We start from the raw sequence: 144,179 nt of genomic DNA on the forward strand, positions 1-144,179 counted from the left end.
GGTGCCCAGTTCCATATGATAAAACCCTTCTTGCTTTCTTTCATCTTATCCTCAAACTCTTGCAGGAAACTGTTATCTTTCTCATTTCCATCCTTTTTCCTGATGACCCAGATGAAAGTATGACCAGAATTTTCAAGCCCATGAGCCAGTTCTACGAGTTGAGCATGATGGAGCCTAGTCAGGCTTCCAAAATTCACATAAATCACAGAGTCATTCTGCTCAGTGTTAAGCCATGTTAGCCACTCTGGCTCTTTTGGAAGCTCATCCTTGTGTTCCTTGTTGATCTTTTGTCCATCATCCTTGTTAGCCCAGGCTGAAACTGGTCCAATGCTCCAAGATTTGATCCCCACTATCCTCTCATGAAGTTGCTCATACTCGCTTTCAAGTTCATGAAAGCTATTGTAGAGTGCTCCATAGCTTCTTCTCTCTGATTCAAACATTTCCTCAAAATAGTACGAGACTTGTTCACGAACCCTTTGCCAGTTTGCTAGCTGTAGAGGGGTCATCTCTATTCTATGTGGAAAATCAGGAATTGTAAACTTGTCGGTATCAGACACTAACCTCTCATGAGGCCTGTGCCTCATGATAGAATGAGTAGCACAGTCGGCTAAGTAGCTTGAGCTGTAAAAGAAGATTCTTGGAATACCAAGTTCTGCTGCGGATTCCACAGTCCAAGGATAACACATATCACTCACAATGCAATCTGGATGAAGATCTTGAAACAGAAGCTCAATGTGACCTTTGAGCATTGATATTCCACGACGGATTCGACTCAACAGTTCTAGGGAAGTGCCATCTTTGATGTTTTCAAGCCCTTCAGGGAGACCCACTTGGGCTGCAGGGAATGGAAGCAGTTGGGTTCTGATATGGTAGCCATGGGTGAAGTCAGTGTCTATGGCGTTTTGGAAAGTTAAAGCATTTGCAGGGGTTGCTATAATGGTGACATTAACACCATGCCTGGCAAATAACCTTGCTGCGTCTATCATGGGGTTCATGTGGCCAGGAGTTGGGTATGGAAGAAAAGTGACATTCAATTGCTGTTGGGCTTCATAATCCATAGCTTTCGCCATGTATGAGCTTCTATTTCTTTGCTTTGAGAGAACTTTCTGTGATACACTGAGAATGCTTATAGAGTTATATAGGCTTAAAAATTGTTAGTAAGAAAAAGATTGCAGAAGCATTAAAGTCCTTATAAATTCTCTTTCTTTAGTCACCTAAAAATAATATTATTAAAATCTTACTGTAAAAGGTATGTTTTTATATTATGAATTGTCAAAATATTAACGTTAAAATATGCAATCGATCCATTTTTAATTAATAAATGTTTCAAATTAGTCATGTGTGGCTAACACTATGTCTTTTAATTGTGTTTTTTATTATTATTTGCACTAATTTATTCTTATAGTCGTTCCCATGTACTAGGTTTACCATTATGTATGTTTAACTCCTTGAATATAATGATAACGAGAATTTGATTATTTTGTAATTTATCTATATTTAAAAACATTTTTAATACATTAAAATTAATATATTTTAAAGACGAAAAGGGTATGTGGGAGAGTTGACACTAGTTAAAAAATAAAAAATAAAAAAATTAAATTAAAAAGCATAAAAAATGTACTCGAGGAAATGCATTTTAATAAAAAATGATTATTTGTGTTTACGTGGACGACCCTGTGTAAGACGAGATACGTAGCATGGTGCTGGCTTCAGCGCAAATCACAAATTAGCGGGTTAGCAAATTAGTACCCTCGTTTATTTAACCGATATCATACGTAAATACGACATGCAGGTGATATGTGATATTTGCAAAATACATTTATTTGAAAATAATTGGATACGTATATATCATATGTATGTATACTGAGAAAGTATACAAAAATTTTAAATACATAATAAATATAAATTTGTTATTTTATAAATAGAAATTAAAATTATATATATTAAATTTTATCAAAATAAAAAAATAAATTATTATTGAGTAAAAATAAAAAAAAATTATATCATATAATAATAAAGATTTTCATAAATTTATTATTTTAAAATTTTAAATTAAAAATGATATCTTTTTTATGTAAATTTTACTCGCATTTTATTAATATTATCTTCCTAATAATATTTTCTAAAAAGACCTCACACCTTGCTTAATCTATGATGGGATTCATACGTCCAGGAGTTGGATATGGAATTCTGCTGGGAAAGTATAATGTTGTTCCCTAAAATGAAAATAAATTTAATTTGAAAGTGAAGTTTTAAATTTATCCAATAAAATCAGTTTATAAGAATTCTTTTTTTTAACATGATACAGCACTAAACAAATTTGACAAAGTAAACTTTAAAATACTCTAATATATTTAAAGAGTAAAATTTTCATCTCATGTTTTTCTTAAACAAAATTATTGAATTAATAAATTAGTTAATTTAGCTTTCATTTTTACATATCAATATAAATGATTTAATATTTTATTTCTGTGTATTTATTTCATTTATTTTTTATAATAGATATAGTTTAATGTTTGGTGAAATATAAGTTTTATCATAAATTTAGTGTGATCTCCTATTAATCTTTTATTTTATTTTTTTAATTTTAAGGTGCTGACAAATATTAAGGAACTTTAAGATATCAAAATGAAAGTTGGTAATAATGTCTAACACCATTTAAAAGAAACCAATTTAATAAAATAATATAAATTTAAATTATTATAGATTGATCTCAAAAATTTGAATTTTTACCTATTTTTTTTCGCCTATCATTATTAATGTAAAATTTTATTTTCTATATGAATTTAATAATATATTTTTATTTTTTTACAAAGATAAACTTTTTGTTGTGTTTCAACCAAATTTATTTTATAAAATCTAGCTTTTCATTAATATTTTATTTGAGTAAATTTTTTAGGGTAGAAATTTTTATTTTTATAATTTAGGATATCATTAAAATTCTGGAGTCTTAAATTTTATTCTATATTAACATATTTTAATAGAAATTGTTGTAAAATTAATTTCTTCAACTTATAATTTTATAAAATAATAACTGTAAAGGATATTTTTTTTTACTCTGGATAATATTATATTCTTTTTTATAGAACATACATCTTTTAATAAAAATGAATTATATAAAATTCTGAATTAAATTAAAACCACTGTGAGTCAATGATATTTTGAATTATTGCCATATACATGCAAGCAGGTTATGCGTGGCATTGAATTAGCTGACACTATGACAAGTTCGCAGGAGCACAGTGCTTATGTTATCTTCGTGTCTAAAAACTGTAAGTTCACGTTTGAAGTGTCCACATTACAATGTTACACGAATTTTTTCTTTTCTATTGGTGTGCCATGATCAAGATAACGAGGGAAACGAGTACCTATAACATAATAATAGTTCAAGTCATCAACCATTCAAACTTTTCTTCAAAATAGCTAGTAATTAAGGAGAGTTCTAATGAACCTCTCCAAAAACAAAAACTTTAAAAAATAAAATAAAATGAACTTTCCTTATGCATAAATTACAAGTAAAATTTATCCGGACAATTCGATTCGACCTTTGTTCGATTTTTGATTTCACTTGATTTGATTCAATTTTTTGTTTGACTCAATTTTTAATGTGATCTGAGTTGTTTCATCTCGATCTTTAGTCTAGGTTGAGCTGTTCGACTTTTGACTTAGGCTGACTTAATTCGACCATTCGTTCGGACAGGCCTGACCTGGGATGGCTCGACCTAAGTTAGTCTGGCTCGACTTTCGACCTAACTTGGGTCAACCCGACTCGACCTTCAGTCCTACCTAACTCCATCTCTGACCCGATCCAACCTAACTCCACCTTCAACCCGGGTCGGCCTGACTCGACCTTTGACTTGGACTGGCCTGACTTGACCTTCGGCTTGAATTGGCCCAGGTCAACCTTCGGCTCAAACCAGTCCGACTCAATTTTCAACTTGGACCAGTTCGACTAGACCTTCGACCTAACCAGGCCTAGATCAACCTTTGCCCTGATCCAACTCAATTTCCAGTTCATTTGCTTTTAATTATGCATTTACAATTCCTATCACAAATTCAGCATTACAATACTTGAACTCTTTTATTGTTTTTACCATATTTTTCTAATTTCACAACTTTAATTCAGTAGTAGCTGGTTTTCAATTTTATAGCGTTACAATTTAATACTTGTAGATTTTATTTACACCTTAGAACCCCCAATTATTGTTTTGTTTAGAGAAAATGCTCAATGAACTCAATTAAAATGTATTCCTTGAATTGACACCTAAGTTGACCTCTATGCTACATTAGTAAAAGGAGGAAAACTTAGTTTAATTTGATGAGGTTTATGTGACACTAAAAACCTCTATCAATGATATAGTTCAAATTTTACAAATTTATGCAAGTCACTCAAATTTCATCTATACACTTTGAAGAACCATACACTCTTAAGAACGCACATGCCATAAATTTGTTAAGCACATATCATAATCAAATATTTAACTTTCCATCGACCAAACTATCTCTTATGTCATAAATCACAAACATCAATATTATAAACACTTGAATCTATTTGGAGAAAACACGTGCATTAAATAAACTTATAGATCTATAGATCTACGTCTATCATATTACATTCACTAAATTGTCTACGTAACAAAGATACATAATAAGAACACATTTCACTTATAATTATGATCTACCAAACATCGTTCTTTTTCACACCACAAACTAAGAATATCAAAATATCTAACATTAAACCTTCTTTTTCACACTAAAAACTTTCTTTTTCTTTCATTTAATTTAAAAAGTATTGTATGCTTTCTTGATTATTTTTACTTTGATGATCCTTAAAAATATTACTAGTTGGTAGCTCAAAAATTATAATATTATGCTTCAATTAAAAAAAAAAAACTTGAACATTACTATAAATTGTGTTGCTAGTTTGTTTAAGTATTGTTTGCAGTCACTGTTGTTCAATTTGATTTTCTTTATTGCAAGGATTTCCACCCCTATTAACATTATGTTGGTAGTATCCGGTGATATAATATTTAACAAAAAGTGGTGCTAACATAGAACAATGAAAAAACTTAATTTCTTTATAATTGTACACAATTGTGTAGTACCGACTTGTTTAAAAAAGTTTAGAATAAAAGAAAAATAATTTGAACAATATTCAAGTACTCAAAAAAGAACAACTCCTAAAATACTATAACTATATATTCAATAAACACTTACCATAGCACAATATTCCAACGGAAAGCCTCATGGATGTAAACCTCTCTTCTTATTACCTTATTACATAGACACAGAAAATTCACCTCAAGAACTGCTCCTCATAGACATTGTACTTGAGGCAACAACAAACACAAAGGAAAACTTGATTGAATGTTGGTAAATTTTATCTAAACTCATAACAAGCTTCACATCCTAAATCACCAAGATTATGAATCCACTATTTGAGGGGTCTGTGAATAGCAATCTTCAAAGATTTGAGCTCTTCTAACAACTGCATCAAATTGCAGTAAGAGGATCCACCCTTCTCTATACTCTTCTTGGCAGCATCACTAAGTTTTCTTGTTCTACTCCTCATTTCTCTGCTCTCTTCTTTTTCCATCAAATGCACCACAGCATTTGCAATCTCTTCCCTTCCCACATCTGCACAATCCTCCATGCCTGCCCATTTGTTTTCTTTAGCTCCCACCGGGACTCCAATTTTCAACACTTCAACTATCAACTTCTCATTGTAAAATTGCTCAGCATAGGTTGGCCATGTAATCATTGGTAATCCAGCACTCACACTTTCCAGAATGGAATTCCAACCACAGTGAGTCAAAAAACCAGCTATGGCAGGGTGCTCCAATATCAGCAACTGTGGTGCCCAGTTCCATATGATATACCCTTTCTTGCTTTCTTTCATCTTCTCCTCAAACTCTTCAACAAAACTCTCTCCCTTCTCACTTTCATCATTTTTCCTTATGACCCAGATGAAACTATGGCCAGATTGATCAAGACCATGAGCCAGTTCAACAAGTTGAGAATGAGAGAACCTGGTGAGGCTCCCGAAACTTACATAAAGCACAGACTCATCTTGCTTGGAGTTAAGCCAATTCAGCCATTCCGGCTCCTGTGCAAGATCCTCCGTGTGCCCTCTATTGCTCTTTCTTTCATCATCCTTGTTAACCCAAGCTGATACTGGTCCTACACTCCAGGATTTCCCCACAGTGCTCTTATAAAGTTTCTCATAATCGCCTTCAAGTTCACAAAAATCGTTGTACAGGGCTCCATAGCTTCTGCTCTCTGATTCATACACCGCTTCGAAAAATTCAGTGGCAGAAGACTGAGTTCTTAACCAAGGTTCTAGCTGAAGTGGGGTCATCTGTATGTTGTGGGGCAACTCAGGAATGGTAAAGCTGTGAGTATGAGAAAGCAACCCCTGATGAGGGTTGTGCTTCAGGATAGAATATTTGGCACAGGTGGAGAAGTAGCTGGAGCTGTAATAGTAAAGCCTTGGAATGCCTAGTTTCGCAGCAGATTCTACTGTCCAGGGATGCAACATATCAGTGACAAGACAATCTGGGTGTAGTTCTTGAAACAGAAGCTCGATTTGATCTTTGATCATTAATATTCCAAGCCTTAATTTACCAATGGTTTCTCGAGCAGTGGCATCTTTGGCGTTTTCAAGCCCTTGAGGAAGACCGAGTTCTGCTGCAGGGAATGGAAGCACTCGAGTTGTGATGTTGTAACCAGAGTTGAAATCAGTGTCTATGGCCTTTTGGAATGTGGAAGCATTGGCAGGGGTAGTGATGATGGTGACACTAACACCATGCTTCGCAAATATTCTTGCTGTGTCTACCATGGGAATCATATGGCCAGGTGCTGGAAATGGAAGAAAAATGACATTGATTTGGTTCTCTGGTTCGGCTTCCATTGACATAGCAATCGCAGTGTTGAAGGCTGTGGATTGTGTGGTATGTAAAACAAGACTGTTTCTAATGTTACACGGAAAGGAATCTCTAGGCTCTTTGTCTATTCCACTTTTGGTGTAAGGATCCGTGTATTTTCTTTTTCTCTTACATTGAAATATCGCATAATATAATTTTTGTTGTTGTAATTTTATTTTTTGTAAAAATATAGTTAATTAATATTTGAAATAATAAAAAGAGATGTAGGAACAAGATAAAAATTTAATACTCCTTAAATACACAAATGAGATCAATTTTTATTTTACAAATAGAGATAAAATAGTGAAACGACACTCGTCTCATCTTATTGTGATCTCTATGTAATACAGTGAGAACAAATATTTTAGTGTTTTTATTATTAATATGAAGCTGCAATTAGTAATAATAGGTGCAGAACAAAAAAAAAAATCTTTGTTTCATGTAGATATTCGAACCATCCCCATTCAACCGGTCTTTCACATTTTGAACCAATTGCAACGGGTCACACGGAGCCTTTTCTTTTTGGTTAGTGTGCCATGATCAAATAGTTTAGATGTTTGAAAAACAACATTAGAAAGTTTCTATAAATTTTTAAATATAATGCAACTTTTACTTCATAAATAAATTATTTTAATTTTTCTTATAAAACATAATTTAATTTCATCCAAATATTTATTATTCTTTCAACTTTTAGTTTATAAATAAATTATTTTAATTTTTCTTGTAAAAACATAATTTAATTTCATCCAAATATTTATTAGTCTTTATTCTTCAAGCGTCGTATTTATTGATATAGGCAAATTTCATCCAATAATAATCCCGGGCTGATTTTCTCTAGATGCATCTTACATCTTATCACTATGTCTGAAAGCATATTAGTGTTTCATTTTGACATTTGGTCATTTAAAATAGCCTTGTTCTCATTGATGGCTTCAAATGGGTTTTCTATAGCTTTGTTATGCATTTTTTTTTCTATAAAATGTGATTTTCTTACAGGAATTCATAGAACTATTTGTAACAGCTTAAAAATAGAGAAATTTCATCTTTATAGTTCATACATTTCAGATATTAAGTAATTAGGCCAAAAGAGCATAAGCTATAAACATAAACTTATAAGCTTTGAGTCTTTTTATGTTAAACAACTTAAAATATAGATTATATTCATCAAGCAACTATCGAAGCCTTCCACTCAAACCTATATCTACTTTTTAACCTTACTTCAACATGCAGATTCATATATGTTCACGTCGTAATAGCGATCATAGTAAAAAGAAACACAATAATCACAAAAATAAATGGTAAGCTAATGATAATTTTCAACATTCTTAAATCAAATTATACAATACAATTTTATGACCTACAATCATTCAAACTAGACATACATTCATCTCATTCAAACTACATGCAAAAAAAGAAAATAAACACCAACATTTTAGATTCGATTTCAAATTCAAACATTAACTTGGACATTAAAAGTCATGCACCTACTATAAGATCATAAAAGATGAATCACAAATTTGCCAAAATCACAGGTTTTGATCCCATCATGCAGGGTAAGTTAACTTATAAACTCGTCACAAAAGGGGTCTCACCCCAAATCTTGTTATAAGAACATTCCTCAACTATCACCATCTAGACTCCACACTCTATACGAGTCTATAAGTCTAGTAGAATTTAGGATGACTTCACCAAAAATGTGTATCCCTAGTTAATGTATAACAATAAGTTAACAAGCATTGCACTTCTCTTTAGAAATGCTAAAACTCATAAAAAATATACAATTCCATAGGCCATTCATTTTATTCCATTCCTCTCACTTTCATAGTCTTAGAATCATCCCTCTTTAATATGATCATTCCATTCATTTCCTTCCATTCCTCTTCCCTCCCTCTTTCTTAAGGCAATGGATTTATGGGTCTTTATTCTTTTATTCTTATATAGTGTTCAATTTTCTCATTTCTAGCCAATTGCAATGTTGACTATGAAGCCCAAACACGGACACGACACGAACATAGGAAAACGTCGAAATTGAAAAAATGTATGACACGAAAGAAAATATAGATAAAGGGAGAATGTGATAGCTGAAAAGAATTATTTTAGGATCCATGAAATTAAAACAAATTTATTAAATAAGATAACTAAATTATTAAATTAATAAGAATATGATTAGGTTTTGTTTTCATATTTTTTTCTCTTTCACATAACTTTCCCTTTCTTATCTTCCCTGGAATCTCTATTTTGTTTGCAACGGTAACTCTACAATGGCAACTCTGCAACGACAAGTGTCTGCGTCCCACCTTTTTTTAGCAACACAAATGTGTCTTCTATGTGCGTCCAGAGAGAAGGTTGTGTTTGGCCAAATAATAGTGTCTGACACCGCATCGTACGTGCTTCCTGGCATGTGTCCGTGTCTGGTGCACCTCTAAAACGGGGAAGCGTGGCTCCAACGCCATGTCAGAGCTTCCTAGAGTGTTGAAGGTCGTGGGTTGTGTGGTATGCAAATGGAGATTGTTTCTAATGTTCATATTATAAGAACAACACTTTATACTTTATCTCTCCTCCACATTTGGTGCAATCACTTTTTTGTGAAGATGATTCAAGGAAGATTCAGATGAATTTGAATGAATTTAAAGATAAAATTTTTATGTTTATTTTAAAAATTTAGAAATAAAAGTACATAAATTTAAGAGTGAAATTTGTACAAATTTATAAATAATTTAACTAAAAAAATTCAATAGATGAAAATATGAGATTTTATTTTACTCTTGCCCTTAAAAATTAATATAACACCTCACCTGCCGTCATTTTCATGGACGACCATGGTGGCTATTGCAACTGAGTCAAGATACAATTGTTATCGACAAAAGAGGCGGTGACTCTCCTAACTTATCTCTCCATGCATGAAATAAAAGAATGGGTTCCAAAATTGGTTCCCTCTACAACCAGAATCAGTTCCTATAACCAGAACCGATTCTCAGTTCTAATTTCACATCTAAAATTAGTTCCTTCTAAAATCAGAATCGATTTCCAACTCTTTGAGTAACAATGAGAACCAGTTCCAATATTATCAATAATCTCATTCTACCTCATGGAAGATAATAATTTCATGTGCAAAACATCAAAACATGAAAGAGAGATATTGTAAAACCTCCCTCACTCTCACCCTCAAATTGTAATGTTCCAATTTAGTAGAATAATTCTAATAAATAAAATGTCGCATGTTTATAATATAAAATAGAGCACCATTAGAAAGTATATAAGAATTAACCTTCTAAAGTTATTCATAATATACTGAAAGGAAGAGTACTAAGACACAAAACATTGGCCATAAGCTTAACTTAGACATGAAACAACTTAACTTTAACTTGAGAGTGCTCACAGAGCAAGGAATTGTAAAATAAAACGGTATGACAAAAGTTGCTCAAAAGAGCATCACCTACCATGCCTAAAATAAGGCAGCAGCATCACTACCATCTGAACGATCCCCGGGAATCTCCACGTCTGCTTACACCAAGGATTTAGTGATCATCGCAAAAAGGAACACCACATAAGAAAACAAACACAAGCAAAAGGGTAAGCTAGAGATAAAATTTAATTTTTTTAACATAGCATTGAGCAAGTAATATTACACAGACTTCAAACAGGCAAAACAGTAGGCACTCAAACATGTGATAGAAATCAAACAAGAGGACTCTATGACTCAATTGTCCGAACACATATAATAAGATCAGATTCACTGGATGTATGCACTTATGGTGGCCTCTACTGCTCTACAGAGTCAGTGCCAATGGCTTTCACCCTACCACGTACAAGGTTGGCCTTCAATCATCTAGGGTCATTATCCTTCCAAAGATTAGGGCCTCCCGCTACTCTCACCACTTGAATCAGTCTGCTCTATATGAGACTAACTGATTCTTTAGAGTTTTGGGATGTAATCCTTACTTGAATCTTTATCTAATTATATACACTACAACACCACCATGGAATCTCACCAAGAGTCTCATGGAATTTCGTCTATCTCACACCACATCCTTGTTTCTCACACCAGAACCACAATTTTATCTCAAGCATTATAATTTCAAGCCAATGCTCAACCAACCAATACATCCATGATTCATTCCATACACAGTACAACAAAGTCTCAGCCTCATTCAATCTCATAAACCATTCATGACATCATACTTCATGCATTTAAGGTAAATTGCTCAATCATGTAACCAAACAATCAAAACATGGAAGAGAACAGCGTGGAAGCACGTCCCTGCACCAGTCTCACTCAAGTTAGAAGCTTTCGCCTAAGTGACAGAAGCCTCTCACTTAAGCTAGGCGTTCTTGCCTGAGCGAGAGCTCGAACAGTGAGCACTACAGGTTTCTACGCGTTCTCGCTTAAGCGAGACCCTCTCGCTTGAGCGAGATGACCCATTGCTCAAAACAGAGGCTCGTCGCCTGAGCGACAATTTAAGCAGAAACTAGAGGCGAGTTTCTACTATTCTCGCCTAGGCGAAGGTCACCCGCTTGGGCGAAAACAGCAGATTTCCTCTCCCTGCTCACACATGCAACATCGAACAAACAACCAGAAACATAAACAAATATTTCCACACCCATCAACAGCGTCATGCAAGCATCAAGAGCATAAAACATACAAAAAATAGACAAAATAACTTAAAAGCATGAAACCCTAGCTTTCCTTACCTACTTGGAAAAGAGAACCACAGTGGAAGAAAGCCCTAACAGGAGCTCACCACCGTATGACGGCAGCTTAAGAAGTTGAAACAGATACAAGGGCACACGAAAAGGAGGTTATAAGGACGACCCTAAAGTTGAACACTACCATATAGAAAAGGGAGGGAATTCATGAGGTTCGGGTATTTAACTTACGTAGAAGGAGCTTTCGACTGGCTCCGATGGACGTTTCGCAGTTGCCCTAGCACAACTTATGCTTTAGAAGAGGGAGAAGGGAGGAGAACTGTTTTAGAGAAAAGAAACAAAATGAGAGTGAGTGGGCTAAGTGGAGGTCCTGGAAACAAGGCTTACTTGGACCCTCCAATAAGGTCAATCTCAAACCTTATTAGAGGAGAAAAAGGGCTTACACAAATCATTTACATAATGATCATTCAGATATTCGTTTCTCTTAATAATAAATTCTTCCATATGAATATAACATAATGTCTTTAATCTAGTATTAATATTAATATTAATATACAATTTAAAATATTAATATAATTTAAAGATTTAATTGGTTTTATATTATCTTTCTTAAATTTCTTTATCTTTTAACTATTTAAAAAATTATATTTTTTAATTAAATTATTGTTCTTTAGTTTTATCAATTGATTTAATTTTCATCTTAATTTACCGTCTCGTGTCTTTATCTTCACAAATTAAAAATATGAAATTTTATAATTAATAAAAGTATGAAAAATAAATATTTTTAATATTATTGTATATTAATCATTAAAGTTAGTTGATTAAAATTTACTTAAAAAATAATAAATAGAAAAAAAAGCTAAATTAATTAACATGTTAGAAACAAAAATAACAATCATGTTATCTTATTGAATGTTTAAATAAAGTCTGTAACCAAAAATCAAAATTATTTTAAATATTTAGTGAAATTAATTTTTTAAACAAAAATTTAATAAAAAATATTTAAATTTAGGAAATAACTTAAACTTTATTAAGTTTAAATTTAATCCACGTTAACATATTTTAATATATTTATAAAACTTATAAATTAATACAACGATTGCCGTAGAAATGTCTATAGACTATAGCTAACACTCGACTCGAGATAATGTTATATTTTATTTATAAAGCATTCACTTTTAATAAATGGAATTATATAAAATTTTGAATTAAATTAAAATAACTCTGACCAGCGTGACATTTCCCGATTGTTAGGGCTTTGGTGATTCAAATTCTGTATTTATTTTTTCATGTTTTTTTTTCCTTCACTTCCATAATTTCTAATAGCACCCCATGATTTCTAAACGTTGCATAAGTGACTTCTGGATTATTTGTTCTAAATTTTTGTTAGAACAGAATTTTTGGAATGAAATTTATGGTAAGAGATTTATTTGGAACAAGTTTATTCAGAACGCATGAAATACATTTTAGAATGAGCTTTCTAAAGTAGAATTTATGAAACTAAGTTTCTGGAATGAGACTCAATTCAATGTCTTAATGTTTTGCATCTTTCTAAACGTATCAAATTTTTATTTGTGTGTCTTAGAAAATAAACAAAAAATTAAAAAATTAAAAAAATTATCAAATGTGTGTCTTAGAAAATATTTGAGAAACCATTGAATGAAATCGCAAAAAAGAAAACAAATGTATAATTAGAAATGTAAGAAAACTTTTTAAATATCAAATTATTCGATGATTGAAAGATAACTAAAATTGTTTGGCGAAATAAAAGAGTTTTTCACATGAAACAAAAATTAATAATAACAAAATAAAGAAGATAATTTTTTTTATATGACCTATTAAATGAAATGTTTATGCTATTGAACACTTAAATGATAGTGTTAAATATTCTCATGTGAAAAGAAAATATAAAATAAATAATTTTTTTAAAAAAGAGTAAAAATACTCAAATACGAGTGTACCGTCTTGGTCGTCTGAGACCTGACCTGATTTCTGAAGATGGATAAGACGTTTCAAAACTGACCTAAAGTCTATGGACCCAAGAATTGGGCCTAAGTTTGTTTGTTACTAGTTGATATTTCGTGCATATGAGAGATATTTTAGTGAGTTAATTATTATTTTTGTAACCACTTTGCCTAAAAATTAAAGATTAACCCTCAAGGTCGAGGGACTATTTCCTGACCTTAGTGTGCTCTTTATTTCATATTAAGTCAGAAAGGTTCTTAAAATTTTTTCTTCAGTAAAGGATATTCAATTTTTTACCGGAACAATGAGACATAAAAAATATTTAATTAAGATACATCATTTGAATATAATTGTATAAAGATTAGAATAAGACGAAATATATATTGAAGATAAGAATGAATTTCATGACAAACCAAACAATAAAAATAAATAAAAAATAAAAAAGTGTGTAATGTATATATATATATATATATAAGGTTCCATAATAGACTACAGGTATTTTAATAATTTAAACAGGAATGAAGATATGGTGGGTATGGGGGACGGGTGGATATGTCTCCATCTCCATCCTCATACCAATTGAAAAAGTCGAGTATTTCTCATATCCATACTTATACCTATATCCCGTCAATGCAGAATTTCTCGTCAAAATAGATACAAATTCCAACAATATATATGAGCGGATTTATCTGTCATCTCAAACTCCTAATGATAGTAGGGTATAGAATAGAGAAAATTATATTTTAGTTTTTTTTAATTACTATGGAGGTGCCGTTAGTAATAATAGAACTGCTGAAAAGAAAAAAAGAGAAAACTTTGTTTCATGTACATATTCTGAACAATCTCCGTTCAACTGTTGTTTCACATTTGAAGTGATTGCATCATCACACGGAGCCTTTTCTTTTCGGTTGGTGTAATAATATTAGAAAGTTTCTGTAAATTTTTAAATATAATACAACTTTTAGTTTATAAATAAATTATTATAATTTTTCTTATAAAAATATAATTTAATTTCATCCAAATATTTATTAATTCGCACTTTTTTTTTTATTTTAAAAACTAAATTGTATTAAAATTTAAAACATAAACAAATTTAAATTTCATATAAAAGTTTAAGTAATAAGAACACCTTCAACGAAAACACTGAAATTGAAGTAGAGTTAGTCATATAACGAAAAGATAAAATATTTCAGGATGGAACCTCAATATAGAAAAGGAAATAATAGAAGTATGTGTGGAAAGCACTTAAAGGGCCCATTTATAACGTGTTAATATGCCTTATTTGTGGATGAGTTGAAGTGAAGCATTATCTTATCTCTTTGACATTATCTAAAAGGCTAACATGGTATGTTCTTGAAGTGAGAGAATGTTGATGGAAACATAAAATTTTCCTTCGTTTGGCTCGCACCGAATTTCAGTGTTAACCGCCAAATTTACGATGTTTTTCACAATGTTTCTTAACCAATTAAGCTAACTTTCCCTTCACTCGGGCTTTATTAATAAAATGGATAAATAGGATAAGTTTTCTCAAAACTATAATGAATTACGTAAATATGATTTATTAATTCATTTTAATATATTAACAAACAACTTAAAAAATTTATTCATTTTGATCTCATGATAAAATTTTATTTAATAAGTTTATTTATAATTTTTTATTAATTATTTTTATCAGATCTAATATTTCACATTATTTATGAATTGAGACTTAAGACAGTTTAAATATTCTTCTTCCTTCCATTTTTCGATATGTCTTTCAAAGATAAAACCGTAACGGAGTTCCACGCTCTAAAACGGTAAAAAAGAGGATTTTTAATTGAGTATCCAAAAATTAAAGAATTTAAGTCAAAATACCAAATTAAAGTAGATCAATTTTTTTTTATTTCTGAATAAGTGTATATTTTACCTTAATTTCTTCCATAACGGTATGGAACAATAGTATCATTGAAGTAGATACATCAATCACTTTAAGTATAAGAAGTCAAGTAAAAGAATTGATTCAATTGGAAAATAAAAAAAATCAATTAAAATATTTTTCAAAAATATCTATTTTTCTCTCGGATGCATGATGATTGATTTTAACGAAACAAACTTTAAATCGAAACATTAATAAATATCTAATTCATATCCAACGGTTATACTTTGACCCCAATTAAGTTAACCTTAATCAAACTATATCAATATCAAAAGATGGTATATCTTAATAAATAACAATTGAAAGATTATTGGTCAAAAGATGTTCTCATTGATATCACTAAAAAAAAACTTGAATTAAGGTTTAGTGAAAGATTCTCCAACTCGAATAAGGCTACAAATTTTTCGATTAAAATCAAACTAAAAATGTACGGACATACACTAAAAAAAAAAGTCAATGTTACTCTAATAAGGTTGAGCCAATGAAGTCTCGTCTAGGATCAATGATGTTCTTAGTTGGAACTTACACAAAGAGGCCTTTAGTCCAAGTCTAATTATAACACTTTAAAAACTTAATAATTAAATAAATATTAGAGTTTATTGTATAGCAATTGCATGTGTTAATTTCGACCAAATATCAAGTTAGTTTGTCTCTTATGTTTATTTATGATAGCTGTTTTGTGAAAAGTTTAGAACTTAATAAAAGTGGCGTGAATTAAGAAAATCTATCACAATTAGAACCTTCAAAACAGGTAATTTAGTCGGCTTGATCCATTATAAATTGATCATTAATTAAGTGAGCCAACTAAACCTGACTCACTTTTTAACGAGCCAAAAAAATTTAAATCCGACCCGACCCACCATGGATTGACGGGTTAAACGGATTGGCTCACGAGTTAACTTAATTAAAAAAAATATTTTTTTTATATTTTGTTTCAATCAAAACTAAATTATAATTCTAATTAAAATCTAAATAAACTTTAATACAATTCAAATACAAACCAAAATAAAAAAATACAAATTATTTATGTGTTAGCTAAAAAAAACAACCTAACATGACATAGATGTAAAGTCCAACTTAATAAAAAACACTTGTGTGACCCTTTTATTTGCGGGTTGGTGAGCCAACTCGGCTCACCACAGGTTCAACCCGGGTGAGCCGGGTTCTAGATGAGCTGAGTCAAAAATCAACCCATATTAAAATTTGTAAAAAAATTTCAACCCAACCTGACTTGAACTTGTTGTGAGTCGAATTGGCTCGCGAATTTCAACCTATTTTGCCAGCTCTAATCACGTGTTTAACCTAATTACATTATGTGACCCTACATTGCATTACGCCAGATTAAGCAAAACATGCACACTGAAAAATTATATTATATATATGGAGATAATTCAGATTTCACAAATTCTAGGTAATTAACATAAATGTATAGGCTAATTGATGAAATATTTACCATTTATGGTAAAAGCAATCTATCCATTTTTTTCCAATATAACTTAACTAATTTTGGGAAAGAAATTAAAAAAGTCAAATTAGCCACAAATGGTAATTTCTTGTATGTGCAATTAAGATCACATTAGTGTCCTCAAGTCTAACATAAATAACACCTACCTTTAGCCAACCAAAAAAATCTTGTATCTAGATTTTCCCATTATTTCATAGTCACTACAAAAGAAAAACTTTGCCTTTCGTGGACAATAACGTGATCTAAGTAATTTCATTGCTTCTTTTGTAATCAACCTGCAACAATAAAAATTTGCTCAAAAGAGATCAAAGTAAGGGGTAAGAAGAGTTTAAATCATTCTCTTTTTTCATTATTCAAAACCATATATTTTTAAAATGCCCTTAAATTAAACCAATCTCTTCATTTCCATGTCTTTATGAAAAGCTTTAGTGCCGATTTTTAAAATCCTAACTACTTGTCTGTTCATGGTACTGGTACACCAGAGTTTTCCTTTTCTTTTTAGTTAAGTTGAATACTTTATCACATGTTAACTTAGTTATAATGAAATTAATACGTGTATATTCATATTTTAATTGCATAAAGATGTTTCTTTAAATGTTCTAGAATGTGGGGTGATTTATCTTTGAGTATGATTTCTTTAATTGTTAAGAAGAATATTAATGAAGGGCTCAAAGAACAAATTAATTATTTCCATAGAAAATCAGTTATATTGTGTTATGGATGGACATCGAAATAATCAAATGTCCAAATATAGTGGATTATATAAAGTAAGTTTGATACATATGTGCATTTAATTATTATTTCTAAAAATAATTGACTAAATGTGGCAATATCTTACTTTGAATAATCCATTGTCAAGGAGTTTAGGTGAATCAATTATGACTGAATTGATATGTGAATCAATATCTTAATATTGGAAGTATAAGCATAATAAGTTCAATATTATACGAACATCCAAGACATGTCATTATTCAACCTCAAAATAAAAGAAAAATGGTTATTAATTTGAAACAAAATACTCACTAATTTCAGTAGAATATGCTTTAAACTTTTTTACTCCAAATATTAAATTGGAGAATTTATTTAACAAAATTCAATCATATTTAAAATGTTATATGATTTAACCTTACACAAAAATTCTTTTATCGAATAAGCTTTTTTTTCTTTACGAAATATCTATGAAAAGTGAGAATTTGTAAACCTAACTTATCCAAATGCATTGGAATTTGTTCGGAGGTACACCAACCAACTTTCCAACGTCCAAAACGAGCGAATCGCACGTGACTGGTGTGCCGTCGCTCTCTTTATCTGCTATCCTTCTGCGCACCGTTTCGCTCAACCACTCCCCTCCAACGGAAGCCTCAAACGACGTGCCGTTGGATCACGGAAATAGGGGTAATTTAGTCATTAGAATTCTTTAACGGCTATATAATATTCTTTCCTTCTTGAACGTTGATTGGTTCTTATTCATGTGCGTACAGTGTACTCCAAAAGTGAATCACCGCTCAAATATAATGCCAATAATGCCCTCTCATTTCATCACGAGAATTGTAGACGTTAAAAAGGTGGTCAACAGTTTTGAGTTTTCCAAAATTTAATGACGTTAAATATTTTAAAATTTTAATTACATATTTTAAATATGTATATTATATCATGATAAATAATTTTAGTTATATACGTTGTTTTCTGTAATTTGAAATAATAATTTAAGTTGTGATACTTAATTACTGGTAATCTATAAAATCTATTGCAACTTGATTTAAAAATAAATTTGAATCAAAATTCATCGAATACAAAATACATTGTTAAATATATTAACAATGATTTATTGTAATACAAAACATGATTATAGTAAAGTTTCATAAAATCAACAAATGAAAATATTAGTTATCAAATATAAGGTAATTATACGTAAATTAGGGTTAAGTATATTTTGATCACTTAACTTTTGATAAAAAAAATATAATTAGTCTTTTTTCAAACTTTTGGATCAATTTAATCTTTTATTTATAAGAATGTGAATTTAGTCATTTTAATTAAATTTTATTAAATTTATTTGACATTCCAAATATGTTTCTCAACTAACATTTAAAGCGAAAATGTGTCATAGTATAAACTACTCAAATGTTACCTGAAATACATCTAAAATACTAAATAAACTTAACTAAATTTATTAAAATTGTTAAAATTATTAAATTCACGTATTTATAAGATTAGAAAACTCAACTTCGTCAAAGACTTAGAAGGAATTAACTCCAATTTTACTAAAAGTCCAAGAGTAAAACATATTTAGTCTCATCAATTAATATGATAAACAAGTAAGTTATATTCCAATGACTATAAATAAATGTTATAATAAATTATTTAATTCATATTTTTAACTACAAATCAAATATGTGTATTAAAAAAATATGGAGAATGTTAATAAGTGACACTGGTTAAGGAATAATTAATGTCTATTGGTTCTATCATTGTTACATTAAAAACTTGAATAATTAAGTATATTAATTAAAGTAATATAAATGTATATAATAGATTTTATAAAGATAAAAATACCCTTTTAAATTTTTAGACAATAACTTTTTGATACAAAACATGAACTTTGAAATTTTTAGATCTTTACTAAAATGCAAAAAAAAAAGAAAAATCTTTACTAACTTTTTTTTTGTAAACTTTTAAATGTTTAACACTATTTTTCTTTTTGTTGATTTTTCTGTCAATTTAGACTTTCTTATATTTATTTATATTTAATTTTTAGCAACATTAAAATATAGTTATTTTATTATTTAATTATTTTTTAACTTTTGTTGGTGAGTATTAAATAAAATATTAAACACACATATACAACACTTATGGACATTTTATCCTTTAAATAAAATAAAATAAAATAAATGATTATTAAGTCAGATTTTATAAATTACATTAATGGTTATTAAGTCAAATTTTATTTAATATCACACATAACTATATATAGTTATACTTTTGTAGTATTCAATGCATGTTAATTATCCTTAATCTGTACTTAATAAGACCCAAAACATATTAATTGATACCTTCCTCAGTAGTTGTAATAAACATGTGTTTTAATGAGATATTAACATTTGACTTGTTACAAGTATGCAAACATAAACTTAAGACATTTAATATTCAGGCATGTGCATATTTTTTAGATGTGTAATAAATTCTCCATTAATTTCTTATTGAGGTTTTCATTTACAAAAATTTAAAACTCAAGAAAGTTAGGAGGTCTTTATTAAATAAAAGTGGTTGTACTTGACACATGTGTATTTATCATTCATAAGCTTCTTAAAAACATCTCAATCAAACATCTTAATATCACTTTAAATCATAACATACACATTATTACATTGAATAATTGAACTAAAAAATAGTTTATACTAAATTGAAAAAAACTTGTCACTTTAAGCAACTTACAATAGGACTAAGTAAAAGCATATAATTGGAGTTTAATTCCAATGTTTTTCAAGAAATTGTTTAAAAAACTTAGAAAACCAAGAAAAGTATTAACTCCCATAGTGCATGATTCACAAATTAAATATATCAACACAAATCTAGAATAACAATATTCGTTTATTCAATTTTGATCTCGCATTCAACAACAAAATCTCTCAAATGGAACCAAAACAAGAAAAAAGAGAAATTTTGAGATTTGAGAGTTCAGAAAAACTTATACTCTAACTAAAATCTTTATTAGTCAAAAATAATTTTCATCCGATAACAACCTAAAAAGAAAGTTAACTTCTTTAGTGAATATTCTCATTGATAAAAAAATGATTTTCCCTTAATCGTTGTCTTAGTAATACTCTTTCATGAAAAAAAAAATCAAGACGAACTCCAAAAATTAGAAAAATATTCAGAAATAACCTAAAAGTTAAAAATAAATAATAATAATAATATTAATCAAGATTATAATATATATATATATATTAAATATAATTTTAAATCTTAATCTTTATTAATTTTTTTAGATATTCATCTCTACATATGAGTTTTTGTAAAGTATGTAACTCCAAATTTATTTTGCCTTGTATTAATTTTGAATATTAAATATGTAATTATTAGTAAAAAAATTTATCTCACACGATCAAACTAGATAGATATATTTCTTTATTTTTCAATTTGTTTTTAGTTGACATTCTTGATACTTTATTTTATATTTTATTTGGATATGTATTTCACATACTATTTGTCTAACAGGACAACTTTTTTTTTTCTCACAGTTAAGACTATTCTATCTTTACGCGCATATTTTACATTCAAAACTCAATAAATCTTTATTTTCATATCTGTAAATTGAAATTCGTCCAACATGAATGAATCCTTTTCCTTTCACGAATAATTAACATTTGTGTACTACTGTCAACAGCTTTTGTTACTTTTCTTTTTTATTTATTTATTTTCCTTGTTTCCCATATTAAACTAAATTTTCATAGAGTATAGTTGTGATAAACCGAAAGTTGCCATATTAATATAAAGTAACACGGATAAAATTGATTTACATTCATTTCATTCCATAATTACTTAATTTGATATGCTTATTAAACTTTTGGAGTTTGCTTCCTTTGCTTGCAATCTTTGACATTAGATTAGATGCTTCACGAAAATCTTTTTTAAATCATATATCTTATGCAACACGAATATTGAAAATGTGAGCAATAATATCAAACATTTTTATAGATTTCGACGAACACAGTTCATGAAAGACGGACCCAGCAGGAAGCAAAACAAAACATCACACAGACACATCGCAAAAAAAATATCAAACAGTTTTGCATTGCCTGCGTGGACATAACTAACCCTCCAACACCACATTACATTTGTCTCTGTCACTGTAAATAAAGAAAAAAGGAAAGTGACGTGGCAGTGGCATTCTTGCAATTTTAAAAATTCTCGGAGCCAATTGCGGAAAAGAGAATATTAGATTATCTCGCTCTTCTTCCTTTATCCACGCAGCACAATCCGGTTACTTTTCACACGCCTTTCCTTTTTTCTCTGCAAAAACCACCACCACCACCGAGTCACACTCTCCGAGTCATGAACTCGCTCTTCGCTTCTCCGTAGCAAAAACTCCCTTACAACGTAGAAAAGAAAGCCACCGCATATTCATTTGTGAATTATGTTTTCCCGTTTTGCCCCTCGCTCGCCTCTCTATTTCCCAATTTCTGCCACCCAACCTAAACCCCTAATCGGCGCCAACCACACTTCAGCTCGATTCTGCTCTCGATAAAAGGAAAAGCCATAATCCATCTTCTTTTTCCATTTTCGTTCCTTTTTGATTCCGCCATTTTTTTTTCTTATTGATTATTCTGTGAGAAAAAAGTGCGCTGTTTTACCATGGAACAGTCCGCAGGCAAGCCTAGTTCTCTCCGGAACTTTCTCGTACGGTTTCTCCTTTTCGGCGTTTTGATCATCGGCGTTCGTTTCGCTTACATCATCGCCGTCGCTGGCGAGTCTTGCAATATCGGCGACTTCTGTTTTTTCTCTCTGCCGCAGACTCTCAGCCTCGTCACCGCCGGCACCGGTCCCCTTGCTGTCGAGTCTGCCTCCGGCGGCGGTTCACTGCAGCCCGAGCTTTACACCAGCAAGGACTGGATCAAAGGCGTTCGGTTTTACTCTTCCGCTTTTCAGGACCTGATTGCCGGCGGTTACCTCTCGCCGCAGTCGAAGTCGCTGTGCGTGGAAACGCCGACCGGACGCGACGTCTTCTCGTTGAGGGAGATCGGCGTGAAAGACGCCGTCGGAATTGCGAGGAAGGGGGTGAAGCCGCTTGTGAAGTTTGGCCGAGGTGAACGGATTCCGTTCGGCAATAGGACCTTCGATTTCGTGTTCTCCGGCGAGGATTCGTTCGTGCAGTCGGCGAAGCCGGCGGATTTCGCGGCGGAGATCGACCGGACGCTGAAACCTGGAGGGTTCGCAGTGTTCCATTTTGCAAACCCTAAAGATACGTATAGTTTTAATTCGTTCCTTGATTTGTTCCATTGTTTCAGAGTAGTGAAGTTGCATGGCTTAGAAGGCTTTGATTCTTCAATGCCGTATATACGTGAAATTGTTTTGAAAAAAGAGTGTGGTGATGGTGCTGGTAAATTTGATTTTGGTGATTCAAATGGAAAATGTTATGTTCCTGGTTATAAGCATGATTTGGTTAAGATTGCCGAGCCTTTGATATCGGAGGAGCCTTTAAAGCCTTGGATTACTTTGAAAAGGAATGTGAAGAACATAAAGTACCTTCCTTCAATGGTTGATATAAGCTTTAAGAACAGGTATTTGTATGTTGATGTTGGAGCTAGAAGCTATGGCTCTAGCATAGGGTCTTGGTTTAGGAAACAGTATCCTAAACAGAACAAGACCTTCCATGTGTATGCTATTGAAGCTGACAAGACTTTTCATCCGGAGTATGGGTTGAAGAAGGGGATCACTTTGGTTCCTTACGCTGCATGGGTGAAGAACGAAACATTGACGTTTGAGATTCATCGTGATCCTGGGGAGCATGTCGAGGTTAAAGGCAGGGGGATGGGTAGGATTCGGCCTGTGCAGTCTTTGGGGAAGGAGGAGTTTGATGGCGAAGTGGAGAAGATTCAGGGATTTGATTTTGCTCAATGGTTGAAGAAGACTGTTACAAAGAACGATTTTGTTGTGATGAAGATGGATGTTGAGGGTACTGAATTTGATCTGATTCCGAGGTTGTTTAAAACTGGAGCTATATGTTTGATAGATGAAATTTTCCTCGAATGCCATTACAATAGATGGCAGAGGTGTTGTCCTGGGCAGAGGAGTTCTAAGTATGAGAAAACATATGATCAATGCTTGCAGCTCTTCAATTCCCTTAGACAAAGTGGAGTTCTTGTTCATCAGTGGTGGTAATTGCCCTACACGATAGGTGAAATTCCATACTCCTTATGTAACATTATTTTCGTTTTTTAAACCTTCTACATGTTTCTCTCTAAACATTTTTTCATCCCTCACTTCTTACCCCCGACTATAGAGAAGATTACTATGTTTCAAATTTCTTTTCATGTAACAATTGCAATTGAAATGAAATCATTTCTTTAAATCAATGGTATTTGTTGCCGGACTTTTCTTTTTATTGCCCCTTGTATGGATATGGAAATGGGTAATTGGATTCTGTAATCTCTTCTTTTTTTTTCTCCAAACGAATTTAATTATTCTAATTTGTCAGTGCTTTTAAATTATAAATTGAAATTTATAATTTTTGGGGGGATCATATGTCAAAAAGACTCTTATATTTTCTTGAAGTTCCAATTCCTTGGATAGGATGATGTTGTTCATTGTGTAAGTTGAGAATATAGGTGATTTATGACATTTGATATGTCAATGTCATTGATCTGTACTCCTATGTGTATACCAGGTAGATCTTTCTTTTGTTTTGTTTTATAATTTTGAATTCTCCTACAAAATCTTCCTAATCCACGAACTAATGAATAAAATGTTGAATGTTTCTTAAGTTTTTCAAGATATTAGATGTATTTACTTTTTCAATAATATTTTCCTCAAAGTACTAGGAAGAGGATGTAGACGATAGTTTATGTACCCAATTAGTTTCTTTTTCCTGGTAATTTTTGAGACATAAATAGGAAAGAGTCCTAATTTTTACTTTTGTTTTATGTTGTTTGACTAGGGGTGGGATTTGATACCTTAGGACATCATTATCATATCCAAGTCTGAACTTTATTATTCCTTAAATGGTTCTTTATTGTGGTTTCATGGTGTGTTTATTGGATATGTCATTGATTAACGCCGCAATGTGAGACAAGTGCGTTTTATGTGAGAGTTCACTTGCAGTCACTGATTAAATGGCCATTTTCATTTATATCAATAATAAGGTAGTAATCATATTTTTCATGGGACACCACCCACATGCATCAACATTGCCAAAACAAATTATTATTCACATGCTATTTACGACACAATAAAAGTTATTAGAAATATAAACTTGTCTGTTGAAAAGAAGAGAGAAGAAAAAAAAACTTGTGTTATCTTCTTGCAACTGTGAACACATATTTCTTGCAAGGATTCGTGTTTAGAATTAATAGTAGAACAGAGAAGGTAAGAATGGGTTTGATATCATAGTGGTGGTGGCGGAATGCTACAATGATTTACTTATACTGTGGCAAAGAGTGAATGCTTTTCTTCATTACTTCTTTTTTTATGTCCCAAGTTTCTAGACATGTTACTTTCTTGGTGGGTGTGAAGATAAAGTTCAATCGGCTTTTGAACGTATGTGGGGTTTTGGCGAAGGCTCATGGTAGTTGAAGAGAGACTAAATGCATGGGAAAAAAAATATCCCAATGTGTGACTCCATTATTAGTGACAGCGAAAACATGACCAAAATTCTTAAGTGTGAGTTGCAACTTAGCTGGATATTGATGACAATCAAGATTCCACATGGATGAGAAGCACATGTTAAGGGAAGAAAAAAACACAAAGAGACAAAACATAACCGAAAAATAAAAGAGTCATATTTTGGGAGAAAGAAGGTTATCATGGTAAATGTAGTAAACCTCTTGTCGCAAAAAGTTAGGACCCTATTTTTCTTTACAGTGTCGAAGCCATGGAATAATTGATTAATGAAGATAAGTCTCGGGTTTGATTAGATTTGATCAACTTATAGTCGGGATTAAACCAATTAAACTGGTTCGATATTTTTTGTCTTTGATCACTCGGCTTGAACTAAAGTAACAAGGCTTTATCCTTTATTAACTTGAGTATTGTATCTTAGTTTCACAACATGATCACTCGTTCACTCGTTACTTGACATGGTGTGTGTTTGTTGTATAGTTATGTTGGACGGCACTCCAATCCAATACTACATTTACTTCCTTTTTCGGTATTGAAAGTGTAAACTGTTTATTTAATGCAATTTCAATATTTCCATAGCACACTTTTAATCAATCATTTTTTTTTTCTCACAAGCTCTGAACTTGTGTTTAAAATAAATTTAGTTTGCGACAGGATGTAAATAGTAATACTCTCTTTTTAATCACTTTTCACAATCAGTTAAAAAATGATTTGTAATAAACTTCATTGAATAATACTAAATAGTGCGTGTAAATCCTCTTTAAAATATGGCAAGAGCCAATGAATATAGCTCATACACAAAGGGTATAAAAAAACATCGATAGCATCAAACTCTATGAATTAAGCAAGTTTTAGCAATAGATCTTTGAACAATTTGGGCCATCTATGTTGGACCTAATGGGTGATATATGAATAGCATGTGTCCCTTTGACTTGAAGGGTGCAGCTATAGAATTTCCTTGTACTCACTTCTTCAAATGCCATGTGAAATATCAACCAAAACTTTCTTTCTTTGGTACGGTGTGGTTTTCAATTCATTTATTCTGAGTTTTGAATTCATGAACTGACCAAACAGTATCAATCATTTGGAAAGCTTTTTACAACTGAGTTATGTTTTTCTCTTTTCCTTCTTATGGTAACAAGCATTAATGCATAAACTTTTGAACTAGTGATGTCACGGGTAATAACATGTTATGGGTAGATTTTCTTTTTTTCTGATTGGTGGTGCTATAGTTAGCATCATGAATGAAGAAGTGTGACTTGTGATCAAATTTTTGGTTAAATCTCCACCAATGTAAGTGGTGGGTTTTGTTTCAACATCACTATCATGAAAACATGACAACTCCACTTTGCATTATCTTCCATTGGTTGGCTATTGCGATCTTCACGGACTATGCTTGTAGCTGTTGGTTTTGTTGGATCGGAATTAAATTTGTAATTATTGTCATCCATTGATAATGATCTTTCTTCCAATCAAAAGTTGTGTGTGTGCATGTGGTGAAGCAATCACAAAGGCGGAATGAAGAAAGGCAAAATTTTGATCAAGAACTTTCGAATCTCATTCAGTAAGTGTATAAACACAAGTGTTGATGATGCAAGTGAGAACCACTCTTAATACTCTTCAATTACACCATTATCATTTACTAGGGGGACATATTATTTGTAAAACAAATTGTACAATGAATAGAGAGAAAATTAAGATGTAAATTTTGTTGTTGCCTCAATTAAGTTATATAGTAAATTTATTTATTTTAATTGAGTTTCTCTAGTTTACTTATTTTAATTACATCGTAAATTTATTGTATTTAATTGATTTTCTATTAATTTTTTATATTTCTAAAATGAGTTTTTATCTTCTTTTTTTCTTTTTTGTAATTGAGGAATTAAATTGTTACTTTGTTTCGTTATTTAACTATATCGTTTACATATCAAGTCCTTGGCAACATTATGCTTAGTTTAAAATGAGAAGTTATTTTTATTATACTTATTGACAACGAGATTTTATTACTCCAGAGCAATCAAGGAATTCTTTTTGTCATTTCGATGATAGGACCAACTTTGTTATCTAATCAATATAAGGAAATATTGTATTATTGAAAGAAAATTTTACCAAACAAAAAAAATTGTCGATCAAATAATTTATCAACAAATTTTAGAATTTTAATTATCAACAAAAATATTATTAATAATTTTTATCCATAAAATTTTATTATGAATGTATGTTTTTGTTCATAAATTTTGTCAATAAAACTTTTTATTTTGACTATATTATAGTAAAATCATTCTGTAATTAACTTTTTTAAAATTTATCGATAAATTCATTCATAATTAATTTTTTTAAGATTTGTTTATAATTAATTTTTGAAGATTTATTGATAAATCTGTCAGTAATTATATATTTTAAATTTATCTATAATTTTATTAATAAATTCGTCAATCGAGTCAATTACACATCACTCGTTGTAAAGGTGGAGTGAAGATGAATGGAACATCTTTCCTCAAATGAAATGTTACTAAAATGAAAATTTTACATCAAACTTTCTTGTGTCAATCAATTGCATATCCCTAACTGCTTTGAATTTCTGTGAATGTTGTTTATATTATTTTTTTTTCTATTAAACTTGATTATTGATGTATTCCGGATAATGTCGTATTTGATCATTTATTAGAACAATGAATAATTGTGATAAACTATTTTTTATCCTTTATTAAGTTAAGAAAACTGAATATTATATTACAAATATTTTATTATTATATATATATATATATATATATATATATATATATATATATATATATACTGATATGACATTAGGTATAACTAACAATATTATGGGGATAAATATGGGAGGGTAACATCCCAATTTCAGACTTTTATTTACTTATCCATCTTGCAGTTGCATATGCATTGACATTAACTTGTTATTTTCCTCTTTTTTAACCTATAATACTGCAAAGATGGCAAAAAAGAAAAAAAAAAGTAATGTTAGGTTTTTGACAATCATAATAATATTTTTTTATATATATTAATTTATTTTTCTTGCCCACCCCACTAGAAGAAATTATTGAATTGTTTAAATTGATGAGTTGAGTGAGTAAGTGGGATTAATGGACCTTGTGTCATGAACCCACTATTGTGTTGTTGGACCATTATTCATTAAGGCCACACAAATGGTTTAAGCCGTTTTTTCAAAATTCCTTCCACACTACGCTTTGAATTTTTTTTCATGGTGATTCATCCATAGATCAAAAAGTAATCAATCTCATGATTACAATTGAAATATAAATTTAACCAAAATTTTATTCGTTCCCATTATTTTAACTAAATTGTAGACCTATACTTGGAATTTGTATCACATCTCCGGTGCATAAATTATTTTTTGTTTCATAAATAATCCAAATAATACAATCATCAAATTAAAATTCATAAACAGTTAAGACTAAAATACATAGGAATTCAAATTGAAATTTTATATGACCATTAAGTTTTAAGAGTTTACAAAATATAAAATTAATAAAAAGATCACAATCTTCCTATATTGAAATATATTTTAGTTATTGCAAAATTTTAAATTAAGGTTGTGTTGTGTCAAATAGATTAGCAACATATTGTTGCATCTATTAGAAGTATAATCATTTTCATCATGATGTTGTCATCGTCGTTACATAATTTTTTTTTCTCATTTATCACTACTGTCTTGATATAACAATAACAATGTTTACACTAAAAAAATCATATAAATTCAATAAGAATGTTTAACCTAAAAATCATATAAATTCTGACGATTTTAATATGACAGTCGTTGAAAATTACCATTTTTTATAATATAAGACGACAATTGAAAAACTGTCATATTTTACATGTAAAATGTAACGATTTTAACTGTCATTTATTATTTTTCGATAACCATCATAATTTATATGTAAATTATGATGTTTGTAAGTAACATTTTTTTCAATTTTATCAATTTCTCTTTCAATCAAATCATTAATTTTAAATTTTTCTTATTTTGATCAAAGTTATAGTTTGTGACGACATGAATTACGATAATATTCAAACTCATTATCGATCTAAATTATGAGAGATAAAATCGTCACATTTTATAAAAATAATTACCGCAATTTACACTATTTTTCTTAGTACACCATAATTGTCATGATTACAATAATAAGAATAGTAAATAATAATCGTAATAAAAAAAAAATATAAATCATACTAATGCTCTTAAAAAAATAATGTAACCCATCGTATATATTTTACGATTAGTAATTGAGATTTCTTATAGATTTAAATTTTACTTATAGTAAATCTCTTCAAATATTAATAATTATGTCATATTTTAATTTACTTTCATTGGTATTATATCACATTTTAATTTAAATTCTTAAATATTTTTAAGTTTTTTATTATATTATTTTAAATGATAGTTATTATTAATAAGTCTAAGAGTTATTTACAATCCTCACGTAATGATCCAATGGGATATATTCCTTTTTCTTTTTCACTTTAGAAAAAACTTTTATCAAAGTTAATCTTCAAATTCAAAATCAAAGCTATCAAATTACAATTTAAATCCCTTCTTTCTACAGGGATTGAAGTTTCATGTGAACCTTTCTTATAAGGGTGAGAAAAATCAATAGTAATACCACCATTTGATGATTGTTTTTCTTTTTGAATAAATTGTTGGTTTTCCAATCTAAATTTATCCACTATGGAGTGTGTTAAATTGTGTTGGATCAATTAGATTAATTTTTGATTTTATTTTCAAGTATCAACCTAATTAATTAAAAAATAATACAATTAATATTTACAAAAAATAATTCAAGACTTCATTTTCAACAATTTTAAAAGAAGCTAATCAATTATCATCATCCTAACTAGTGCAACAAGACTTATCTCTTATTGAATTCAACAAATTTCAAGTTCATGTCATTACTTTCACATCCTTTTCAAATACCTAATATCCTTTATTTCTTATCAACATGTGCAATAAAGTTAGCAATTCCATATTTTTTCCCTATTAGCCTAATATGATTTGTCATAACACTCTCAAATTGTATTGCCGTCTATTTATTTTAGTCAACCTAAAGCTTTGAAAGATCTTTTGTAGGTTACTCTTAAGCCTATGACATGGTTCAAATGATTCTCCCAATCTAAGAACATTTGTTATTTATGGTGATTGAACTTCAAATGATGCAAATTGAGTAGGACCTTTAGAGATGTTATTGACGGTAAAGAGTTTTAGGTGTTCATACTTTCTATATAGACTCACTACATTAATCTTTTCTATATGTGTGAACACCCACTACAAGAAAAAGTCTCATTATTAATTAATTTTAGTGACCAAAAGTTGTTAATCACTATAGTGACCAATTTATATATCATTTTATAAAAGAAAAAATTATTGGTTACTATTATAAATAAAAAAATAATAATTGGTCTCTAAATTGGTTTTTAAAATTTAGCTACTAAGGTTTTAGCTACCAAAAAAAATTGGTCACTAAACATTAGCTACCAAGATTTTTGTTACAAAAAAGAATTGGTTTCTAAATTAGTCTCTAATTAATTAATGATCAATTAACGACCAATTATAATTTTTTATTCATAATAGTAACTATTTTAGTAACCAATAATTTTTTTTAAAATTGATATATAAATTGGTCATTATAGTGACTAATAACTTTTGATTACTAAAATTAGCTGTTAATGAAACATTTTCTTATAGTGACCGAAACCATTACAAATTACCAAAACCATTTCAATAAAATCAATACTTTGTTTGTTTCATATAAAAATAATCGGTAAGATTTAAAAAAATAACAATTACAAGTTAGCATTTGTAACCATCCATTCATCACATCCACTAAAGCAAGTAAAAAAATTACAATATAATCACCCAACAGATGTTGTTGGGCTTTTTGCAAGACGAGAAAAGCTTGTGTCTTGCAAATTATCAACAAGGTAATAAAGGGATAGAGCACGACAAAGAAGAAAGATAATATTTTTATCTATGAAAATTTAAAATACAAAACATAATTCACAATTTAAAACTAAAACATATATAAATTTTATATTTATCGAATATCAACCAAAGAAGATAAATATGAAACTTTATTTAAAGAACAGAAGATATATAATCAAACTCGGTCCCATTTCATCTTTTTCATTCCAGAAAAAGAAAAATTATATATAAAAAAGTGAAAAGTAATATCTTGTAAGAGATTCATACCAAAATATCCTAGAATAAGAAGATATTGGAATATAATAAAGTCTAAGAAACTAAAATAGTTATTTCCTTCCACCAACCGTTTTGCTGAAACCCTAAGTTCCTTGAACCCCATGGAGATAATGAAGTCCACGTTGACTTTGTTTGTCATAGATGTCAGAGATAGATACAACATGCAAGCAAAACAATGTGATTTGTACTATCATATTAAACCCTATTTAATGTCAAGACGCGGTCTTTGCATTGCATTAATGCTTCTGTCTTCCTATTTTTTGGTATTCAATGCTATAATTTATTATTCTGTTAGGATGCCACTCAAGTTGGGTATAAAGCAACTGTGTGGGTTAAGTTTATAACAATATATAATTTTAAATGAAAACTATTTTGTTGCAAAAATTTAAAGATTTCTCAATAAGTTTTGTTAATAAGTACAGTAGAAAAAAAATGATTAAATTGTGCTAAAAGTATATATACTTAAATATATTCTAAATTTATGTAAAATTAGGTTTGAAACATGGTCTAGTGCAAAGGTATGAAACATGGGACTAGGAAGAGAAGAGGATGTCCCCAATTTACTTGGGAATGATTCATGTCGTACTTTGATCTATATGTTTGGAGGGAAGGTAATAAAGTATACCTCATACTATGGCTAAAGGGGCTTCCAAAATAGGATTTGGGAGCATGATTGGTCATGATGTTAGATGATATTTTTATGTTTGGATAAAAAATTCAAGATCCTTAAAAAGCTTAAAACCTGTTGGATTTAAATTGTGTTTATTTTATATTATTTTAGCTTTTAAATATTTTACTTATAAAGCAATATAATTTTATTTAATTATAAACTTGAATAATTTTTTGAATAAAGTATTTTAGTTATTACTAAATAATATGTTGGGAAAAACACATCATCAATTAAGAACATTATCAATGTAACGTGGAACTTCAAATACAGAGAAAAAACCAGAACCACAAAGAATAATCACTATGTGCAAATTTGTACAACACACATAAAACACTCTCAACCCTTTGATCCCAAGTACATCCACAGCCTTCAGAGTAAACATAAAACACTCTCAACCCTTTGACCCCAAGTATATCCACACCTTTCAGAGCAAGAATTTAACTACATCTCACAACACTCTATTACAAGAGAATAAGAAAAGTCAAACACTAGCTCAAAGTGTCTTTGACTTGGGGTAAAGAACATCATGAACTTAGAGTTCATTGTATAATCACTAACATCCACCCCTTGGTTATTCTAAGCGATGTGAGACTTTTCAATACATGTTATTTTCATCATCCCAACATTCTCCACCCTTATTAAAATAAACACATCTTCATTGTTTATACCTGCAATCATACTTCACGATAAGGAGTATTACTTGGAATCAAGTCGTCTTGAAAATTTTCACTTGGTATTAGTGTAGAGCTAGCTGTCAACAGCTGTCATTCTGTTATGCTTGTTAGTATACAGCTGTCAATCTGTTGATAGTCTGTTAAGCTTTGTTGTGTATAAATACGTGCTATTGTAAATGTCAAAGACAATCCACTCAATATTCAGTTTTCTCTGCTAAGAGCATTTCTCTTTCTCTGTTCCTACACTTTTCTGTTATGGTATCAAGAGCCCGAAATCTCCATTAATGGAGTCGTCGCATCCTACTTTCTCAACCTCTTCCATTCCTTCCTTTCATCCTATCTCTGAGAAGCTGAGTGAGTCCAACTTCCTTTTATGGCGGCAGCAAGTTGAACCAGTGATCAAAGCGCACAAACTGTAGAGATTTGTTGTGAATCCTGTTATTCCTATACGGTTTCTCACTGAAGATGATTGTGCAGCAGGCATTGAAAATCCAGCGTACTCTACTTGGGAACAACAAGACCAAGTCCTTCTATCGTGGCTTCAATCAACGCTTTCTTCTTCAATTTTGTCTCGGTTGATCGGTTGTGTACATTCGTATGAAGTTTGAGACCAACTTCATGACTATTTTCAAAAACAGAAGCGTGCAAAAGCCAGACAATTACGAACAGAGCTTCGCACCACGACGCTTGAGCAAAAATCAATGTCTGAGTTCCTTCTTCGCATTAAGTGTCTGGTTGATGCTCTTAGCACTTGCAGTGATCCTGTTTTGCCTCGCGAACATCTAGATGCTATCCTTGAAGGTTTACCAGAAGATTATGAACCGGTTATATATGTTATTGAAAGTAAATTTGATCCTCTTCCGATTCATGAGGTTGAAGCATTGCTCCTTGCGCACGAGTCTCGTTCACAAAAGTTTCGAAAGAAGTTACTCGAATCTCCTTCAATTAACGTTGCTCAAGATGGATCCAATTACAATTCTCCAAACAACTTCCATTCTCAGGTCCAACATTTTAATAACACATATTCTGTTAATAGAGGCGCTCCTGGCTATACTAGCAGTTCTAATCGGACTGGCAATTTTGATAGAATAACCACTGCCTATAACCGCGGAGGTGGTGGTTTTACTCGTGGCACTCGTGGTCGTGGAGGCAACGGTAGAGGAAGAGGTCGTTATGCAAACTTCCAGTGCCAAGTTTGCTTGAAATTTGGCCATACTGCAGTTGTGTGTCATTATCGGTTTGATTCTGATTATCAACCTAACTCAACATTAAGCCTTCAAGAGCCTGTGTTCTGTAATTCTTCCAGCACGTCAGATGTTTGACAGAATGCGTCACAGACCAAAAATGTTGTTCCAAGTGCCATGATCCTTAACTCTGAAAATCAAGATCCGAACCTTACTACATGGATCCCTGACTCTGGTGCTTCGTTTCATGTTACTGGAGAGTCTCAAAATATTCAACAACTTCAGTCCTTCGAAGGTCCAGACCAGATCTACATAGGCAATGGCCAAGGGCTCCCTGTTCAGTCGTCAGGTTTCACACAAATTTGTTCACCTTTAAATCCCACCTTTCCTTTAGCTCTTAATAAATTATTGCTTGTTCTGTCTGTTACCAAGAATTTAATTAGTGTCAGTGAGTTTTGCAAAGATAATCATGTCTTCTTTGAATTTCATCCTAATCGGTGCGTTGTTAAATCACAGGCCACAAATGAGATCTTGCTTCATGGCTCCTTGGGTCCTGATGGTCTCTATGTCTTTCCACAGTTACAAACTTCTCAATCTGCTGCTCAACCATCCTTCTCTGTCCTTTCTATGTCTCCGAGCACTACTACTAATAAAAGTGCTGATCCAAGGTTTTCTGTTCAAAGTTCCAAGCCATCTGAGCATGTTGCTCCTACTTCTCAAACTTTGTGGCACCTTAGATTAGGTCATCCCAATTCAAGTGTACTTAAAATTGTTCTGACTCATTGTAATATTCCCATATCAAATAAAAATTTGTTTGAATTTTGTGCAGCTTGTTGTGTTGGAAAATCACATCGTTTACCCTCTTCCTCATCCCAAACTGTTTATTCTGTTCCGCTTGAACTTGTCTATAGTGATCCATGGGGTCCTTCCAATGTTGTGTCAACAAATGGTTTCTCTTATTACATAAGCTTTGTTGATGCTTTCTCTAAATTCACTTGAATTTATTTTCTGAAAAATAAGTCTAAAACCTTCACTGTTTTTCAGCAGTTTAAGGCCATGGTTGAACTGCAGTTTAATACCAAATTAAGAGCATTCAAACAGATTGGGGGGGGGGGTGTGAATTCAGACCTCTGACCTCGTACTGTAAAAATCAGGGTATTGTTCATAGACTTATTTGTCCTCATACACATCATCAAAATGGTGTTGTTGAGAGGAAACATAGACATATTGTTGAGTTGGGAATGACTCTTCTTCAGCAAGCCTCTCTTCCAATCAAGTTTTGGGACTTTGCCTTTCAAACCTCTGTTTACTTAATCAACCGGTTGCCCACATCCTCCTTACAATTTCAAGTTCCATACACTGTCTTGTTTCACAAGTCTCCTGATTATGCCTTCTTGAGAAACTTTGGTTGCTCTTGTTATCCCTTTCTATGTTCCTATAACAAACACAAGTTGGAATTCAGATCTCATGAATGTCTATTTTTAGGTTATTCTCCTTCTCATAAGGGTTATAAGTGTTTGTCACCTAGTGGTCGTTTATATGTTTCCAAGGATGTTGCCTTTAATGAGTTGAAGTATCCTTTTCATGACTTATTTCCCACCACTAGTAATAAATATGATGTTTCTCCCATTGTGGATACTCTGCCCAGTGCCAATATTCCAATTGTTTCGTCTTCTCCTTCTACTCCAGCTGTAACCAGTCAGTTTTCTCCACCCATAAATACTAATTCTGTTATCATTCCTCATGAGCCCGCTGTTATTGCTCCTGGTTCTGGTCAGTCTCTAAGTTCTGTGAGTCATTCTTCTCCTCCTCATTCATCTCCACAAAATATACATCCTAAGCAGACCAAGTCTAAAGCTGGAGTTTTTAAACCCAAAGTTCACCCTTCTTTTCTGTTAACAACCTGTGAACCCAATAGTGTGAAACAGGCCCTTGCTGATCCTGCATGGTTTGCTGCTACGAAACAAGAGTTTCAAGCTCTTATTGATAATAATACTTGGGACTTAGTTACTCTTCCAAATGATAGACAACCAGTGAGTTGTAAGTGGGTTTTTCGCATAAAAGAAAATGTTGATGGTTCTGTGAAAAGGTACAAAGCCCGTTTAGTGGCTAAAGGATTCCATCAAGTTGCGGTTTGTGATTTTACTGAGACATTCTCTCTTGTCATAAAACCTGTAACCATTAGATTGATTCTTACTCTTGTTGTTACTAACAAGTGGGATTTGTTTCAGCTTGATGTTAATAATGCATTCCTAAATGGTTCTCTTCAAGAAACTATCTATATGCAACAGCCACCAGGGTTTGACAGTGGTGATAAATCTATGGTTTGCAAACTTAATAAAGCCATATATGGTTTTAAGCAAGCCCCGAGGCAGTGGTTTCAGCGTCTAAAACAGATTCTGCTATAGCTTGGTTTTGTTGATAGCAAGTGTGATCCTTCTTTGTTCATTTACAGAGATAACAACAACACTGTTTATGTTTTAATATATATGGACGACATCATAATTACTGGCAGCTGCGTTTCTCTGGTTCAACGCTTTATATCTCAGCTTCATTCTAACTTTTCTCTTAAACAGTTGGGTAAATTGGATTACTTTCTCGGTATAGAGGTTAAGTCTCTTCTTGATGGCTCTCTTGTTCTGACTCAAAGCAAGTATATTAGAGATCTCTTACAAAAGACAAAAATGGTTGAAGCCCAATCTGTTTCATCACCCATGACAGCGCCCTGCAAACTCAGTAAACATGGCACAAATTATTTTCATGACCCTTCTCTTTACAGGTAAGTTGTTGGTGCCCTTCAGTATGTTACTGTGACTCGTCCCGATTTAAGCTATGCTGTTAATAAAGTGTGCCAGTTTATGGCTACTCCATTGGATTCACATTGGGTTGCTGTCAAGCGTATTTTGCGATACTTAAAAGGCTTTGTCAGTCATGGTTTACATATTCAAGCAGCACCTTCCTCCAAACCGTTTCAGATCAAAGCTCTATGTGATTCGGATTGGGCCTCTGATCTTGAGGATCGACATTCTACATCAGGGGCTGCCATCTATTTTGGACCCAATCTTGTCTCTTGGTGGTCGAAGAAACAGACTGTTGTTGCTAGGTCCTCCACTGAAGCAGAATATCGCTCCTTAGCAAGCGCTGCAGCTGAAGTTACCTGGATCCAAACTCTTCTTGCTGAATTAGTTGTTTCCTCTGTTGTGCCAGCTTTATATTGTGATAATCAGAGTGCGGTTGCTGTCACTCACAATCCAGTTTTACACTCTCGCACCAAACACATGGAAATAGATGTTTTCTTTGTCAGTGAAAAAGTCTTAACTCAGCAACTTCAGGTTTTTCATATACCTGCAACAGATCAGTGGGCTGATGCCTTAACCAAACCTCTATCTCCTAGTCGTTTTCTATTTTTACGTTCCAAACTCAATGTTGTTGATTCCTTTTGTACTTCTCAACCCCATTGAGTTTGAGGGGGGCTATTAAGTGTAGAGCCAGTTGTCAACAGCTGTCATTCTGTTATGCTTGTCAGTATACAGCTGTCAATCTGTTGATAGTCTGTTAAGCTTTGTTGTGTATAAGTACGTGCTATTGTAAATGTCAAAGACAATCCACTCAATATTCAGTTTTCTCTGCTAAGAGCATTTCTCTTTCTCTGTTCCTACACTTTTCTGTTACTTGGAATCAAACATTCAAAAAATTTCACTTGAAGATCAAATTATCCCAAAAATTTTTACTCAAAATCAAACAATCCAAAGAATACGAAATATATTTATCACAAGAACTTCAACAATCTTCATTCATATGAATTAAATGTATTTTACTTCACATGTCAAGTGTTTGAAAAAACTTTCAAGCCTAAGTTTCTTATTTGTCTTCCATATTGGATATTATATGTAATTGTCTTTAGTTTTGGCCATTCAATTATACTAATCTAGAAATTATACTTTAGTCACCCAAATATTCTCCGACGACGTTATTTTACTTATATTTTTTATAATTGTGTTTTAATACTCTTGCAAAAACCACCAAAAGATAAGAATATACGAAGAGAGAAAAAAATGGAAAGGAAAATTAATTTTGTTATATTTTATCCATTTACATCTTATGCAGTATTCTAACAACTAACAATATATTGGATATATCCCAAAAGGATGACTCGTCTTTTGAAGTTAGTTCACCATTCAACCACCTAACATACGTACTTTAGGTAAAAAAATAGCAGTATTCAGAAAGTTGGTAACCCTTTCGAGAATATTTTATATAAATAACTAATAATGTCCTATTTATTTGAAATACACTAATTTACACTTACGTATGTCAAAATTCAAAATTGAATTAACGGGTATATGAAAGTATAATCTATTATGCATATTTATTTATTTAATTAATTATTTATTATTTTGTATTATATTCGATTCGAGATCTCGATTAGAAACAAAATAAATTTATATTATATAAATAGTTACAAATTTTACTTTATAAATTAATTATGAAAGATTAAGTTAAACTTAGAGTATATATTTATTAAGATAATGATAGGAGCGACCTAAGAGCTTGGAAGGTTTAAAAGAAACTTAAAAAATGAGGTCTTTTATTTAAAATTTATTTTTTGAGTTTTTTTTTTAAATTATTTGTTAATTATCATAATTAATTTTATTTAACATTTCTTTCCATAGATAATATGATTAATCCATTTGATCTTCTTTGAGACATTATTGATCATAATTAAGTTTTTATCGCCTGAAACAACGGACACTAGAATTGTTAATATTATTTTATAAGTTCTATGTCCATTTGGAAAAGAATTCATTCTTTTTATATAAGTAAGAACATCAAACAATTTATTATTTTTCAAATCTATAATTTCTCTTAAGATATTTAATTCTGAAAATAAATTAAATCCATCAATATCCAACAAATTATCATGTTTCAAAGATTTTTTCAAGGTTTAAGAAATTTTCTTTAAAAAATGTACAAGTGACTTTAATTTTTTTAACACGGAATAAAAAATAAAAATATCTTCATATATTTTAAATTGTTCAAATCTAACTTGAAGTATGTTAATTGTTTTGTCTACAATATATAAAAATTAATTAATTCTAAACGATTCTTGAAGAGATTTTATAATTTCATTTTCAACATTTTCATCAAATTGTCTCTTTCTGTTGTTTTATCTACAATATATAAAAATTAATCAATTCTAAACGATTATTGAAGGGATTTTACAATTTCATTATCAACATTTTTATCAAATGGTTTCTTTCTGTGTCTAATATGTTTTTCACGAAACTTAGGTTTTTCTCAACTCAAAAATAAGTATTTTTTTTTCCTAAACTTGAATTATCTTTCTACAAAAATTGACTTTAAATTACGCTTCAATTAATTTATTATCCACCAAAAGACTAACCCCTAATCTAACTAATAGCTTTTAGAAAAAATTCTAATTCTTTGTCAAGATATATGCAAAAAAACTCTAAAACTCGTAAATCGAAAAAAGTATCAAAAAACAAAATTGAGCAAAAGAAAGATATTTTTAATTCTAATACAAATCCAAAGCAGAATCAAAACAACATTACAAATCGAAAGAAAAAACATACTAAAGATAAATAATGTGGATGACAAATTTGGAACACACGAATAATATGAGATTCAAGAAATGTAATATACCAAAACTCTAAGAAAAAGGAATCTTAGAAGAAAAAAAGAGGTAAAAGGAGACAAGAGAAGTCACAAAGAGATAAAAGCATAAAAAAATAAAATAGAATTCGAATTGATTATAAGAGAACAAAGATAAATAATCATAATCTTCTTTGTAAACAAACTTGTAATTTACTAAATAAAAGTTCTAACACTTTAATTATAATTTTTTAATACAAATAAAAAGTTAACCGACACTAATAACAATTTAATTGAATTTTATTCTCAAACATGAATTTTTAATTACTTTAATAAAGCTATATTAGTAATAAAATAGTTTTTTGAAACCTTTTTTCTTCTTCTTAATCATAAATTTATAATTAATTTTATAGGGTTATATTAGTATAAAAATTGATTCTTTTTTTAAACATAATTTTATAATTAATTTAATAAAAAAATATTAGTAATAATTTTTTTTAGATACGAAGATCTAAAACAAATGTTTTTACTTGTTTTATTCATGAGTCGAGCTTGGATAATGAACATTGTTTGTTCATCCACGTGATTTCTTATTTTATTTTATTTTTTATTTTTCTTCTGAAGATTCGTGAGAAAGTTAGTGCATCATAATACACCATCTATGTATGCCGACTTTTATATAATTTTAAGTAACGTTTTTTTATGGAAATGTGAAAAATATATGAAATTCAACGTTTGAAAAAGGTAAAATTTTTGTTTGAGTTGTGAACTCTTTAGAATTGAGTTATGTATATTTGATTATCAAATGGAGATCGTTACGTAAATAAACTATGATACTTAAGTCAAAGTTATAATAACAAAATAGATTAACATTTTGGTGGTATTAGATAATGTTCATGTGGAGAATAAATAAGAGATGTCAGACACAAATATCACATTACCTCAATCTGCAATCTCATATCTTCTCAGTAGGCTTCTTTTCGACTGGCATATGCTATCTGCTGGTGTCTCGGCTTACCAGTTTGGACCCAAGAGTTACCTGCGGAGAAGACTCCGATGCTCAAAGTCAGCAAAGAATTCTCAGAAAAGTCAAATCTCGTAATTAAGGAATTAATGAATGTGTACCTTTAATTGCTGGGGTTCACGCATATTTATAGATTATTAATTATGTTTAACCACGTCATGGGCTGGGTCCTGTTTGGGTCGCAGGTGGGCCTGAGTCTAGCCCAAGACCCCTAGCTCGATTATTGTGGGCCTCAAAAGCTTTGCTAGTAATGTTTAAGTCTATAAGGGTCGTCAAGTTCTCGTTTCCTCTTCTATAGCAGACAGCTAAGGCCGCCTATTCTCGCCCATTTGATTTATCTGGTAACTATTCGTATCCCTGAAGGTTATGTAGACGGATTTTACTGTTATAATTATGTTAGGCTGCCTAGGTGTAGTACAAATAATGATACAAATATGTAATAGTAGTATAACTAAGTCGTTAATACTTACAAATTAACTTCAAATTATTAATTATAATAAAATAATTTAATATGTAAAAATAATAATCATATTTTAATTAATTTAATTAAAAATATTAATTAATCAATTAAAAACTTAAAATTATATATAATTAAATGTTTATATATATATATATATATATATATATATATAAAAGAAAAGAAATTTATATTTTGTTCCATTTTTGACAACTCAAAATGGACTAAGTTAGCTCTTTTTACCAATCTTAAAATAAAGGTAAAGAAAATATATTTAATCCTATGTTATAGATAAATAGTATTTTTACCTTTAAAGTTAAATATAATAAAATATTTTAAATTTTTATAACTAATAATTATAATATATAGAAATTATATGTGATTTAAAAATTAATCATTACTTACTCCTTTCTTTTTCTATCTTTATACAATCTAATACTAATACAAAATAGTAGCTTAAATAGCTTTTAATTTATGTATGGTCCCATCTCACCAGAATCTCTTTAAATATTTTTGTCACTTTTTAAAATATTGATATTGATTTTGATTAGTTTTTATTAAATAGCTAATAAGAATAAAATGATACATTTTCTGCAATAATTTATTTATTTATTTATTTAAATCATCACTTCCTTTTACGGGAATATTTTTTTTTTTTGCTAAAAGAGTTATCAATATTGCTTACGAATAATGCAATGTTTTAAAAATTAAATCGAATATAAAAAATTATCAGACGTTTAACTTGGTATTATTCTTTCTTTTTCTTCTTTTTTATTTGTACAGATAAAGTAAAAAGTAAATACATTAATTTTAATAAGATCCGACGAATCAACAAAAACACACAACTCAAAAGATTTGACTTGGGTCTAGTTATCCATTTTTCGCCATTTGACTTCATTTCATCTGTTTGATTCATTTCTTGTGAGAATTCAATTGTCTGTGTCAAAGTATTTGCAATGCAATGATTTATCTCCTTTGCTTAACATAAATATCATTAATCGTTACAAAAAAAAAAGTGTTACTTAATGAATGAATGCTTATATATAAACAATATTACTTAACAATTATTTAACAATAAATAATTTGTATATGTAAAATAACTTTTCTACTTAAAATAGAGCTGTCAAAATGGGCCGTCCGATCCGACCCAAGCCGGCCTACTACGGATTGGTCATTTAGTGGATCAATCCAATTTGGCTCACTTATTAGCAAGTCGACAAAATTTGAATCTGGCCCGACCCACCACGGATTGGTGGGTTAAACGGGTTGACTCACTAACCCACTTAATTTAAAAAATATAATTTTTTTAAAGTCAGAAATTAAATTTCGGATTAAAATTTAAATAAACTTAAATACAATCTCAATATAATCCAAAATGATGTTAATATCCAATAGAAACCAAAATAAATAAATAAAAATACAAATTACTATCTAAGATCAAAGCGTTCTTGTGACTTACCAAATCTTTTATTGAATGCAATACTTTTTTCGACAAACTAATTATACTTTTTCCAATGATTATACTTTTATTAGTTGGAACTAGGTTTCCATTTGTCAACCTACCAATGTGTTTGGTTAAAAAAACATAACGTGTGTCACCATGCGGGTTGGTGGGCCAACCCAGCCCACCACGTGTTCAACCCGGATGAGCCGAACTCTTAGTAGATCGGGTCAAAAATTGACCCGTACTAAAATTTATAAAAAAATTTCAACCCAACCTAATCTGAATCTGTGATAGGTCGAATTGACTCACGGATTCTAATCCTCTTTGACGACTCTACGTACTAATATTTCCATTCAACAAAATAATAAACAGTTGAATGTTTCATAAATATCCGGCAACCTAATTTTGATATGTGAATAGTGATATGCTATTAATGAACAGTGATTAGGATAAATTTTCTGGTACCAATATCATTATCTATTGCGGAATTCTGACTTATAAACATTGAACTAGTTTATCTGTGTAAATAATAAATTTAGAAATATTTTTTTAGAAAAAATATTCTGTAAAACTCGTGTATGTTTAAAAATAATATAGAATTACTTAAATCTTAATTTTTTTAATTAGTTGACTATATACGAATATTTATATTGATAGACACAAATTAGACTCAATAGAATTTATTTAAGGCATATTTTGAAATACAATTATTATAAAATTCAATGATTGAAAATGTATTATTTGGCCAAAATTATCTTTAATAAAGTCTTTCATTCTTTTTATTTCTATTAGACTTTGACTTTTGACAACGGAGAAAAAACAAACAACAAAAAAACCACCTAAGAATATAATAATATTCATAGTTTCAAGTTTCAACCTTTGTCTCAACATGCCAACCTCTCTTCCCTATCCTTCTTCCATTTGTATATTTTCCAAGTCCTTCCATGCATTTTTGGCCTTCGTTTTATGCATTTGCCCGTCACCTTTATACGCCTCTTTTTCACACTGAATTCTGACCCTTCATATCTTTCTACAAAAAAAAAAAAAAACTTCTTTCTTCTCTCCCTCGTTTCTTTTCTCCTGATTATCATCTGGGTATTCCCTGGATTTTTCAGGGGTGCCCTGGTTTTCTTCATTGGAAATTGCTGTCACTGGGTCGCAAACATGGGAGGCTGTTGCAGCCACGAAGTCTCGGTTCGAGGGAAGGTGGAAACCGAGATGGATGATAAAGAATATGAGTGTGATCATGAAAATGATGAGTCTTATGAACGTGGTGGAGCATTGGTGAGGTTAAGAGGATCTTCCAAGTTTGTTTCAATGCACACCCAACAGGGCCAGAAAGGTGTGAACCAAGATGCAATGACAGTTTGGGAGGTATGATTGCTCATGTGGTTATTTTCATTTTGATTTTTCTCTATTTATTGCCATCAATTTTGATAGCTTTTTCTTCTTTTGATTATTTCTTCTATTTGCCATTAAAGTTTTCAATCAATTCCTGTGGCCTGGATTGTAGTTGTCTCTTTCGCGGCGAGGTTTTATTTCATTTCATTAATCATCGACTTTTGATGAATTTAAAGGATAAGATTCTCATTAGAAAGTTGTTTAATATGTTAGTAATCACCTGTTTTTCAGTTCTGTGTTATTTTTGTTCGACATTTTTGCTCCCTTTTGTTTTTTCATGTTATTCATATAGTTTTCTCTGCCTTAACTTTTATATGAACATGACTTTATTACCCACGTTCTATGTCTCTTCCTCCTCCTCTTTTTATTGAACCAAAAACACGAAAATTCGTTGTCACTGCCAGATATAGATTTGAAGTGTATAAGAATTATATCTTTGTCTGCACTTTGTGCTTCATAGCTCTATCCTTTAATTTCTATGCTTTTTGGTAATTCCTGAGTGTCTGTTCGATAATTGGCATGATTTAGGAGTAACTCAATTTTAACCATTCACGATGCTTTTTTTATAAGCCAAATATTAAGATGGTCTATGAAGAAGAAGATAAACGGTTGAAAAGCAACCTGCAAGCACTTTTACAGTTGCATTTGTTCTTCCTCTTGGGTTTGGGGAATTGCTACCAAGATTCTTGTTGAATGGTCATTTCAGTACTTGATTGTTTTCTTTGGTTTTATGGTTAATAATGAAAGAATTGAGTTACTCCATGTCTCTATCCAATTGCCTTTATCATAACATGGTGCTTTTAATATATAAGACATGTGGCTTGGACTAAGATTTGATATGGAACATTTATAGGGCTTCACAGGAGAAAAGGATGTGATTTTTTGTGGTGTGTTCGATGGTCATGGTCCTCTAGGCCACAAGGTTTCACAGTTTATTCGTGATAATCTGCCCTCAAAACTGTCTGCAGCAATCGAAGTTTCACAACAGAAGACAATAAAGTTTTATGATGCCAATGATGCAGAAACTGCTAGTTTTGATGATGGCTACGATGAGAGTAACCACATGTCCCTTGCTTCATGGGAGGGATGCTTTCTGAAATCCTTCGATGAGATGGATGAGCACCTTGCTCGGGAAATTAACACTGACAGCTATTGCAGTGGTTGCACCGCTGTGACTTTAATTAAACAGGTATAACTACTTGTTCACATAGCATTTTCTACTAGTCAAACACTTTTAAATTATGGAAATAACTATATCCATCACTTTCCCACCTAAAATTCAGGGTGACCAGCTGATAGTTGGCAATTTGGGTGATTCTCGTGCAGTTCTTTGCACAAGGGACAGGGACCAACTCGTTGCTGTTCAACTCACTGTTGACTTGAAACCAGAAATTCCAAGTAGGTCTAGGCTTTTCCCTCAATTTCCAAGTCCTGGTAGACCATAAAATCTTGAGTTTAAACCATCTTTTCTTCAATTTCTCTCAGGTGAAACCTCTAGAATCGTTAACTGTGAAGGAAGAGTGTTTGCAGCAGAAGAAGAACCAGATGTGTACAGAATATGGATGCCTGATGATGACTGCCCTGGACTGGCCATGTCAAGAGCCTTTGGGGACTTTTGCCTCAAAGATTATGGCCTCATATCAGTTCCTGATGTATTTTACAGAAAAATTACCCCACAAGATCAATTTGTGGTTTTGGCAACTGATGGGGTAAGCAACAACATTACGATGTCACCTAAATTCCAAGTTCTACTATATATTGCTGGTTATTGTTTCTCTGGCTTCATATAATCTCCCAATCCAAATGCATATGCAAATAGGTTAACCTGTTCACTTGATTCTTATGATTTTCCCCATTTATAGTTTCATCCTTGGAAGAGAAAATTGTAAATTTTAGTCCCTTCACATACATAAAAGTTAAGTATCGGTCTCTATTGTCAACATCAGATAATACTTTCTTTCTGGAAGTGGTAAATCGCCACAAAAAACTATTAAGGAACTACAACTTTTGGTTTCCTCATAAAGAGACTAAACTTTGAAATGTGGACAATTATAGGGCCTAAATAATAGTTTAAACTATGCTAGTATTTAGTCAAATAATGGAAGCAATGAATTACTTTTACAAACATCCTTTTGGAATGACCAAAATTTATATTTTCTGTTTTCTACACAGATATGGGATGTGCTCACTAACCATGAAGTAGTAAGCATAGTTGCTTCAGCACCAAGGAGGTCTATCGCAGCCAAGTTGTTAGTAAAGCGTGCTGTAAAAGCTTGGAGATACAAGTATCCTGGTTCCAAGGTTGATGATTGTGCTGCCATATGTTTCTTTCTGAATGAACAACCTGTTCAATCCAATTCACAATCCCACATGAGTAGAAAAAATAGACAGTGCAGCAAGAACTTGCATCGCTCTAAAACCACTAGAAATGAAGACACTGACACAGTGGATGGCAAGGTTGGGTTGGAAATAGATGAAGAATGGAAAGCTCTTGGAGGGTTTTCCAGAGCCAACTCTTTGTCAAAACTTCCACGCCTTGCTAGGGCTATGAGTAAACGGCAATCGTCCAAGTACTATTCACCACGTTGAATCTCACTAATGAAGGGCCTTCAAAGAAGTTGATGTATGTTTAGGAGGAAACAAAACGAATATTTTAGGATCATACGAAAAATTTAATGATGAGCTTTGTATGAAAATCTATGTTCAAACATGTTCATTTCACTCGGTCTTTAAAAAGATACCAAACTGCATGTCTACCTCAAGATGTAATGCTTGTGCCTTCTCAAAACATTGTCAGGGTGACCATCTAGTAATTACATACCATTATGACTGTCACCAATGGAAACATTTGTCTTGTGCACTTTATAAATTGAATTTGCATTGTGAAGAGTGACTTCTAACGCATGAACTCAAATGGAAGTTGTCTAGGTTCCATATACTGTCAACGCTCTTAATATCTGCAAAATGGTCTGCAGAATGTTCCATGACAATTTTTTGGTATCAAGAGTTAAAGAAAAAACTGAGGGACCTCATTTATTTATTTATTTGCTATGTAAATTAATGTATGTTGATTCCTTTAGTATATCATGCCCACTAAAGAGTTTAAATTATTGCCCTTTGACCATCCGGAGCAAGCCTGACCTTAAGCATTCCTCTCTTATCTACAATCTGTCACTCTTCAGAATCATAACTTCAAACTCTGCATTTATTACTACTTTTGTTCTACTTCAAATTCTCTGCCACTAGGAACAATTGGACAAGTGCCCCCTACTTTTAAAGATATAATAATGAACCATGGGAACACCCTGGCTTCATTGCTTGCATTGAATAGGGAGTGTTTATTGACCTTGGTTAGTGCATCAGTGACCGTCTTTGTTGGTTGCAGTGGTTTCACCAAAGTCTTGGAAATTTAGATTTTTGCTTATAAATTTTGTCCAGTAACAATGATTTTAGACGCTGAAGAAACCTTTCAGTGGATCAAACACATACAAAAGCAAGTTAACTCTGAATATAAATTGACATCATCCTTTACTGAATACAGATCACCTAAGAAAACAGAAACACATTTCCCTTGGGAAAAGGCAAATTACATAGTAAAATCCTAAGGATTTTTGTAATTAAGGTTAGAAAAACATACAGAATAATTGAAAATTCCTTGGCCTCAGTAATTCCTTACCAATAATTCTCAAGCTTCCCAAACACTGACTACTCCTAACTTTATTTATATGATCAGAATCATAGTTGATGTTAATCTTTATAAAGTACTAGTGAAGTAATTATAGTATATCACAGATAAAAAGTCTGCATATAGAGGGTGTGCACCTAATATCAATGTGAATGACCTGAACCCTTACCCTTTATAAGAACAAGTATCACATTACGTTAAATCTAATTCTACAAAGTGCCTTGGAAAAGAGAGAAACAAACAAAGTGGGTTGGTGCAAATGTGGACTAATCTTCATGGTCCCAAATATCCGCTGTACTCTTTAATGGACCATCGCTCTTGTTCACAAAGAGCTCTTCACCGTCCAGAACTCTTCTCTGCAATGTATCAGTAACCAAGGAAAGAAAAGAAACACAGTTATAGGATAGTGTGAATGAATGTGTGAAGTAAAAAGATAAGGTGTATGATTTTTTTGCTACAAGACTGACATGAAAGACCAAATAATGTGAATAACAAAATGTTGAGTTGAGTGGCTACCTGCTCCTGCATGCTGCTAAGGGTCTTAAAATCTTTTTCTGGAAGTTCCCAATTGAAGACACTGACATTCTGCATTATCCTATCTGGCTTAACTGATTTGGGGATGACACTTGTCCCTCTCTGAATGGCCCACTTCACCAGCACCTGCCCTGGATTCTTGTGAGACTTGTTGGCTATCCTATCAACCCTTTGATCTTTGGTCAGATTCCTCCCACTGTCTGATGAGCCCAGTGGAGAGTAAGCCTACAACAGCAAATTTTTCATTTCAATCACGGCCCTTTGTCATAAAAATAAAAAACCAAGAGGAACAAAATTAAACTAGCAAAGTGTTGATTACAGTGACATGGATGTAATTCTTCTTGCAAGCCGCAAGCATCTTATCATTTCTCCATCCAGGATTCATTTCCATCTATAACAAAATAGCAAATATAGAAGTTCAGAAAAAAGGAGGTGGGGGTGTACCATTATCCAATGCAACACTCAACCTTTGAGATTGTTCATTGTTCCTTCAGGATAACAGAAATTGAGGTAACAAAAAATCTGTACTTATATGAATTCACCTGGCAGACAGAAGGCATTATTTGAGCAATGCTCAGCAGCTTTTCAAGCTTTGCCAGAGTGAAATTGCAGATTCCAATGTCTCTCACAAGCTTTTCCTCCACAAGCTTCTCCATTTCTCTCCACACCCCTTCCATGTCAAACTCTAAAACATCTCCTGGTCCTGGGGGTCTGCTGGCCCCATCTTTTAGTCGAAATGGCCAATGAATCTGCAATTTACACATTAGAGTCTGTCTTCTGGAAAAAAGTACAAAAAAAACATATATTTCAGACATGATAGAAGCTCATTACCAAGTAAAGATCAAGGTAGTCAAGTTGGAGTTCTTGAAGGGTATTGTTGAGAGCAGGTCTAACCCTTTCAGGGGTTAAGTCAGTGCACCTAGTATGTATGAAAATTCACCATGAGAGTTTCTTTAAAATGTTTAAAGATCGATACTCAAATGAATTTAGAAGAATCATCCAAAGATTTTGTATTTGCATGACCTACATCTATTTGATTATATTACCATAGTTTGGAGGTGACAAATAGATCCTTCCTTTCCACTCCTGCTTTCATGGCTGCTTGGAGTGCTTCTCCAACCTATAAGTTGATAGATATTTTGAACAAGTATGTATAAAATGGTGATCTAAATCAAAATAAACTACTAGGAAACACAATCATACTTCTTTTTGAACTCCATACTGCGAAGCAGTGTCTATGTGTCTGTAACCAGCCTGCAGACAAAGTTGGATCATATCAGACACAGCTCCACAAAAAGGCAAAAACTAACTTGAGTTTCTTTTTCTTGTTAAATATTTTTCCAGTACCACAAAAACAAAAAAAAATGTTTTTAATCTTTCTAAAATATAAATGGTCTTTTTGTTTCTTTTGGACTTCTTAATGTGGGGTAAAAAAAAGCAACAAAGTCAGAAACTGGAGATCCTCAAAGAGATGTAAAATCTCTGAAGGGGTATTGAAGTTAAGAAATGGTCTTAAAATCTGAAATTTTGTTCCACAAAAATCTCTGCTTTTTTATAGTATGTGAAAAGTGCAACATACCCTAAGGCTTTATTCATTCATCAATGTACAATGATGACATCGCACACCCAAAACCAATGTCCCAGAAAATGAATAAACAAACATGAGTGAAAGCAGGGCAGTGCAACTACATCAACAATGGCAGTGAACACAGAATTGACTGCCTCTGAACCAGACTTCCATGTCCCCAATCCAACAGCTGGTATGGAATGACCACTCAAAAGGGTAAACGCCTGTGTCTTTGGTTCATGTGGCTTAACAACTTGTGTCATCTTTCAATCTTAGCTAATAAAAATGGTGTTTCTTTCTTTTCACAGATTATTATTATACAAGAGACTCTTTCTAAGTACCCGATCACGTAGGAAAAGAGTGACACATATGTGACCAATTTGCATGCAAGACACGTTCACAACACTTGAGGCTGCGTGTTCCTTTCTGCTTTCACCTGACTCACTCTCTTACACGTTTCCTACGTCTTTCTCTCTTTGCTTCTCTTTGTTGACACATGGTTGGGAAACCGAACAACGATAGTTAAGTGTGTCTTTTCTTAGTCGTTACAAAAAGCATTATCCTATTTTTAGTTGTTTTTGTCTGCTATGTGGTGTTATAAAAAGAATGCTAAAAACATGTATTTTTAATTTATTTTCATAAAATTAACTCTCCCAAATTAAATATTGCGACTTTTTTCAAAATAATGAGAAAATGAATCTGGACCCTGGTGGTGTTCAGTATCAACTGCACATGCTATGGTGGAACTGTGTAAGGTATCTGTAAGTATTCTGGTGCTAAATTCAGTGAAAAAGTTTAGATAAGTGTGATGTATAATACATACGTATATGTCAAGTTGGCGTATTTATAAGAATAAATGTGAGCTGAATTCTTATATATTCAGGTTTATATCATTAAAGAGAAGTTAATGATTTCTTTAATAGTAAGGAAAAGGTTCCTTTTAAAATAAATAGGATTGTAATTTAAAACAACGACTTAATAAATAATAAATATAATACAAATATTAATTGTCAAATAATTTTATTTACATTTTTTAGTGTAATTAGTTTTTTTTTCAACTAATTTTGGCTCTTTTAGTGGAAGAGAGTTATGTTTCAATAACTTTACATGTTATATGTATTGTACATTCATCCCTCTACTAATAAACCCTACAAAATATTTCAAAAAAGATAATGGTTGATACCAAAACTTAATACATCGTACCATAAGCTTTGCTCGGACAAAACTAATTAATGATCTTACTTTTAAATCAAAGAAATTAACATTATCACGACAAACAAATAACCGTACCATACATAAATAAATACACAAGGTGTTGGTGTATGGCCGGGTACATCCCGGCCTAATAAGACAGAAATGGGATCATCCCGATCCAAGTACGAGGCACATTCGTATTGGCCTAGTCACTGGGGTATCTGCTTTTCACCTTTTCTCCAACATAACACAGCAGGCCCAATAAGTGTGATGGTCGGATATATCCCGACCCCTTTTGGTCGTGTACATCCCAATCCAATGATGTGACAAATAGAATATGGGATTATGGCAGAGGTACAGATGAGCAGTGCACAATCTCATCCAAAAAGGAATGAGTTGATATTTGGCAAAGTACAGACGGGCAAACTCCAAAAAGGAAGGAGTTGATATTTCAGAAGTATAGACGGCCAAACCCCAAAAAGGAAAGAGTTGATCTTTGACAAAAGTACAGACGAACAAATCTCAACATGGAAAGAGTTGATCTTTAACAAAGGCACAGACGAACAATCTCAGTCAATAAGGAAAGAACCGATGCGTACAACCTCAGTCGGAAAGGAAAAGAATTGATCCTCGAATACAACCGGCCCGCAAATAATAATAACAAGTCCATTAAGAAATTAGTATAAATTAAGGCCTAGTGAACACGTAAATTTATGTTTTTCTCACTAAACCAATTACACCTCATATCGAATCATTTTCTGACTTGAGTGTCGGAGTGCCTGCAGGTAGCCCGCCCCCGGAGTGCAGATGGCAGGGAGATCCACGAGGAGTCCAGGGAGGAACAGGAGGAGGTTCGACACAGAGGGTTCTTGAGATCGTCTGGTTCCGCACTAAAATAGTATTGATCAGGTACACAAAGTAATTTAGAGAAGATTTAAAAATGATAAGTTTTAAATAAAAGAGGACAATACTATAAAACTTATAACTTAGTTATTTGCAAACAATCTCAAACAATCTATCTTCAATATTTAAGTTGTCAAATCTTCAAAAATCATTCAAGAAATATCATTACTAACAAGCTCAAGGACTGATGTACTGACTAGCTTGACTAGTACCTAAGATTTTGCACATGTCATTACTTAGTTACTATAACTTCACGAGAGTTACATTGTTCTGAATACATATGAGAGTGTGAACAACACTCTAAGCTAAAAACCTCATTCGACTCTCACCTTAAACATTTTTTTCTCTATTTGATTTCAAAGAATAATAAAGTAAGTATAATCTTATTTTAGTCTTTATCGTTGACAAATTTCACACAAACCACAAACCAATGTGATAAAATAGTAGTCCCTGAAAATAAATAACTTCTCAACTCTTATGTACAACCATTTATCATCCTTATAAGATAATTCTGTTAAACAAAATTAGGAATTTTGTACGCTTGAATTTTGTACAATAATATGTATAATAACCATACGTACAGTCATATACTTAAATTATATATATATATATATATATATATATATATATATATATATATATTCCACTATTATCAATAGTCTTGTAAGGAATACTAAAACAAAACTCCTCTAAAAATGGTTTATTTACGAAAAAAGAATTTTGTAAGTGTTCTCTTGGACAATAAACAACACTTAAGATTGACTATACCTATGTAAAAAGAATAGTCAATATATAGGAGGAAATAAATTAAAAGAAAATTTTGCAGAGGTGATAAACAAACAATATAAACATAACATGAAAAGTAACATGTCTCTTTTTCATAGAGTAGTTGTGACTATTTCAAGCGATCATTTTTTTCTTCACTCCTTTATAAGTATTTCTGAAAAAAAAAAACAACTCTTGAAAGATCGTAAACTCTTGTAGACTACGTTTGGAACAATTTTCATATCTTCAAAGATCATAAAAGTTCTTAAGCTTTCCAATTTATTACGGTTTTCAATTTTGCTAAGGTTCTCAATTTTTAAGGTTTTGGTTCTTAATTTTTCGCAATTCACAATTTGTACCTTTCTCAATATTTTATGTTTCTAAATTTTTCAACGTTCTCAATTTTTCAGAGTTTTTAAATTTCTCAAGATTCTTAATTTTTCACAGTTTTCAATTTTTCACAATTTTTATTTTCTCATGGTTTCAAATTTTTCATGATTGTCAACTTCTCACGATTCTTAATTTTTCAATTTTTAAGGTTTTTCTAATTTTTTAAGGTTCTTAATTTCTTAAAGTTCTCAATTTTTCAGGTTTCTCAATTTCTAACATTTTTCAATTTTTCATGATTCTCAATTTTGCACGGATTTCAATTTCTCACGGTTCTCAATTTCTTACAGTTCTGAATTTCTCACAGTATTCAATTTCTTAGAGTTCTTAATTTCTCATAGTATTCAATTTCTCATGTTCTCAATTTCTCATAGATCTCAATTTCTCACAATTATCAATTTCTCACGATTCTCAATTTCTCAAGGTTCTAAATTTCTCAAGGTTCTCGATTTCTGAAGATTCTCAATTCCTCGAGATTCTCAATTTCTCATGATATTCCAATATTTAACAGTTCACAAATTCTCACAGTTTTAAATTTCTCAAGGTTCTCAATTTCTCAAGATTCTCAATTTCTCACAGTTTTCAATTTCACAAGGTTTTCAATTTCTCAAGGATCTCCAACTTCTCAAGGTTCTCCAATTTCTCAAGATTCTCCAATCTTTCACGGTTCTCAATTTTTCAAGGTTCTCAATTTGTCATGTTTCTCAATTTCTTAAGGTTCTCAATTTCTCAAGGTTCTTTAATTTTTCACGCTTCTCAATTTCTCATGGTTCTCATTTTCTCATAGTTCACAATTTTTCACGGTTCTAAATTTGTCACAGTTCTCAAATTCTTAAGGTTTTCAATTTCTCCATGTTTTCAATTTTTCAAGGTTCTCAATTTCTCACCGTTCTCGATTCCTAACATTTCTTAATTTTTCCATGATTATCAATTTCTCAAAGTTCTTAATTTCTCTAGATTCTCGATTTCTTACTATTTTCAATTTTTCAAAATTCTCCAATTTCTCACTGTTTTCAAATTCTTATCATTCTCAATCTCTCGGGTTCAAAGTTACTCAAACTAAATTTTCATAAAAAAAATCAAAATATATTTCTTCTATCAGTCTTGCTAATATCAAATTCAATAATAAAAAGAGAGACATAAAAAACACAATACATATGTGAAATAATATATTTCTTTTTTATAGTGATATTATATTGAATTAGTTATCATATAGCAGTTTTCTTGAAGACATGACCATAAACCAAATTTCTTAAACCTACTTTCTACTTGTACTTTTGTACAAACACTTGTTTTAACCAAACAAAAACGTACTATTACGCAGGTTGAGTATGTGGACTGAAACAAAAGTTGGGTCAGCACTCATCAGAACATGGCATGTTCAAATCAATGCCGGTCCTCATATATGTATAAATCTGAAGAAGCAACTGCTACTACAGTTTCGTAACTTAGAAATATTCTTCTATATACAGTAACTCAATAAACCTACACACTATTTTTTTTACTATAAGACGCAAAATTCCACAACGCAACCCTTCAAACTCCCACTTCTCACTACAAAATCAACATGCAACTCTATTCAATGTTTTGCTGGTTTTTCACTTGCTAAAATCGTACATGATCATCACTAAATCTTCTATCGTTGAGAAGAATTTTAATATATCTTTAACAGAAATTCAAAGTGACTTACAAGTGTCATGGATAGAGTCATAAATTTATTACATTAAATTTTTTTACTGAAAATGATGTTTTAGTGTCTTATAGTTGTGAAGGGTTAAAAATGTATGGAATTCCTAAATTTATATATCAAATTGAAATTCGTTTCTCTCTTAATTTTTTTTGTACATTTTTTTCCCAAATTTCAAAAATAATAGACATATTTCTTTTATCCAACGACAAGTTAAACTTTTTGCACATTTTAAACGATATTTTGAATTGGATTATGTGAAATAATATAGACATTTGAAACGTTAACTTAAAACATCACTTAACACATAAAAAATTTAACATAATTGAATTAAAATAAATATACTCATTATTTTTAAAATTTAAAAAATAAAATTTATAAAAATTTAAAATAGAACAAATTTCAATGTTTTTTATAAAATTTAGAAACTACAGATATATATATATATATTTAGATATATATTTAGTCCATAAAAACAATGATTTGGACTAGTAGATTAACAATCCTAAAGTTTATTTCTTATAAAAAACTCTTCCATATTATATATATATATATATATATATATATATATATATATATATATATATATATATATAATAAAATGAGAAGAAAAGGAAAAGAAAATGGCTACCGTTAAGATATTGGTGCTTTGAAAGGAAGATGTTGCAAAGTACTTCGAGACTCTTTATTGTTTGGAAATGTTTTAATAAATTTATCTAAAAGGCTTACAAAGAAAAAGGACTTGATTCATAGTGCTTCTGGAAAAGCAGTTCGCATGTGGGGTACTAGCTACAAAATTTTCTGAAACATTTCCAGAAAATATTTACTTTTAACAGAGCATAGTGGGGGCAAAATAAAAAATTTTCTGAACCTCATTTGATATAAAAATATATTAGACATAAATGAAATCCAACTTCAAAATCACAATCTTTTAAAAAAGCAACATTTTAAAAACTTATTTCATATAATTGCCAGTGCTATATTTTTTAAAAATTTTGATTCTGCATTACCAAACCATTGCAGAATGCAGACATCACCATCAATGCATAAGTCAAGAAAAGATGCTGCATCATTCAATTTCAACATCCAGAGCCCGTGAAGTCTTCATTGATCTTTCATCACCGTTCACATGCAGGGACCATACACACATCATATCAAATCAAATCCATTCATAGCAGGTAACACTCAATTCAATTCTCTTCTGTGCGAGCAAACTAAAGTACTTTTACTTTCCTCACACATGCCACTAAATAACAATGCCGCTGACAAAAGTCATCACAGTCACGACCAAATACTAAAATTGTATAAGCAAACCAACTTGCTTTTTCTTATGTACCAAATCATCATGCTCTACCACGTTTCTTCCATTTTTTTACATTATACTAATACAATACTAAGTTACCACCTTTAACTTGGCTCAACCAAGTACAGAATCATACCCCAAAAGAGTTCAAAACTCAGAGAATTAATTAACTGCATCAGTAAAAGATTACATTTTGTGTAGTTGGTACACTTATTTGGGGCTTAATTGATGCTCTGAAGATGGTGTGTTGTTGCATTTGCGCACAAAATAGCGATACGCAGCAACTTTTTTCTTCCTTGAGGCAGAGTTATCAACAGAGAGTACCATTTTCCCAGCTTCTTTTGATGTGAAAGTGTTGTGGATTGCTTCTTCTGTGCCCATAATCTTCCTTGCCTTGTCAACTGCTAAGGTGTAGCTACCTTCTGCAATTGGGACAAATTCAGCACTGTATTCCAGGTCCCAGCCTCCAACCACAATATCCCATGTTATACTTGCACCACTCTATCACCCAGTAACAACAAGTTAACAACAAATCTATCATCTTTTCATCACAACTTAAGATAATCACAGTGTAAACATCTTTAGTTAAATTCAATTCCTTAGCTTGAAAATTCAAAACCAAAATCACAATTCTCATAGGGTTAATGAAGGGAATGAACTTGAGAAAATTGTAACCTCGATTCCTTCTATTTGTATGTTCACTTTCTCTCCCCCTTTAACTGTGAACTCAGAAGCAGGTTTTGGGGGACCATTTTCCAAATCGCTGGGTCGACTCAATCCACCATATCGAACAGGAATATTCTCGGGCCTTATAAATCTGAACAAAAGACAATAACCTCATCTTAAACTACAAAAGCTAGAGATATTGTGGGGTAAGAAGCATTTTGTTTGGTACAATCTGGTTTAACATAAAGGGTAACAAGGAAAGACAACTTCAACACAAAATAAAAAACTATGGATAAAACAAAAACTCGAGACAAAATTGTAAGGATGATAAAAGTTAGAGCTAACTTGAAACCATTCGATAAATAAATTTTAAAAGAACGCATTCCCGAATCAAACTTTCAGAAGAAATTTACTTGTAGAGTGTCTCTGCAGCATTTCCCTCCTTGGAGATCAAAAACTTGCTCTTGGTTCTTTGGGTCAGAAACGGACTGAACACTGAATACAACATGCTGAAGTACCATGGCACATTGATGAAAATCTGAAACCAAGAAAGTAGTGAAACTCACATCACCCCAAAACTAAAGGTGAACATGACATGACAAAAATAACAAGCAAAGAACCAATGATCTGTTTGGATAAGCACACATAAATTAACTAAACTTCTGTACTAAATTAAAACTAACTTGAAAAAATTAAAGAATTTCAGCAAAACTTAATACATACAAGTTCTTTTTTACAAGATTTTAAATCGCAGTAAGTAGCATTTCATCCTGTTCCTTAACAATACAAAGAAATGCAACTTAAGCAATCAAAATTATGGTAAAATCCTTCACATTGGCCATAATTGCATTCATGAACCAGCTTAATAAGATCATGGTTTCTGGTCTTTTACATAAAAGTTCCATTTATTCTATGTTTGTTTGCATGCTACAAACTGAATTATATTCACTGGCTTCTTCAACAACAAGATTAGTTTACTGATAGTCATGGATTTCCAGCTAAAAGCAACAAAATAACATAACAAGGTACCTTGCGAGCAACCATTTCAGGGTAGTTATCTTGGAAGAGAGAGAGTATCTGGTTAGAAGCGACCCTGAGTTCTCTCTTGGGCATGTCCTTAAGGTCAGTGACCTGAATGAGCGAGTTGACCCCACCGGGTTTGAAGTGAAGCATCTTCACCCCTCTCTCCAGAACCTGAACCCTCCACCTTAAGAACCTCTTCAGCTTCTCCTCATCCCCGAACACTTTCTCATACATCTCCTTATCCTTGAACACCCCATAGGCATTGTAGCACACAGGGTGCCCCTCTCTATCGTACCCGTGAGTGTATGCCACCACTCCTTCCAGCTCCTTGAATCCCAGCTCCTCCTCCACAATGTTGTCAGCTCCGAACTCCGTCCTCCACGCGAGGCACTTGAGGAGCATGTTAAGGGCGTCGTGGACCCTGAAGTCCCTGGCTCGGAGGAACTTCAGCAGCAGCACGTCGCCTCTGTCGCCGCCGTCGAGCAGGGGCACGCCCCACATCGAGACGGGGTTCGAGGAGTCCGAGGAGGCGAGGAGTTTGTCCCTGAGGTCTTGAAGGGCCTTTTTCTCGGAGGGTTTGAGGTGGGAGACGAAGTAGGTGTCCTCTTTGAAAGAGGGGGCTGTCATGAAGGAGGTGAATGTTGTCTTCTTTGAAGGCTTCGGAGAAGCTTCTGTAAGGTCTTGGAAAGGTGTGGAAGAGGGTGTGGTTTCCATTGACGGAGAGTGGGGATGACCAAGATGGAGTTTTTGCATGGGAATGGGGAATGTGGGTCGGTTTTGTGGCAAAGGATACAGCTTTTGTACAAGGGAAGGGAAATGAGGACACAGAAAAAGGAACAGGTTTCTTATATGTTGTTAAAGTGGTTTTTTTCGTTGTTAATGTTGTATTTTTGAACTCTTCTTTTTTGTGTGGGAGTTGAAGGTGTGAAAGCAAATTTGAAAGCGGGTGTAGAGAGTGAGGGCACGCGCTGGTTTGAAGTGTTTCGAGATTCAAGTTTCAACTTTTAAACCGAGTGCAGTTGGAAAGTGATTGGGGGCAGACACCGCTTTGGCATGCATCATGTAATGTAGTTGAACAATTAGTAAATAAATCTTTTTTATTAAAATTTGCTAATAATATAAAATGTTATATTATTTTTTTAATTGTTGTTCTTAAAAAAATTTATTCAGGAAATGATTTTTTTAAGGGTGAGTTTATCAAATACATTCATAGGAACCGATGCTACATGCATGTTAACGAGTTTATCAAATACTAAAAATACGTCAAAAAGACAGCAAACTAATTGTTAATTTTTTTTTGTCATCGTTATCACAAGCTTTTAAATTAAGAAAATGCCTACAATAAACACGTGTTTATCAAGAAATTCTTTTCACGTGAATGAACTTGCTGTTAATTGTTTACAGTTTGCTTCTATTTCCAGAAAATCAGGAGCAAAGCTATATATATATATATATATATATATATATGCTATAGAGAAAATAATAATTTGATAGATCATAATTAGTTAATAAAAACAAAAAAAATATATATACATGTAAACTCAAACAAAAAAACATGAATGTCTTTTACGATGTGAGCTTTTGCCCTAGTACATAGGTAACCCTCTATATTTGACTTTTTCTTTTCTTTTAAGCATTAAAATCATTTGAATTAAACAAAAACATCCGACAAATACCGCGTTACAGTGCCATAGTCCATAAGCTTTGCAGGCATTGTTTGTCCATAAATCCTAAAGGACAGAGAACCTATATTTGTCGTATGTTCGAGGGAACAATTGTTGTCAGCATATACATATAGTTTGGATGAAATGCATGCATATGCTATGGCATGAATAATCAATTTATCTGATGCAGAACATTAAATTAAAAAAAAAGATTTGACAGAGCATAAATCACTTTCAAGTGACTTTCTTTATGAAGGATTGATATATAGAGACTAATAAATATTAAAACTTGAAAGTGATTGCACAGAGCTTTGTGCATGTATTGTCAAATGTCAAATTCTGCATGTGAAACTATTGCACATCCAAGAGTGGTCACGTATTCAGAAGCAAATCATATATGTGGCCAACATTGTCTCCATTGTGAAGCTGATTGAGCTGCATAATCATGCATGCATGAAGAACCAGCTTCTTGATAGGTCTACTAATTTAGTTCAAGGCCACTGTTTGTGCTGGAAACTGAGCCACTCTTGGCATGACCAAAAGTATGAATAAGGTTTTGCAGGCTTTGGATTTTGCTCGCTCCAAAGCAACAAACATTGTAATTATTACTCAGACAGCGAATCTCTCTACAGTTTCCAGTGTGGGAAGCTGAGAATATAGCGTGGTCCAGTGCCTGTGGCCGTGACCATAGTTCACGCCAGGTAAATTAATTGTGAGTTTAAAAACTTTGGAATCACACCAAAGAAAAACAGAAATCTTTTTCTATACATTATTCAGTCAAGTACATATATATATAACATATTTGGTGTTCAATGTTGTGTCCGTATCCGTGCTACATAGTGTCTCTAGATTATGGTTAATGGTAAACCATAATAAGGTTTCTGAAATATTAGTGATTAGTGTTGTTAACAAAAGATGAAAAGAAAGAGTGGTTTGTTTTGTTTTGTTTGGTGTTGTAGAGATAAAGGAAGATAGAAGAAATAATTGAGAGAGTTGCCTGAAAGAAAAGGCATAGGAAGAGATAGCAGTAATGGTGTTAAAGTTTGTTGAGGTAATGGCTTTTATTGTGGGGAGGTAAGAGTACCGTGAGAGTGGAGAGTACTGGTACTGCCTTATTCAGAGACAACCTGTTCAATACTCTTATACCAAGTTCCAAGACCAGCATTTTGTGTCCCCATCATAGCCACTAAACTTAGAAACGTGTAGCAACAAGGACTACTACTACTACTACACCTTCTGCAGAATCATAAACTGGTTTCAAATGTCTGAACTGAAGCATTGAAAGGTCAGTAATATCCCAAATTCCTGGGAAAAATCCTGAACATGGCTACAAGCTAAAGGGGAAGTACACAACCCTTTTGTAATGGCTTAAATGATTTCGTTTCAAAAAATTTAGAAGCAAATAGTAATGATTTTGCAATGTGCAAGTCTTCAAGTGCAGAATGTTCGTGATAAAAAAGTGAAAAAAAGTTATCAGCTTCAGAGTTGAAATGCTTTTCAAGCAAGTGCGAACATTTGACTGGACTTTCTTCGCTGTCACACCTAGCTGTAATACATGGATATATATAATTGAAGATTGTTTGGTTGAAGTGATTGAAAAGAAACTAAAACGATAGAAAACACCTATATTGAATATGTGTTTTATCTTGTCTGGATGATTTAATAGAAAGATATAGATTGGTGATTGGTAATTTGTGAAATTGGGATTGAGGTAAATAATTTGCTTTATGAACTAAACGCATCTATGAAAAACAAAAGCCAATGTTTTTATCAGTTCTAAGGTTATAAATATTGGCAAAGAAAAAAAGAAAAGGGATAGCAGATGGTCTAAAATGGATATAATTTTCTTTATCATTGTCTCAGCTTCTTAATCAGTTTCTAACAATAAATAAATAAAAACATGATTCCTTTCATTCTAGAAAATTTATTTTGAAACGTCCTTTCAATTAGGCATAAGAAAAAAAAAACTAGAGAAATAAAATAGACAATAATAATAATAATAATGAAGTTCAAATAGAATATCCAAATTTTTGTGAATTTTTCCAAAAAAGTATGCTTTAATATTTATATTTTCAATTTTATTTTTTATACGATGATTGTTTTAATATAATAGTAAGTTATATAAATTTATAATTCGTTATAAAAACAATTATTAAAATCACATACTTGATTTCTTTTGATAGAATTTAATAGATTTAACTTATGCATTTAAAATTAAAATTAAAATATTTTAAAAAAAGTTACTCAATATGAATCAAATCCAAATAATTCACCTAAATTTATCCACAGACCGAATAATTCATGTCCTATAAATAATTATATTTTCGTTTCAATTGCATAGAGTAAGGCTGAAAATAACATCTAAATTTTTGTCTCAATTGCTCAGAGAAGGCAGTGGTTCACTTTCAAATATTCCTATGTAAATATTTCTACCTCTCACTTTTCAACTACATACATCTAAAAAATTCTTCACCAAAATTTAAAAAAATAATCAGAATCCTATTGTACCCTTCTTTTCGTACATAATAATAGTCGCTAGTTATTTCAAGTGGTTAATGGATTGAACTCGCGGTAGAAGATTTCATCTCATGGCTTCATTATTGGAGCTTGTCTGTGTGCCTTTTGTACATAAACTAGTGTTTGATACATGCAATCCAATGCAATGCTGACTGTGTGTAAATCTGCTCTCCTTGCTTTTCTTTCGCTTAAGTCACAGCCCTTCCAGTGGCTTCATAAATCACAAAATTTATCTCAAAACTCACAAACTCTCATCTCCGTTCAAGATCAAATATCATCGTATAACGCATATCAGCTGAAGCAGGGTTTATAACCCAGATACGTGTTTATATGGAGAAAATCCAGAATTTTACCATCGGTTCTCCTAGTTTAATGCTCCCCATTGATGTTGTGCAAACTTCAAAGCTCCTGTTTATGCATGCTTTAGACGCTTTGAATCAAACCACAATTTTTTGTTAACATTTTAAAGCACAAACCAAATTTCATTTACTTCAATCCTGACTTCATGTCATTCCTCATAAAATGTTGACATGGTAGGATCTTCAGAATGAATGTCCTTCCCCACTTTGCCATTTAACTTGTCAAGTATTCTCCATGTCACAGAATCAGGAGTGAGTCCATTCTTTTTCATCTCTCTGACAATCTGGTAAGCTTCACTTTTCAGACCAAGATTGCACGCACAGTTGATCAGAATATTATAACTAAATATATTCGGAGAGACCCCAGAATCTACCAATTCATACAAAAAATGACAAGCCTCCTTAAAATGGCCAGATCGGCAAAACCCTTTCAGCATTGCTGCATAAACAAAATTATCATGAACCCCTGAAGGCCATATAATATTGTGCCAAAATCTCTTTGCTTCTTCTACTTGGTCAGATTCACATAGACCTTCTACCACAACTGTATATGTGGTACTATCTGCCGTAATGCCATCCTTTACCATGTCATCTAGAACCATCAATGCATCATTTGGTCGCTTTAGTTTGAACAAACCTCGGAGAAGAGCATTATAAGTCACAACACTAGGTCTTATACCATTTTCAGGCATCAGCTTATGAAACAGATCAAGAGCTTCACTGATTCTTGCAGCATCCAACATACCAGAAATCAAAGTAGTGAAGGTCACAACATCAGGTGCTGCAAATTTTCCTATTAACATGTCATGCAATACCTTTGATGCTTCACCAACCCTACCCATCTTGCAAAAACCATTGATCACCGTGTTGAGGGTGATCACGTCAGCATGACACTGGCTCTCAAGCATAAACACAAGTACATTCAAAAGCTCTGTTGGGTCATTCACAAGACAAAGAGCTCTCAAGTAAATGTTGTAAATCCTAGTCTTGTCAACATCTTTCTTACTCAGCATGAGTTTCAAAACTTCCCTCGCCTTGTCCACATCAAACACTTGGCAAAGAGCTTCCACGAGTACCTTATAAGTATGCTCAGATAACATAAACCCAAACTCGGCTCCTTCCTCTAACAACTGATAAGCCCTCATACAATCACCATCCCTGCTAAGCCCATGAATGACATAATTATACGACACCTCACTCGGAACAAACCCTCTTTTCCTCATTATGTAAACAATCCTAGCTGCCCCATTATGCCTCCCAACTCTGCAAAGTGAATCCACCATCTGCCCATAAGCAACCTCCTCAGAAAAACCACTCCCAAAGGGTAACTCCTCAGCAATCCTAAACACTTCACCAAAAAACCCCTCCCTGCACAAAGAATCAACCAAATTTGCAAATGCCGCGGTCTTCACAGAATCTTCAGCTTCCACACTCATCATCTCCCACAACCTGCACATCAACTCCCTCCCACCTTCCACATCTCTCTCCCGAAGAACACCGCAAATCAAAACACTCTGAGTCACCGAATTCGGCTCCACGCCACTCTCAAGCATTTCATCGAACACCTTGCGCGCGTCCCGAATTCCACGAACCAAGCAGTACCCATTAATCAAAGTGGTGAAAGAGACAACATTTGGGCAATGCCCACGGCTCTTCATATCAAAAAATAGCCTGTGAGCGTCCAGGGGTTGATGGGCACCGCAAAACTGGTCCATCAGACGGTTGTAGTTGACCAAAGAGGGAACGAAACCGGGCTTGGAAGCAATGAGGGATTGGATGAGGCGCCACGTGGCGTGAGGTGTTCGAGAAGCGAGCATGCGAGCGAGGAGGACGTTGCAGGTGCGCTCATCGGGGAGGGAGCCGGAGGCGAGGGAGAGGGAGAAGCGATAGTGCGCTTCGGAGAATTGGCGAGAGTCGCAGAGGGAGTGAACAATGGTGGCGATGTTGTGTTTTGAGGGTTCATTTTGGGACTGGTGAAGTGAAAGAGAGGGAGAGAGGTTTGAGAATTGAAGGAAGAAGGGAATGAGTTTGGGCCTGCGGAGAATTGGCGCGAAGATTATGTGCATTGTTGCAGCAGCGAGGGAAGCAGAACCAGGGTGGCAGACATGTCACCACAATTCAAAGGAAATTCGAAACTAATAACCGGTTCAAAAATCCTCCCTTCCCTTTGAGCTCTTTCGACGTGATAAAGTTTCTCACCTTTTGATTCACACAATTCAAGATTTGAAATTCAACTACACAGCAAAATGAATCTCAAATCGTCGTTATATGATCTGATCTCGACAAATAAACTATTATAGTGTAATTCAAGTTTCAAAATTAAAACTATTGAAGAATGAAAGTCATTTGTATATATTTTCATAATATTGTTTTCAAGTATATTTAAAAGAATATTAGAATAATGTAAAAAAATAAAGACTTAAATAATTATTTGATCCTAATTTTGGTTAAGTTTTTTTAATTTAGTTATATTTTAGGATTTTTTTCAATTTAATTCTAATTTTTCAAAATATCATTCAATTCAATCATTTTACTTATTACCGTCAAAATTGTTAATATATATGTGTCATATTGTTTCATTGACGTGGTGCATTGTATAATGATGTGTCATTTATTTAATGTGACACAATTACATGGTGTTTAATTGAAAGGGAATTTGATTTACAAATTGGAGGGAATTGGGATTAGGATTTGTTGTTGGGAGAAAATTTGGAGAGAGTTTGCTGTTGGGAGAAAATTTTCTAATGCAAGGTTGTCTTTTGAGATCTTTTGAAGCTCGATTGTTACTAACATTTTTGGTTAAGGAGTGGCACTTTCAAATTCATTTGTGCATTGCATAACTTTTCATCAACCATGAGTGTCTTTTAAGAAACTTGAAACTTGCAATGGATTACTCGATTCAAGATTTTTCTATATTTCATTATTCTTACCACCACTTGGCAATGAGAAGAAAATGTCGAGATTACGAATGACTCACAACTTAAATCTTCTCACACAACTATCTTCTCCAATTGAAAAAAAAAGGTCCAATGCACACAATGAAACATTTCAATCAATTTCGTCCCAACAACAAACCCTTCCCAATTTTTCTCCTAACGACGAACCCTAATTCCAATTTCATCCTATTCGTAAACCTAATTCACTTTCAATTAAACACCATGTCATTGTGTCACAGTAAATAAACGATCACGTCATTGTACAAGACACCACGTCTGTGGGAAAGTGACACGTATGCACGATCACTACAAGAATGTTTCTAAATTGCGTCGGCCAAAATGGGACGCTAGAAAGCTAAAGCCCACGCTAAAAGCTAGATCGCGTCGGTCTCGCGACGGTGAGGTGTATGACGCCAAGACCTTCGATGCAAAGCCTTTTTGCGTCGGCCAAACAGCGACGAAGAGTAACTACGTGTTTATCGTCGGGTAGGCCGATGCTAATGAAAGAAAGAAAAAATAAACAATTTAGAGTGCGTGGGTCAAGCCCACGCATAATAGGAATATAATAAAATATTTAAAGCATCTTTGCGTCGGTTTTGCATCGGTTTAGCTTACGCAAACGTTTGTGATTTTGAAAAGGATAATGATAGTTCAACCCGGCAATTCTTACCCCTTTTTAACCTGCTTAAGTGTCAGCTTAACGTGGCTTTTTTGTTTTGTTATTTTAATAATTTTAAGTTGTGTGATGTGGCCCGTGAAGTTGCGTGTTGGGGTGGAGAAAATGATAGGCGCGTGTGTGTGGGAAAAACAGAGAAGGTGAGCGAAGCAATTCCACCACTCAAGCGGTTCACTTTAGATTTTGTTCTTAGATAGTGGATTTTCGGAAGTAGTGTCGTTGCCCCATCGGAAGTAGCAGAGACATTATTTTTTCGGACTCCTGTTCACCTTCTTCGGCCACCTGAGAGAAAAAGGTTTCTTTTTAGAACCCCAATGTTGGTTTCCATTGTCGTGCCTCTATTTTGACTTTGGTCAGTGTTAAGCAACGGTGAAGTGTTTCTTTTTTTTAGAACTTGAAGTGTCGCCGTTGAAGTGAGAACAAGCGAAGAGGTTCCCAACCTTGAAGCGGTTGACGTTTGAAACCTGTGTAGCCAAGTTGTTCGCACGAAAAGCTGTGGGTTCGTTTTCTATCGTCTCAGAAGCAATCGTTGTCGTGGTGGGCATCGTGGTGTGGCACATGGTTCCGCGATTTGGTTGTTGAAAGGAGAAAAAAGCGAGCAAAACCCTTTCCACCTGTGCATTATTTTTTTTTTGTAATAGTTTCACTCGGACGTTGGAAGAAGACATAAATGTTCAACATTCGTTTCGCGTGGTTCGTTGTTGGTGACCGTAGACTGAAATTGTGTTGATTGGAAAATCACAATTGCTGCAACCAATAAGTGCCTTTTCTAGCTTAAATAAATGGTTTTATTCGTTACCATTTTTTGAACATTGGAAACCAAGATTGTTTATTGAGACTTTGGTTATTTTTTATATCACTTTATACTTTCCATCAGTTGAAGTAATGATTTATTTCAATAGAATCAACCTTTGACAACGTTTGAAAATTGCAAGCCTGAAATTGTGTTGATTCAAAAATGACAATTACTGCAACCAATAAGTGCCTTTTCTAGCATAAATAAATGGTATTTTTGTTACCACTTTTTGAACACTGGAAATCATGGTTGTTTATTGAGACTTTGTTTATTTTTTAAGTCACTAGGTACTTTCCATTAATTGAAGTAATGATTTACTTCAATAGAATCAACCTTTGACCATGTTTGAAAATTACAAGACAACAATTGTCTTGATTCAGAAATGAAAATTACCGCAATCAATAAATGCCTTTTCCAGCAGAAATAACTGGCTTTTTCGGTACCATTTTTTGAACAACACATATCAGAGTTGTTTTTTGAGAGCTTTTTTATTTTGTTTATGTGACTTTGTACTTTCCATGAATTGAAGTAATGATTTAGTTCAATGGAATCAACCTTTGACCATGTTTGAAAATTGCAAAACTGAAATTGTGTTGATTCACAAATGTCAATTAATGCAACCAATAAGTGTCTTTGCTAGCAGAAATAAGTGGTTTTTTCGTTATCACTTTTTGAACAAGACAAAGCAGAGTTGTTTTTTGAGAGTTTGTTTATTTTGTTTGTGACTTTGTACTTTCCACAAATTGAAGAAATGGTTTAGTTCAATTGGATCCACCTTTGACCACATTTGAAACTTCCAAGACTGAAATTGAGTTGATTCAGAAATGTCAATTATCGTAACCAATAAGTGTCTTTTCCAGCAAAAATTAGTGGCTTTTTCGTTACCACTTTTTGAACACTAGAAATCAGGGAAACATTATTACCAGAAACAATAAATGCTTTTCTCAGCACCAATAAGTGACTTTTTTCTCGATATCATTTTGAACACATCACACCTGGGCAGTACTTTCAAAATTTGAATTCAATTTCCATTACTAATTATAATTTTTCATTATAATTTTTCATTCATAAGAGAAGAACATTCATATGGACATATACAATAATTGTATACAAAATAATATCAACAATTAAACCAATTCATCAATGACAACTACTTCTAAAGTGACCATGACTATCACATTATATTGACAACAATAAACCTTTTCAAAAACAACCATTATGCTACCCTATAAAGATCATAGTGCTCAAGCACTTCTTGGAAAGACTACCTCCCTATTAGGTGCACCTAATCCAAGACGCTTAAAAGTCCAAATATAAAACAAAGAATGTTAACGACAACAGCAATCTTGGTTTTCAATGCTCAAAAAATGGTAACAAAAAAGCCACTTATTTAAGTTGGAAAAAGGCACTTATTGGTTGCAGTAATTGTGATTTTCCAATCAACACAATTTCAGTTTACAATCACTGACAACAAACCACGAAAAATGAATTTCGAACGTTTATGTCTTCTTCCAACATCTCAGTCAAACTACTACAACAACAAAAAAATGCATAGACCGAAAAGGTTTCACTCGCTTTGCTCTCCTTTAAACAACCAAACCGTGAAACCATGTGCCACACCACGATGCCCACCGTGACGACAATTGCTTCGAAGACGACAAAAGACGAACCGCTTCAGGGCTGGGAACCTCTTCGCTCGCTCTCAATTCAACAGAGGCACTTCAAGTTCTGAAAAGAAAGAAACACTTCACCATTGGTTAGCACTAACCGAAGACAAAACAATGGAAACCAAAATTAGGGTTCTAAAAGGAAACCTTTTTCTCTTAGGTTGCCGGAAAAGGTGAACAGAAGTCTGAAAAAACAATGTCTCCGCTGCTTCCGTTGGGGCAACGAAACTGTTTCCGAAAATCCACTATCTAAGAACAAAATCTAAAGTGAACCGCTTGAGTGGTGAAACCACTTTGCCAACCTTCTCTGTTTTTCCCACGCACACGCGCCTATCATTTTCTCCACCCCAACACGCAACTTAACGGGCCACATCACACAACTTAAAATTATTAAAATAACGAAACGAAAATGCCACGTTAAGGTGACACTTAAGCGGGTTAAAAAGAGGTAAAAATTGTCGGGTTGAACTATCATTATCCTTTTGAAAAATGCAAATTCCCCTTCGATACATGTCCCAAAACCTGCGAATTCATTCACATTCCAAACAGTACAACATATCATTTAATTAATTTAGGATTCAAATTGTAAACATGCTCCAACTTTCAACAATTCAATGGCCTGAAATTGTGTGCTTACTATAGGAAATTGTGACAAGAAGTAAGGGAAAACATGGGTATACTAATGTAGGTAATTCATAATTCACAATTTACCATCGTTGAGCTTAAACCTTAACATGGTCGAAGTGAAGAAATTGGTTCACAAAAGGGAAACATGCAAGAGAGGATAATGTTTTGTTCAAAAAAAAAAAATGCATTCTGCTATGCGTAAATAATCATCCCTAAATGAAAAACTTTATCAAGATTACAAACAAATAGCATATATGTGTTCATAATGCATTTTTTCAAATATTAAAAGCACCGTACAATTAAGAATAGTTGCATCTATAACCAAAATGCATACACTGAGGCCTTTTTTAGTGGGGTCACCAATGGTTGGATAACATACTTCTCACCAAACTTTATCACAAGAACTTTACCATTATGATTGGCTTTAAGGAACCTAAATCAACAGAACAAAATCTAAGGAAGAAAACAACTAAAATAGTATGAAATAAATAAAAAATTAGCAGGGTAGAGGATACCATTCTGGTATGTTGGTGAAATCCACCAACTATTGTTCATAAGGTAAATGCTTTTCTTTCGGTGTTAGTAATACCCTTTAACAAAAATGACTTGAAAAGGCGATTCAAGATTGATTATGGGAAATTTTACATGGAAAATTAAGGAAAATGAAAAAGAAAATATTGAAATTGTTATAACATGTTATTGAGGGAAAGAACAAAACAACAAATGAAACTAAACCTCCCAACCTTCAAAGCAGATTTAGTACTTGCTTTCTCCATGATTAACTAAGTAGTATGAGTGTATATCCGTTTATGAACTTGGTGGACTTATACAGAGTGGAAAAGAAGAAGTTTGGAGGACTATCTAAATGAACAACACAAGTATTACTTAGAGGAAAACTCACGAAGTTGCTTGTACTCTTGCTTTCAAATTGTGTCACCAAGGAATCAAGGTGGATATTGTTTTTAGTTAATTGTACAAATTTAAATTCTTTATAGACTTGTATATATGTTAATTTATTCAACTTTAAACTCTCTTAATTTGATCACACATGCATGACTACTATATTTCAGGTTGCTATAATGCTTACATATTATGTGAGGCTACAAAATTTGTTCAATAGGAAACTTAATGTGTAATAACTCTAAAACACATGCTTCTAACTGCATAACTCCATCAAATAGGAAAGGAAAAGAAAAACTAAATCTGACCTTGTGTAGCTGCCAATACAATTTTGACCTCCACTCCAAATCTTTGTTTCAACCCAACACTCACAAGACCACCTCTAATCACAATACCACATGGTTCCAAATGGAAAACCAAATTGAAATTGATATAAAAAATGGAATAATGTATACTTATTCCAGACGCAGCTCACCTTGACGTATCTTAGATTCAAGATTTTAGTTCGCAAAAAATCCTTCTCCTCACCTAAAACCCTTAATCACGAATGCTTAATTGGGAACCCATAACCAAAAAATACTCAGCCAATGGTGCTTCAATCAACAATGCAGTAAATGGGGAATGAAAATCAACTTGGATGCTTTAAAATGGCACAACACTAACCTGCACACTTCAAAAGTCCACCTATTCCGAACAAAAATCCCTCCCCCTCGCAATATCAAGGTGTTGCGACGCCTCCCAACAACGTCTCTCAATAACCTTTCCGTTGCAGAGATGGGAGCAGCTTCACATTTTGTAGAAGCTCGCCTCGTCGTAAAAGCTCTCAGCTCTCACCTAGTCGCAATAGTCCTACTCTTCACGCTCATTCGTGCTCTGCAACAAAGAAGGAAGAGCGCCAACCCGCACTCTGCAACTAAGAATGACGCCTCACTCGCTTGCTCTGCTCAAGGCAGAAAAAGGTGAGAACTGAAGGGGGAAAAGGAGGAAAATTGGAAAAGGAAAATGTGAAACTCGCGCTTGCACTGAAAAGTGAAATCTGAAAATTTTTCAATCTAAGTTAACCTAATAAAGTTGCGACTTTTTTAATTTTTTATATTTTGTGGTGTATGCGTCGGCAATCTGACACCAATGATTTTGCCGTTTGTGCGTCGGTCAAAACGACGCAATATTTAAATTGTATATAAATCTACTTCGTTGAACCTGGAAGGAATAAATATTTTCGATTCTAAATAATTTTTTTCTAATTACTGTCGGCTTTTCGTGGGTGTAGCCGACGCCTTTTTGCGTCATACAGTGCACCGACGTCCTTTTCGGAAGCTAACAGCCAACATTCTTGTAGTAGATTATGTTAACGATTTTAACAGTATTAAGTAAAAGAACTTAAATAAATGATATTCTTGAAATTTATGACCAAATATTGAATAAAAATCCTAAAGTAGGACCAAATTAAAAAAATTTAACCAAAATAAGGACCAAATAACTATTTAAACCAAAACTAAATTGTTAAATGTTTCATCTACTTTACAAACATGTAATCTTGAACTTATAAAAAATTAAGTTCTCAAAATTTCATGTTTAACAAAAAAAAAATACAAAACTAAATTGTTAAATATTTCATCTACTTTACAAACATGTAATTTTGCACGTATAAAAAATTAATTTCTCATATTTTCATGTTTAACAAACAAAACCACTCTAAATTAGTTCATTAATTTTAGAAGTTAGAATAATGTTATTTAATCAATCAATCCTTTCATAAATTAAACTGAATCTTTACCTGACTCTTAACAACTTTCAACCATAAAAATATTTAACGTTGTTTTCAATAATCAAAACTAAAGAATGATTTGAATAGAGATTTTTCAATATATATAATGAAAAGTTTAGCATATCATGTCTATTTACATGAGGAAGAAAAGGATTAGTCATTCATAACGAGGGACCTATTATTTAGAAATAAAAGATCAAAGTGTAGAAACACTTCATCCTAAAATTTTACATATATAGTTTTCACCGTTTTGTATATAAAAGATCAAATTTTGTTGAGCAAACTGCTTTGAGAAAGGTCATAAGAATGAATCATCTCCTTCAAACGAATAATGGAGGAAGAATCCGTAAAGAAAATTCTATAAACGAAGAATAGGTCTATGGTGAAAATCACGTGAAACAACTCTCACTTTTAAGTAAAAGAGTTATGTCTAATTATAATTCTTTACTTTGTAGTAAGTATTTGATCTAATAAAGATTTAAAAAATCAATTTGAAAATATTTTAAATCAAATTGTCAAATTACATGCTAAAGTTTGTACATATCTTAAAATAAAATAAAACTTATTTAATTTTACATATCAGATCATGTAGAGCAAGAAAACAAGTGAATTCACCACCAATTATCTTAATTCCCCTCATACACTTCATTAATTCGAAATTTTTATTTTATTTTTTATATTATATGCATAAAATATTAAAATTAAAATTAAAAATTATAATTTAAAAAATTATAATTTTTGTATTATTTCTTTAGAAAGATTAAAAATACAGCGATTATGTAACTTAAATCAACACTTATAAACTTAATTTGAATCACTATAATTCAGTAATTTAATACATAAAAGTAATATACTTTTTAATTGATCAAATTTGATTCTTTTTCATTTCTGATCAATATGGGACTTAAATTCACACTTGGATTATTAACCGCATCTAGTAAACTTTATCACGGCAAACTTCGAGGTTTATCTTGATTGCATAAAGTTAGATGTTTCAAAAATGCAAGAGAAGAAATGATAACTACTTTTAATCGGAGAAACACTCATAATGAATTGGGTTGCACAATCAACCACCACAAGCTGCCAACATATACTTCATTGGGTTCTCCATTCTTTCTTAATTATTAAAATAATGAAATAAAAAATAAATAAATTTATCAACAGTAAATTTGTATATATAGATCTAGATAATGTATTGCTACATGATTAAAACTACTAAATTTATGTAAGAAACTTAAAAGAATGAAAAAGTTACACACCAGAAAAAAATAATGTTATGCAAATATTCAATTATAAACCATTTTGTAAATTTTTACAATAACTATCTTCAAAGTAATACTATAAAAATACAACTTATAAACCACTAATATTCACATAAACCACTAAAAACACAAATACAAATTACAAAAAGAAAAATATATTTAACACCTAATTTCCTTCTTCTATTCATTTTACAATCTTTTAATTGAAAAATATTATGTTTAATTGATAAAAATAAATATAAAAAGTAAAAATAATACTATTTATAGTTGTTAAATTGTAATCGAAAATGTAATATTTCCACATTTCAAAAATATGAATATACTTGAACAAAGATAAATTGTATACAACTTTAACGATAAAAGAAAATATATCCGTCGACAACCTCTTTTAATAATATTATATATATATATATAATTTTAAATTAAAAAAACAAAATAAATATAATTAAAATACTATTGTTTTCAGTTATAATATAAGATTTTTTTTCTTTAATACTATCAACCTATCAGCACTCAACACAAAATATGAACATCGCATAATATGTTTTCTTAGATACATCACATTTTTCTATTAAACCATTCTACAACTATTTTTATAAAAATTCCAAATTTCTTTTGCTAAACAAGTAAATGTCTATCTTTTTCCTTACCTCGCTAAATGCAGGGTGCTGAATTTCTACGTTAACTCATAAGTAAATGTCTATAAATCAATAATTGCCCAGAAGCAGAAAACAAAAAAAAAAATATTTAAACAAAAAAAAATCAATAAAATATTTAGATATAAAGAGAAACTAAATAAGTCCGACATGATAGATAGTGATGCGTTTATTTTTATTGGGTGATTTAAACAGGAAAATACAGGACACTAATCCATATACTTAAAATATTAAAATTATAGGTTTTTTTTATATATAATATTTAACTTTGTATTTTTACCACATATAAACCTAGAGTCGCACTTATTCTTATAACAAGAACATACTATATGATATATCATGTATATCAATAATGCAGAAGATAAACAGTGTACTCAACAATGGCGTCCCTGGTGGCGGGTGAGAACCAGTGAGTTCTGAGCTGAGCATAACCCCTAGCGAATCGAAAGAGGCCACTTCCACCGATCACAGGCATCTCCCTCTTCTTGTTGAAAACAGGGTTCCTTCCAAGAATGGTGAAGCTGCTGCCATTGTACTTCCCTTCGGTGATGGCGAAGTTCATGGCCATGAGCAAGGTAACCTCACTCTGCGACGTCGAAGCATAGAACCCCTGTGCCATCCCCACCAACTGAGAGTTCAATTGGGGTTCCAGTGTCAAAGGGTTCTCTATCATGTTCACCGCTCCAAACGACGTCGTTGAGTTCTTCAACCCTGATGAAACTACTTCTATGGAAGAAGGGTTGCGTCCACTCACCACGTCGTGCCAATAGAACCTGTGTAAGGGATGATTCAAATAAACAAATCATATGCAATAATTAACTTTTATGATTCTTTCCCTCCAAAAAAAAATTAACTCGTCAATTTGGGAACTTAATAACCTGAAATGGCTGAACTTTTCTTGGTTTTGGTCCAAACCAAACATTTTGCGGTCTAAGGTACGCACGAAATCATGGGTGTCTTGTTGTGTGGTGAAGATGAAGGGAGTGAAGAGGAGAAAGAAGAAGAAGAATTGGGTGAACATGGTTGTGTTGATGAGGTCACAACAAGAGTGGATTTGCAAATGGGAAGAGAAGAAGAGTCCTTATAATCATCACACAATAAATGGGTGGCGTAATCATTCATCAATGGACACTTTCCTGATAACATAAGAGCAATGATATTTTTACACCACATTATTTCTTCTAGAAATATAAAAAGTTATTATTATTGAAAATATTTTACTCATTGTCAAATGTTATCGTAAAAACCTTTTTTCAATTTTTATATTCATTTATCATAAGGGTAAAAATTCTCCTATGTTTTCAAAAGCAACCACCTCTCTTTGGTTTTCAATTTTTTCTAGTTCAAGTAATAATTATTTAAATTGACCGGGGATAAATTGATATAATTTTAGGATCAATATAATGTTATAGATTTTTTTAAAATCTTTATTATCTTTTTAATTAATAGGTTGAATAGTCACATCAAAAAATCAAAGGTTACAAGAAGATCAATTATTCATGAAAATGATAGTGCAAAATAATGAGAGTTTTCAGTAAACATTAAAAGTGATTTACTGAGAGTTTATTTGTGAAATTTAGTTTATTTTTGTAATTCTTCTTTTGTTTTCTAATGAAACTTACTTTTTTTTATCCACAAAATTATTTATGATTTATTTAATAAGGTTAATTTCATTTTGTAATTTTTAATCAATTATTTTCCTTAATTGATGTTAGAACTTCATAAGGGTATATTCTCTAGTTAATTGTGTCAACGTTTTATCTTTTTCCTTCTCTTCATGAATTTATCTTCTAATTCACTTCACTAAACTATCCGCTTTCTTCTTTTAATAATTTTTTTTCTCTTATAAAAGTTTCAAAAAGAAACTTTCCAATTATTTTTTTTCTTCAAAATTTTCAAATTATTATATTTTAAAATTCTAAAAGCATTTTTAAAAAATAGGACTTAAGTATTGGAAGAGAGGGGATTCAAAAGTTTAATTCTTCAGAATCTCTAAAAATGTAAGTATTACATTGTAGTTCATTATATTCAAATAAGAAACTCATAACATAAATTTCTCTGTCAACAATAACTTTATTATGTTCACAGGATCCGTGATGACTACCTTTCCTATAACTCAACTTTTTGACCAAAAAAAATATATCGAATATTAGAACTTAATACACAAGTTTAACCTAAAATACTATAGCCAGTTATATTATGTCTCAAAACTTTAATTAAGTACAACAGATCCATTGTCTCTTGACAATTTCTTTGATTTCTTTATAAGTAACTTCAGTCAAAATATTCATATTATTAACCCATTTTTTACAAATTGTACTGTTAGTTATTGTTGTGGTACACTAATAAGTTTCACATCGTTTAGAGTCGATGTCAAATGTAGTTTAAATACTCATCCCTTCCTCCATCCTCCGATACGCTTTTTAAGGACAAAAGTGTAATGGAGCTCCACGCTGCTCCAAAGCGGACAGTACCTCGGGAATGCAGTAGCTATTCCTAACGATGGTTGCCGGACAAACTTGGGTCGGATAACCTCGGGAACGCGGTGGTTGTTCTAACGATGATTGTCAGACGAACTTGGATCGGAATCAAAACATTGACATCCACTGTGAGGACCGAAAAGTCCCCTTCAACACAAAATCGTGTAATTCTTCTACTAAAGATTTTATTATGAAGTTATTTTCTTATTTTATATCTGTATCACAATAATTTATGACATTTTCTTGGTTGAACAAGTTATGATACATTAAATGAAGATTTTTAAAAATTTATTACTATTCCTTTTTCCTAAAAGATGATATTAACTTAACTTACAGAAACTGAATATCATTTTGTAATTATAATAATGACCTCTTATCTTTTCTTTCATTTGATATTTTTTCTTCTTCTAATAAGTTCAATTATCCACTCCCTCTTCACTTGTTTATTCCAAAAATAAATTCAATTTATATGGTGATATCTAATTTTCTTCTTAAAAGTTTCTCAATGCGAAATTCCTCAAATTTGCTAAAAAATTGCATTAGGGTTCAGTGTATAGAGATATTAAATATAAAAAATTAAAATAAATAGAGTGAAATATATATATATATATATATATATATATATATATATATATATATATATATATATATATATATAAACAATCATTGATCATACTTCAACTCTAAAAGATCATAAGTTTGAGGATGAAATTTAATCCAAAATCCATTCCATTAGAAAGTTTCATGACTTTAGTAGCATAAAATTAAAAGTTATATAGTAAAATTGCAAGGAATAATTTAAAAACCAAAAACTACCTTATGTGCTGACCAAAATACTTCAACAATTTTTTGAAGGGTTTTCTTTGATTCGAAGAAAAAATAAAGTGACTCAATATAATATATACCAAAAGCTCTTTAATCATTGCCCTCTCAATCTCCCATAAATCATTTTGATGTGTTACTACCAACGCATAATTACAAGTATTTTTCTATTCACCTTCTTACAAATTATGGAAATTATTATTCTAAATTGATTTAAGTATAGTTTCTCTCCCTAGTAACAATTCTACAATAGTTTTTGCTTATTCTACATAAATCACAAACATTAATCAGAAGAGAAAAACAAAAATAGAAAAGAATTATTAATGTCAAAATTGTATTTAGTTTATATTTAGCAATAGAGAAGATCTTATGAAATTATATATTATTGAATATTTCATTTAGAGTAAATTTCAACTGTCAAAATATAAATTTATCTTTGAAGAGTCTCTTCCTATTATGTGCTAATTTTTCTCCCCCTATTTTAAATTCATTTTTTTTATTTCAATTCAATTTCTTTTTAGTGTTCTAAATATATATCCTTGAAGTAGCTTTCTATGTGAAGTGTAAAGTTGAATCCATGAATAGTTCCGTGACTTTATGTCTAAACCTAATTAACCTAACAATATTTGGGTCCCAGCACTTCGTTTTCATATCTCTAAGGTTTTGCATTTTAATTTTCATGTGATCTTCAATTATATACTTTTGATTTACTCCTTAGGTTGCAATAAATGTGAAGTATTTATTAAGTTTATTCATTGCTAATATTTACTCAGAACTTAGTCACAATATTAAATAAAAACAAATCATTCGATTCTTAATTCAGTTTGTGTCAGACCATGTTAGCGTTTATGTATCATGTCTTAATTACAGTATTTATTATATTTCTTTTCGATATGTAAATTTGTTTAACGCGTATTTTCCCCTTTAACAATTTTAACGTTAATCGTACTTATTTTTTAATAAAAAAAGGAGAATTGTTTTTAGCAAACTTTTAATAAAAGTGATTTTTCGTTGATTTTATTTCATAACATTGATAAATATCTAAATATTTGTAATTTCACCATCAACTATTAATGACTGTATAGTGTCTCAGAAGATAATTAAAAATCATAAATTTCATAAGAATTAAATTTAAGTCAGTTTTAAGTTGTTTATAAATTTGATTATTTTTAATTAATTTTTATTAATAAAATTATTTTTTATCATTTAAAACTTTTATATATTTTAGTTGAGTTTTTTATTTAATTTTATTGTCTTATATAGTTGTTATTTTGTATTGTCATTGTTTCCATATTTTACCAAGAAAATAAAAAGTAATATAATTAAATTTTAAAGATACTTTTAATTAAGTTTTAATTAAAAAAATTTAAATATAAAAGTATTCAAAAAAGTTATATTTTTCAATTCAATCTCTATTATTAATATAATATTTATCATTAACTAATATGATATTTTGAAAAAAAATAAAACTCCAAAACTTTAATTATTTTTATTAAAAATCATTGTTTGGCATGATTGGTTTAATTTTTGTTTTATTATTTAATTTAAAAAATGAAACGATATCACTTGTTAAAAATATAATTAAGATTAATCATTTTTTATAATTGTTTAAGTTTGTAAATGTGATATTTAAGAATTCAAATATCAACCGCTCACATCATTTTCACTAAACAAAAAAAAAAAATCAAACTACAGGTACTAAGTTAAAAGAAAAAAAGAATATATATAAAGTTTTCAATACTTTATAAAACAAAAAATCGTATATAAATTTAATTAAAAATACTCCAGCTGTTATTAATTTAAATTTAAATTTTATTTTTATTATTTTTTAATTTTCATGTAAAGATATAAAAGGAACAATGATTCAAAATCATGGTTATATCATTTGAATTAAGGGTAAAATTAAACAATCAAATTTTATTTAAAAAATATAAAATTTTAATACTTAATATAATGATTTTTCTAATAAATAATCTATTAAAAAATATTTAATTTTATAAAAGTAAATTTTAATTGAATCATTAATTAAATTTTATTTCTATGTTATTATAAAATTAGAAAATTTCAACGATAAAACGAAAGGAGTGAAAGAAAAAAAAAAACTAACTTTTTTCGCATAAGCAGAATGATATAATCAAATTCATAATTTTTGAACTTTATGCGTGAGCAAACTTGCAGAGAAAGTGACAGAATGTAGAAAAGGCACTTCACATTAAACCATAAACTGTTGAAAACGATTTATTTTAATTTAAAATTTGACACATATAATATGTTTTTTGTTTCTAATTTCTATTTTTAAATAAGTTATGAGGTTTCACATCTCAATTATACTATACTTCAAAATTTCATCGATTATCAGAAAATTTACTGAAATAAAAAAAAGGAAAACAAACTAAATAAAAATAAAATATGAAAATTCATATCAAATTGATGATAAAATTATATTAAAAAAATAGACAAAATATATCTATTACAAAAAAAAATATATAAATAAATGTACGAAAGTAAAACATTAAACCACTTATTTTATGTGAATAAAAACAAAATTAAATAACTTAGTAGAACAATTATGTTACTTAAAAAAAACAATTATGTTCCAAAGCATAAATAATTCTCATAAACTCAATATAATATAAATTTTCACCTTAAAAAAACTGTAAAACTACCCACATATAGGGGTGGCAATATGGGACATGTCCACCAAAAAAACGCAGGACATGCCAGGACATTGAGCCCGCTGGCTCGCATAAACCCGACCCACATAAGCTTACAGTCTGTTGGCCCGTATAAAAAAACTTGCACTTATGTATATCAGTCACTTTCCTTCTGAACTTCTGCGTGAACATTCCAAATTCTTGTATGACTGGAAACATAAAATATTAAGTATTTTTGAATGTGCTAAAATTTGAATAATACATCATGTATGTCAAAGTACAAATATGGATATGATGAAAATGTTGAATTATCAATTTATCATCCAATTTTCTAAAGTTTTAGCTTAATTTTTTGAACTTGTTAAACTTTCACAATTTGTTGAACATTGAAAACTTTATCATAATTTTTTTTAAAAAGGTAGGCTGACCCACGAGCCCACACTTATGCAGGGTGGGCCAAAATTTTTCAATCTGCATTGAAAATGTAGGACAGGTCAGCCCGACCCGCATTTTACGGGCCAAGTGCAGACTGGGCCTAAACGGGCTGGGATGACCTGCATTGTCACCCCTACCCACACATCCCCAACTTTTTCTAAAATTACTAACAAATGTAACTAACTATGACAACCCTTAAGTGCATTATGAGCTACCTTAAGCCAATTAACATATGAAACTTACCATATTACATTAGTAAATAAAGTCATCCTACTCTCCCTAGTTTAAATATTGAAAATTTTCAGCATAAAGAAATCAAATACATAATTACTCGTATCCTTCTTAAATTTATTTTGAAGTCATACCCATCAACTTCTTAATTTGAAAAATAATAAAGTAAAAACAATTGGATCTTGAATCTACTATGATTCTCATCCTCAAAATCATTTAGATAATCACAATAATGACAAATAACTTTAACTAAATGACTATAAAGAGACTTCACAAGCTAAAAACTAAATTCAAAGAGGAAAACTACAAATATTGAAAAACTCCATTCCACGATTCTCACAACTGCATAACAATAAAATATTGAAAAAACAAATGAGAGAAAAATTCAATATTATTTACACACAAAAACCACATAAAGCATAAATCCACTCTCATCTTTTGAATCTCTAAATCAATAGGTAAACAATCATTTAACTACTTCAAAAAAAGTAAAATTTTAACAGATGACACATCATTTGATCAAATTAAATTCTCTCAATCCACACATCTCATACTTGAAGAGTAAATTTTTTTAACATCTTTTAAAAAAAGTACATCATACCATCCAAGATCCAATTAGATACATCATATCTTTATTAACCATAAAAAAATTAAGATAAATTCATAGGAAGAAAAGTTATGAATACTCATTTCATACTAATGAGTATCTTTATTTCAAAATTAAACACTTAAATAATTTAAAAGTATGTCCACGTAAATAAAAATCTCACACCCATGTTGGATGTTAAAATAAGCACAATCACCATAGTGTTATGAATGAATGGTGGTCCATCGATTTGATACAATTACTTATATAATTGAATGATTGATATGATTGAAACTTATATGATTTATTATTGTTTATGTAAATATTTGTATTAACTATTTGATTTGTATCATTTATGAGTTACCATGTTGTATATATAGATAAGACTATTCCTAACAGTAATAAAAAAATACTGAAAAGTTGCTTCCCCCCATTATCTCATTCTCTATATTCTTCCTTTACTTCTTCTCTCTATTATTAGCTTTTTTTTATAACACGTTATTAGCACGATGCTCCAACCAACTGAGCGCTAATGGAAGCATTTTCTCTCTAAGGACAATATTTTGCGTGTCTTAATTCAGACTTTGTCTAATCCTTTCTTCTTTTACAATTTTATCTTATATTATTATTTTTGTCATAAGAATGGTTTGACTTTATCAATCTTCATCTTGAATTATTATTATTATTATTTATATGATGATTATTACTATTATTTTATGTACTAATTTTAAACATGTAAAATCTTGCAAATTTTGAATTTGTCATCCTTAATATTATAAGGAAGAATTACTTATATTGGATTTTAAATGTTGAAATACATTTAGATAGAATGGGTCTTCGGATATCATTAAAGAAAGAAATTAAACATCTAAGCAACCAACATGCCTTTATATGGCTAAACAAAACAATGAACTTTTGATAGAAAATCATGAAACTTGTCCAATTGGTTTTGCTTCATTCCTAGAAGTGAATGCAACAACATTTGATTTATATCTTCATGATCGTGATATTGATTATGGACATACTTATAAAGAAAATTTCAAAGACATTTTGTCATCGGAAGTGGCACAAAAATGTGAAAAAGGGAAAATAAAAATGTTGAAATATTGACAAATAAGATGAAAGTATATATTATCATTATGATGATAAGGGTCATTTGAGTTAACACTTGGCATACACCAAAATATCTTACAAATAATGAGAAGAACATACAAACACATTTTGCTTATAAAAATGGTAATTCTAATTATGATCATATGGATGTTACTCATCTTGATATTATTATTTTATTTGTTAAACCAAATAGAATCATTGATCACCTTATAGATAATGAGAGTATAAAAGAAAAAAAGATTTTCTCATATTGATATTTATGTATAACGGATTACACATCATTCGATCAAATTAAATTATCTCAATCCACACATCTTATACTAGAAAAGTAAAATTTTTTAACTTTAAAAAAAAAACTACACCATACTATCCAATATCCAATTAGATACATCATATCTTTATTAACCATAAAAAAAAAGAGATAAATTCACAGAAAGAAAAGTAATAAATTCTCATTTCATACTAATAAGTATCTTTCTTTCAAAATTAAACGCTTAAATAATTTAAAGGTCTGTCCACGTAAATAAAAATCTCACACCCATGTTCATGTTAAAATAAGCACAATCACTGGGGAAATAAAAGAATATGCAAAAAAATAAAATAAATTTATGAAAAGTACATACAGAAAAATAAATAAAAATGATTAAATAGAAAGTTAATTTGGATCACATGATGTAACCTTACAAATCGGGCAATGAACACCCTAATTAACAATCCTTCATTTGACCCGTGAAAGAAAATAGTGACCTCATGTACATCTATTTTATTATCTTATTTTCAATTTATTCTTTTACATTAAATTACTCGTTTATTTTTAATATTTGCAAACAAACTATATTTTTATTTCTATATTAGAAAAAATATCTCTTTTAGTCTGTTTAGTATTATTTTAATGTTTATGATTTCTATATATATATATATATATATATATATATATATATATATATATATATATATATATATATATATATATATATATATATATATATGTAATTTTACTTTCTAAATTTATAAGAACTAACAAAATAATATCTTCTATCATTCATAACTTTGATCTTCCATTTCTATTCTTAATAGTATTTTAGTCGTTTTTTCTTTAAGTTATAATATCTAACTATTTTATACAAATATTATTTTAATAAATTGAAATAATGTTTAAGATAAATGTTTATTTTTTAACGGTAAGAAAAAGAAGAATAGATATCAAACTTTTTTTTATTAAATTAATCTAATTTAGTATTGAATTTTTTATTTAATCACACTGTTAGTTTAAATAATCACAGGTATAAAAAATGATTTTATCCTCAACTATTACTTATTACTTCTTTTAATAGAAAATTATTATTTTTCTTTTATGAATATTTAATCTAAATTTATTTATAATTTTTAATGATATTCTTTTTAGAAATTTATGTGATATTTTTGTATATATTTTATAATTATTTTTAACCTTTTTTTCTTTAAGAAATCAAATTCGTGATAATTTTTTCTCATTTTTTTCTAACTCAGTCATCTTTATTTTTTTTTTTGAAATCGAAGACATTTTATTTATTTAAAAAAAAAAAAATCAAAGGTATTGTCTTTTTTTCCATCGAATCCTTCTTCAATATTTTTATTTCTTTCATTTAAACAATATTTTCAAAGTGAGATAAAGAAAAAAATAGTTTTAAAATGATAAAGTTAAAAGGTTGACAAGCGGAAAGAGTTTAAAGGAAATTAAAAATATATTGTAAGACGGTATACTAAATATGACAAAGGATTTTATTATCTTATATTTATTTTTAAAAGAAAAATTTATATTTTTGTTCTCTTATCAAAAATTAACGAATATAATTTTTTGTCACTTAATTATTTTTATGGATAACGAATATATATTTGTACCTTTTTTCTTTACATATATTTATTTTCTTAATATTTTAATATTAATTAATAAACTTTTATAACATAATAAAAAATTCTTTAAAAACAACATAATATACCAAATATTTATTATAAAAATAACATATTATTATTTCTTTAATATAAATATTTAGAAAAATATATATAATTTTATACACATCATTTTAGAAAAATAACTAGCGAAATTTTATTTATTATAAATAAAACTTCGCTAGTTATAATTTTGGCTTAATTACTCAGAATATATAAACATATATGGGGACTAAGTTGAAACAAATAAACAAATATGGGTACTAAATTGAAACAAATAGACATATATGTGGACTAAGTTGAAATCAAAACAATGACACTTGAGAGGTACCTTATCACATGGCGTATCTTGCCACGTGTCATATCAAGAATTTGACACGTGGCATTTTTTTTAAATTAAAAAAAAAATAAAAAAAAACAGAGGCTGACATGTGACAAGGTGCTTAACGATGTTTGCGAAAACTTAACTGAGTGTACTACATTGATGCACATCACGAATTTGTGTACTAAATTGAGACAAACTTAAAAGTGAACACCATTTTAAAATTTTGGAACCAAACCAGATATGTTCTGAGTAATTAAGCCTTATAATTTTACTTTTTCCTCGCTAATTATCACACTTTTGAATATTAATTTTGCCAAGAAAAAAAAAAAATATAAACAATAATATACCGTCTTTTATTAAATTAAAATAAATGAAAAATAGAAAAGTAAACTTCGAAAAAAAAAGTATTTTTTGTCTTCCTACATTGTAAGTACTTTGACATTCAAATTTTGAAATATAATGAGATTATCGAAAACTTAAACAAAGAGAAAAAGAAGTAAACAAAATCCAAGAAAAAAATTGTGATAAAAAATTGAATAATGATATATTGATCTATTTTTAACTTATTATCTCAATATTTTTTAATTATTTATTTTAACTTTTTTAAGTGATATAACACGATAATCTAAAAATAATTGAAATAATAAATAAAAAATGAGTTAAAATATTATTATATTTTATTATGACTTTTGCATTTTTGTAACGTATGGGAAAAAGGGGAACGTACAGAGAAAAAGGAAAATGGACCATGAGACAGAAAAGCCCACATCGGAAAACAGAAAAAAAAGGTTATACACCCCATAGCTGCTGAGTATGAATGAATACTCAAAATTCAATGCTTGTTTACAAGTTCATGAACAATAGACGTAATCACTCTAAATGTTTTAATTTGGTACCTGTTTCTAAAATAAATTTAATTATGCTCAATATTTTAATTTGATATACATTTTTAAAATAAGTTTAATTATTTATTTTCTTTTTTAAAATTTTTACATTCTATGTTTTAAAAAAGTTTTAATCACATCATAATTTTTGAAAAAAATGTGTCAATTAAATTATTTAAGAAACAATTACAACCACGTTAACAGTTTCAAAAGTTCACACAATTGAAATATTTATTTCAAAGTTTAGAACTTAAGATCCAATTGACTTTTTTAAAAGAGGACCAAATTAAAACGTTCCGGTATTAGAAGAGAAAGCCCACATACGACAAAACAAAATAAAATATTAAGGTTCAAAGTTTTGGGATAAACCCATTATTCTCTTTGAAGCATGGATATCGAAAAAAATTCTACCCTGACAAAAAAAATATTTGCATGATGACGAATGATTATGAGTATATGAGTTATTTATATAAACCAGTACACTTTGCTCACAAAATTATTTAAATATCATTATATTAAAGGAACTAAATTAATTTTTTCAATGAAAAAAATTGAATTAATAAGACATTTCAGTGAACTATTTTACTCTCCAAAATTTTGATTTCTGTAATTTTATTTTTTATATAATTTACTTCTCGTCTATTTATTTATTTTTAAAGATACAGATTTTATTTCAATTTATACTATTTTGGAACTGTTGTAGCTTTTTGTTATTTAGTGGGTTAGGTGAATTAGAATCTCAGAATTAACGTGGTGAAGTGTCAGTTGCTGATCTGGGTAATGCTTCCTTCTTACGGCGTCATCTGTGGCATTGTCACAAAAATATATATTCAATCTCTAATAATTATAACATATTTTATTAAAAAAAATTAATGTTGATATACAATTTCAGTCTTTTCCTTTTTATCTTTTATTTTATAATATCAAAAGTTTTAATAGTTTTTTCAATATTAATTAAATATTAATAATAATGTTTTCTTATATATATATATATATATATATATATATGTATATATGACAATTACTAAATATAAAATACATCCAATTATATTAAATATTAATAGAATTTAAATAAAATTAATAAATTTAAATAATTATATTAAAATAGTACTCTTTTATTATATTAAAAATAAAATATATCAATAATTTTTATATTAAACTAATAATGTATTTTTATTCTTTTTCATAGTGAAGTAGAATTCCTATTTTGGTGTGATCATTAATTTTTTAAGTTTAGAATGGGGGAGTTTTCTATTATATATTTTAATATACGACTTTATAGTTTCTATTAAAATTCTTTCTAGATGTGGCCGCAATGTTGTTTTTAAATATTTATTAATTAACGTCTTTACAATTTTCAAATAACTAAAAGTATATTGCTTTTAAAAGAATAAATTTGAATTTTAAAGGTTCCTTTAAAATTACAATGATTACACTAAAATTATTTCTTATTTTTAAATTCAATAATTTACATAACTTAATTCAATAAATACTTTTAAACTTTATGTAGTTTTATTAAATGAGCTATCCTTATATATAGCACAGTTTGCACTTTGTCGGAGAGAAAATAAAATAAAATAAAATATAGTAATATTTTTTCTTTTATTTGACTAAAATGTATAAAAAAAATCGAGTTTTAAATTCTTTTCTATTCTTGGCTCTTTCTTTCCCACTCACTACAAGAACCAAAGGGTTTATGTGATTTTACACTTTGATTGAAAACATTTCGCCATTGTGTAATAAGTAGTTCCTTCTTCCTTCCCAAAACTTTACGCCATTGTTGCTTCATTCCCATCATCGGAGCATCTCTCCTGATTCTCTCGCTTTCTCTGTTCATTGTTCTCTTTGTGTATGCCAGCAGAATGTATGCTTCAAAATGCACAGACACTTTTTTTTTTTTCTTTACAGTTGTTGATCACAACCTCTTTGAAAGTTTTTTTGGGTTTTCGACGCTGTTTTGGAGTTTTGGATGTTCGTATAAACCCCATTTAATCGATTTTGGAATTTTGAAATGGGTTTGCCTGTTCTCTTTTCTGGTTCATACTTGCAAGTTCTTGGACAGTGAATGCCGCTTATGGAAGGTTTTGAAGTTTAAACGTTGTTTTTGGGATTTTGGAGTTAAACCCCGTTTCATCGGTTTTTAATTTTTTGAACGGTGTCAGTTATGACATTTGTGTGATATGTATGTACTGGGGCTGTGAATAATCTATTCATCTTCTCAATAACTTAAATAAGAAAACCCATTTTTAACGTCCAAATCTTGATTTCGATTGGCACAAGAGATGCTAGCGACAACTTTCAGTTCTTTATACTATAATTTTGACATAGATTGTAAAGGAGGTAACCTTTCTCTTCTGATGCCAGGGCGGGGGTATGGAAGAAAGTACAACCTCCTCAGTACTGTGGGAATCAACCTTTCCCTCCAAATTTTTCTTGTGGCAGAAATTTGCCGAAGAGTCAACTTGGTGGTGTAATCTTTGGATGCAAGAACGCCACAATGAGAGAATGCCTCTCTAAACAACTCTTTGGTCAGTTCTTCTCTCTCTCTCCGTCTTCTTTTTCCTTTCTTTAAAGTATTTACGATATTCAGCATTTTGAAATGAAAATTGTGTTCTATATGACTTGGAGACACTTATATCTTTTCATGAACTTAGTGCTTAAAATTTGTATTATTTATATATGATAATCAGTACTGGCAACGAAGATAAGGATTGAAATCTCTAACTCATGGATACATTTATCTGTTTTGAACAGGCTTACCAGCTCAGCACTTCTCTTATGTGAAGAATATTGATCCAGGGTTGCCTCTGTTTTTGTTTAACTATACTGACAGGACGCTTCATGGAATTTTTGAGGCAGCTAGCAAAGGGAGAATGCTTATAAACCCCTATGGATGGACTACTGATGGTTCAGAGAGAACACAATATCCTGCGCAGGTATATCAGTCACTCACTCGAATTCTATAATTGATATGGTTTTGTTATTGAAGATAATTCTGGTCATGATACATGAAAAACCTTTTATACTCACACTCTTTATTAAAATATTTAAGGTTCAAATTTATGTTCGACTTCAGTGCCAGCCACTGTCCGAAGATAAATTTAAAGAAATACTTGCGGACAACTACTACACTCATAACCATTTCTGGTTTGAGCTAGACCATGCGCAAACAAGCAGACTTATTTCGTTACTATCATCTGGATCAATTGTCTCTGGTAATTCTGTCTCGCAAAATACACCGAACTGGATGACTTTATCTCGACCTCTTACATCAAACGAGACTTGGAGGGAAGATGAAACATCTAAAATGCTTGAATTAGAGACAGACTATTCTACTCACGCAAGTACAAGTGCATATTGGACAGAAAATGATTCTTCTTTAGTAGACCACAGCCAGCCATTAGATACTAATGAGGTTGAGAACGAAGTACATGAGGATGAGATGAACAGCGTATTTTTGAAACTGAAGGAGTTAACTGTTAACCATGAAAGTCAAGATTTATCTTTGGCAAACAATGTCAATGATTCTCCTGATATGAATAGCATAGAAAAAGGTTACACGGAAGCGTTAGGTGGTTTAGATAAGAAGGAAGAAAGTTCTGATCCTCCGATTGAGTGTCAGTACAACATAGCTCAGGTGGTTAAGGATGTTTGATGGAAAACATTAAATGTCATGTTAATTTTGTCTGCAAGCAACTAACATTTAGTGTATTTATAGTTTGTGCAAGAGGTCAAAGAATTGACAAGTTTCAAGAAAATCCAAATAGACAGGAATTCCTACCTGGAGCAGAAACTGGTACTCTTTTCTGTGTTGTAGATTCTCTCTGAAATTTATCATATTCCTGAATTGTTTCTCCATCCGTAACATCTTTAAGCATATGGGTAGCATGCATAAAAAGTATTGGGTTATCAAAGAAATTGATCATGCATGTGGAATTTCTCAATCTACCTCGCTTATAGATTCTTCTGAAGTAATTAAACCCTTATGCAACTTTTAACTTCTATACTTTTTGAATTCTCCAAGTATGTAGATCATCTATGTTGTGCTTGTTTTTACTCATTGCATTGTCTTTCTAGATTTGACATTTCATGTTTAATTGACTCATTTTCACAAAGTTGTTGTTATACTGCAGCAAATGCAGTGGCAGAGTGAAAAACATAAAACAAGTTGATTCCAATAGTTTAAATGTAGTAAAATTCAATTTTTCTTGGGTTATAGTAGGATCCACTTGCAATAAGTCTTGTTAGTATGCAATTCTAGTGTGTCTTTATGAGGCTTTGAGCTCTTCGACTACAACATGGCTAGCTTTTTATGGTGTTCCCAAGGTGCTAATCCATGGTATAGAATTTGGTTTCCACCATGTCTCGTAGCTGTAAGCAAGCAACACAAGTCGTGACACTGACTTTGCAGGGCTCTTCTCAGGCTAGTCAAATGGTTAGTACATTGCCACCTCATGTGGGTGCTAAGGTGGCAAAGCCTGGTGGGATGTTACTATGGGATTCTGTTGTGGGGTTATATGGCCTTGGACTTTTCAACTACAACAACTAGCTTTTTGTAGAGTGGTTCTCACGTGTTCTTTTTAGGTTCTCTCTCTGATAGCATTGCGTATTAAGAATTGAAATCTTTATTGCATTACTAAAATTCTATTCCTACCAATGTAGTAGGCATAAAATTGGTACATAGTATTCTCCCACTGAGGTTGTTCGAGAGAACCTCACTCCACAATTCTTCTAAACTTTTCCTTTCCAAAATTTTTCAACCATCTAAGTTTCGTCATCAATTCCACCGGATTGGTAGGATCATATAACTTCACTTTTCATTCAAGAATATTCCAATCAGATAGTCTTGTTCTATTTCTTTTAGTAGCCCCACATATTGTTCAGATTGTTTTATTAATTTTCTAGAATGCCTGTCTATGTTAAGGCAATCAAGATTTGAAAAGGATTCTTTAACATGTTGAAACCTTCGTACCACTGCCATCTTAAAAAATTTCCAAGTTGGATTAAGATTTCAAGATTCCCACCATTAAAACCAATTTAAAGTCTTCCCTTCCAAAGCAATCATCATCGCTTGCATTCTTTCCTCTTTCGATACTTATTTCAAAAGAAAATATTGCTCTAATCTATTCGTCCACCCAAAAGCTTCTTCTCTCACAAAGATAGGAATATCCAATTTTCTCCACTGTGATTGACACTGTGGTTGCCAAGCTTCTTCTCCTTCCCCTGTGGCCGTTCTTGCTGTTATTATTTTGTGATCTGCCATTGACTTTGAACTGCACATTTTTTCAACCACCACCGTAAGACCACTGATAACATTTTCTAACCTTTGAAACTGCTCGTGTTGCACATTTTCTGCTTTCTCTTTGTCACACCACAGTACCTAGACCGAAGCTTTGCATACTAGTTGATAGAACTGCGTATTAAGAATTGAGAATACAAGACTATCTTGAAATCTTTATTGCTTTACTCCAATTCTGCTCCTATCAATGTAGTAGGGATGGAACTAGTATAGAATGTTTACAAAGTATTCTCCCACTGAGGTTATTTGAGAGAACCTCATTCTCCACAATTCTTCTAAAACTTTTCCTTTCCAAAAAATGCTTCCCCACTACTGACCAGGACTAATTACAGCCGGCACACCATCACCCTTATTTTATTTATTTCGTCTCTTGAACACATAATTTCTTGTAATTTAGAGTCTGTTGGAAGTAAACTGAATGAACATTATATAAATTGAAACTTGGAAGTATTAATGCAAGGCTGACTGGATGTATAAGTAAGAAAAACTAAGAAATGAAGTACATTAGGCATGCCTAAGAAGCTTGCATTGATTACTTGAGATAATTAGTTAAGGCTCCAAAAGGTATAAGTGATTTCAATTGGTTGGGGAGATAATTTGAATAATTTTTTCGAAGTAATACAGAAGTTAGTGCAATCTTTTGGAAGTAATTTTGGTATACCTTACCTTGCACTATTTGTTATTTTTCATATAATATAGATGTCTTCTTGCGTATCAATATTGGCTTATTTTTTACTTGTCATTCAGATTGAGGCAGAAAGGGAAATTCAGCATCTTAAAGATCGTTGTACGCTCTTAGAATCTGCTTGTAGTATCCCTAATCGTTTGGAATATGTTGAGAAGGCAGTAATAAAGTCGACAGCTGATTTAGATCCCAAAGATTCACTATTTTTAATTGGAGGTTTTGATGGAAATTCATGGTTAGCAACTATGGATTTGTACTGTACTTCTCAGAGTCTGACCAAACCTCTTAAGCCTATGAACTCGGTTCGTTCATATGCTTCAGTTGTGCGGTTGAATAGTGAAATTTATGTTTTAGGTGGTGGAAATGGTTATGTTTGGTATGACACAGGTATGAGATCTATCTGTAATTTTCAATTAGTTCTATTTTGGAATGAGATGAGGTTTTAACAACCCATCTTCTATCTGTGTAGTTGAATCATACAATCCAGTTCTCGATAACTGGACCATGTGCCCTTCTTTGAACAAGAAGAAAGGAAGCTTGTCTGGTGCTGCTTTATATGGCAAAATTTTTGCTGTTGGTGGCGGCAATGGAGTTGACTGCTTTCAAGATGTTGAGATGCTTGATTTTGATATTGGGCGGTGGATCCCTACACGCTCAATGCTAAGCAAGGTAAAATGGAACAATTAAATGGTCAATATTTTAGGTTTTGATTGAGATTTGAGAGGTATAATTATGGTAACTTCAAAACGAACTGAGATATGTGGTTTTGAGGCTTATGCTTCTAATTATGTGACTTTTGTCAGTTCATTTCGGCCGGAGGTAAAAATATAAAATGGTTTAGTTTATCTTATACCATGTAGTCCATATGTTTGCATCAAGCCTTGTACCTTTTAAATACTTCTACATATTGGTCATTAGTAGGATGACCCGAGTCTCTAAATCTGACGTGGAAGAAAATCATTTAGATAATTTCTTTGAAAATCATACAAAAATATTTAACGTATAACTTTAGTGCTCTTTATATTTCAGAGATTTGCTCTAGGTGCAGTTGAACTCAACGGGTCAATTTATGCCACTGGCGGGTTTGATGGAACTGATTACTTAAGGTAATATGTATAACTTGATTGTGGTTTAATTTATTTACATCATTAGCTGAAACTCATCATGGAAACATGGTTGATCTAGACATGATTGTTTGTCCTTATAATTTGTTATTTTATATTTGTACTAATGGGAATGACACTTTTACATAACTGCAGGTCTGCTGAAAGATTTGATCCCAGGGAACATTCTTGGACCAAAATATCTGACATGAATGTGAAGCGGGGCTGCCATTGCTCAGTTGTTCTAAATGAAAAGTTGTGAGTTCATCATTTTTTGCTTCAACCAAGTAACATTTATAAATCTAAATTGGTTTTGTAGAACCATTACGTGATTGTTTGGAAATGCTCAACTTATCTTCATATCATGTTGGACAAAGTTTGTAGTCCATAAATAGGGTAATATTCTATTGATAAATTACCGCCGTTCTAATAATAGATCTAAATCTGAATTTCTTGTGCTTGACCGAGACGAATTTCGCTTAAAATTTCATTCATTGCGTAGGTACGCGCTTGGTGGCTTTGATGGCGAAAAAATGGTTCAAAGTATCGAGGTGTTTGATCCTCGTCTTGGGGTATGGACAATGGGGGAACCAATGGTTCATCCACGGGGGTATTGTGCTGCTGTAGTTGTCAATGAATCCATTTATATGATTGGAGGAGTTAGGATTGGCGAGGACATTGTAGATAAAGTGAGTAAATCTTTTAATCTAATATTTTTCTTTTGAAGATGCATTTTTACTACCCTCAAATACTTTGATTCTTAAATATCTCTCTAAAAATATATACTTTACAGGTTGAGAATTATAAGGAAGGTCAGGGATGGCAGGAAACTTATCGATCAGCAGCTGTTAATAGATGTTTCTTGTCAGCTATTGCTTGCAGTCACGACTGAGAGAATAAGGTTCTTCAGTGGTCATGTAGACAGATAATTTTGCGTTCTCTGTCTGTGCATAAAACAGTTTATAGGGCACTAACATTCTATGTAAATGAGTTTGTTGGATATTTCTACTGGTGAACCCTATAAAGTCTGAAGTTGTAAGTGTTTGCTAATTGACCATAAGGGCACTCACCGTAGATACTAGGGCTAATATGCTAATAGAGAAGTCAAATATTGTTGTATGCTGTCAAATATGCTAAGGCTAGTTGTATGAGCCTAATTTGTTAAAGCTGCATGTAGTGCTCTGCTCCAGTACAGATTCTGGGTGAACATCTATTGAATAATACCATGAAGATATTGGCAGTACTCGTAAAGAAACTCTTGTAATCTGCCTGTAGTTGAACATTCTTCTATGTGCAGCAATGGAGCTTTAAATGCATGGACAAGCTGTTATTTTAACTTGTGTATTTCACATAAGTATTTGTTTGCTGTAATTACAATATTTAATAAATAATTTTAACATATAAATTGAATTTATAGTGAATAATTTAAATTGTTATATACTGTTTCTTTTAATTATTGGTATTTAATAAAAAATTGATTGTAATTTAAAAGTATTGATCGAAAATGTAAAAGTAAATGGGTGGACAATTAACAAGATTAAGTATATAAATAAAAATAAGGGAAATTTGAGATGGTTGAGATCTTAGGTTGTCTCAAACTCGAAAACTTGTGAAAACTTGGTGAACTTGATCATTATCTCGAATCATAAACTCGAATTGTGAATGCAAATGATAAATTTGTAAGAATTTATTTTAAATATAAAATTAAAATGTTTATAAATAATATAATATTTTATTGTGATATGATTTTATAAGTAACTATTTATATTTTGATTTTAATGAATTATTATTATTATCATTAGATTATTATATTATATTATTTAAATTTTTTTAATTTTTCTAATATTATTATTCTTTTACAATAACTTTAAGTTACATTATACATTACATTTTATATTACATTTTTTTATAAAACAAAAGCGTGTTGGATTGAGGCCCAAAAGCTCTTAATAAATAAAGGAATCATTAAACTTTACTCCTACCTTTAGCAGCCTAGCACCAGTGCACCAGTGCGATAGCGGTGCAACACCAACACAGCATAAGAAGACCGCAATAATAGGCCACCAGCGAGACAACAGCTAATAACCAGAACAAATTTGAGATGATTTCGCAGAGGAAACAATAATCTTTTGTGTCTTTTTATGTTTGAAGAAAAGTTATATGGACTTGCCAAGTCGAGTTCACACTGAGTTTAGTGAGTCTGCTCCAAAAACGAGTTTAAGTTAACTTGAGAAATGAATGTGGGAACATAAACTCGGACAATTTTACGAATTGAATCGTGAGTTTGATAAAATATTCATAATAAAGAAAGTCACACTGATGATTAGTGTTTTAGGGTTATGTTAAATCGAAGAACAAATATTTAAAATAATTGTTTTTCGTTGATTTGGTTCAAAATTAACATAAAGCTATTTGATTTTAAGTTTGAAAATATAAGGTCTGTTCGTATGAATGGACGGTATTATAGACAAATTTGTGTGTTTACTTAATTTCCTTTAAACTTATATGGAAGAGATGAAAAAAAAAATGTTTATTTGATAAATAGACTCAGTAACTCATCTTACAAAAAAATTGAGAAGATTTGGATGGATGAAGTACCATTTTATGACTTAATTCATGACATTAAACTTTGACATGAGAGTATTATGGTGTGCATTGTGCAGACGATGTGAGAGTGAAAGAGCATCGGTTAACTAACCAATGTCGGTGTGTGTTGTATGTGAGAATGAAAGAGAACTAGTTAGCTAACCGATTGTGTGTTATGTGGAGTGTGTGAAAGTGAGAAGCACTAAGTGCTATTATGTGTTATGTGTAGTTATGGTGTGTTGTGTGGTATATATATATATATATATATATATATATATATATATATATATATATATATATATATATATATATATATATATATATATATATATATATATATATATATATATTTAAAATTAAATAATAATAAATAATATATAGTAATTAAATATAACAATAAATAATTAAAATAATGTATATAATAATTATTAATTATTAATATTATTATTATCATTATTAATAGTAATTTTAAATAGTAGTAGTTATTATTAAAATAATAATAATTTAATATAATTTATTTATTATTATTTTTAATTAAAATTTATTAAATGATAGTTTTTAAAATTTAATATTTTTAACTAATCCAAAAACCAATTCAGGTATTTTTATCATCAATGGTATTTTAATATTTTTCAAATTTTGTCTATTATAACTTTTTATTTTATCTATCACATCATTCAAATTACTCACTAACTCTCACAAAAGTCATCCAAACTCTATTCACTTTATTTTCTAAATCCACAAAAAAAAAAAAAAATACACATATTCATTTATTCAAACTCATACAAATCTATTTTCATACTCTTTCCAAACTCATATCTTCACGAGAACACATCCTAAATGTCTAAATCTTGAGATTATCTTTCTATTTATAGTTACCACAGTTATGTACTTAGCCTCATCCTATATCTCCATCAGTAAAAAAAAGAAGATATAAAATGCTTAAAAACATGATAAAGTATATAGATTTTAAAGATATGGGTATATTATCTTATAATATCTCCTAATTTATAGGAAATTTATTTTACTTAATTTCTTTTAATCTAATTAGAATCACCGATAAGAGATCTAGGCCATATCCAATCCAAAGTTTCATAATGTTTTAATTGAAGCCTTAATCATCCAGCCCTCAGGTTGATTTATATGGACGTTATATCCTAGTCTTGCGTCGACTAAAACATAAAGGCTGAATATTCCATCTAGAAGCTTCTTTGCCAAGTCCTCAAATGACACGTTAGCACTCTTAAAAAATTACTTTCCACGTGTCCCATTTTAATTGCTTTTTCACCTACTTCGCTAGTTTTAAATTAGTTTAATTATTCGTAAGGTACTCAGTTTGGTGCTAGTGTGTCAAATTGGTATCCGATTTAAAAAAAGTGTCAATTGCATACCCAAATACGTTTATGTACATCAATTGAGTCCATCCTGTTAAATTGTGACAAACGACGTTAAGAATGTGATGATGTGACAATTGTGAACGAATACGTGTCTATTTATGTTTTTATATTTTGAGTTTTGTTGATTTTATAGGGTTTAAGTTTTTTTTTATTCGATTTTACGTTTTGAGATTTGCTGAGTTTTTAAAGTTTCTTTGTTTACCCGTGTTTTAAGTTTTTCTAGGTTTTCTAGCTTTGACGTCTTATGATGCTTTCTATTCTTGTACTAAACTTGAACTCAAGAGAGAAACCTGTGTGCACATTTCTAATAAGAAAATAAATCCTTCCATCGATGTCAGACCATTAGTAAGTATAATGAGGATCGTGTTCTACTATGTGCTTGTCAATTAGATGAAACAATTTATGGAGATGTCACTGTACATTTTAAAGGGATGGTATGCTTTTTTTGTGACACCATATTTTCTAAGCTCGATGTCCGATTACCTCTAAACAATTTTGGAAAAAAGATTCTTACTATAACGAATGTTGCCCTCGCCCAAATTCATCCTTATAATTTGGGGTTTGTGCACGTTTTCCATATTTTATATACTCATTTTGGGATGATTATGACATCCAACATGTTTTGCTTTTTCAAATTTAAAAGTTCCCCTAGACAAATGTGGGCTTCTTTGAGTAGTGTTGGCAAGCGATGTCTCTTGACCCTCCATCGGTCTTCTTATAAATACTCTAAAATGGTGCTTTTAAAAAATTCAACATTCCACCAGTAATTTGACCCTGCTAGAGGGATTTTCTCTCTACTGGAAACAAAATCCTCAATTTCAAAATGTTCAAAAATTGAAATAAAAAGAATCGTTCAAGCGTTAGAAAAGACCGAAATTGGAACGATTGGATTTGTTTTTGATACTTCCACCCCGTTAAAGCTTGAAATCGAGTAGTAGATCTAAAAGTCTATATCGATTAAGATCTCTTTCTTAGCCTTAACTTTTTAACCATCAAATCCTTTATTTTTTCTTTTTAAATAATCAAATGATGGTAAGGAAGAAACTTGTGGCTCGTCCTTTTAAAGAAATAAAGGTCGTGAAAAATGTTGAAATCATTGTTATTTTCAGAGAGGAAAATCTTTGTAATGTTGTGATTAACTCATACAGAGAAGCTATGCCACTCAACAACTGTTTAAAGAAAATAAAAACTAAAAAAGGTAAAAAAAAGTCATCCCTGATCATTACTCTAACTCGGTCTGACAATCTGACAATCAAAATTCATCTGTGGAGATGTTGATCGAGGAGAACTTAAATCCACAAAGTTCCAAGTTCCAAAGTAGGTTTTTGGGATCTAAAATTTTGTCACTCAGCCCATACTTATAGAACTTTTTTGAGGGCAATGCTGAGATGTTGGAGCTTTGGTTTACAAAATAAATGCATTATTTTTTTCTTTCTTTTTTCTTTATAAATAATTAGATGATGGTATGGAAGAAACATGGAAGAAACGTATGACTCGTCTCTTTAAAGAACTAAAGGTTGTGAAAGATACCAAACTCATTGCTATTTTAAGGGAGGAAAATCTTCATAATGTTGTGATTAACTCGGATAGAGAAGCCGTCTCTCATTCCACAATTGTCCAAAGAAAAGAAAAACCAGAAAAGGCAAAGAAACCATCTCTGATCATTCCTCCAACCTAGTTTGACAATCAAGGTTAGTCTATGGAGATTTTGATTGAGGAGAAGTTATATCCCAAAAGTTCCAAGTTCAAAAGTGGGTTTTTGGGATCTAAAATTTTCCCATTCGGCCCATACCTAGAACTTTTTTTAGTGTGATGCTGAGATGTTAGAGCTTTGGTTTACAAAATAAATCTGGCAGTTTTTCTTTATTTTTTTATAAATAATCAAATGATGGTATGGAAGAAACGTGGACGAAAAACAGGGGCGGAATTATTAAGGGACAGGGGGGAGCCAAGGCTCCCCCAACCGTTTTTGGTTTCACTTTTTTTTTCTATATATTTAAAAAATAATATTTAAAAATTATTACTCTATTTATATTAATTATTTTTATTTTATTTTATTTTCTATATATTTTAAAAAATATATTTATATATTACTACTTTATTTATATATTATTACTTTATTTATATATTATTACTTTATTTATATATTATTACCTTATTTATAGTAATTTAGTTTGAAAAATCTATTTTAAAATTTAAAAATCACGTTTTGTTCTCTATTATAATTTCTTATACTGTTCTATTTGGTTTCTCTCTTCCGTGTCTCCAACTCTTTCTCCCCTTTTATTTCCATCTCAATTTTCACCATCAATTCCTTATTATTTTCAAAATCAAATTGTACTACGACAAAATTGAAGAGTTAAGGAATATTTTGGACCGAACAATTTCTTCTTTTGAGTAAGTTCATCTTTTCCTTTTTATTTTTAAAGCAATATGTTTCCCTCTTGTATGTGGCTTTTCTACACTCTAGGCATATATCTATCTGTTAGAGATCATAAAATCATGCTTTAATTATTGATCAAACTCTTCTTTGTGTAGATAGAGCTATTTTAAGCTTTGAAGTTGTGTAAGGGAAGAACAAGATTAGGAATCTACTCTAAGGTAAGGGAAGCTAATCATTTAGAAGTTATTAGTTTTCTTAAAATATTGAGTCTTGCTTTTAAGATTTAATTTTGGGTATTCATAATTTTATCTTTTTGTAAATAGGTGAGAGTTGAAAAATTTATATTAGAAAAATTATGATAAAGAGTAAAAGAATTGATTCTTTTTTCAAGAGGAAGACTTGTGATGAAGATGAAAAAAATGCATCTACATCATCTAAAATTGAGAAACTTCATGAGAATCCAAATATTGAAGAAAATGAAAAACAACTCTCTAAGGTTCCCAAAGTTACACATAATGAATTTGAAAATACTTTAGAACGTGATCCGGGAAAGCGTCTTCAAATTTGGAAATACCCACCAAATCAAATTGATGAGGTACGAAAGGCTTATCTAAAATGGGGTCCATATCAAATGCGTCTAGAAAATTGTCCATTTTCTGGTAAAGATGATCATCCAAGAAGATTTTAGTACACATGGTTTAACTTATTTCCTTCATGGTTAGAGTATTCGCCATTAAAAGATGCTGCATATTGCTTACCGTGCTATCTTTTTAGTAAAAAACCAAGCGGACGACCTGGCTCAGATGTTTTCATTGTTACAGGTAATTGAGTTTATTTTCATTGAATTCTAATTGGCAATAAGTTTATTGTCATCAACATGTTTTAACTTTTTGAATGTTATTTTATAGGTTTTAAAAATTGGAGGAAAGTTAATAATGGAAAAAATTGTGCTTTCCTTAAACACATTGGGAAGGATCCTTGTTCACCACACAATATTGCAGTGTATGTTTGTCAAGACTTGTTAAATCAAAATTGTCACATTAGGAATGTTTTGGAAGTGCAAAGCTCAGATCAAATTATGAAGAATCGGTTACGTCTCAAGACTTCAATCGACACGGTTTGTTTTTTATCACTTCAAGCTTGTGTTTTTAGAGGTCATGATGAAAGTACTGAATCGAGGAACCAAGGTAATTTTCTTGAGATGATAAAACTCATAGCATCATACAATGATGAAGTTACAAAAGTTGTGTTGGAAAATGCTCCATTCAATTCCAAATATACTTCACCCAAAATTCAAAAGGAGTTATTGAATATTCTTTCTAGTAAAGTGAAAAATCATATTCGTGAGGAAATTGAGGATTCCAAGTTTTGTATAGTTGTCGATGAAGCTCGTGATGAATCAAAAAAAGAGCAAATGGCTCTTGTTTTGAGATTTGTTGATAAAAATGGTTTTATTCAAGAGCGATTTTTTGATATTGTGCATGTTAAAGACACTACAACAATAACTTTGAAGAATGAATTGTGTGTTGTACTATCTCGACATAATCTTAATGTTTCTAATATCCGAGGTCAAGGGTATGATGGTGCTAGCAATATGAGAGAAGAATGGAATGGATTACAAACATTATTTTTGACTGATTATCCTTATGCATATTATGTTCATTGTTTTGCTCATCGGTTACAACTTGCCTTGGTTGCTGCATCAAGAGAAGTTATTCCAATTCACCAATTCTTTTCAAAATTGACTTTCATTGTCAATATTGTTTGCTCTTCTAGTATACGTCATGATGAGTTACAAGCTGCCAAGTTAGATGAAATTGCATATTTGTTAGAAATTGATGAGCTTGAAAAGGGTAAAGGGGCAAATCAAATTGGTACTTTAAAACGAGCTGGGGATACCCGTTGGAGCTCCCATTTCTCTTCTATTTGTAGCTTGATCAATATGTATGATGCAACTTGTTTAGTTCTAGAAAAAATTACTATTGATGGATCTACTTATTCACAACGTGGTGATGCTGATAATGCTTACAAAAGCTTGACCTCATTTGAGTTTATACTGATCTTGTATTTGATGAGAGAAATTATGGGGATAACAGATGTTCTTTGTCAAGCATTACAACAACAATCTCAGGATATAGTTAATGTTATGCGTCTAGTTTGTTCTACAAAAGGACTTATTCAAAACTTGAGAGAAAATGGTTGGGATAAGTTATTAAAAAATGTGACTTCTTTTTGTGAAAAACATGATATCGAGGTGCCTAATTTTGGGGCTTCTTATGTAGCAAGGCAAGGACGCTCTCGTCACCAAAAGGATCATATTACAGTGGAGCATTATTTCAAAGTTGAAATATTCTTTGTTACCATTGATAAGTAATTACAAGAGTTAAATAGTATATTTAATGACCAAGCAATGGAGTTATTAATTCTAAGCTCTGCTTTGGATCCTAAGGATGCTTATAAAGCTTTTAATATTGATAAAATTTGCACTCTTGTGGAAAAATATTATCCTATGGATTTCAATGAGCAAGAGAAGATTAATTTGAATTTTCAACTTCAACATTTCATTATTGATGCTCGTCAAGATTCAAATTTGAAGAATTTATCAACAATGCAAGAGTTATGTACATGTTTGGCAACAACAAAAAAGTCTGAAGTTTACTACTTGATAGATAGATTACTTCGTCTTATCATGACTCTTCCAGTTTCTACAGCTACAACTGAAAGATCTTTTTCTGCAATGAAAATAATCAAGAACAAGTTGAGAAATAAGATGGAGGCTGAATTTTTAGCAAACACTATGATAATCTATATTGAAAGGGATATTGCAACTAGCTTCAACTCTGATTCAATTATTGAAGATTTTAAGTCATTGAAAGAGCGTAAAGGAGCACTCTGAATAAAGGTAACTTTTGTTTTATATTATTCTTGATGATAAACTTTGTTACTCTTTCATATATATTATTGTTATATTGTTTAGATTCTATTGTCATGAATGCTTATTTTGAATAAAAAAAATGATGTAAAAAAATTAATTTTTTTTAATTAAAAGAAATTATTATTTTTTAATTAAAAAAAATTATATATAACAAATATAATTTGGCACCTCTACAATTTTTGGTCAAGTTCCGCCACTAACGAAAAGTATGGCTCATCGTTTTAAAGAACTAAAGGTTGTAAAAGATGTTGAAACCATTGTTATTTTTAGGGAGGAAAATCTTCGTACTGTTGTGATTAACTCAGACAGAGAACCTATGCCACTCCACAATTGTCTACAGAAAAGTAAATCTAGAAAAGGCAAAGAAACCATCTATGATCATTCCTCTAACTCAGTTTGACAATTGAGGTTTCTCTGTGGAGATGTTGATCGAGGAGAACTTAAATCCCCAAAGTTTCAAGTTCCAAAGTGGGTTTTTGGGATATAAAATTATCATTAGGCACCATACTTATACTTAGAACTTTTTTTAGGGCGATGTTGAATTGTTGGATTTTTGGTTTACAAAATAAATGTTGTAGTTTTTCTTTATAAATAATCAAATGGTAGTATGGAAGAAATGTGGAAGAAACACATGGCTTGTCGTTTTAAAGAACTAAAAGTTGTGAAAGATGGTGAAACCATTCTATCTTCAAGGAGGAAAATCTTCGCAATGTTGTGATTAACTTGGACAGAGAACTTATATCGCTAAACAGCTATCTAAAGAAAAGAAAAACTAGAAAAGGCAAAGAAATCATCACTGATCATTACTCTTACTCAATCTGACAATTTAGGTTTGTCTGTAGAGATGTTGATCGAGGGGAACTTAAATCCCCATAGTTCCAAGTTCCAACGTGAGTTTTTGGGATCTGAAATTTTGCCATTTGGCTCATACTTATATTTAGAATTTTTTTTAGGGCGGTGTTGAGATGTTGGCGTTTTGGTTTTCAAAATAAATGTTGTAGTTTTTCTTTCTTTTTTCTTGATAAATAATCAAATGGTGGTAAGGAAGAAACATGGAAGAAATGTATGGCTCATCATTTTAAAGAACTAAAGGTTATGAAAGATGTTGAAACCATTGTTATTTCTAAGGAGGAAGATCTTTGTAATGTCGTGATTAACTCGAACAAAGAAACTATATGACTCAACAATTGTCTAAAGAAAAGAAAAACTAGAAAAGCAAAAAAACCATCCTTGATCATTCCTCTAACTCAATTTAACAATCGAGGTTCGTCTATGGAGATGTTGATCGAGGAGAACTTAAATCCCCAAAGTTTCAGGTTCCCAAGTGGGTTTTTCGAATCTTAAATTTTGCCATTCGGCCATACTTATACTTTGAACTTTTTTTAGGGCGACGTTGAGATGTTTGAGTTTTGGTTTAAAAAATAAATGTTGTAGTTTTTCTTTCTTTTTTCTTTACAAATAATCAAATGGTGGTATGGAAGAAACGTATGGCTCGTTGTTTTAAAGATATAAAGGTTGTGAAAGATGTTGAAACTATTAATATTTTCAAGGACGAAGATCTTCGTAATGTCGTGATTAACTCGAATAAAGAAGCTATGTCACTCAATAACTTTCTAAAAAAAACTAGAAAAGGCAAAGAAAACATCCTTGATCATTCCTCTAACTCAATTTGACAATTGAGGTTCGTTTATGGATATGTTGATCGAGGAGAACTTAAATCCCCAAAGTTTCAGTTTCCCAAGTGGGTTTTTGGGATCTTAAATATTGCCATTCGGCACATACTTAGAACTTTTTTAGGGCACGATTGAGATGTTGGAGTTCTGGTTTACAAAATAAATGTTGTAGCTTTTCTTTCTTTTTTCTTTATAAATAATCAAATGGTATGGAAGAAAGGTGGAAGAAACGTATGACTCGTCGTTTTAAAGAACTAAAGGTTATGAAAGATGTTGAAGCCATTGCTATTTCTAGGGAGGAAAATCTTTGTAATGTTGTGATTAACTCGGATAGAGAAGTTATGCCACTCAACATCTGTCCAAAGAAAAGTAAACTAGAAACGGTAAAGAAACCATCCTTGATCATTTCTTTAACTTTGTCTGACAATTGAGGTTCATCTGTGACGATGTTGATCGATGATAACTTAAATCCCCAAAGTTCCAAGTTCCTAAGTGTGTTTTTGGGATTTAAACTTTTGTCATTCGGCCAATACTTTTACCTAAAACTTTTTTTAGGGCGATGTTGAGATGTTGGAGTTTTAGTTTACAAAATAAATGTTGTAGTTTTTCTTTCTTTTTTTCTTTATAAATAATCAAATGGTGGTATGGAAGAAACGTGGAAGAACATATCACTCGTCATTTTAAAGAACTAAAGGTTGTGAAAGATGTTGAAACCATTACTATTTTTCAGGGAGGAAAATCTTTGTAATGTTGTGATTAACTCTGATAGAGAAGCTCAACAATTGTCTAAAGAAAAGAAAACCTAGAAAAGGCTAAGAAACCATCCCTTCTCATTCCTCTAACTCAAAGTCTGACAATCGAGGTTCGTCTATGGAGATGTTGATCAAGGAGAACTTAAATCTCCAAAGTTCCAAGTTCCTAAGTGTGTTTTTGAGACCTAAAATTTCGCCATTCGGCCAATGCTTATACTTTGAACTTTTTTTAGGGCGATGCTGATATGTTGGAGTTTTGGTTTGCAAAACAAATGTTGTAGTTTTTCTTTCTTTTTTTTTCTTTACAAATAATCAAATGTTGGTATGGAAGAAACGTATGGGTCGTCGTTTTAAAGGTTGTGAAAGATGCAGAAACCATTGCTATTTCTAGGGACGAAGATCTTCGTAATGTCATGATTAACTCGGACAAAGAAGCTATGTCATTCAACAACTGTCTAAAGAAAAGAAAAAATAGAAAAGGCAAAGAAACCATCCCTAATCATTCCTCTAACTCAGCCTAACAATCGAGGTTTGTCTATGGCGATGATTGAGGGGAACTTAAATCCCCAAGGTTTCAGGTTCCTAAGTGGGTTTTTTGGCTTCTTAAATTTACTCATTCGGCCCATACTTATACTTAGAACTTGTTTGAGGGCGCTGTTGAGTGTTAGCAAAAGCAGAAGAAAGGCTTAAAGTTAAAGCAAGATTTTGATGATGTCAAAGAATCTCAAAAGCTATTTGAAAGACAATTTGTAGACAAGTGTTTTTATGTTTAAAGTTATCTTATAATTTTTTTAAAGTGTTTAGAATAGTTTAGAATTAAGAACAAAGTTCGTAATCTCTTTGATCCTTTTATTTTTGTAAAAGCTATTATGATAATTAATTATCACTTAGGATAATCGATTATCTTAAGCTGAGTTCAAATTTTCAAAATCCCACTGGAATAATCTTTTATCTTCCTGGATAATTGATTGTCTGCTCAAACTTTTATTTTTCGAAAACACATTGGAATAATCGATTATCATAAGTGATAATTGATTATCCTTGCCAGTTTGAACATGTCTGTTCAGTTTTTAACCTAATTTTTAAAAACCCTTATTTAAAGAATTGCAGTGCTACTTCGAACTTACCTTTTTGAGAGCCAGAGTTCTAATGTTGTGTTTGCAAAGCGTTCTCTGAGTGTTCTTAAAAGAGCTTTGAAAAACTTAGTATGAGTAGACGATAACTTTTCCTAAGAGGGTTTCTTGGAGATTGAGTGTTACTATTGTTGCTTCTTGTTACAAAAAGATCAAACACATAAAGTGAGATAATAAGAATGTCAATATTGTCAAGCTTAATATACAATGTTAATTCAACAAAGCTTTTGACAAATCCCAAGCTCAGCAAATGATCATCAATTTTGTTATACCAAGATCTTGGGGTTTGTTTTAGCCCATAAAGAGCCTTCTTGAGTAAATAAATCTTATCTTATTCTCATTCCTTCACAAAGCCATGGGGTTGTTCAACATAAATTCCTTCACAAAACCATTTAAAAAAGCTTATTTAACATCAAGTCGATAAACCTTCCAATTATTTTGGGAACCCACAAGAAATAACAATCTAATGGTGTTTAATCGAGCAACACCATTAGATTGTGTTTGTTGATAGAACCATCAATATTTAGCTTAGTTCTAAACATCCACTTGACCCCAATCACTTTTCTACTTTGAGGTTTTTCCATACGAATCTAGGTGTGTGTTTTCTCCATCATTGACAACTTTTCCTTCATTTCAACCATATAATTTGGACTTCTCTTTGCTTCTTTAAATTTGTATATTCATACACACACACACACACGAAAACATTGAATCTTTCATAAATTTCAAAGAGCGATTTGGTATCTCTTACTAAAGCCTCATCCACTAATTTATTTTGCAAACTTCAACTTCATTTTATTTTTGTGTTTGAGGCAGATGGCTTGAACTCCAAATTTGTCTTCTTTTTACTATTCCAAGTCCATTCTTCATCTTCCACAAAGTGAACGACCTTGCTAATAATTATTTTGTTAGTTTGCGGCTAAAAGATTTTACAAGTTTATCTCGTTTGTTTTGTTGAACATGAGTAAACACAAACAACCAAATATTTTAAGAAATTTTAGAGATGGTTTGTAACCATACATGACCTCAAATGGTGTTTGGTCCTTCAAAGCTTTGGTGAGAAGCATGTTATGAAGAAAAACAACTACATTTGTTGCTTTTGCCTAGAATTCCTTTAGCAAATTCTTCTCATACAACATGCATCTCGTCATCTCCAAGATATATCGATTTCTCCTCTCACTAACCCCATTTTGTTGTGGGGTATAGGGACTAGTTAGTTGATGTTCAATACTCGAATTCTCACAAAACTGGTTGAATTTTTCACATGTGTAATTAATGCTATTGATTTACTAAAGTCTGAATTTTTAAACAAGTTTCATTCTCAACCTTGGCTTTGAACTTCCAAAAAATTTCAACCACCTATCATTTGTTCTTAAAGAAAAAAGTCCAAGACATTCTTGTAAAGTCAGAAATAAAGATAATATAATAAAGATTACCTTTCAATGAAGGTGTTCTTTGAATACCTATGTTAAGAATTGAATTTTAAACCTAATTGAACCTAACAAAACTGGCTTGTAATGTGAAGTTTGTACCAACATATATATTGTAAATTGACCTTATCTCTAATTGATGTGAGATTACTAACATAGCTCCTCATGCTAAGTAATATACATTTCGAATATGAGAATAAACATTAATAGGTGATATGACAGCGATCCGACAATGCGTGGAATAGTAGACCCAACAAACAACAAATTTTGTTAGGATAGGCTTGATCATATGTCTCTGATATCATGTTAATAAGTGAACTTTAAACTCAACTCCACCTTAAAAAATTGGTTTGTAAAGTGAGATTCATACAAACACATCCCTTGATGATGATAATGCCTGAGCTTTTTGTGCCAAATTTATGTGACATTTTTTTCAGTGAGAAACCAATTTGCTCTTCCTCTAAGGAATTTAGAGCAAAGCTTTTTTCCTTTCATTTTTACCTTGATTATTTCCTGTCCATTTACATCTTTATTCAAACACTATTTCTCTTCAAAAATAACTTTATAACATTTTTCAATCAGTTGACCTAACACTTAATAAGTTCGGCCTGAGGAACGAAAAGAACATTGAGAGTAAATTTCTGCACAACTTGTGGTTGCAGCAATCCCTTTTCCTCTGAGTGTGACATAATCACAGTGACCTATTTTGACCTTAGTAAGTAAAATTAGTTGGCCTCAAATCTTGGAAGAGTGACTTGTCAAAGGTCATATGCTTGGTACAATCCCTATCTATTAGCTAACTTTCATTGGACACACTACTCAAGAAATTACCTCACATCAGGACCCGCTTAGAAAGTATCCCTTGATTGAAAACTTCTGAATTTATTTGTTCACAATTCTCTTTTACCTCTCTAACAATTAGCAAATGATAGACCAGTAACGATTTAAACCGATAACAATTAGCAAATGATTAAAAATTGTAATAAGGATTCAACCAATAACAAAAGCTATAAACGATAAACCAACTGCACCACCAAACATTTCACAAATTCTATACCCATCACTTGTTTATCAACTCATGAACAAGAAAATGATATGAAATGAAAATATTAATGTGACTAAACACAAAGACCTAGAGACTTCTGGGAAACCAAGCTTTGAACATAAGTCATGGGGTAGATCCCAAATATGTTGCAGTGAATTTGAGGGTGTTCTACAATATTACCACTTCGATCGTATATAACTCTTCTTATTCGCTTATATGTACCCTCGATGAACAGAACTTCATTCTCTTCTAACATGATCAGTGGGTGTAAGTAAGGACGTGGCATGGAAACAATCTGAAGATCTTGCATGGCGATGTTCAGAGAAAGAGACCAAGATTTATGGTTCCCAAAGTCCCTCATCTGCCAAATCGAAATATGTCTTTTGTTGTGATCGTGAAAAAACACAGTCAAACAATCCTTCAAAACCCCCAAACAGTCGTGAAAATCCCAATCGTATCCTAGAGAGTGAGAACCTCTCATGCAGATTCCATTCATGCAGATTCCATGAAGAGCTTGAGGCAACATGAACTGCGAGCTCTTCTCGTTCCGAAGATCAAGTGAAACAATCACCGATTCATCAAATGTAATATAGGAATCATGTGGGTGGTTATCGTGAAGATCCAACCCTACCCAGTTAAGGGTGCTATTTAGATACACTCCCCATCCTGAACCCTGCATTGTGGTTTTAGCGGGAAAACTTTCGACGCTTCTCCAACAACTGTTGCCACCTACGTTGCAAACTTTTACGTCGCGGTAGATGGAACGTCTATTGAGATCAAGGGCGTCGAGCATCAACACCACCTTGTAAGCATGGCTCAGATCGTCGTAGCCAAACGCAACCTTGCGACGAGGATGATGGCCGGAAGGAATGGGGAATGAACATTTGAGATCCTCCAATGTTTCTCTGGTGGCAGGGTTCCACACGCAAAACATGCATCTTTCGTCTTTCTTACATCGTCCCGCCATACACACCAATCCGTTGCAGCTTCCGATAACCCCGTACCCGCTGATATCGAATCCCAGGGTTCGGTCGTGGGCAACCGTCGCTTTATGGTTGTCTGATAAAGAACCGATGTGGCAGGGAACGAGGAAACGACTTTCCAGATTATTGTCGTCTTCTAAGTACTCCAACAGCAAGTCCACGCCTCTGGGTGATCTTTGAAGGTGCAGCTTCACGAACCATGGATCGGAGATCAATGAATGAAACGATTTGCTGACGCACTTGAAACGCAGAAGAGTCTTAACCCGAAGCCATGAGAGAATTTCCGCTTGGAGTTCTTCGCAGAGGGTTGGTCGATTCATATCTTTGGATTTTGAATTTAGGTTTTCATGTTCTTCACCTTAATTCGGAGGCAACGAAACATGTTTTCGATTTCATCTCTCTTTTACAAAAGGGAAGATGAAACGCTGTTAAACAATATCATATAATCGTATAATTAATTATCTGTTTACAAGATAGAGAAAATCTTCGTGTTTGAAGATAAATGCCGCGCATATTTCTATCTTAATTTTCTCTTGTAACCCAAATACTTCACCTTAACTTCATCGCATGTTATTGTTCCAACTATACCTATATTTTTATTTTTGCAAATTAAAATCTTACCACGTATTCTTTTTATTTACCTAATTAAAAATAGGGCGAAACCCTTTTAAAAGAAGGAGTTTTTATATCCGTGAATTCAATGAAAACATGTTACGACATTGGTTTTGTTAACGGTGCTACCATCTATCACCACCGCTATCACCGGAAGTTATTGCACATAGCATTTTTTATTGGATCACTTGGAAAACACCAAAACTTCTTCTTTTAAAGAGACACTGAAACAACACTCTTATGGTAATTATAGTTATTAAAATTGTTCATTTTATCACATTTTGTGGTTGAATGATATTGCAAAAAAGTATATACTATTAATATATTATAATTAACTTTAAATTATATATTTGAAATTTCTTAATATTATTAGTTACTAATTAGATATGACAAAAAGAAATCCATGCCCAATCGGTAAATGAAAGAAAACGAAGGCATTCTAATAATAAATAAATAAGACTCTTTCTTTGTATATAGGATGTCTTTCAAGATAACCTTAAAGGCGTTTAATCCTCCCATGAAGAGGTTCAAAAGTTATTAAGGCATTTATTCCTTTTGAGATAATAGTTGGGTCGATCGTATACAAGTGTTTTCCAATAAAGATAATATAATTGTCATCCATAATAAGAAAAATGAATTAATATGACTGTTATAGGCTAGACTATGTGTATAGATTATAGAAAATTTAACAAAGTCATCAAAAAAATATCATTTCCCAATACTGTTTTTGGATAAAATGTTGAAGAGATCGGAAAGAAAAACTTAATACTATTTTTTGAATGGGTATTTAGGTTACACCAAGAAAAGACTGGTTTCACTTGTGTGTTTTTCACTTAAAAAAAAAATGTTATAGGGGTTTTGTAATGCTTCGATCACTTTTTACATATATATGCTTGCTATCTTTGTAAACTTGGTGGAAAAATGCATTAAAATATTCATGGATGACTTATATGTGATTCCACTTTTGATTATAGAAGATTCATCGAGAATTTTTGCAAGATTACAAAACTATTGAACAACCTACTTAATAAGGACACTCCTTTTAAATTTGATGAAAATTGTGCTATTTTATTGCAACATTGAAAAAAAACTCGCACTCGTAATTACTACTCTTAATTGGTAATATAATTTGAACTTAAATGTGATGATAGTAACTATGCTGAAAGAGTAATGTTAGGGCAAATAAAAGAGAAAGTTTTCTGTGTGATATACTATACAAGTGAAGTCCAGAATGAGACTCAAATTAATTATACCACTGAAAATTAATTACTTGAGAAGTTTAGAGCTTATTTGATTGGATTCAAAGTTCTTTTATTAACCATGTTACAATTAAATATTTGTTAACTAAATCAGCTTCGGAACGACTAACAAGTTGTTGCAATTAAATATTTGTTGTACGAATTGAATTTGAAAATAAAGGATAAGAAAAGTTGTGAGAACAATGTGCAGATAACTATACTTGAGCCATAAGTGCTAGAAGAATTTCCAAATGAACATCTTTTAAGAATTTTCAAATTTTCAAACGAACAACCATAGCAATCCAATAACACTTATCATTTGCAATCTCTATTTTGCAATCCACTAGTAAAAGATAAAACCAACACATTTGTCATGTAAACAAACAATTAGAGTATTTTAGACCATCTTTTTTTCACAAGGATTTAAAAAAAAAAAATAGAAACAAGATAAAATTTACCCCATAAATTAGCATTAATTTAAATTAAAAACTCTCATAACTTCTCAAGCGCGGAAAACATTCACTTAATAAACTAATTAAACTCGTTCAAAATCTACGAATAGGTGAAATATATCCTAAAATCGGAACTCCAATCATTTAAAAAAAATGCATTCCTTTCATCTTAAGTCAAAAAAAATGCACCACTTCCTTTGCTTCTTTTTCCATTTTTTTGAAAAAAATAATAATTATTATTTCCAAAGTTTAACATAGTACTATAATTATTTTTCCATTTTACATTTAGTTACATGTGATTTTTACGATATAGAAATAAAGATAAATTAATAAAACAAATTGTAGTTTAATTTAAATGAAAAAAATATTATGGTATTTCTTAGTTAAAAAAAAAAAAAAAAACTCTTAAATGACACGATGAAAGGAACTAAGAGATCAGTATTTATAGTGCAGTAGTTTCCACTAGCATAGCTTAAAGCAAGAATAATAATAATAAACTAATCTTTATTAACCTTGGAAAGATAAACCTGTTTTTCTTTACAAAGAAGAACTAGTTCACGTTTTGGTCCTCCAAACCTTTGGACTGGACCAACATTTTCAAACAAACATTCTGCACCAATGCAAACCTTCAACGTAAGACAATATGCTTCTGCTGTTCTGTAGAAAGGCGCAACAAATGTAAATTTTCTTACCACTTCAGAGCCTTCAGAACAGTCCAAATCAAGAAAGACATGTTGTACAAAACCATCATCCAGCGTCATCCTTAGCCACAACTTACTCTCACTTGAAACATTATGGAGAGTGATTTCACATGGTACACCAACGGGTAGCCCTGAAACGAAGGGAAGAGGGTGTTCCATGTCATTGTTGGGAATGCTTAGTTCTGCATTCACATGTTTGATTCTTCCATGAAACATAAACTGTTTCAGAGAGAAAAACTTGAGACATGCATCAAACTGAAGTGGACTGCAAGAAGCTCCATCGGTTGAGATGGTACTTAATACTTTCCCAAGTTCAACTACGAAATTCGATGGCGAAGCTGGACTTTCTTTGAGGATGGATTCAACGCGTAAATATAGAGTGTTCAGCCTCTTGAATGTATGATTATGACAGATGATTTCACTTTTACATATCTTGAGTGCACACGTTAATAACATAAGCTCCAAGACGTTCAATTCCTCTTCTGCAGACAAGCCTATAAACCTACTCATCAATTCTTTAACCCTCCTATCAAGCTTTCCCAGCTTGAATTCCATTTTTCCTATTCGCTGAGAACACAGCTTTTTTGCTGGCAGCAAGTGCTCCCATACTTCAGCAAGTAGCTCTATCACCCGGAGGTATAGTTTAGTAAATGCCAAAGCATCAGCGTCACCAGATCCCAAAGAATCAAGTTTCATGGCAGTTAACTCTTTCAAACACCTGCACCATTGGCATCAGCACAGAAATAAATGATTAAAAGAACGAGGAGAATATTAGGCACATGCATACTGAATTTTAACAATCAAAATATAAGAAAAAGTGATATTATTATTGTATTATAAAAGCTTGCAGGACATCTTAAATTTCAAGCAAAAAAACCAACTAACTAGAATCCCCATATTCTGTATATAGCATAAATTAATCACACAAATATAAATCAATATGTCGAAATTGAATATTTTTAAAGGAAGTTTAATAGTCTTTTTAGCGCCAAGTTTTGCTAGAATTATTTAATGCAGTCCCTCAACTTTTTTCATTTCAATGTAATCCTTATTTTTGTTACCAAAAAAAAGTCAATGGATGTGACAGTATAAATGACGATATGACACCAAGGTGGTTGGATTTATCCAATGTGACACGGAGATGGCTAGACTTATACAATGTTGTGTCATTTACACTGTCACCTTGTCACTGTCTAAATGATATCAGCAGCACCAGTTTAACCGAAGAAATCACAATAATTTTTTTCTTTTGAAAATAAGACTACATTGAGATGAAAAAAAAATTGAAGAAGCAGATTAAATAATTTTGACAAAAATAGGGAGAAAAAATGATGTAAAACCTTTAAATGGTTACTTATATGCAACTCACGATACAAATATTGGAAGAAACAACAAAGACCAAGGCACATATGTTACTAAAGTTATTCAACAATTCCTCACCTTAAGGACCTCAGCACTTCATTTGTATGACCTGACTGTATCCTCGGCCACATAGCAGGGGGCTTTGCCAGAATGTAGTTTATAACTTCATCACTCAGAGATTGCTGTTGTTCTATCTGGTTATCTGCTGACTCTTTCGGCTCCGTCGTGATTTGTGCACCAATCACCTCATTGTTAGAAAAGTTTGGAGCATTATCACCTTTAAATACAGGCAACTGTTCCTCCCCTTCCGTGAGGTTAATATTTGTTGCAGAATACTCTGTAGATCTGCTTTTCTCACATAGGCAGGCCAAAAGGGCATCCCTATTCATGATATCACTAAAAGCATTATAAATTCTACCTAGGAACGTAACTGCATAAGAAAACATAACTGGTGGTATTCTTCCTACATCAGCATTCAAGAGTGGAGCAGATATAGAAAGAATTAACAGTGCAGCTATCCTTGCACTATCAAATTCTACATTTCCTTCCAAAGCCGTTTCTACCTGTAAAAGAGAAATAAAAATGTAAATCAGTGGCACTACTTCAAAGAAATATAGGTACATCTGTCTCATTGACATGCAAAATTTGTGAATGGATCAAGAAGTTCTTGTGTATGACTATATACAATAATCCGAACAAGCGCACCTCTTCAAACGTGTCCTTCATGATCAGGCTTACAAATTTCTTGTGATTTCGGCCCAGATGAGAAAAAGTAGAAAATACATCAGCTTCATCCTGGAAGCACCAAAGTGAAAAGTTAAATGGAATAGAGGTTGGTTAAAAAGTAGTTGTATTGAGAATCTTGGCTCGTCTTCTGAAAGAACAGGATTAGCCCTTAGTGAGAGGGATGACTTTGTAAAAAATGAGCGAGCAAGTACCGGGGGAACAAAAGAGGTTACGAGACTGACCACAATTGCATGTGGTTGAGTTGCTTACTTGTTAGAGTAAGGAGGAATAATTTGGCTTTATGGCTATTACTAATAATTTTGAAGCCATAACAAAAAGTTAAACCATGATGGAATATTAAGACAATGATGCAACAAAGATAAAAAATATTATGTAAAAGGGTGAAGAATACATGTAATTAAGGATATTCTTTTCAAGAGACACGTCTTAAATTGAGGACATATAAAATTGCCAATGGTGCAAGAAGAGATGATGATGCAAAACACAAATTATCGCATATTTAAAAATTAAAAACAGAATATAAAATGGATAGGAAATGGTTAAAAGATATATTCATAAGCAGTCAAGGTCCTCAATGATTATAGTTCGCTATTGCCTGAATTGTGAAATAAAAATACATGTAGTGTACATGGGTATTTTAGCCATTGAAAATATAAAAGACAAGTGGAACCGAGTATAAAGCAAACCTGTGGATAACTGTCTAAATTTCGCAGGAGTCTGTCAACAGATGATTTGAACAATGGCAGATTGTTTAGCTTCATTACTTTAAGTATTTTCCTATAAGTAAATCTTACATCCGAACTATTATTATCCACCAGAGCTCCAAGAAACTGAAATATAAAATGACAACATATGACTAATATCAATAATAAAGTGCATCATATGGCATTAGGTGAGTCAGTTAGAGAAAAAATCACAGTTTTGGCAAATTAGGTTTATTGGAAAAGATTAAGATCAATCAAGAATTCAACTAAGAAAACGCTCAATGTCCATAACAAGTATCAATAAAATCCCCACCACTAGTTCATGCTGTTGGTCAGGTTTTGTTTATGAAAAAGTTTTTATCAGCTGAAACTTAAGGACTATCCAAGACAGTTTTTAGTGAAAATGCTTCTTCCTTTTAAAAGAGGAAAAAGCCACAACAGTCCCCAGTATTTGATTTGATCACCGATACACAAACAATCATTCTTTTCAGTTTGGCAAACCAAAAACAGGCAATCTAATCAATCACAGAAACCATGGCTTATTGGTCCCCAACAAAAATAACCTTTTCCATGCACCCTGCTAGTCATTCTTCACTTTCCAAATGTAATTTGGTCAACCCTAGGGACCTAGTTCATTCTACAAATCTACTGAAAAGCTTAGGGCCATTTGGTTTAAGTAAACAATTTCTATTTTCACTTTTAATGACAAAAATGTCGCATTAATTTTACTTTGTTTTCTATTTTCACAAGTTTGTAGTATGCATAGGGCATGGTGAAAAAAAAAAACAATAAAAGATTATGGTCAGTGACTCCTTCACAAACTTTTGAAAATAGGGAGAACATGAAAACAAAATGGGACTTTTGTTATTAAAAATAAAAATAAAAATAGAAAATGAAAACTAGATGACATTTTTTTAATTAAAAGTGAAAATAGAAAACTTTTATCCTGCCAAATGACACCCAATTAATTTGAAACCAGAACAACTATAACCCAACTCATCTACCAGGAAAATAACCACACAACTAGCAAAACTCCTTAACCATAAAACTTGCAAATAAAGACATTAGATTTTCCCCCCAAAATTTGTCCTACCTACTAGCACAGTAAACAAGGTAAAAATTCCGATTAAGAAAAAGAAAAGAATACAAATAATCAATAAATCTCCATACAGCAATATGAAGGAGGTTCCATAATTTGGCCAACATGAGATGCATCTTGCAGTTTGAAAGAAAGGAAAAAACCGTAGGCACTAAAATACGTACTGGAAATAGAGCAAAATGATTAATGGAGGATCAGAAACACACCATATGCAAATGTTTGTCATGAAGCTTTAAACGGCCATTTATTGCCATATGGTGCATGGTTTCTAAAGCTTGTAAGCGAACCACCGCAGAATCATCATTCAACACATCCATTAATGAGTCTAACGCTTCGCGTGCAAACTCAGCAGATAGGCTTGTTAGTGTGCGTAAGGACTCACATACAGACTTCCTCACCTTCACATCAGGCACAAATGAAGAAAATATTATCAAACAATCACACAAGGAAAAAGCATTATTACTATACCAGATTATTGCTATCAATTTTAGATAAACCTCCACTAACAAGGGATTTTCATAAGATACCTCAAAGAACTCATCCTCAAGTCCATGAACTAGTGCACCAGCAACAGTACTTGCCAACATGACACATTGTTCAGATGTGCGCTGATCCCCACTTTCCTTTTGCTTTCCACGTCCTGAAACTCTCTTTGCTAAACTTTGCAAAAGAAGATCCTCCGATACCATTTCCATCTTTCTGAGGCCATTAAATGCTTCAAGTCTAACCTTCATATTCATATCTCTTGCCATGGAGCATAGCTATATGCCCACACAATGAGTATGGATTAATTCAAATATATGACTCATGTGAAATATTACAACGAAATCAAATTGATTTAATAAAATATAAGGACCTATGAACCTATTAATTATTGTGGGAAGTTATAATAAAAATAAAATAAAATTCTACGATAACCAATTTGATGGATGTTGATTAATAAAAGGGATTAGGGTTCTTTCATTGTAAAAAACTTGAAACATATGCAACCCAATACTACTATACCTTGGCAAATACGTCGTTGGACCAATAGGCTTTCATCTCTGAGCTAGAAGCTGCCAACATCATACCCCATGAAGCCACCTGCAATATATCAGTTTACATCATTCAAAGACTTGCTTACCCCAATCAACTAGCTCAAAAACAAACATTAATCATTCGACAATTGACTGAACTCAACAAGAACACTATCTGAATCTGATTAGCACTAATCCTGAAATATCTGATTTTCTCATTTCTAATATTTCCGCAACACAATAACTAGCAATAATAAAAAAGGACTAAACACTTTGTTTAGTTGGTCATATAAAAGTATTCCTTTCATCACATTGGGCATTGTCTGTTGGTGATGTAGGTCATACCAAATTAATCTTCAATCTTCAATCTTCAATTCAATGCAGTATATACTCTCATTCTAAAAAAGAGTACTTTCACTTCACATTGGCCCTTCGTTCAGATATCCACTGGTCTTCAAATTGCAGATAAATGCCGCTATCATATTACTTTGGTCCATAGAAAACCTATTTCATGGTCTTAACCGACTGAAATACTATGATGTCACCATGGTTTTAAATGCAGTTCACTACAATCATAGTATTGCAGTTTTTAAAATCCCAGCAATTTTTCCACAATTTCAATAATTATTACAGTTAAAAATCATGGCATCACTATATATTGACAACTTGTATAATTGAATTATATTTTAATAATATAAGGTCATTTTAAAAAATTCTCTAAAAAATATTTCGAAAGTCAACTTTATGGAATTCGTGTTCAAACATAAATCTCCTTTCATGTTAACTACGCTGAAAAAAAATACCTACACTGTAGTTCCAGGATTTATCAGCATAAACAAATGTCGTGGTAACATGGCTGGAAAAGACCGAATTTGGCTTTCTTCGTCTTTGTGCTTCTAAGAGAGAAAACAGGATCATGTTCGAGCTTAAATTTAAATTTAAAACTAAACCTCGTCCTCACCCAGTCTTTTTCTAAAATTTAATTAAATTCTATGATTTAATCAAATTATATAATGATTATTTTGGGTAAGAACTAATGAAAAGTACAAATCTTTAAAATTATCTTACTTTAAATTCAAAACATTCAATTAATTATTGCAATAGTTAATTTATATTCTCAAATGCAAGCACTTATTAATAGACCGTAAATTACATTCTTAACCTCCATCTCGTTTTTGCAAAATAAACTCCAGTCAAATCAAATTAAATACTTTCATCGTTCTCTTTTCTTTTTCACTCACTTAGGAGTGCATTCACACAAACTATTGATCAACCTACCAAAAATTACGGCTCACAGATCTTCTTCACCCTCTATTATTCATAATTTACTCTTTCTCTAAAATTCAAATAATTAAAAATAACCATAAAAGATAATTTAAATAATTTATTAAATCTAAACTAAAAAATTATATAGGAGAATAGTTATCTATTAAAATTTTATTCATGTATAATTTATACATCCAAAAGTTATCATAAATTTAAATTATGTAATTTACTTTGTACAGTGTCTAAGTTAAAATATTAGTTTTCCCCGTTACAAGGGCAAAGGAATAAAAATAAACTCTGATGAAAAAAAGAAATTATTGGGAGAGGCAGAGAAAAAGAGGAAAGCCTATGGAGATGAAAAAAAGATAGCAGAAGAGAACCTTACCACGCGAACCGCAGAGAACCTAACGCAGGGGTCGAAGTCCCGAAGCAACTGAACGGCGCGTCGATAACACGCATCGACCAAGCCAACGTCTTTCAGCTCTCCACCGCGCTCGCTGAACCCGACGAGCCCTTCCAGCGCCGCATCTCTCACGTAAGGGTATGGATCCTTCGTGAACCCCAGCAGCACCGCCAACAGCAAGCCAGGTCGGACCTCGAAACTCGAACCCACGTTCCGGAGCATCCACGCGCGGGCGGGCACGGAGGCGCCGAAGCACAGCGACGTGAAGCGCGCGTCGTCCAGATGGAGGCCCGAGAGGGACTCGCTGATTGCCTCCACAGCGAGGCGGGGAGAGGACTCGGCGGTGGGGAGAACAATGGTGGGGGCGAGATCGGGGTGGCGAGCGGCGGCGTCGGAGAGGAGCTTGAGGGAGTGAGGAGTGGGGTGTGGGGAGCTGGCTAGGGTTTGGAAGATGTGGGAAACGGTACGTTTTGAGGTAGAAGGGTGGAGGAGGAGGGACCTCATGGTGCTGAGGGTGCGGAGAGAGAGGGTTTCGTCTGGATTGGCCATTGCCGGAAAAGGAATACGACGGTGCCGGTCGTTTTGGTGGAGAAGGTGGAGGTGGCTCCTAATTTTCAGATTTTCATAAGATTTTTTCTCTTTTACAAGGATAGCTTTTTTTTTGCCAAAAAAAAAACTGTATTTTTTTAAAACCAATTTTTTTTTAAATGGAGGGAATGATTTTGTATTTGGTTTTGGACTGTTTGGAAAGTAAACTGTGAGAAGAAACAAAAACAATTGAAATATAAATTTGTTAAGAAGAGAAAAATGTAATTAAATAAAAAATGTATTATTATCTTTTATTAATTATTGTTTTTACTCCCTCCAGAAAGCCCAAATCGCAAAACTATAACTGTCTCAAGAAAATTGGACTCTTGCTATTGGGCACTTTCTTCTACCCCATGTTTTCTTCAACCTGCAACCCATAATTTCAAAATTTTGGATATAGTAGTATTGTGTAAATAAATGTTCTCAATGTGTGTATTAGTGCTGGGGAGTTTTTGGATTGATGAGGTGGTTGTTTGTGGTTTGATGCCTAGTGGCGGTTGCGGGGTTGTGGCGAGCGGTGATTTTTTTGGTGATATTATTTCATACGAAAATTATTTTTTAAGAAATTGATTTTGACAACGTTTTAATAATATAAATGTGATAGCATCTCATTAAATAAAAGAAATATTTGGTGTGAACAGAGAAACGAAGAGAAAAGTTTGACGTGGCTTGTAAAAAAGAGTTTATCAAAAAGTTTGTCAAAGGAAAAACTTTTTTAAAATATCAAAATCCTTGTAAAATAAATTTTCCATGATGATTGAAAGAGTTCTCTACTGACTATTTGACCGTCATAGATGTCATTCTTATTATTAGTTTGACAAAAATGATAACCGTTAAAAGAATCATTGTCGTTATTTTACAATGATAACTTTAAAACTACAAGGTTTGTTCTTGAATTGTTGTTAAAAATCACACACAAAACGTGTTGCATATTCTGACGAGTAACAGAAAAAAATATTTGAATGCACGTGTTGCATAATCCATAAATCTTAAATTTTAGGAAGTATAACATGGTCTAGTGGTCAGAAGAAAGAGAATGGATGAAAAGGTGGTGATTTTCATCTCTTTTGCTAACAACTTGGAAAAATAATAAGATTGATTTAATGATATTTAGAAAGAAAAGTGGGAGAGATTGTAAGTTTAACTCTCTTTGTTAATATAAAACTAACAATTAACAATTTTCAAAATAATTTATTATGCTAATGCTATGCAACTAAATAGACACAAATTGTACAAATGGATGGCATAAATATGTGGAATATCATCAAAATTAAATCACTGGTGTGGTTTGAGGGTTTAGCATAAAGATTGCTTATTGCATATTTCTTAAGAAGGAGACCATGAGACCCATAAGCAAAACAGAAAGTTTCACATAAGTTTTTCATTAGTTCAGCAATAGCATATAAGAGCTATATTTTGCTGGTCCTAGAGGAAATTAGAAGAATTTCAAAAGTTTTTTTCATGAGATGAATTTTGTACCCCTGGCTGGGCCGATCTTTACTCGGTCTAATCAACCGAACTTTTCGCAACACGTCAGCTAGGGAGCTCGTTCTTGACCTATCTGCCACGTCGAGAAACCGAAATACTCGGTATATTCGGAAAAGCTGACTACTACCTCCTAAATCCTTGGTAACTTACCCTCCATGATGTTCGGGGAAACCGGACACGACCAGGGGCGACAAGGATATAAAAAGGGGAAAGGGGAGCCCAGGAGGAGGACAAGAAACCGGTAGAGAAAACACATACTCTGTTCAAGGAAGACTTGAGGCAATCCGATAAGGTCTCCTTCCCCCCCCCCCCCCCCCCACCCCCGAGAACAGATTGGCGCCCACCGTGGGGCCTGGTAAAACTGATTCCCAGGCCCTATTTCTTACATATCCACCATGGTCAGAAGTCCGAATACCAGCGAAGATCCTCCAAATCATTCACCACTCAATAACGCATCACCCCCCACCGTAGCGGAGCTTTCACAGCAGATCAATGAATTAAGGCGTGAAAATGAGCGAATACGACAACGAGTAGATGAAGCGCATCATCGGGCCAATGAGGTCCAAGAGGAGCACGCCACAGCCCGTCAAGCAGCCGAAGACGACAGGCGCAGAATAGAGGACACCTTGCGCGAGCAAGACATCGCACGACGATCCAACGAAGACCTTTTACGCCGCCTCCAGGTCCGAGAGGATCAAATACGAGGTCGACGTCTGGCCGAGATAACGGACGAGGAAAACCATCCTTTTTCTCCTACCATTATGTCCGAGCAGGTTCCACATCAGTACATCATGCCCAAATTACCCCCTTACACAGGCACCTCAGACCCCGAGGTGCACTTGAAGGCTTTTGGAGCCCAAATGCTGATCTCCGGAGGAAGTGATGCCATAAAATGCAAAGTTTTTGTAGGCACACTAGCCCACGGAGCACTCAAATGGTTCGGAGGGATCCCTAAAGCCACCATCACATCCTTTCAAGTTTTCGCACGACTATTCATTGAACGGTTCGCAGCGAACAGAGCGAAACCGCCACGAATTGCAGACCTCTTTGACATAAGGCAAGGATCAGACGAACCCCTCTGAGAGTATATAAACCGCTTTTGTGACGCCAGCACGAACATCTCTAATCCAGAAGAAGAAATTTTGGTAGACGCTTTTCTCAAAGGTCTGCGCGCCAACTCCTTTAGTGATTCCCTAGTCAGAAATTCGGCCGTTTCATTAGCTGAAATTAGGGCCAGGGCGTCTATTCACATAGAGGCCGACGAGGTGATGCGCCACAAGCGACGTCTGGAACGTAGGTCGGAGGGCGAGGCCAAGACAAAAGCCCCTCGGAAAAGGTACGACGATATCGACAAGGTCAGACAACCGGATTGGAGATATACACCTTACGTCGCCCAAACTTCCATTGTCAACCGAACTGAGCGAAGTAACAACTTTCGTTCTCAGCTACGACTCAAATCCGCCAAAACTGACGTTCTGAAAGACGTCGATGTCAATGTACATCTCCGCTTTCCCGAACCAACCACAAGAACGTTGGGCCGTGATCAGAAAACCTGGTGCGAATTCCACCAAGCCTGGGGCCACGACACAGAACGATGCTTTACGTTGACAGAGCAGCTGCTACGGCTAAAAGATAAGGGATACCTCGATAAATACCTCCGACCACCACAAAAAGGCAAGGAAGCATCACAAACCCAAACTCCTCAAAAAATCCATGTCCTAGGTGATTTATTAACAATCGCAGGGGGATTTTTTGGAGGCGGCACTACATCAGCAAGCAGAAAGCGATATTGTAGGAGTATAATGACGACGGCTATGATACCCGCTCGATCCCCAACACCAGAAATCACGTTCTCTGATGCCGACCGGTCAGACATCGTTCCCCACGAAGATGACCCTATGGTCATATCCATAATCACGATGGGAAGAAGGGTCCACTGCGTCCTAGTAGATTAGGGCAGCTCAGCCGACGTTATGTTCTGGTCAGCCTTCCAGGGCCTCAATATACCGTTGGATCAACTAAGACCGTTCGATGGCGTGCTGGTCGATTTTTCCGGCGATCCTGTAGCAGTGAGGGGATACGTTGATCTGCGCACCACATTCGTTGCCGACGAGAACGAGGATGCTTCAAAAACCATCATCATACGCTTCATAGTCGTCCAATCACCTTCATCTTACAATGTCTTGCTAGGCCGACCGTCGCTTAATCGACTTAAAGCTATCATCTCCACCAGCCATCTCAAAGTCAAGTTCCCGACTACCAAGGGCAAAGTCGTCACCTTAAAGGTGGACCAGGCCACCGCTAGGAAATGTTACGAGAATAGCCTCAAGATGCGGCGATCTACTTACACTATCGTCGTCTCCTCCGAGGCAATACTTCCTGCCGCCGAATCGCAAGGATCCTGGAAAGAGCGCAGACCCCAGCCAGTGGGGGGAACCAAGCAAATTGAAATCGGTAAAGGGCACGTCGTCAAAATCAGAGATGACCTAGACGACGATACTGAGCGGAAGCTCCTGGACGTCATCCGGAGCAACTCGGCCTCCTTCGCCTGGCAACCTAGCGACATGGTCGGGATAGACCCGGATTTTATGAGCCACAGGCTAAACGTCAATCTCACGGCGAAACCTAAAGCGCAGCACAGAAGAAAGATGTCACCAGAAAAACTTGAAGCCGTCCGAATAGAAACCGCGAAGCTCCTGTCAACAGGCCACATACGTGAAATCCAATACCCAGAGTGGTTAGCCAATGTCGTCCTGGTTAAGAAGAGTAACGGAAAATGGCGCATGTGCGTAGATTTTACGGATCTCAACAATGCCTGTCCAAAGGATTCGTACCCTCTTCCAAACATCGACATGTTAGTGGACTACGCTTCCGGCCGAGGTATGCTCAGCTTCTTAGACGCATACTCCAGCTACAATCAGATAGCGATGCACCCCGCAGACGAAGACAAAATGGCTTTTATGGGCGAGGCTTCCAATTATTGCTATAAGGTAATGCCTTTCGGTTTAAAAAACACTGGAGCCACTTACCAGAGGCTGATGGACAAAATTTTGAGCCCTCTGATCGGACGCAATGTTCAAGTATACGTGGATGATATGGTCGTTACCTCTACGCAACCAACTGATCACTCCGTTGACCTATCCGAGCTCTTTACAACCATCAACAAATACGGTTTAAAGCTCAATCCAGATAAATGTGTATTTGGTGTGAGAGCAGGAAAGTTTCTTGGTTTCTTGCTGACGGAAAGAGGGATCGAAGCAAACCCAGATAAGTGCGCGACCATAATAAACATGAGGAGTCCACGAAATATCAAGGAAGTCCAGGGGCTCACAGGACGCATGGCTTCTTTATCGCGGTTCCTACCCCGAGGAGGAGATCGAGGTCACTCATATTTTTGTTGTTTACGAAAAAATGTAGGCTTCCAGTGGGATGATAAATGTGAAGAGGCTTTCCAACAGCTGAAGGCCTACCTGGCCTCCCCACCCGTCCTGCGCCGACCTATACAAGGGATCCCATTAAAACTATACTTCACCATAATCGACTTGGCAGTCAGTACAGTGCTTGTTCAGCAACAAGAAAACGAACAAAGGCCGATATACTTCACCAGCAAAACGTTAAGAGGGGCAGAGGCACGGTACCAAGGAATCGAAAAAGCAGCTTTGGCGATCGTGTTCACATCGCGAAGGTTACGACATTATTTCCAGGCCCATTCTATTATTATCATGACCGATCAGCCGTTGAAACAGATATTACAAAAGCCCGATATCTCCGGGCGTCTGGTGAAATGGGCAATAGAGCTCTCCCAATATAACATCAACTACGAACCTCGAGGACCCATTAAAGCGCAGATCCTCGTCGATTTTGTAGTCGAGCTTACGTCGACGACCGAGCGAACGAACACCCTAGAATCCGAATGCCTGTGGACTCTCTCAGTAGATGGTGCGTCCATCACTAAAGGCAGTGGAGCAGGGGTCATCCTAGAGGACCCAAAAGGCAACATGATAGAACAAGCGCTGAAGTTTGCTTTCCGAACTAGTAGCAACCAGGCCGAATACGAGGCCCTTATCGCCGGAATGCTCTTGGCCAAGGAACTCGGGTGTCACAGCTACTAGCAAAGACCGATTCCAAGCTTATCACAGGTCAGGTGTCTGGAGAGTACCAAGCTCGGGACCCTCAATTGGCGTGCTACCTGAAGTTCGTACATCATCTTAGTTCGTCCTTCTCATCCTTCAAACTCATACACATTCCACGAGAACAAAATAGTCGCGTCGACCTGTTGGCGAAATTAGCAAGTAACTCCCGACCCGGACATCATAAGTCGGTAATACGAGAGACTCTGATTACTCCACGTGTAAACTCGAGCGAACCCGCTGTTGACGCCACAGCCCACATAAATTCTACTGAAATGACCTCATCTGAAGCATCATCATCCTGGACGATGCCATACATCACATATCTAGCCGACGGGCAGCTCCCCCAAAACCCAGAGGAAGCGAGCATCATCAAGAAAAACGCTGCAAGGTACACCCTAATAGATGGGCGGTTATTCAGATTTGCTTTTTCACGACCTCTGCTCACTTGCGTAGACAAAAAAGATTATACACGAATCATGTCCGACCTTCATGAGGGTATTTGCGGCAGTCACATTGGAGGTCGCGCATTGAGTACAAAAATAATCCGAGCAGGTTACTTTTGGCCCACACTCCAAAGGGACTGTCTGGAACATACGAGAAAGTGCAATCAGTGCCAAATACACTCAGATTGGTACCATACTGCGCCAGAACAATTACATTCGATCTCGTCTCCCTGGCCATTCCACACATGGGGAATCGACGTCCTCAGACCATTTCCCGTGGCACAACGACAAGTTAAATTCCTAATAGTAGCGATCGAATATTTTACTAAGTGGATAGAAGTCGAAGCAGTAGCGCACATCTCGGCGCTTCGGATCAAAAAATTCGTGTGGCAAAATATCATATGCCGCTTCGGAGTGCCTCGGCGACTAGTCTCTGACAATGGAACCCAATTCAATAGCACATTATTCCGGGAGGCGTACAGAGAATGGGGAATCCAACAATCCTTCTCCTCTGTGGAGCACCCGCAAACCAATGGACAAGCGGAAGCGACAAACAAAATTATCTTGAGAGCCATTCGAAGGAAGGTATGTTCTTCCAGAAGTAATTGGCCGGAATTATTGCCTGGCATACTGTTATCCTATCACACCACACCTCAAACCACCACTCGAGAGTCGCCATTTTGTCTGGTTTACGGAGCAGATGCAATGTTGCCTATAGAAATCTCCCAACCAAGCTGGAGAGTGCAAGTTTTCAACGCAACCTCATCGGACAAAGACCTCCGAGTCAATCTTGACAAGTTAGAAGAGGTTCGCGATCAAGCACGGATCAGCAGCGAGGCATTGAGAAGAAAAAATGAAGCCCGGTATAAATCGAAGATCAAGTCTTTTTCCCTTTTTACTAGGAACAAAGGGTTTTTTAACGAGGTCGGCAGACAAATCAAATCAAATAAATTTAGTTCATAAAATTGCATTCGACAAAATCCCCTAAGCTCGGCTCGGGGTCGGATTTAAATCCGTATTCGACAAAATCCCCTAAGCTCGGCTTGGGGTCGGATTTAAATCTGTATTCAACCAAATCCCCTAAGCTCGGCTCGGGGTCGGATTTAAATCCGTATTCGACAAAATCCCCTAAAGCTCGGCTCGTGGTCGGATTTAAATTCGTATTCGACAAAATCCCCTAAGCTCGGCTCGGGGTCGGATTTAAATCCGTATTCGACCAAATCCCCTAAGCTCGGCTCGGGGTCGGATTTAAATCCGTATTCGACAAAATCCCCTAAGCTCGGCTCGGGGTCGGATTTAAATCTGTATTCGACCAAATCCCCTTAGCTCGGCTCGGGGTCGGCTTTAAATCCGTATTCGACCTCTCTTGTTCGGTTTTTAATCCACACTGAGGGTTAACAAGTTTCGCATTAAAGGTTATCAAGCTTGAGGGTTACCAACCTAGCTCGACGACGGAGTCCGACATCAAAATCATCAAGACGCAAGAAAAATTCTCAAAAAACGGAGCCCGACATCAAAATCATCAAGACGCAAATAGGATTCTCAAAACAGGTACGATAATACTATATTATATATATATATATATATATATATATATAGCGTGTTCTTTCCTATTAGATATACGACATAGGCACTAGGAACATTGTCAAGGTTTACAAAATATTAAATAAAGAGCATGTTCTAAAAGATTTACTCCTCCACCAAGCGACCGTCACGGACGATCTTGCTGGCATCAGCCGCCGAGACATCCGCTGAAGGACACAGCAGCCGTACCTGCTCCAGTGCAGCTTCAAAACCCACTCCGTACGTAGCAGCAGCTTCGTTCGCCAGTTTCTCCTCCAGGCCCAGCCAAGACTTCTCCTTCTCGACAAATTCTTCCTTCACTTGCTGCAACTCGACCTCTAACTCTTCTATCCTCTCCCCCCGCTCTTTCAACTTTGCCTTTAGTCCCTGTAAACTTTCCATCTCACTAGAAAGCCGAGCCACCTCCTCTTTCGCAGTGTTCAACTGCGCTTTAAGCAGAGCTAACTCCGCAGCTCAATCCTTCTCCACAAGACTCGCACGACTTAGCTTGTCACACAAAGCAGCTACTGACACCTCAGTCTTATGGAGGAACCCGTCTATGTCTTCTTGAAGAACGTCGACCTCTTGATTCAAGAGACAGTGCAGATCACCATCAAAAACGTTATGTGCTCGGCTATGCGCTCTATGGTTAAACTGAGAATCCCAAAAGCTGTAGCATACACTACTCGACCCCTCCTGCAGCGGCGGACCTTTTGAGGACAAAGTACGCTCGGACCGAACAGAGACCCCAGCAGTCTCGTCCACCACCGCTTCTGCTCGGCTCAGGGGGCGTCGCCTTTTAAGGTTTGGACCAGATTGAGTGGCCTCCTCGTCGGATACCACTGTCACGCCCTCTTGAGCAAGAGGAATCGCCTGTGCAAGTGAAGTCTGAGAAGAACTTCTCAGGGCCCTGAATCGTTTGGCTAGATCCTGTTTTGACATTCCCATCCTGGAATCTGCAAAAAGCCACAAATTACGTTAAAAAATAAATAAAATCCATACTGATGAGTATCTCGCAAACATATACCGATGTAACGCTTTAGACTAGTCGGTTGAAACTCCAGCTCCAGGAGCTGCTTGGTGTCAAAGACAGCCTTTAACTGCTCTAACATGAGGCAGTACTCTTTCTCTGCCGATGTAAGATCGGATAGCTGCCGTGCACTCGTGTTATTTGGATTTTGTGTCCAATAAAGCGGGAAGCCCTCCAATAAATCCGCCTTGTGTGGGGGAGCTCTTATCTTCAGAAAGCCACCTTTAAACCCTTTGTACGATGATTGAAATAAATTCAGTAAACCTCTACCCCCAGCGCTACTCAATGACGACCACATATGCTTATGAGGTTTCTTCATCTCAAAGAAATATAAAAAGGCGTTAGACGTCGGAACCACGCCAAAATGTGTGCACAACACATAAAATGCCCGAACAAAGGCCCAACTATTTGGGTGAAGTTGAGCTGGAGCAACGTTCAACACTGTTAACAACTCCTTTTCAAAGAAACTCAGGGGCAAGCGCAAACCCACTTTTGAAAACAAGGTCGAATAGAAAAAGCAGAAGGGGCCTGAAGGGTCAGTGGAAGTGTCAGCGCAGACAGGCTCATCCAACTCGCATCGAGCTACCAAGGCGTCCTGCTCGTTACTCTGACATAGTTGCTGGCCTCGGCGATACCGAGTTATGAAGTGATCCGAGGTGAAGCACGTACATTCTCGCCGAAGAGCTAGGGGCGCCCATGGATAGAAATCGTCATAGGAAGTGGTCATCGCTCCAATCAAAAATCCCGTCAAACACTCGAAGCCAAAAGAAATCTCACTCTACCCAATATCGCAGTTAATACCAGTATCGAGAGAGCATTCCCCTCTCACGAACAACGACGAAAAAGAAAACTGCAAAACCACCAAAACAGGAAAAATCGCTAAAGCCCATCATCTATGAAGAGACCTACAAACGAAAACACGAAACACTACTCCAACGAAACTATCCCCTCTCTTCCCCAAAAGCGAAACCTAGTCGAAGCCACACTACCACAGTACCCAGTCGAAACCTCTAACGATTCTCGTATCATGATGGAAACGAAGAGAGAAAGGAATAAGAGAGCATACCTGACCAAAGTCGTTTGACCAAAGCAAAAGAAGCGAGAGAATGCAGAAAATGAAACTTGAAGGAGATGAAAGGGCACCAACGAAGAAAATGGGAAGAAAGAGCATTTGAAAACCTCTTATACAGAGTCATAAATGCGGACAAGACAAAGCGGCGGTTACAGACTGCAAAACAGAACAACCCCCATCAAACATAGGACACGTGGCATCCCGTCAGTTAATCACAGTCAAAATTTTGAAAATCACGCGTCAGGGAAGTTGTAACGACTCTCTCATCCACAACAGTTGGGATTCAAGGTCGGAGGGTTAATGTACCCCTGGCTGGGCCGATCTTTACTCGGTCTAATCAGCCGAACTTTTCGCAACACGTCAGCTAGGGGGCTCGCTCTTGACCTATCTGCCACGTCGAGAAACTGAAATACTCGGTATATTCGGAAAAGCTGACCACTACCTCCTAAATCCTTGGTAACTTACCCTCCACGATGTTCGGGGAAACCGGACACGACCAGGGGCGACAAGGATATAAAAAGGGGAAAGGGGAGCCCAGGAAGAGGACAAGAAACCGGTAGAGAAAACACATACTCTGTTCAAGGAGGACTTGAGGCAATCCGATAAGGTCTCCTTCCCCCCGAGAACAAATTTCAAAAGTTTTTTTTTTATAAGATGAATTTCAAAAGTTAAATACTATAACCAAGCTACACACAATTTTTGGGTACAGTGGTATCCTCACAGTTAGAAAGTAAAATCTTTAGCACAAACACCAACGTAATTTGAGTTTGAATTCAATCATTCATGTACTCCCTTCTTTTTTTTATCTATTATATATATATATATATATATATATATATATATATATATATTCCCAACCCTTATATTTTTTTTATATATAATAAGATAATTATGAGGGTTCTCGTTTTGTCTAGTTTTATTTGTACTTCACCATATATGCATAAGTATAGATTCAAGATTTGATACACCAAAGTAAAAGATAATTACTCACTATAAATGCACAAGTATAGATTAACAAAAGTAAAAGATAACTACGTATCATTTTAAACGTTGAAAATGATATATATATATATATATATATATATATATATATATATATATATATATATATATATATATATATATATATATTTATTTATTTATTTGGTGTGGACGTTGGAATTGCAATATGAACAGCAATTGGTGCTCTTTGTGGGTGGTACAATCATTTCTTTTTCATAAGAAATGATAATAGAAAAAGTATTTTCTATGATTCCAATTTCAAATTACGCGATCAACAAAAATTTACAATAAAACCAAACCACGATAAAATAATATAATATATATATATATATATATATATATATATATATTATATTCCTTTTTCCATCAGCCTCGTTCACTAGTGTCACTTCACAATTCTGATGTTCAATGCCGTACATTCCTTATCAAATATATGCTATTGTTGCAACTTAACATGGTATATATAATAATGTAAACTGAAAATTTGATTATTCAAAAGTAAAATAATAGCAGATTTGAATCTTGTTGCTAGAGTTCAGATATTCGACTGAACAAAAAAAAAAGCTAACATAACCTCTTTTCTTTTTCAGTATGATGGAAGAGAACACAGTTTATTAAAGGATGATTGCGTTTTTACTCAGACAAAAGCATTTACAATTGTAATCTTAATCTTCAACTTTTTGTGTCAATAGTTTTTGTCTCTGTATTTTGAAATATTCAAATTTTAAATTCCTAGTAGAGCTAGCATTTTCTTTTTTTTTTTTACCATGGGATGGAAGATCGAATATTTCAATAAATACAGGGGTTTGTCCCTATTTTTGAAAATACTCACATTTGAGTTTTAAAGTAAACACTTTTATCCTACAAGGGGAGAATTTATTGAGTGTTTAAAAATTTGGGATAAATATAATATTTGAAAAGTATTGATTAAAACAAATGTTTTAAAACATAATTTAATTTCTTTAAAAGAATCACAGAATACAATCGGTTTAATTTCCTAATTAGATTTATAATTATTCTATCATATATGAATAAATAATTAAATAAGAGATCGAGTTACTCTTAAGAGAATTATTCACTATTCAGAATATTTACCTCAAAATTAATGGTTATATACGGTGAATAAGTAAATTTAAACAACAAAATTTTAAGAGATGAATGACATATAAATAGTAATTCTCTTATAGTATGATTATTGTGTTATGCATTATAAAGTTTGTGGGTCATACATATTCCAAAGAACAGAGAAAACCTAAGTAAAGCTAATAATTATTTTCCAACTTTTACCGCTCAAAAACAATGAGGAGTGGAGCATTACATAGATGGAATTACACACATACCAACGTGTACAGTAGCAATTTTTCAAAGAAAAAATAATATACTTTTAGGTTTAATCAATTAAAAGTTTAAGCACATTTTTAAATTGATTAAAAACTGTTGTTTATTATATCTATTAAGTGATAATGCAACTAACCAAGATAAAAAAAAATAAAGGTGATGTCTCCAGAGGCCAAACTATGATGTGACAAAGGGGGGCCATTGCCCCCCAAATTTTTTTATAATTATATAATTTATTATATAATTTTAAATATATATTTTAAAAATTTAAGATTTTTAATATAGTTTATAAATTTGATATTCTAAAATTATATATTTATATTAATATATAAGAATTTTTTTTATTATCTACCTTTATTTTTTTTAATTTAACCTTTTAAATATTTTTTAAATAAAAATAATTATTTTTTTAATATTATTTTTAAGAGATCATTTATTTAATTTAACCATCTTTTTAGTTAATTATTTTTTAACTTAAAATTAATTATAATAAAATCATAAAAATGATTTATATTTTATTTTAATAATTATAATAATAACAATAATAAATAAATGGTTTTTACTAGTTTACATGTTATTACTTTTTATTGTCATAAAAAAAATATATGGTTTTTACTAGTTTATATAAAAGAGTAGGAATACTCTTTTAGTTTTTATTTTAGCTTAAAAATATCAAGTTGGTCCACTAGTTTTTTTTTTCTTTTAGTTTTAATTTGATCCAATTTTTGAAAAAATGATGCAATTTAGTCCCTTCTCTTTTGTTAGATTTCTTGAATTGGATCAAGATGTTTTCCTGAAAGTTAAAGTTGTGAATAATGATGGTTTTCTTTGTTGATGTAATTGACATAAACCTAGTTTTTGATGAAAATTTTTTACTTCGTTTCAAGAAATTTAACAAAAATGATCAAATTGCATTGATTTTAAAAAAAATCGTAACCAATTTGAGACTAAAAAAACTAGATAACTAATATGACATTTTTGGATGAAAAAATGGACCAAAAGAGTAATTCAACCAAAATTTTGGCACTCTCAAAATATTGGCCGAAGATTTGGATGTCTCCTGATTAATGTTTACAGTTCTATTATCTTATTGTTATTTCTTATTTTGGTTCTGTATTCGTATGGTTATTCAAATTAAAATCTTAACAGAATATAATTATTAGTATTTTAAATTAGGGTTAAATATATTTTTATCCGATGTCATTAAAACTTTAATATGCTTTTATTATTAAAATTTAAAAATAAATAAATATAATGTTTTTAACTTGTCAAACATATTTTTCAATTGGTATTAAAGTAATTGTTAGAAGTGAGCTTTAAGCCTAGTGGATGGTTCGTTAGCGACTCAATATCGGGTAGAACATAATGTCCAAGAAAATTCACTAAGGTAGACTCTAATTTACCTCTGATATTATGTTAGAAGTCAGCTTTAACAATCTCACAAAACCGGCTTGTAAGGTGAGGAATGCATCTCACTTATATATTGTAAATTGACCTTATATCTAGTCAACGTGGAACTTCTAACATTAATAATGTATTAAATGGGATAAACAGCACAAATGTTAATTTAAAATGTGTTGGACAACTTTTACCCTAAACAGGAAATAATATTGTTTTTTCAAACATCAAATCGAATGCTTTGAATAATTGATGATAATGTTTTTAGTTTCTCCATCCCTCATCAACATAAAATTCCAAATTTTCTTTTCATTTTGAGCAAAATCAAACTTTGTTTCCCTATTTCTGAAATAGTAAATCACACTGAGCTTTGTTACGTGGTTGGAGTCCATTGGAGAACAGAAGATGCACCAAGTGAGTGTGTTTGACGTGGCCTTTTCATTTGGAAGGAAGCACAAACTGCATAAGTCACATTTTCCACAAAGCTAAAGTGCATTTCCTAAGATTTGCTTGGTTTCACGTGAAAATAAATTATTCTCTTTCATAAGGAGTTTGAAAATGTTTGGTAGTGGGGTAAGTGCACTACACGCACCAAATTATGTCCATTAACCGTTCAAATTTTGAAAAAATATACTAAATACATCAAAAAATTGTGTTTCCACACAACTATTTTCTAGCTGTGAAGGTGTTCCCTAAACACAAGCAACGATTCTTTTTGAAGGCACACACTTTCCCTTATCCATCATTGCAAAATTCTTCTTAAAATACGGAATAGACCACACATAAAAGAAATTATATTGGATATATTTTGCATTTTACCCTTATTCCATATGTAGAATTTGTTGATGTAAAAGAATTTTTTTCTAGATCACTTCTACTTTTCCATTGTGATTATTTTTCTTTTCTAATATATATATATATATATATTCAAAGTATATGTAAAAATAGTTATCTGAGTATGTTTCATCACAAATTTCAAGTTTAATATGTAACAATAGTTTAATAATTGAATGATATTTACTAATTATTTGATTATTAGTTTAACGTATTATTTCATTTAGTTTATTTTACTTTTGAAATAGTTATGTAATTTGTGATATTTTAGATATAAACAAAACATAAAAAAAATGATTATTATTAATAATCATTATAATACAATATAATGTTAAAAATCATAACAAAACATTTAGACGCCCACCGTGGGGCTCGAACCCACGACCACAAGGTTAAGAGCCTTGCGCTCTACCAACTGAGCTAGACGGGCTTGATGTTTTGAGTATAAGGGTCTAATGTCTACTTAAACAACTGTGAAGGCAATTAATGTTATAATAAATGTGAGCAAAAAGTCTCAACAGCCTTACGTTTGACTTTTGTTTATAATTTTCTATATGAGTCTTTGATTAATCTATTTGAGACCCAATTGCTTAAAAAACCTCATTATTGACCTATTTATCCTTAATTACATGCTGACTCACTTGTCTTAGAGTCGTTTGGCCATGACATACATCGATCTTGAGTCATAAAAGTATCTGACATATTTATAACAAACCTAAACTTGACTTGCTGTTAACTGTTCAACACAATAGTCCGTTTGTTGACACATAATTCCATAATCTCCGAAGTGACCGCCACATTTTGGGAGATCTAGCTGTTCGTTGACGCATTATTCCATATGATCAACAAGTAAAGCTCTGACGCTCGACATACCACTCATTCGATATTGCCTGTAGGTAGCCAGTCGTTGACACTTAATTCCATGATCTTTAGAGTGATCGTTGCATCCAGGAAAAGTTGTCTGTTTCATAATTTTATATTATCAACATTTGGAGCCATGGTGCTCGATGTGTCGCTCATTCGATACCATCTGCGGGATTTTTGCAGTGATGTGCAGGCGTTGATCGGCTCTTCATAGGTGGATACACCCACGTGGTACAATTGAGTTTGATCTATTATATAAAAAAAGGGTTAAATATATTTTTGGTCCTTTAACTTTTAGTGAATTTTGAAATTAGTGCATTGCGAAACTTTGGACCAATTTAGTCCTTCATCTTGCGAAATACGTGGATTTAGTCATTTTAATCAAATTTTGTTAGGTTTATTTGATGTTTCGTACGCATTTCAGGATTGTATTTGAGTTGTTTATAATGTTTGACATATTTTTACTTTAATGTTAAGTCAAATAATATTATGAAACGCGTTTGAAATCAAATAAACTTAACAAGATTTGATTAAAAGACTAAATCCACGTATTTCCAAAGATGAATGACTAAATTAGTCTAAAGTTTTGAAATTGACTAATTCCAAAATTAACTGTAAATCAAGGGAGAAAAAATATATTTAACCCAAATATTTATTACAATGAAAGTAGATGATTAAATTACATGTAGCGATTGTAGACTACCAAATAGAGAAATTGGTTTCTCCTTTTAAGTGAGAGAATGTCTTTTTTAAACTTTTGTCAAAAAATTTACTGCTTCCTCAATTGTTATTTTATATATATATATATATATATATATATATATATTATTACAATTTATTATATTATTAATTAAAATTAAGTAATTATTAAGTTTCTGTTTGACTTATTCATTATTAATTGAATTATTATTGTTAGTATTAATAATAATTAATAATACATAAAATTTATAAAAATATTTATTATAAGAAAAGTAATGTTTATGTGTTAAGATCGTAGAACGTGACGTAATAAGATTGGTTTCTTTAAATGAGAGTATATATATGTTGTGTAAACTAAGGAGAGATTTACTATTTGTGCTTTTTTATTTGATATATACTTGAACTTCCTCAATTGTTATATATATATATATATATATATATATATATATATATATATATATATATATTATAGCTTGGAACTTGCAATATTTATAGGCTCAACCTAGCAATATTTATAGAGCCCTTGAAAATTAAAAAGAGGAACATGCCTTGCCTTTGCATCACCACCAATCTTAACTTAGATGGAGTTGACACTAACCCTGTCTTTTCTGAAGCCACCACTGCTGTCTCAACAATCATCGGAAAACCCGAAAAGGTAATTTGTAAACCTTAATATCCCTCCCTTTCTATGTCAACTGAAGAACTTATCATCACTTCATTTCTCTCAGTTTTTTTTACTGATTAAAAGTTCTTCCATAACCATTCGTTTTCAACAATCCTTGCTGAAAACATATGCAGGGCTTTGATTAAAGCATGTTTTTATCAGTAAACTATTTATGTTGATGATTATAATCAATCTGAATCTGAAGGACATATAAAACTATAGTTACCTCTAAATTCAACAAAATTTGAGGCTACATGTAAAAGATTTTCATGTATAAATAATACTCACCTACTCTTACCATGACGCAGTTTTTCATCTGGTGTCTTGAAAACTTTTCACAGAAAAATGCTATATTATCACATGACGCTTATCATATTGATGCTTGTTGTTAGTGAAAACATTCATAAATAATTTATAATAATTTTTATCATTCTTTTAGTTATCATGGGACCAAAATCTTGGCTACTTAGAATCTTTGAAACTGGGAATTAATTAACTGTTCGATCTTAATTTGTAATTGTCAACTAGTTCATATAAACAATAACGAGAAGGGCAATTAAAATAGTAATGTTATTTTCCAGGTATGGCCTGAACAACAATTAAAATCATTCGGCTCTGTGAACTCTGAAGTATATATATAATAGAATGTCGCAAGAAGTGTTTGTTTTAACGATGAGTTAAATTAACTTTAAACCATTACATATATACTCAAATTTATTTTAAATGATAAATTTTTATAGTACGACAGCTATGTCCTTATAGAAAATAATTTAGGGATAAAAAACGCACTCTAAGATTCTTCGAATTTGTTCTGTCAGTATCATGTGTGAAAAGGGAATGGTAGTGGAAAAAGTGGTGTGTTTAGAAATGCACTTCTGAGGTAGTAGCTTTGTGTCTTTTAAATCATGTGGGACACCCACCAACATACCACTCTTATTTGTTTATGGAAATTGACAAGCTAGTCATTAAGTCATTATAGACACTCCATTAATCTCTATCTTCCTCTCATATCACAACAATATTAATTAGCTCCCATAACTATATTTCTCTCTCTTCCTATGAAACATTTTAAAGTATATAAATACATTAATTTTCGATTTACAATCGAGAAGATGAAATAAATATAAATTTATCTTTTAATACGAAATCGAATTTAGAGTCTATTATAATAAAATTTACTATATCTATCATATAATTGTTATCTAATTTTACACAAGATGTTTGATATACGAGGATAGGTTAGAATTTTCACGTTTAGTAGAGATAAAATCAATTTATAATATAAATACAACAATCAATTAAATTTAAATTCATTATAATATTTTAGAGGAATTCATATTTTAAATAGTCGAATAAATTAAGTGTGGAAGTAATGTAAAAATAGTATGAGGAACACTTTTTCTAGTTTATATTTATGTTAGTATTAATTATTATTTATTGAAAGTGTCACATTAATTGGAGTTAAGACTAATTCATAATGATTTATAAGTTAGTTTTGTAGAATTGAGTTAATTTAAAGTCTATTTTTTAATATTTCAGAATAATGAGTTAGAATCTATCCTAACAAAATTCATTATTTATCTAAAATTAACTTATTAGCGGTATTTAACGTGGCTTACATATATATTTTGTGCATAATGTGAGCATAATTGTGCAGTTTGTGATGGTGATACTGAAATCTTCAGTGCCAATATCATTTGGAGGTAACAAGGAACCAGCAGCATATGCTGAGATAGTATCAATGGGTGGCTTAAATTCAGAAGTGAAGAGGAAGTTGATTGCTACCATTGGAACCATTTTGCAGTCCAAGCTTTGTATCCCAAGAACACGATTTTTCCTCAAAGTCTTTGATACCACTGCATTTTCTACCAAATCCAAAATGTAATGCTATCTTTCAAAATCTCACAAGCTTCGTGTATTAATTTTCTCATGTTGTACCTTTAATTTGAATAACTATGCAATGTTATTCCTCGAATTCTCCTACATTGTACTCTTCTTTGTTGAAAAATCAAACAAAGAAGTTTTATTGAATGAATAAAGTATACAATCCACGCACCTTTTAAATTTTGTCAAATGAAATGACAACAAATTTTAAATTTGATTGAACCAAAGGTAGACTATGTCCATTGTTACCTTTTTTCGCCTAAGAATTACTATAATTAGGAATGTCAAAAAAATTTGTACCAATGGATATTTGTGGATAAAATCCGCACAAATGAGAATGGTAATTTCGTAAATTGGAGTGCTTCACTCTCTAATCTCACCATGGACAATGGGATTGCATTTGAAATGAATTTCTCTAATCATCACTTGACATCACCCTCTTTCACCCCAAAAGAATAAGGTGATCACCTGTTAATACTCTCTTCCCATTCCACATGAACAGTAAATTCTCCTAAAAGAACACAATGTAATAGTCTTTTCTTTATTGGCATTTACTCAACTTTAATATATTATACCATTTTTATGATGATTTAAATATATTTAATTAATTTGTACTTTTGCCTTTTTGTTTTCCAAATTTGGTTTTAGATTGAATATTTTTTATTTAGACTAATGCAGGGAAGACTTTCTTTTTACACCGATTAAAAAAATAATTTTTTATGTTAGTTCTATAATCGACATAAATACAAGTGACATAGAAAATTTCTACTTTTTATGTCGGGTTTGGAACAATTGACACATAAAAACTTTCATTTCATTACCAACTTCTCCATGAAACCCTAATTTAATTATTACTCGTTTCCTTCAAATCCTCAACAATGGTGCAAGATGTCAAACTTTCCATCATAGGTGGCACACTTTACCCCAACCTCATGCTCATCGTTGTAAGACCCGTAGAATTTAATTAATTAAATAAATAATTAATTAATAAATACGGGAGGGGTAATAATTATGACATTAAATTATGGTTAGTATGACATGGAAAAGTGCTAGCTCATATGGTTGAGAGCACTTGGATTGTGTGAGAGGACTTGGGTTCAAGTCCTATGCATGATACTTTTTGTGTTATTATTATTATTTCAATCTATGAAAGCATGTTCTGTTATGATATGATGCTTGAATTGTGATGGTTAGCATGAAACATGATTGGTTGAAATGGTTATGCACTTGAGTGGTAACAAAGGGGTCATGGGTTCAAACCTTGGAAATGCTAAATGGAAATTATGCTTGTTTTTATTTTGCTAATGGTGACTTTAGAGGGAAATGGGAAAGGTTAACAGAGGCCATGGGAAGCAGTACGGCCGAGGGGGGGGGGGGGCTACATTCCCATTCATGATGAGAGATAGAGAGTTATTAAAAGGTAAATGAAATTAAATTCGTTTTAATATTTTAAGTAACCTAAAGTACTAGTTTAAAAGGAAAAAGTTGGAGTTTAGGCAAGGTTTTGGAAGGCTGAACTTAGACTTAGAAAAAACAGAGGCAAGAGTGAGTGAGAGGGGCTGACGTGAGGGAGTTGAAGGCAGAATTGAGGGAAACCAAGGTTGGCCATTGGTGATCAAGGGAGAACTTCATCAATTGTGCAAATTTAAGCTAAGGAACCAGGTTAGGGGAGCTGGTCTCTGATTTTATTTATTCGTAATTATAATTGCATGATTAGCATGATAATTGGATGTGTGATTCTGTTAAATTCTGCGTTTTTTTCTGGTTTCTGGGAATTTTCCAGAAACCGCCTGGCGGACTACACATAGCCACCAGGCGACTCATGTTATATTAGAGGGTTTCTGGGTTACCTCGAGGGACCGCCTGGCGGTGATGCCTTATACCGCCAGGCGACGCAAACTGATAATGATTTCTGGGTTTTTCCTGATGAACTGCCTGGCGGGGATGAATACCCGCCAGGCGACACGAGTGGAATGGGCTCGGTTTTGGTGTTCTCTGTGTTCTGGAATGATTTTGATCGGGAGAAAATGTAGTTGCAACGAAGGAACGAGGAATTGAGTCATTATATCGTAAGAATCCATAGGGCAGAATGCCAATATGATAAAGGGCTATGAAATCCTTGTTTGGTCGAACGCTGTGATATCCTGTGGTATGATGGAACGCGGAGTGTTATGAACTGCCCTAGGAACTGATGATTTATAGGACTAGATTTCGGTTGCTCTGAACGTGGTTGGAACCTGAATGGAGAACGAAGAGAATTATCAAAGTAGGGTAATTGGCAGGGGCGTGGGTTCTGGAAAGGAACCTGGAATTGGCAGATGGGGTGTACCGCCTGGTGGCACGAACCTTGCCGCCAGGCGCTAACGCGGAAGTTTCCTCACCGTGTTGACGAGAAGAATGCTGAGGGGTTGGAGAATTGGTCTGGGAAGAATTAGTTCATTAAGAGGAAATTGGGGTCGAGAAACTAGGAGGTCATGAGTTGTTTTATTATGTTGCGGTCAAGCATGTTTGACTAGGTCACATGAATAATCGAGCACGAGAGTTGTTCATAACCAGAAGAAAGCTTAAGTCGGGATAAATCAGATGATTTGATTATTGATAGGTGAGTGGATAGGGATAGTGAGTATAAGGATTTAAATTGTTAGGGGCATGGGAGGAAGCGTTGGATTAATATACTCGCAAGCCTTGAAGAAAGAACCGTGAGCAAGTTACTAATAGTACATTGTTAGGGCTTAGAGTACTGAAAAGAATACTTAAATTGGCATTAGTCACTCTGTTAAGTCTAAGGTTTCAAGCACGACTCATAATTACGTGTTAGAGTAGGGATTGTTGGGATTGAGGACATAGATGGTTGGAGTACATTATTACTGACTGGACTATTGAAACACAATATGGTAAGGTAATATGGTAAGTTTTACATTTAGTGTCTGAAACTCATTGGTATTGAGATAAATTTGAGATAGAGAACCTAAACCAGTAAAGGTCAGCTGTACTAATACAGCGCCTGGCGGCGGGAATGGGTAGCGCCAGGCGATGGTAAGGACTCAGTGGGGTTCTGGATTGATTGGCGCCTGGCGGTGGGATAGGCTTCGCCAGGCGGCGGCGATACGAACAGTGGCTCCTGGACCAGCGTCCGCCTGGCGGTGTAGACTGTTCCGCCAAGCGGTGGTTGTAGACTTTGTGAGTTTGAGGCGCTTGGCGCCTGGCGGTACGTGTCCCCCGCCAGGCGGTCTGGAAGCTGTGGCGCCTAGCGGTACGTGTCCCCCGCTAGGCGATTTAGCTGCTGTGAGTCCTAGTTGATGGACTTCGTAGGGTGTTCTACAAGGTTTTTGATAGTGCTTCAGAGGTGAGGTTGCTGGAGTTCCTTGAGTTGTGGCTCGGAACGTATCCCTTGAGTTGTGGCTCGGGATAGGGGTTAAGCACGTGGTATTCCTTGAGTTGTGGCTCGGAATAACATCTCTTGAGTTGTGGCTCGGGATGGCGGATGAACACGAGAAACCCTTGAGTTGTGGCTCGGGTTGGCGAGTGTGGCCGGTATGAGTGTGCTGGTTGTGGCCAGTACGGATGGGTCCAGATAGATTGCCCTCCTCAGTTGTTGGCTGACGAGTTTGGTAGTCTTGGGACGATACGGGCTTTGTTCGTATATGGGAACTCTACCTGGCGTTGCGGTGTATGATCCGTAGCATGTATTCCCGCACGTGCTCTATCGGTTGTGGCCGATAGGTATGGCAGCAAGTCACTTTGAAGTAATTAGCAGACGAAGTAGAACACGAATAAACTTATTGGAGATCGAACTGAGGGAATAAAAATATAGGGCAATGTGGAAAGTTAATTAAGTGGTGTTATGTGTATGTATACTGATTTATATATATGTTTATGGCTTTGTATTTATGTGTGTTTTATCTGCTAAGCTCACCCTATCTGCGTGTGTGTGGCGATGATCGTGTACGCGGTACACGGGAGCAGATGTTGGTGATGCAGGTGGCTCTGGTGCAGCTTAGTCGCGGAGAGGGGATTGACTTGGGGAACTTTTACTTGTATTACTTTGTTTTGGAAACATTTGTAAATCCGGATGGGTGACTTAACAACATTGTGGTTTTAATTATGTAATCGATGTCCTAAACTTTATCCGCTCAATTAATAAAGCTTTAAATTTTCCCGCGTTTTGGGAAAATAAGGTATTATTAAATGCGCTGTTATATTTATTTGTTTTATTTATTTATAAATCAGTAATATCCTGACGGGATGTTACAATCGTCGCTGCTATTCACTCTCTACTATGCTTCCTCTGCCTCTTCATTCATATTTGTTAGGTATGTGTTTTCATCACCCATTTATTTGCCTCCAATATCACTATTGTCGCATACTTCTTTGCCAAGGAGGTCTAGGACTCCCGTGCCGATATAGTAAACACATTATTACACTTGTATTGATCTTAATAAGAATGAAGAAAACTTTAAATGAGAGGAAAACATCCACTTATCAAACGAGAGAGTTATGAGAATAAGAGCGAGAATAGAAGCGCCATGAAAGTGATGACCACTAGAGCAAGGAAGAGATGATCAACGATCACTAAAACAACTAAGTGAGAAGTAAACACGATAACATAAAAAGGATGCAATGAGGACGAAAACTAGAAATCCGATAAAGAGAGAAGAAAATTATGAATGCAATGCGAGAATATTACAAGAAAGAAAGAAATTAAGCGTACTATGTCGATTATAGTGAATAACCAACATAATATTTTTATTTTAAATTTATTGTCAAGTTGTTCTTATATTATTGTTCTATTTATGTATTTTTGACTTTTATTTATATAAGAATTTAATTGCCTTTAATAACTAGCCTCATCATTTAATCAGTTATATAAGTATTTATTGTCCTGCAATAAAACAAATATTAGGATACCTTGCTTATATACTGTCGAGGTATTCACAATTAATTTTCGTACATAACCACAACTTTATGCATAACTTAAAATATTACATTTGCATACATAATTATAAAAGGCTGACGACAATGGATCATTTAAATTGATGAAAGTTAAGTAAAGTGTGGGTGTGTGTATATAATATTAATTTTGTAAAAAAAAAATTGCAGTTCTTCATTGAAGTCAAAAGATTATTTTTATCTCAAATTTTTGGAAGAAAATTACTAACTTTTAGATCTCACATCTTCTGTTTCAACTTATTTAGTAATTCTAGAGTTAAAGTTTAATATTTGCAAGTCTATGTTTTCTAATTAAACTGAGTTTATATCATTTCATTGAGCACGACACAAGTTAAGAATATTTTTATTAACTCAGTGTTTATAAGAAACCAGCTTTTCATATTTTTAGATTGGTGTTCTTAATTTATGAAAAATAGAAAATAGAAACAAACTTGGAAAGTTCTACACAAATTTTGCATGTCTTCGAATTAGTGGTTCTACAATTGTCAGAGAGCATTCCAGAACTAGTAATGAGAAATCTATACTAACCCATTTTCCTAAGAAAAAAATATCTCACATTTAATACAATAACGTGAGACTAATTTTCTCTCTCTCAAAAACTACTAATTTTTTTTTTTTTAGTTTATTTGTGTTTGACCCTAAGTACTTTAAATTTTATGATTTTACTTTTTATTATTATATAAGTTCTATTAAATGATGATATAACAGATACTAAACAAATGAAAACACATGTATTTTAATGAAATTAGAATTAAATAAATTCCTTCCCCCATGGATTCAAATAATAAAAACATGGATAACTTTATATAGAAAATAAAATATATATTTAAGTCATGTAATAACTAACACGTATATACAACTGGAATTTGGATTCACACTTAATTTTATTGTGCTGTTTTTTTACTGTATATTAATTACTATTAAAAAAATTTTAAAATACTAATACAATATATTTTTAATGCTCAACAAAAAATAACACCAAAAAAATCAATAAAAAATTTGGACCGATACAATTGTTACTAATTTAATATCATAGTGTGACATTAACGTACTCTTACATTAACACCACGTTATATATCACTATTTTTTTTCAGATTGAGTTAGCCCAATTGAAATGGGCTATTTGAAAAGCCCATGAAACTTATTCATCTGGACATTTCTACCCTCTTGGTCGAATTAAATGACCAAAGTAACAGAGGTGGAATAGTAAGAAAAGGTTGGTTAAGGAGAAGGGTATTGTGGGGATTGTGAAGTATTGTATTGGTAACAGATAAAACGAGAGTGGAGTAACAAAGATAGAAATTTTACCTTACAGTTTCACTTTCACATCAGTGGCAGAAGAACAGAACAAGAGCTGCAGAGTGAAACGATGCCGTGCCTCAACCTCTCCACCAACGTCAACCTCGATGGCGTCGATACCTCTTCCATCCTCTCCGAAGCCACCTCAACCGTCGCCAGCATCATTGGCAAACCCGAAGCCGTACGTTAACTTCCTCACTCTCCATTTAACGTTTCTGTCATGTCGTTTTACGCGTGCTTTCGGTTTTTGAAAATCCCGTTTCTGGATTTTGGTTTTTACGCTTCGGTTTATTTTCTCAGTGCACTATTTCAATTTAATTTAATTTTTATGCAACTATATGTATAAATATGTGCAAATTGCTGATTAAGGTAGGAACTCTCCCCTTTTCTTCTGTTGTCTCCATGTCTAGGGTTCTTCTCCTTCTTCTTATTGTTATTTGAATATAAAATTATGGTTTTTGTTATGAGACCGGGGTTTGATTTTGTGTTGAGACTTCAACTTTATTCTCGCTGTGTTTGTTATACGTAATGTGCCAATTTAATATGCTAGATGGAATTTTTGTTTCTAGAATGAGATAGAAATGGAAAAGATAGAAACCCTTGCTTTTTCGTAACACATGTTGATACTTGATCGTCATATTCATGTTTTATAGTTCTATGTTTTTTACATTTTTACAGCTTAGTGTAGTTTCTTTTCTATTGAATTTTGTTGGTGGTTCTAGTGTTGTATGGTTGTAATTACAAAGTAGTGAATACCTCGTGCGTTCTTAAAAGTTGATAATAAGATGTTGTGAGGGTAGTTTTTCTACAATGGGTTATATCTATATTGCGATTGTTTCTAATTTGAGTGTAGTTTGTAATTTGTCAGGTTAAGCTTCTTAATTCTATGTTGAACATATTCAGCAACATCGAGTGACACACCCTTTCGGTTTAATTTTATGTCAATGGCAGCAATATAATCTGTTATA

The 144,179-nt window shown here is 32.5% G+C and overlaps 12 protein-coding genes, 1 long non-coding RNA gene, 1 other non-coding gene and 3 pseudogenes across 15 annotated transcripts in view; 7 read left to right on the forward strand and 10 right to left on the reverse strand.

Annotated features, from left to right (window-relative positions):
• Window positions 1–1,146, reverse strand: part of LOC114184286 (soyasapogenol B glucuronide galactosyltransferase pseudogene) — a 1,788-nt pseudogene extending 642 nt beyond the window's left edge.
• A 4,103-nt stretch (window positions 1,147–5,249) lies between these two features.
• LOC114184106 (soyasapogenol B glucuronide galactosyltransferase pseudogene) lies at window positions 5,250–7,046 on the reverse strand (annotated as a pseudogene).
• A 14,829-nt stretch (window positions 7,047–21,875) lies between these two features.
• Window positions 21,876–23,991, forward strand: LOC114185339 (methyltransferase). Its single transcript, XM_028073007.2, has one exon. The coding sequence runs from the start codon at window positions 22,271–22,273 to the stop codon at window positions 23,795–23,797; it is 1,527 nt and encodes a 508-aa protein (XP_027928808.1). The 5' UTR covers window positions 21,876–22,270; the 3' UTR covers window positions 23,798–23,991.
• A 19,442-nt stretch (window positions 23,992–43,433) lies between these two features.
• On the forward strand, window positions 43,434–46,802 carry LOC114185420 (putative protein phosphatase 2C 65). The gene is made up of 5 exons (XM_028073134.2): window positions 43,434–43,930; window positions 44,811–45,146; window positions 45,241–45,355; window positions 45,443–45,666; window positions 46,130–46,802. Exons 1-5 carry the CDS (start codon window positions 43,523–43,525, stop codon window positions 46,544–46,546), a joined length of 1,500 nt encoding a protein of 499 aa, XP_027928935.2. The 5' UTR covers window positions 43,434–43,522; the 3' UTR covers window positions 46,547–46,802.
• A 993-nt stretch (window positions 46,803–47,795) lies between these two features.
• On the reverse strand, window positions 47,796–50,058 carry LOC114185422 (NAD(P)-linked oxidoreductase superfamily protein). Its single transcript, XM_028073135.2, has 8 exons — window positions 49,866–50,058; window positions 49,380–49,430; window positions 49,223–49,296; window positions 49,008–49,095; window positions 48,719–48,925; window positions 48,496–48,567; window positions 48,159–48,401; window positions 47,796–47,998 (listed from the first exon to the last, which is right to left on the reverse strand). Exons 1-8 carry the CDS (start codon window positions 50,004–50,006, stop codon window positions 47,909–47,911), a joined length of 966 nt encoding a protein of 321 aa, XP_027928936.2. The 5' UTR covers window positions 50,007–50,058; the 3' UTR covers window positions 47,796–47,908.
• A 5,775-nt stretch (window positions 50,059–55,833) lies between these two features.
• On the reverse strand, window positions 55,834–58,581 carry LOC114183906 (patellin-6-like). The gene is made up of 4 exons (XM_028071085.2): window positions 57,678–58,581; window positions 57,062–57,186; window positions 56,658–56,799; window positions 55,834–56,483 (listed from the first exon to the last, which is right to left on the reverse strand). The coding sequence occupies exons 1-4, from the start codon at window positions 58,422–58,424 to the stop codon at window positions 56,193–56,195; spliced, it is 1,305 nt and encodes a 434-aa protein (XP_027926886.2). The 5' UTR covers window positions 58,425–58,581; the 3' UTR covers window positions 55,834–56,192.
• A 3,103-nt stretch (window positions 58,582–61,684) lies between these two features.
• Window positions 61,685–64,494, reverse strand: LOC114183956 (Pentatricopeptide repeat (PPR) superfamily protein). Its single transcript, XM_028071165.2, is given in 1 exon segment — window positions 61,685–64,494. A coding segment is annotated over 1 exon segment (1,962 nt). The 5' UTR covers window positions 64,278–64,494; the 3' UTR covers window positions 61,685–62,315.
• A 3,289-nt stretch (window positions 64,495–67,783) lies between these two features.
• LOC146886043 (uncharacterized) lies at window positions 67,784–72,966 on the reverse strand. Its single transcript, XR_014995169.1, has 3 exons — window positions 70,477–72,966; window positions 68,434–68,808; window positions 67,784–68,347 (listed from the first exon to the last, which is right to left on the reverse strand). It is a non-coding gene; the product is annotated as an uncharacterized LOC146886043 (long non-coding RNA).
• A 684-nt stretch (window positions 72,967–73,650) lies between these two features.
• LOC114184027 (dirigent protein 22-like) lies at window positions 73,651–74,624 on the reverse strand. The gene is made up of 2 exons (XM_028071255.2): window positions 74,378–74,624; window positions 73,651–74,272 (listed from the first exon to the last, which is right to left on the reverse strand). Exons 1-2 carry the CDS (start codon window positions 74,518–74,520, stop codon window positions 73,846–73,848), a joined length of 570 nt encoding a protein of 189 aa, XP_027927056.1. The 5' UTR covers window positions 74,521–74,624; the 3' UTR covers window positions 73,651–73,845.
• A 12,038-nt stretch (window positions 74,625–86,662) lies between these two features.
• LOC114184026 (influenza virus NS1A-binding protein) lies at window positions 86,663–93,381 on the forward strand. The gene is made up of 11 exons (XM_028071254.2): window positions 86,663–86,822; window positions 87,323–87,486; window positions 87,713–87,894; window positions 88,011–88,595; window positions 88,677–88,754; window positions 91,005–91,329; window positions 91,412–91,611; window positions 91,972–92,048; window positions 92,202–92,303; window positions 92,548–92,734; window positions 92,839–93,381. Coding segments are annotated over exons 1-11 (2,001 nt in total). The 5' UTR covers window positions 86,663–86,820; the 3' UTR covers window positions 92,938–93,381.
• Window positions 93,382–98,746: 5,365 nt separating this feature from the next.
• On the forward strand, window positions 98,747–101,307 carry LOC114184320 (uncharacterized; annotated as a pseudogene).
• Window positions 101,308–107,367: 6,060 nt separating this feature from the next.
• On the reverse strand, window positions 107,368–108,915 carry LOC114184321 (F-box/kelch-repeat protein At3g23880-like). Its single transcript, XM_028071630.2, has one exon. The coding sequence runs from the start codon at window positions 108,680–108,682 to the stop codon at window positions 107,453–107,455; it is 1,230 nt and encodes a 409-aa protein (XP_027927431.2). The 5' UTR covers window positions 108,683–108,915; the 3' UTR covers window positions 107,368–107,452.
• Window positions 108,916–111,148: 2,233 nt separating this feature from the next.
• SIEL (ARM repeat superfamily protein) lies at window positions 111,149–118,952 on the reverse strand. Its single transcript, XM_028070377.2, has 8 exons — window positions 117,945–118,952; window positions 116,283–116,360; window positions 115,805–116,038; window positions 115,484–115,675; window positions 114,161–114,304; window positions 113,433–113,522; window positions 112,806–113,290; window positions 111,149–112,083 (listed from the first exon to the last, which is right to left on the reverse strand). Exons 1-8 carry the CDS (start codon window positions 118,509–118,511, stop codon window positions 111,162–111,164), a joined length of 2,712 nt encoding a protein of 903 aa, XP_027926178.2. The 5' UTR covers window positions 118,512–118,952; the 3' UTR covers window positions 111,149–111,161.
• Window positions 118,953–120,433: 1,481 nt separating this feature from the next.
• On the forward strand, window positions 120,434–121,993 carry LOC146886044 (uncharacterized). Its single transcript, XM_085672979.1, has 2 exons — window positions 120,434–121,041; window positions 121,150–121,993. The coding sequence occupies exons 1-2, from the start codon at window positions 120,434–120,436 to the stop codon at window positions 121,991–121,993; spliced, it is 1,452 nt and encodes a 483-aa protein (XP_085529105.1).
• An 11,215-nt stretch (window positions 121,994–133,208) lies between these two features.
• Window positions 133,209–133,281, reverse strand: TRNAK-CUU (transfer RNA lysine (anticodon CUU)). The gene has a single exon. It is a non-coding gene; the product is annotated as a tRNA-Lys (tRNA).
• Window positions 133,282–134,890: 1,609 nt separating this feature from the next.
• On the forward strand, window positions 134,891–137,157 carry LOC114184157 (uncharacterized). The gene is made up of 2 exons (XM_028071416.2): window positions 134,891–135,069; window positions 136,736–137,157. Exons 1-2 carry the CDS (start codon window positions 134,959–134,961, stop codon window positions 136,961–136,963), a joined length of 339 nt encoding a protein of 112 aa, XP_027927217.1. The 5' UTR covers window positions 134,891–134,958; the 3' UTR covers window positions 136,964–137,157.
• A 6,037-nt stretch (window positions 137,158–143,194) lies between these two features.
• LOC114183504 (uncharacterized) overlaps window positions 143,195–144,179 on the forward strand; it is a 2,009-nt gene continuing 1,024 nt past the window's right edge. For both annotated transcript variants that reach the window (XM_028070541.2, XM_028070542.2), the window contains exon 1: window positions 143,195–143,392. In XM_028070541.2, coding sequence (XP_027926342.1) covers window positions 143,282–143,392 — 111 coding nt within the window. In that variant the 5' untranslated portion in view covers window positions 143,195–143,281. The remainder of the gene's footprint in view (window positions 143,393–144,179) is intronic.

Source organism: Vigna unguiculata, chromosome 5 (assembly GCF_037176805.1).
Source record: "Vigna unguiculata cultivar grain cowpea cultivar isolate G323 ecotype 2 chromosome 5, ASM3717680v1, whole genome shotgun sequence".
Taxonomy (NCBI): Eukaryota; Viridiplantae; Streptophyta; class Magnoliopsida; order Fabales; family Fabaceae; genus Vigna; species Vigna unguiculata.

Bases quoted from the DNA above. Each gene is read 5' to 3' on its own strand.
- LOC114185339 (XM_028073007.2), top strand. From the start codon at position 22,271: ATGGAACAGTCCGCAGGCAAGCCTAGTTCTCTCCGGAACTTTCTCGTA.
- LOC114185420 (XM_028073134.2), top strand. From the start codon at position 43,523: ATGCATTTGCCCGTCACCTTTATACGCCTCTTTTTCACACTGAATTCT. The intron at 45,147-45,240 runs GTATAACTACTT...CCTAAAATTCAG, and splicing joins CTGTGACTTTAATTAAACAG to GGTGACCAGCTGATAGTTGG. The intron at 45,356-45,442 runs GTAGGTCTAGGC...AATTTCTCTCAG, and splicing joins CTTGAAACCAGAAATTCCAA to GTGAAACCTCTAGAATCGTT.
- LOC114185422 (XM_028073135.2), bottom strand. From the start codon at position 50,006: ATGACACAAGTTGTTAAGCCACATGAACCAAAGACACAGGCGTTTACC. The intron at 48,926-49,007 runs GTAATGAGCTTC...TGTAAATTGCAG, and splicing joins ACTACCTTGATCTTTACTTG to ATTCATTGGCCATTTCGACT. The intron at 48,568-48,718 runs GTGAATTCATAT...ATTTTGTTATAG, and splicing joins TAATGCCTTCTGTCTGCCAG to ATGGAAATGAATCCTGGATG.
- LOC114183906 (XM_028071085.2), bottom strand. From the start codon at position 58,424: ATGCAAAAACTCCATCTTGGTCATCCCCACTCTCCGTCAATGGAAACC. The intron at 57,187-57,677 runs GTACCTTGTTAT...TCTTGGTTTCAG, and splicing joins CTGAAATGGTTGCTCGCAAG to ATTTTCATCAATGTGCCATG. The intron at 56,800-57,061 runs GTAAATTTCTTC...TCTTTTGTTCAG, and splicing joins GCTGCAGAGACACTCTACAA to ATTTATAAGGCCCGAGAATA.
- LOC114184027 (XM_028071255.2), bottom strand. From the start codon at position 74,520: ATGTTCACCCAATTCTTCTTCTTCTTTCTCCTCTTCACTCCCTTCATC. The intron at 74,273-74,377 runs GTTATTAAGTTC...TCCCTTACACAG, and splicing joins GAAAAGTTCAGCCATTTCAG to GTTCTATTGGCACGACGTGG.
- LOC114184026 (XM_028071254.2), top strand. The intron at 92,049-92,201 runs GTAATATGTATA...ACATAACTGCAG, and splicing joins GATGGAACTGATTACTTAAG to GTCTGCTGAAAGATTTGATC. The intron at 92,735-92,838 runs GTGAGTAAATCT...TATACTTTACAG, and splicing joins GCGAGGACATTGTAGATAAA to GTTGAGAATTATAAGGAAGG.
- LOC114184321 (XM_028071630.2), bottom strand. From the start codon at position 108,682: ATGAATCGACCAACCCTCTGCGAAGAACTCCAAGCGGAAATTCTCTCA.
- SIEL (XM_028070377.2), bottom strand. From the start codon at position 118,511: ATGGCCAATCCAGACGAAACCCTCTCTCTCCGCACCCTCAGCACCATG. The intron at 114,305-115,483 runs GTGTGTTTCTGA...TTTATATTTCAG, and splicing joins ATGACAAACATTTGCATATG to TTTCTTGGAGCTCTGGTGGA. The intron at 112,084-112,805 runs GTGAGGAATTGT...CCAATGGTGCAG, and splicing joins GAAGTGCTGAGGTCCTTAAG to GTGTTTGAAAGAGTTAACTG.
- LOC146886044 (XM_085672979.1), top strand. From the start codon at position 120,434: ATGGTCAGAAGTCCGAATACCAGCGAAGATCCTCCAAATCATTCACCA. The intron at 121,042-121,149 runs GTTCGCAGCGAA...TTGTGACGCCAG, and splicing joins GCACGACTATTCATTGAACG to CACGAACATCTCTAATCCAG.
- LOC114184157 (XM_028071416.2), top strand. From the start codon at position 134,959: ATGCCTTGCCTTTGCATCACCACCAATCTTAACTTAGATGGAGTTGAC. The intron at 135,070-136,735 runs GTAATTTGTAAA...ATAATTGTGCAG, and splicing joins TCATCGGAAAACCCGAAAAG to TTTGTGATGGTGATACTGAA.